We start from the raw sequence: 135,989 nt of genomic DNA, 5'->3' as shown, positions 1-135,989 counted from the left end.
GTTATAGTTTGTGAAACTAATTATATGTAAATGAATGATCAAGGAAAATAGCATTATCGTGTCTCTGCTAAGTAAATAATTAATAATACCTACCTACTCTAGTGAACTTGCGGTTTGCTTTGTTCAGAACTTACTGGCGCATTATTATGAGTCAATTGATGTAAATAAAAATGTTAAATGTTGAGAACAGTTATTGAAAATAAGTTTTTAATAACATTTCTAAAACGTTAAAAAACGTAACCCTAACCTATGGAACTACCAGTTCCATTAAAATTACAACACGCATATTTTAAAAGCATTTATTTTCGCTCCCATTACTGTTTCGACACTCCTTTGATACGGCTACAAAGAAATAGACCATTCCAATTTGCGGTATCGGCCCTAAGGTATAAACCTACTAATGAATGAAACCAAAGTACGCACAACGCTTTCATTCATAAAATTATTCCACTTTCGACACACCAAAGACACGTTGCAATTTGTACTCTATGCTTTTGCATTTAAATTCTGTGAATCTATGCGCGGGAAGATATGACATTTCAGTTTTGGCGGGAACCTCAATGGCTACTGTCTGAAAATACATTACATTATTTACTCTGAAGAATATATTGTCGCATATTCTATCTATTATTTAAAACCTACTGATAGAGCAAACTCTACCTCATGAGATTTCTTTTTAAAAGGTTTTTCTCGAATTTATAATAGTTACTTTGATTCAATTGACAATGATACGAATATCATGTAGGTATAAGGTAAATATCCCAACGTTGCTTCATTATATTTAAATGTTGTTAACTTGTTATTATAGTATAGAACTAGAATGAAATACGTACTCTTTCTATTTCTGTTCTTATGTGATATAAAAATGATTAGGATGACGAGTACCAATTTAGCCAATTTACAGGCAGCCGACTTAAATTAATTATTAATTGCACCCAATGGACTCCAATTTATTAAACGAATGACGTTTTCGGCTCTAACTTTGACGTATACCCGGCGCGGCCTAAGATGATCCCTATGACACTGACAGTTATTCTCAAGAGACAAACTTGTAATGGCGTCACCATTAAATTAGAAACTTAATGGAGGCGTCTAAAAATGGCATTTATTAATTTTTACGTAGCTTTATCCTATTACAATGATATTCCGTTGGAATTATAACAATCCTTATCATTTACGAGAAATTATATCAATCTGACTTTACGTTTACGTCCTTCAAAACTTACATCGTTGGCATTTATCGACTAGTGCGGAAAGTATCGATAAACAAATTTCGATAATGGAAACGAGTTCACATTTTTTCCATGCTTAAGCTATAGTTCATTCACTATTGAATGGAACAGAAGCTCGCAGCATACTTAATTAATAATTACCGTTCGCGTTAATTTACTTACCTATGATAATATAAGTTTTTTAGAAAAATTAAATGGGGGATTCCATTTTCATGATAAAATAATATACACTGTGTTAAACGGGTTAAAAATTACGAGAAAATGATAAGGTGTATTTTTATGTTTTGGAAAACTTTCGTTTTACTTACCGTTTCGTTTACATAATAGACGTTAAAAATTCATTTTATAATATTTGTAAAAACATGTTTACCGAGGTGGCTGAATGCAAACCACGCCTTTGCCTATAAAATAGTAAAGTATCGACACGATCCATCATACGAGCAATCACTAAGACGAACTGTCATAGGGATCATCTTAGGCCGCGCCGGGTATAGATATGATATTGAGGAAACTTTATAAAAATAATTCAAATGAAACATTAAAACTGATACAACATAGAGTTCCACATTTCGCCAAATTCATTTTATATATGTGATAATTAATTCATGTTCTATATACGCAAACCTTTCGGCTATCAGTCTTTCTTTATCGTAATAATAAGTACATACTATAAATTAGTATAAATTCAGTTTTACAAACATAAAAAATAACGGTAGAGTTATCTTCATTGTTTTGTATGTATTTTGTATAAATATATGGAATCTTTTGGAAGTAGGCAACTTTTCTTTTGGGGAAAAAGGTGGTGAAATGCGGCATGTAAATTTGTAAAGGGCTAACGGCTTTCGCAAAATAAGGTGAATTGCGAGCGAACTTTCTGGAAAGTTTAGAGGTCAAACTCAAACTAAAACATTTATTTATTCAATAAGAATGGGTCAAAGACCACTTTAGGTACACGTCAGTAAAACCTATAATACGGCCCCTCATACAAAATATTAAAATCATTAATATCGATGTGGATTGATAAAAAACCAGCTGTCAACCCGCATGTTTAATGATGACATTAATTGACCCTAAAAATATAATATCTATAAAATATGATAATTTTCCCCCATAATTGCTTCAATAAAATATCTATACTAGTATACATAATATGTATAATATGTACTGTCTTCATAAGTACCATTAGATAAATTATAGTAAAAAAATTATAAAAAAAATCAAGGCATACTCACAGAACATAAAATATAATCTCCTTCGAGACAGTGCCTTTTTATAAAAAAAAAAAAAAAATAACCATTTGTAGTTTATTTTATCTGTGCCTTATAAACAGCGTTTATTGTATAATCTGTGCCATTATAATATTGACGTAAGCCGTAACAAACCGGTACATTGCAATAACCCACGGTACGGAAGTAATACCTAAGTAATTTAACGTGGCTATTTTTATCTCTTTGATTTGCCCACCGGATCTCGGAGACCGTTGTCTCTGGCATATTGACGTATGATTTCTTGTAGCCATAAACAATTTTGAAACTATAATATTTTATTAATAACTTATAAAAAGCGTATAAAAATATGGTATCACAATGTTCGTTTCCATACTCTCGGCTAGGACTTTACATGTTTTAATGAAATTTTATATTTTGGTATATTCGGCTAGTTTGAAAATAGGTCGTATACTATTTTTTCAAATAGATATACTCAGGTGGATTATGTGTGTAAATAATACCTGTATACTGAGCCTGCATATTATGATTATAGAGCATTACCGTCACGTCATGGAGTAAGGCAACGATTTTGGTATTTTGAATCTTGCCAAAGAAGTTTTACTTCTGACACGTGTGCTCGGTACACAACCCTTTTTTAGTTGTAGTAGATTTTGAGCTATTTTCGATTCCGTTGATTAACATAATATTATTTGCTTCTGCTTTATTATTTGCAATAAAACGATCGTTTTACTGCTCCAGTAATTTATATTTCCATAATAAAAAGTTAACACGTATTTCATTTAGCAATTGAATATAACTCAAGCAAACAATACAAAGAAACTAGTACAGCTACATATCTGAGATTTGCAATCGTGGTCATTGTATATATTATTCAAATATCCTAGTTACAAAACATACATTTGTTTGTTATAAATCATTCGTCTTATGAAGTGGAACATGACGATAGGCGAGGCGTGGCGTTTGACTATGTATGTGGGGTAGGGTTGCCACGTAACCTATTTTTTTTTTATTAATACCAGCTCCTGACTTCGCTCATGGTGCTTTGGTTTCCAAATTCATCGATATCAACAGCAGAGAGAGTCATTATACATACTCACGGAAAATTCACGATTATAATGCTCTAGGTAAGAAGTAGGATATCACTAACTACATAGTATAAAACAAAGTCGCTTTCTCTGTCCCTATGTCCCTTTGTATGCTTAAATCTTTAAAAATACGCAACAGATTTTGATGCGGTTTTTTTAATAGATAAGAGTGATTCAAGAGGAAGGTTTTAGTATAATTTATTAGGTTATAGACAGCGGGCGAAGCCGCGGGCGGTAAGCTAGTAAAAAAATAAAATGTAGAGTTGTCGGAACTCCATGCAGTAGATTATTTAATACAACTAAAATCTAAGATTGTTTTGCAATTTTGTTCACATGATTTTAGTTAGGAATTGATATGATTGGTCTGGTCAAAGGAACGTCGCTTTACCTGATAGGCTGCGCAGGGGCGTAGCTACCGCCGTATCTGCCGTATCAAATAAACGGGGCCCCCGCGCCAAGGGGGCCCCCAACGTGCGCTTTTGTGAGAAATCTTTACCCTTCCTAAGGGCCCCCAAACAAATTTTTATACGGGGCCCCGCCAAGGCACGCTACGCTTCTGAGGCTGCGATAATAACTTATACGATACGAACGTTCGCCAGTCCCTATAATCTCTCATCATCACTATCACTAATTCACTAGGTACATAGTATAAAACAAAGTCGCTTTCCCTGTCCCTCTGTCCCTATGTCCCTTTGTATGCTTAAATCTTTAAAACTACGCAACAGATAGAACTAGATTTTGATGCAGTTTTTTTAAATAGATAGAGTGATTCAAGAGGAAGGTTTTAGTAGGTATATAATTTATTAGGTTTTAGACAAAGCGGGCGAAGCCACGGGCGGTAAGCTAGTTAAATAGTAAAAGAGTATGTTGTTGTAGTTGCTGGCCTTAGAAACGAATAGGCGCTTTTGTTAAAACTCCCCGCGTTCTTACAGAAAAAGAGTGGAAACATCAAATTCCAAACAAAGCATTGACTTCTGCTCAATAAATATATTTTAAAAATTAAATGTGACAACCCTATCATAACAATATAGTTCATATGCTAATCATTGGTTATTGGAACGTCAGGCGAATACTGATTGATCTCCAAGTTGTATGGAAGAGATAAAAAAACTTAACACGACACCCACTTGACCGCGACTTTGTCTGCTAATGTTAATTGAAGATATTGTATCCGATAGTTAGTGCAACTGTATCTAAAACACATTTTATCAAAGTCGATTTAGTGGTTTAGATGAATCAGGCTCCCGTATTTTGAACAAAATTTAACGCATGATGTATCTGTGTTTTAAAATTGATCAAGTTTATTTTAGATTAACTGATAAGAAACAATACAACAAATATTTTCCTTTTTATTTATATTTTCATTTTATAATAATACTAGCTCACCGCCCGCGGCTTCGCCCGCTTTGTCTAAAAACTAATAAATTATATACTAAAACCTTCCTCTTGAATCACTCTATCTATTAAAAAAAACCGCATCAAAATCCGTTACGTAGTTTTAAAGATTTAAGCATACAAAGGGACATAGGGACAGAGAAAGCGACTTTGTTTTATACTATGACCACAGAATACATAATAGTAGCTAAACGCTACTTTGACGTAGTGAAGTACAATTCATATTATAATATAACAAAAATTACATAATCGTAATTATCAAGATATTCTATAACAATAGGCTTTGTTTTTATTCTCAGAACGTCATTAACAAATAACTTTAAGTCAATGAAAATCGTTATCCCATTACAAAGATAAGGCTTTTTCGTATTCTTAGGATTATTTTTTGCGAATGTTGGAAATGGGATTTTGTCAAAAGATTTCAAAGGTTTTAAATGGGATTAAATGAAAACAAAAACAATGAGCATTATTTTAAGTACTAAAGTAGAGTAAATAGCTAATTATGGTAAAAGGAGATAATAATTTATAGTGATTTATACTTAGGATTAGGATATGGATAACTCGAGAAAAAAAAACTGAACTTGAAAATACTGGTATAATAAACTAAATACTTTTTTATAGCGTAGTTAGTACTTATTGGTCTTAGGCAAAAATCTATTACACGCCGTATGAAATTTAGATATATTTACGAAATCTAATGCATTCAATTAAAATGCTTTGATATCAGTCAATTACAAATAATTTATGCGTAGAATTGCCCGTATGCATATCAATTGACACCAATATAACTGTTGAATGGAATGGGGGATCAATTTATTCAAATTAAATAGTAAAAATTATGCAAATTATAGGTTTTATATATTAGTAAAATCACGGATTTTCTTATTTAAAATACTGAAAAGTTCCAGTTTTCAGTATTTGAATTTACAGACAAACAGTACGAAAGATATGGAAACTGGAAAAGGTGTTAAATATTTATTCGTAAAGAAAAAAATAAAGGCAGGGGTCCTCAGTAATAATTTTTCCCTCACAATAAATAAAAATAATAATATTAGTACTTCTTTCGAGTATAATATTTTAACTTTCTAGTAATCATACCAGCGCCATCTGTCCGCGTTAACCAGTACTACTTAATGAATGGTATGAACTCATTAGTCTTGTCGAGTCTATCACGACATCCGCTAGATGGCAGTAATTAAGAAAAGACAGCTTTTATCAAATTAATGATGAATACTACGATGATACTACCTACATAATATTATATCTCAGATAAAAAAAACGAATGAAATTTGTGCCTGGATAGAATTTTACGTCTAAATATAAATAACAATTTATGAAAGTTATGAGTAATTTATACGCTAGATGGCGCTAAGTATTTGTCTCATAGTGGTACAGTTAACTTTATAAACAGAAAAGTGAAATGTAAATCGAAATGAAGAAATAAGAAAATAAGAAAAAAATTTAGAATAAACTTTGGCGGGATTGGAAATTTGGAAGAGAGCACGGAAACAATTCGCATAAGAATCATGACATAAGTACCTACCTTAAAATTTTAAACGTAGGTAAGTACTTCTATTGTTAATAGTAATTTATTATGTAAGTTAAATATAATAGCTACATGTGTAACTACTATCATTGAAGAATGTAAATCATTCTCAATAATCCTAAAGTACTCGACATATTTTAATAAGGTACTTATGTAGTTATGTACAAATCTATTTTTTCTAGATTTTATTACAAGTTTCATAATATTATGCTAAGGAATTATTGTGTAAAGTTCATTGCAGGCACAAAATAACCTTGAAGCTTACCGTTTTATAGAAAAATAAATATTCATGAAGCGTGTAAATGGTAACCAAATGGTAACATTATGAATACATTAAAATTTTCAATAGACACTAAATACCTGCCAGAAATGTGGTTTTTAAGACTTGATTATTTTACAAATATATTCATTTACTTCCATATAATACACGGAATATCGGATATAGAGTAAAGTCGTACTTACAAAAATCATTGAGATATACATATACATAATACATATGGAGACGACACCGCCTACATCACTTATGTTCCGCTCAATATACGCCATATGGCGTAACTGCACGCTCATTTTTTATTTGTTTTAAAGTGAAACGCATCAAATATGCCTTTGTGTGTGTTACGATATTGCACAAATAATACAAATAATATGGAAAAGTGCAAAGGAATAACTTTCATCGGTAAGTACCTCACTAGATAATAATTTTTAAAACTAGAGCAAAAAAATGACGCACAGATTTTGTTCGTGGTGTCTCCTCCATACGTATAACGTAGTACTATTATGTATTATCTCAATGACAAAAATCTAAATTTCTTGGTATTAATGTTCATGCTTACTTTACATTGAAATTGTAAAAATGAAATTTAATTATTTATTACACTTTATTGTATAAATATATCCTTTTAAAGTTATAACTTAGAGGCCAGCCTTATCACTTAAGAGTGATCTCTCCCAGGCAACCCATTGAGATAATTTATTTGTATTAACATAACTATATTAAAATTAGTTAGGTTATAATAATTTTTATGCACATATTGCAACAATCCATTCTCAATATTATTGAATTACAAGCATTCCGCCCGCGGCTTCGCCCGCGTTATCAAAGAAAAACCCGCATAGTTCCCGTTCCCGTAGGTTTTCCGGGATAGAACCTATCCTATGTGTTAATCCAAGTTACCTTCTATAAGCGTGCTAAATTTCATTGTAATCGGTTCAGTAGTTTTTTCGTAAAAGAGTAACGTAAGTAACGTAGAGAGTTGCATACATCCATCCTCACAAACCTTTGCATTTATAATATTATAGTAGGGGAGCCCAAGAGGGGATTTTGGGATTTACTCGAGCGCGTCAGATTACTATAAGGGACGGTACCTTAGCTATTCATTAGTACCTCTAGTCAATATGAGCAGTTATGGTTGGTGGGTGCGCTCAGGGGCCCCGCTGGAAAATTTGAATAATCCATAATTCCCTAAGGTTGAGCTCGAATCGTCAGATTAGCGAAATGGGGACTTCTTATATTGTAATTAACCCCCCCATATATTAATCTGACGCGCTCGAATAATATTACTTTAATTTTTTACCCTTTCTTATGATAGCGATTAAATCGCCACTTAAATCGTCAGATTAACGTATACTATTTTTCAGTGACGTCCTGGAGCATGCAAAATATCAATATCTAACGCGCTTGAGTATTTCCAAGCCAATTTTTTTCTTTTTTAAATTAAAAAAAAAATCAAAAAACCCTTCCCCACCGCTAAAAGTGAAAACATTATAGGACCTTTTTTTCTCGCTATGGTCTAATCTACCAATTCTAATAGGTTCCCGTGACGCTCGAGTAAATCCACATTTAGCATCCTGGGCTCCCCTACTATTAGTAGGATTTATCTAAATAAAACACTATATTAAAATATGTAACCTCAATAAATATAATACATAATTCTCAGTAATTTTATGAATACTTAGTACCTACAAGATATTAGGTATTTTAGTTTGCTCTGCACTGAGCAGCGCTTTGCTACGTGTTGTTGACATTGTTATGCAGTCTTTGACCCATGCTGGTTATGGTTTAGTGTTTATAAACATAAAAGAGAACCACGTATTACATTCAACTTTGAACATTGGCAGAAACCGCCTGTAATGAGAAGACCATAGACAAAATAAGATGAAGAATTCAAAACATTAGTGGTGATATAATACTGCTTTTTCGGGATTTCATTTTATTGTTTAGAATTTGCCCTATTAAGTTTTAGTTAATTACTTTTTCATGTTTATTATTATAAAATAGAAAAAGGATTTCTTTGGCATATTATGATAATATATACGTAGAGTTACTTACATATTTTGTAAAATTAAATTGTAATACTGAAATGATTTAAAAGAGCAACTATGGAGTTTCTTGCCGATTCTTCTCCATAGATACTGCTTTCCGAATCGGTGGTAAATGATAAAAATATGTATTGACGTTTCAAAAGTGCTTCTCGAAGAAGTCCAATTGAATAAATAAATGTTTGAGTTTGAGTTTGAGTGTAACATAATTTTAAATATCTTTAAATCGTATAGGTAGGTATAACATCCATACTAATATTATAAATGCGAAAGTAACTCTGTCTGTCTGTCTGTCTGTTACTCAATCACGCCTAAACTACTGAACCAATTTGTATGAAATTTGGTATGGAGATATTTTGATACCCGAGAAAGGACATAGGCTACCTTTTATTGCGAAATATGTACCACGGGCGAAGCCGGGGCGGACCACTAGTATTTTTATATACAAAAACTATACTATACATTCCTAGTTGAGAATAAATGTGCAATTTTAGCATTTTTTTTTTATTTACAAATAGTACTTAGGTATGTAGTTACATTCCTAGTCGAACTGTGGATGGTGCAATTACCTCCGTGTTGGTCTCGCGCCAAGCTGTCTGGCCTACTTTATATTTATGTACCAGTATATCTTTGTAAATTATGTACTATTGTATTGTTAAAATTTTCACGTATTTCGTAACTGCAACTGAGAATAAATGCTTGATGATTCATTAAATATATAATTAAGTTTATAAGTTACCTACTAGCTGCGCTCCGCAGTTTCACCTACGTGGCTCCGCTCCTGTTGGTCTTAGCGTGATAATATATAGCCTATAACCTTCCTCGATAAATGAGCTATCTAACACCGAAAGAATTTTTTAAAATCGGACCAGTACCTAGTTCCTGAGATTAGCGCGTTCAAACAAACAAACAAACTCTTCAGCTTTATAATATTAGTATAAATTAAGCTTATAAGTTATAATAAATAATAACTTATCAAGCATATAAAATCGATAAAAATGTTTAAATATCGCTACACTACCTGTGCCCCGCGGTTTTACCCGTAGTGCTCCCTAATCTTTAAAACTACGCAACGGATTTTGATGCGGTTTTTTTAATAGAGTGATTTTCGAGGAACGTTTTAGTATATTATTAATTGTACAATTTTAGACAAAGCGGTTGAAGCCGCGTACGGCGAAAGCTAGTAATCTATAAAAACTTAGACATAACCTAAGTCTAGATCTAAGTGTAGAATATTATTCAAAAAAAAAAAACAAAAACCACACACTGTAACAAAACTTTTTGAACTACAAAATAAAGAAATTGCATGTTTAACATAAATTAACATCAATAAACATCACAACTAACATTTCTAAAACTGAACATCATTCAAATTAATTGTAATTTGGTTTATAACTTCTTTGTGGAACTGCATTAAAAAAAATGGTTCACGAGATGCAAGATTGATCTTTCTTTAGTTCTTTTTTTCATATTTATAAAAATGAATTTCACGGCATCGCGCGTAAACAGATGGACCGATATCGATATTTTATTTTTGTTGTTTTATTTTTTGCCCTGTTCGTTATTTTATGAAAGCAAATGGTACCCCCATTTATAATTTGTCTGTATTTGAAGATTCCAAAGCGCATCAAAACCCTAGTTGAATAAATAAATGTTTCATTTTGAGTTAGGTACATAAAATTGCGCCAAAATAGTTTCAAGAAAACTGTAGGAAAACTAGTATCTTATATTATTTCTTTGTGTAACTAATTGGAATAACAAAAACTATTTACTTGTACACGTTACCTATAGACAAATATAAAGTCAAAGCAGTACTAAAGGTGAGCAAGGCACCTGCACCTGCGCACCGGTCGCACCGTTACTCGACCGACGATGTATCGAATACTTTCTAGTGCATTTTTTCGCATTTTTTGTTATTTTTAGCAATAATGGTCAAGCACGAACTAGCCTGGTGCAACGGGTTAATCACTTACGTAAAAAATAAGTAAAATAAAACTGTATAATAATTTTTACAATACTATTTATGTGTTAGATAAGTAAATGTGTATGTTAAACAGTCTGTCTGTTAGTCAGTCAGATAAGGGCTGATTTTGACTTAATTTTGGAAAGTAACACAAGCATTAATATAATAAAGAAATGTTGGTATACATCACCCTTCTCACATACATTAAAAAATAACATTAATTAATTAATTTATACAATATTTTAGAGAATATATAAGAAATTGATGTGCGAAATTGGAAAGGATTGCAGAGTGAAAGTAGATATCAATTTATCTTATATCTGATTAATTAGCAAGTGACATGAATATTTCGATATCTAAGATGTTCTTAGCTTTAAAATTAACATAAAAAACTACATTAATAAATAATCGTATCATCACTACATAGTATAAAACAAAGTCGCTTTCTCTGTCCCTTTGTATGCTTAAATCTTTAAAACTACGCAACGGATTTTGACGCGTTTTTTTAAATAGATAGAGTGATTCAATAGGAAGGTTTTAGAATAATATTTTTTAGGTTTGAGACAAAGCGAGCGAAGCCGTGGGCGATGAGCTAGTTTTTAATATTTTAAGTGTTATAAGTTGTCTATTTAAACACAGAGGCGTCATCTTGATAAATAATTAAAAAAAACTTATCATTTTATTTCCATTGATCAAGCTCTTATTATAGTTAATCATAATCACTAATGGTAAAGTAAAGTTGATAACTTATAATAAACTAGGTTTCCGCCCGCGGCTTCGCCCGCGCAGTCAAAAAACCCGCATAGTTCCCGTTCCCGTGGGATTTCCGGGATTGCGTCATTTTCCCGGGATAAAAAGTAGCCTATGTCCTTTCTCGGGTATCAAAATATCTCCATACCAAATTTCATGAAAATTGGTTCAGTAGTTTAGGCGTGATTGAGTAACAGACAGACAGACAGAGTTACTTTCGCATTTATAATATTAGTATGGATTGATTTCTTAGGTAACTAAGTACTGCACACAAATTATACTACTATTTTTTACAACAAATATGTAAATAAATTCATCAAAAATAATTCATCTGTTTTGTACAGCATTAAAAAAGATTCAAACAGATAAAAATTAAAATGTAGGTTACCGATCAGTTTTGCTTGAATAACATTTACGCAACAATAGATAGCCAGAGAAGTTATTTTTTGTATCAAAACTAGGTGAATATTCTTCGTGACCACTCTTTGTAAATTCACAACGATTATACCGTTTCCTCTTTATATTATTATAGTTATGTTAAAAGGAAATATAGCTTTCTTTGTAGGAAATAAGTTAAAAAAACTTGTGGAAACTGTTCCTTATTTCTGTGTGACAAAGCGTATTTTTTCTTTTTTTTTATTTGTTGTGGACATGACCAAAACATAATATTTTCTCAGCCCTCAGGCTTTCTTGGCAGTGCAAAAATTAGTTCTATATTTTATATACTAGTTACTCGCTTCGGTTTCCCTCTGGTAGACATTTTTAGTAAGTAAGTTTTTATTATATTTTTAACGATTAAAACAAAACAAAAGCTAAAAATCTAAATTTTCATGCTATATAATTCAAATTAAGAGTTAAAAGTGGTGTAACTAACTCGACTTTCTTTTAGATCCATAGAAAATAAATCATCCGAAAAATATCAATCGTGAAAAAACGTAAAAAATTCGTGGTTTAGTGGTTGCGCCGTTACATAGACTGTTGTTTTGTCAATTTTTGCTTTTATTTCTATTGTAATTTGTATGTAACTGTTCACAATAAATTTTAATCGTTCAGGTTGAATATTTATAGACTGTAGACTTTATGCACGATATATGATTGTATATTTGTATGTAACCACAGAACAGTAAATATGTAACCGACTCCTTAAAAGTATATTTTGATCCACTTTAATCAGACAGATTTAATTTACTTAACAAGAACCGGGGATTTGAATAATTTAATTATTCATCTTATTAGTAATTAAAGCTTGTTTTAAAACTTCACTCTATACGTATACGATAATATCGACAATATCTGTCTAGTAGTCTGTACTATTTATGATAAAAGCTTAAGCTGTGCCCCACGGTTATACCCGGAGTTCTCCGCTCTGGTCGTAGCGCAGCGTGATGATGTTGGTTATAGCATATCGATAGCCTTCCTCGATAAATAAGCTATCTACCACCGAATAAATAAATAAATTAAATAAAAATAAAATAAATCTTTATTTGCTCATTTGGAAAGAAATTTTCTAATCGGACCAGAAGTTCCTGAGATTAGCGCGTTCAAAGAAACAAACAATTTCTTCAGCTTTATAATATTAGTATGGATAATATACATTGATAAAATCCAAAACAATTCTCAATGTTTGTTACATAAGTTCACTAAGAGCTAGACGAGTGTCGTTGATAGCAGCTGCTCGACCTTCCAAAGGTCAAGGGCATTATGTAACGATGCAGCATCCCTCATGTGTTACCATGTTTTTGTATTTAGTGCGATATACTGAAACAGTTTATTTTTAAGTGGTTTTTGTTTTTCGTATTTTGTGGGATAAGTTTTTTTTGGCTTACCTCTATGAGTGTTAAATTGAATAGATCATAATGGATAACTATTTGAGAATACGACTGAATGAATGACGAGGAATAAACAAATTAAGTCACATAAACAATGCAGTTTATTTTGTAAAATTTTCAACATTGGCTCAATAGTTTCATAATTTGGTTTTAATTCTAATGCCATACTTTACTTTTTCTGTCATTGTATTTGCTTGTCAATCTACACTAATGTAATCTATATATATATAAAAGAAAGTCGTGTTAGTTACTCCACTTATAACTCAAGAACGGCTGAACCGATATAGTTGAAAATTGGCAGGGAGGTAGTTTAGAGCCAGGAGAAGGATATAGGATACTAAATACGTACCACGGGCGAAGCCGGGGCGGACCACTAGTAATGTTATAAAGAGGAAAACTTTGTTTGTTTGTTTGATTGTAATGAATAGGCTCATAAACTACTGGACCGATTTTAAAAATTCTTTCACCGTTCGAAAGCTACATTATCCACGAGTAACATAGGCTAGGTTTTATCCCGGAAATCCCACGGGAACGGAAACTATGCGGGTTTTTCTTTAAAAACGCGGGCGAAGCCGCAGGCGGAAAGCTAGTGCTATATAAAGAAACAAACATAATTAACGTAGAATTTTAGTATATTTTGACACGTCTTTCTAATCGGATTATGTAAAAAAATGTACATATAAGTTATTTGTTTTGTTTGCAATATGCAACCGTGCCACAAATGTGACCCGAAAGCTAACAATGCTTTTGTCAGCCGCTTTAAGAATAACCGTTATGATGCTTATGACACGGAAATAATATATTGCAAGATATTTTAACATTTTATTCAAAATATTGATAAGATTTTGGTATATATATTTACAAAGAATTGCAAATTATTAGTTGGTTTATTTAAATAATCACTGTCTTTTTTATAATGAGTTTTAAATAAATAAGCTATTTGTATCTATAAATAGTGCAGAATGATTAAAAAAATAGCTTTTGATAAAAGTATGTCCTATTATTTCAGAGTCTACTTGTATTCTAAAAGTACAGTCAATAATGTGAAAGTGTCGTTTTTCGTAAAAATGTGTCTTGTTTTTAATATCACATGCTCATCCTACTTCCAACGCGAGATTCTAAATGTTCCATGTTTCGAGTTTTAAAAGCTTTTTTGTTATTCATTAGCATTGAAAATGTTACAAAATTTCTCTATTTAATTAACCGCCTTGCCCAGAAAATATTCTATTAACACTACTTTGTTACAAGTCCGGGGTTCAAAAATAAATTGGTTTTTCAATATATCTGCGCATGTTGACAACATCACCACTGCTCGAACGGTAAAGGAAAACATCGTGAGGAAAGCGACACATGTCTTAGAATCAAAAGTTCGACGACATGTGACATCTGCCAATCCGCACTTGGCCAGCGTGGTGGATTATGGCCTGTGCCCTCATTGGAGGCCCGTGTCCCGGGCCCCGGCAGTGGGAACGTATATGGGCTGATGATGATGATGAAGTACTTATGTATTTTTGGGATATAACTATGTAAATCTATACTAATTTTATAAAGCTGAAGAGTTTTCTTGTTTGTTTAAACGCGCTAATCTCAGCAACTACTGGTCCAATTTGAAAAATTCTTTCAGTGTTAGATAGCCCATTCATCAAGGAAGGCTATAGGCTATATATCATCACGCTAAGACCAAAAGGAGCGAAGCAATGCGGGTGAAACCGCGCGACACAGCTAGTACTAAATAATTTGTTAAAAAAATACGATTTAACTGTATCAAAACTGCTATAAACATACGAAAACACCCGTAGGCGGTATCGCCTACAATGTTTTGATAAAACTTCAATGTCACGATCACATTCACAATCAGTAAATACCATGTATTTATTCGCGACAAGGCTTTTGCGTCGATTTAATTTTTATATGCTGATCAAACAGTAGTGAGTAGAAATTTATTGATATGCTAATAAGTAGGTTTAGTACATATTAAGTGATACTTATTTCTTGTATTAGTACTGAACATTATATATAGAATATTAATTTCTGGTATTGTGAGCTATAAATTTAAGACTTATTGACTGTTTTCTGTTTATTTAGTAATTAGCTGTGCAATTTTACCCGCGTTCCTCCGCTTCTAATGGTTCAGCGTGATTATAATTATATGTTATAGCCTGTAACCTTCCTCGATTTAGGGAGTATCTAACAGTGAAAAAATATTTCAAATCGGACCCGTGGTTCTTGAGATTAGCGCGATCATGCAAACAAACAAACAGATCAGCTTGACAGCTTTATAATATTAGTATAGACAGCTTCAGTTCTCAGATAAAAAAGAAGCTAAATCTCTAAGCTAAATCTAAATCAAGTCAGCCGTTTTTAACAAACATTCTATTCGTCTCTATAAAACTTTGTAACAATTATCTTTCTGCGGGTGGTTTTTATTAAAAAAGGAACAAAAAGTAAAAACATGATTATAATCTGTCAGCTGTTGTGATAGATTTTGTACATTCATTTTTCCTTCCTTTGAAAATAAAGTACGCAAACAATAGAGGAAAATATTCTAAAACATCTGACATTCACCCATTTGTCATTGTGTTGCCATACCAAAATAAACAGAATCGATAAACAGGTTTAAATGAGAGCTCATTATATATTCCGGTCTGGCAACATTCAGCTAGGTCAAGTGTTCTTTCCAAGTGTCGTATATAAATAGAAACTTTGAATATTGTTGCACATTGAGTTTAATTCTTTATATTGTGTTTTATAAAAAACAATCTAATTATTCATATTTTTATGTTTATAGCTTTTAATGTAGAATTTCTTAAAAAATTTTAAGATGCGATACACAAAAAATGCATCGTGAGAGTAGTAATACAGCAGGATATTCAGGCCTTAGAAAGAAGAAGAGATCGTGGTATCCTTAGTGGTATCTTATTAACTTCTAAAAGGAGCATAGCAGCAAAAACATAAATAAACATTTTGCTGGCAACACTGCGTACTATTATATATATTCTGTGGTATTACTGAGAGAGGAGCAACAATTTTCAGCAACATAGTTCACCAACAACAAATATTTATCATGAATACGAAGCATATAAGTGAGATTCCATGATATATGATATAGATGAATATGATACCTACTGTATTTTACGAATACGAGTATCTATTTATAACTTGAAGTACATCGGTAAAAGCTAAATGTAATTGCATACATATATCAGTAAGTATAATAGTTTTTATAAATTTACGTGTCTGTTTATCTAATAAACATCTATGTACACAGATAAAGATCTGTTAAAGTTTTATGGTCGATAGATTTCATATGTAGTCACCTACAGATGATATACAACTACTATATTAGTTGTCACATACGCATAAACACTGCAGTGTAAACCTATTCCACATCTCAGTACATATTTCCGTAACACGTTTGCGACACAATAATCTTGCATTATGAAACAAGAAATAGTAAAATAATGAAATAGCGCGTTATGAAACTCCAAACGTGTGTCTTGTAAGAGTTTACGTGTTTTAACGAATTATTGTAACAACACATGAAATTACCAAAAAGAGATTGAACTAGTCTGATGGAAGTAAGTATTATATAGGTATATCCTGATAAAATATTGGGAGACAGATTTATGTTAGGTCCTAACAGCCGCTCGTAACTTCGCCCGCGTGTTTAAAATAAAATTAATTGTTACAACTTTACAAGCTTCCATCGCCTAATTTTATCCTCTTGGGGGTAGAATTTATAATTTCTTTCTTAGCGGATACCTACATCATAGAGGCTATCTGCATGCCAAATTTCAGCTCGATCGGTCAAGTAGTTTGGGCTGTGCCTTGAGAGATCAGTCAGTCATTCAAACATCTTTGCGTTTTTTATATTAAGACTAGCTGCGCTTCGCGGGTTGACCCGCGTAGCTCCACTCCTGTTGGTCGCGTAATGATATATAGCTTTCCTCGATAAATGGGCGTCCGATTTGAAAAATTATTTCAGTGTTAGCTATCTAACACTGAAATAATTTTTCAGGGACCAGGGGCCTTAGACAAACGTACGTAACGCCACAGTAACGCCATGGAATAGAAACTGCTAACGCTAATTATTGACATAAGCTCATGACATTTTGGTAATGGTTCGATCACACTACCAACGACGCAGACGACCACGACCAAAGTTCCAATCTTGCCGAAATTTGTTCAAAATCAATATTAAAACCTCCCGTCATTCTGGTACTCAGGAATAAAAAAATTCGAGGTCAATTAATAAAAAGAAATAGGGTTTTTTGCGATTTTCGCCGAGACGGTAAGTTTATCATACAATCACCTGAACCAAAATTGTATATAATCTAATTATCTATAAAAAAGGTTAAATACATTTTTTTCTAGGAGCCACCGTTTCTATGAAAAACCTGTTTGTTTATCCATTGATCTCAAAATTTTTTTTCCAAACACCAATACGACAGGAAATTCTTAAATTTCATTTTTAATTGTGTTTTGCACAATTTTATTTAATTGCGACTGGATGAAAATTTTGTTCGTGGTCGTCGTTGTCGTTGGTAGGGTGACCGAATCCTTATGCAAAACATCATACGCTTATGTCAATTTCTATCGATAGCGTATTCTATTCCTTGGCGTTTTGCCGTTTGGCTAAGGCCCCAGGGGCCTTAGACAAACGTACGTGCCATGGAATAGAAACTGCTAACGCTAATTATTGACATAAGCTCATGACATTTTGGTAATGGTTCGATCACACTACCAACGACGCAGACGACCACGACCAAAGTTCCAATCTTGCCGAAATTTGTTCAAAATCAATATTAAAATCTCCCGTCATTCTGGTACTCAGGAATAAAAAAATTCGAGGTCAATTAATAAAAAGAAATAGGGTTTTTTGCGATTTTCGCCGAGACGGTAAGTTTATCATACAATCACCTGAACCAAAATTGTATATAATCTAATTATCTATAAAAAAGGTTGAATACATTTTTTTCTAGGAGCCACCGTTTCTATGAAAAACCTGTTTGTTTATCCATTGATCTCAAAATTTTTTTTCCAAACACCAATACGACAGGAAATTCTTAAATTTCATTTTTAATTGTGTTTTGCACAATTTTATTTAATTGCGACTGGATGAAAATTTTGTTCGTGGTCGTCGTTGTCGTTGGTAGGGTGACCGAATCCTTATGCAAAACATCATACGCTTATGTCAATTTCTATCGATAGCGTATTCTATTCCTTGGCGTTTTGCCGTTTGGCTAAGGCCCCAGTAGTTCCCGAAATTAGCGCGATCAAACAAACGAACAAACAAACTCTTCAGCTTTATAATATTAGTATGGATTTTCTATGCGGATACAAAACAACCAAATGCGTCCAGTAGTTTTTGCCTACAAGAGGAACAACGTTTTTATACGTAGCTTATCATATAAGCATTATTCAATAAAAAAAATCCCGTCTGGTTTTGCCACACAGCCTTTTTAAATATATACAGTGATAGAAAACATAACCTTATGTTTTTATAATGCTCACTTTTTGTTACTTTTTTGTGTAAGTATAATAAAGTGTATTGTTGTACCTATATTATTATTTCAGAGCCGCACATTATTGAAGCATATAATTTAGGCCTAATTCTCCTGTCTTAGGTGCATATATTATAAATTACTAGCTGTGCCGCGCAGTTTCACCCGCATTGCTCCTGCTCCTGTTGGTCTTAGGGTGATGATATAACCTATATGTATAACCTTCCTCGATAAATGGGCTATCTAATACCGAATTTTTCAAATCGGTCCAGTAGCTCCTGAGATTAGCGCGTTCAAACAAACAAACTCTTCAGCTTTATAATATTAGTATAGATAATTAATAAGTTAAGTATAAAGTGTACTGTTGTATACTTTATAATATTGAAGCATTATTCAGGACTAATTCTCCTGTCTTACATTAATAAATCATAATTAAGAACACTGAATATAAATTAAGATATTTTTAGTCTTAGATTACAAAATAAAGTACAGATGGAGCATGACAACCGCCCGTCGCCCTTGTCAAAGAAAATACGAAATCAAAAACAAATACGTCGCTGCACCAGTGCTATAGCCACAGGCTATAGCGCATATAGTGTCATGCAATACGTCAAAAAGGGTTTGCAATTTTAGTAAAAAAATGCCGTCTTGTGATAATAAAACGCTGTAAAATTTGTTCCCGAAAACAAAAAAAAAGATAAAACATCGTTTCACAGGTTTTCTGTAGATTATTTGGCTGATTTATTTCTTTAAGGGCCGATTTTTCAATGCCCAGATAAACAGTCTAATAACTACCCCTCGAATAGATTTATTCAATTGCTTATCTAACTCATAACGGCTCGCCTATTTTTCAATCGTGATTTATTTGATGAATAACTATCTGACCAAATATTTCCATATTGGCAGCTCTGCTCTTGGAGTGGCGAAACAAACATATTAAATTAGTCAGGTTAGAGCGGGATAGAGTCAACTTGCAATATGTCAACAACCGTCATTATGACTCACGTCAGGAGTGCATTTTAAGTTTATCTTGTGTTCTATGATTGTTGATTATTGTTTTGATTCGAGTAAAGAGTTTTGATTAAATTTGTGTTAAAATGTATATATTTTACGATGGAAACGACATAAAGGCAGCGTCCGGCAAATTTTCAATGGCATGATCATCAGTAGGTACTATCAAAAACATCAATTTCAATATGATTTTAATTGATAATTATTTTATAGAAAGAGGCTTTATTGTAAAAATTCTACGCTCTATGTTATTACATACGAAAATATCCCAAATTTGACGCGTCAGTTGTCAACTCAAACGTCTAATCGTCGAATAGCACGCTATCTGGCCGTTGGAGCAGCAGATAGATTTATTCCTCAAATAACGTAGTTATTCGATAGATAAGTCCTATTCGTCTATTGAAAAATTGAATATTTTGTTAACTGAAGAATAAAGTCTTTCTAGCTGTTTATCTGGGCATTGAAAAATCGGCCCTAATACGAATAATAATTTTACAGATATGAAGGAATACAAAACTTCAACGTATGTTGCCAGTATTTTGAAAATGAATTTGCCATTTTTATTGGTAAAACGGTAAAATGGTTAAAGGATCTTCAGGGTAATGCTGTTGGATTTTTCGATCGTGAATGTGATTATTTGTATAGTGCACTAAAGGTTCATGATAATTATTAGATTATTTTAATAAGCATAATACATTATTTTGTTACTTTTATAAAGCTTAAAAACGTCATAGTCGTTTTCGCTAGCGATTTAATTTATGTGAACTCCATGATGGATATGATGAAAATAAAGTGTCCCGTATTCTCGACTAAAAACTACCACTATTCGTATTCATATATTATGAAAAATAAAAAATAATATAATTATTATAGTTAATATTGAAACTTTTTTTATGTAATTTATTTAATAAAAAATTGAATACAATTTTTTTGTCCATATATAACTTTAGTAGGCAGGTACTTTATGTAATAAAAGAATTTAAATAAAAATTAAAACTTGACTTCTCATTTATGTATATAGCCTACGTCACTACCGCCACTAACATAATAATTCAGATCATTGCAATGAAACCTCACAACTCAAAATCGGTCCAACGGTTTATATTGCAGGGCGTGTCAAAGAAATATTATACATACATCCATAAACTCGAAAAACATAACCCTCTTTTTTGCGTAGTCAGGGAAAAATTTGGGAAATTTTTCAATATCTGGCAACATTACACGCACACAGAAGCACCGTGTACGTTCAGTGCAGCGGCGAAATGACAGCACACATAGCTTTATTGAAAATGACGATAAATTATTCGGTTTAGTTCGGCAACGCTCCATCTGTCTTTTATTTTGTAATCTAAGTTTTTAGTCTTGAAAATTAATTCTGAATCGGAATGAATGAAATCTCTAACAAAAGAGCATTAAATGATCTCTCGTGACGTTATAGACGGATGACACGCTCACTATTCATACAATTTTCCGCGTTTGTTTCTTGCTTAATCTATAAATAACTAGCTGAACTGTTACACGCTTTACTTACTGTAGCAAATACTGGTAATAAGTATAAATAAATAAAAAATATATTTTAATTAAATTTTAGGTCCCCAGGATTTCTGTCGAAATTTTGAACATAAGCCATATAATGTGATACTGACATTTTTGAGTTTTAGAAATAGACTACACAAACTTACTTTACTAGTTTATAGTACAAAATATGCAGCATTATATTATTATCTATGGTACCTACAAAATAAGTTTGTGACTAGTTCAAGTTCCTGTATATATCTAGACATCTAGACCACCTAGACAGACAGCCGATGTTTGAAATGTCTGTGAATATTTAGCATATTTCTTTGGTGGAAATAGATGCATTCGTCTCGAAGATATTCAGGTCACTCTGGAATAAGTGTCAAGATCACAGCCAATATTGCAGTTAAGAATTCCAAAAATATTCTTCGTATATTTAGGTATACTAGTTTTATGTAGTTCCTGAGATAAGCGCGTTCAAACAAACAAACAAACTCTTCAGCTTTATAATATTAGTATAGATTAGTATAAATAATGTAGATATAAAGTAGAACTCTATCATTAGGAATTCATCAAAAAATTTAAAAGAGTCATTTAATCGTTTCTTTTTAATAATTATGATGATGATAATGCATAATTTCGTATTTTCCTCCTTCCATAGCATTAAGATTGCTGCGTATCCACATTTTTGTACAAGTTTTCTGTTTTACAACATTTTTATTAACCTCATTCGACGCGAGATGGCTTTTTATAACCTTAATCTTGCCACATATAAAGAACAGTCTAAAGATACAATTTCTTTCATGTAAATCATTCCTCGAGGTCGTTCCTCTCACTTGGGCGGCTTAAATTGAAATAATATACATAATATTGAGTTTACATGCTTTTATTTAAAAACCAGTCAAGTGCGAACCGCACACGAAGGCACCTCCAATGTGAAGGGAATTGTTTTATCTATACTAATATTAAAAAGCTGAAGTGTTTGTTTGTTTGTTTGAACGCGCTAATCTCGGGAACTATTGGTCCGATTAGAAAAATGATTTCGGTGTTAGATAGCCCATTTATCGAGGAAGGCTATATTAGGTATAACATGACGCTACGGCCAACACGAGTGGAGCTACGGGGGTGAAACCGCGCGGAGCAGCTAGTATTTTTTAATAATGAAAGAGAAGAAGGTTCTTTTACGTGTAGGTAGGTATATTTTTTAAAGTCAATGCTAGAGTAATATATAAACTATCACATAAATTAATATTTTCTACGTCTTTTAAAGTGTGTGTTCCTTATTATTTTTGGTAAGAAAATTATTTGTTCAATATATTTGGTATGGAATTTCCAGAATTAGCAACACGTACCTACCTGCTTACAAAATATAAATTTACTCAAGTCTAGGTAAAAGATAATATAAATAATTAAAAAAAATAATCCTCGGAAAACCACGTTGGAACCTAATTAAATTATGCCATCGCTGTTAATCTTTCTTTCTTATCCAATTACTAGCAATTGTTACGAAATCTTTGTCAAATGACGAGCTAGTAACTGCAAAAATAATTAAATGAATTTATGATTTTATTTTATGTAAATTTAAACGAGCATGCTCTACGAAACAGCCAAACAGGCTCTAAACATGGCTGAATTACAGATTTAAGTTATATACATAAAGTTGATAAAAAATCTATTTTTTACGATGAAATGTAGGGTAATTATAGAAACAAAAAAAATAATAATTACGCTATGAACTACAGAGAACTAAAATAAAATGAAATGTTCCAACTGCAACGTCCGCGTCGTCAATTTAATGATTGCTGTTGATGAAATTCGAAAAATTTAAATTTTTTTATCAAACTCAAATCAAATCAAATCGTTCTACAGATAAAAATAAAAACTAGTCCTTATCTAATTACGATTAAAAATTAAAATGTAGTTGGATAAACTTAGAAATAATTCCAAAAATATCAAGTGTGTTTATTTAAGTTGTCTAGTTCCCATAACACCTAAATAACTGATGACTGAAATATCTTGAAATTAAATACACACATCTGTTAATAAATCTTAACTAATGTTTATTTATAAAACCATAGTCCGTCTCTGTCGCTCACATGTGGCTAGAAAGAGATGGTGTTTTATTTAGATATCATATCGGCGTAATTTGGGAGGCCAAGTAGGTAGGTTAAGCCGATGGAAAAAAGAAATTTAAGTGAGTTTTTTTGTTATTTTTTAATTTATATTCAAAAAATCGGGCGAGATATACTTTCTCAAATTAATTTTCTTTTGTTTGTGAATATTTATGCTCATCATCTTTACAAACGTACGATTTCCTTACGTCTTTTTTTCATAATATGTATAAAGTTAATTTAATAAAACGCTACAGAACATTAATCATATTTAATTCGAATGCACAAAATCGCGTGAAAACAATAATCCCAATAAACTGATACAGGAAACAAGCGGCGCCGCATGACATAACTAGTCCGATTGGAAAGCGGTAATTAAAACATTTATTAATGCAAAAATGTGATGTGACAGGCCGGATTCTTTCACGTCCGTGTACGCGTCTATACATGTTAAATACGAGAGATAAGATGTGAATTTCTAGGTTATTTTTAACCTAGATAATACAGGAGTCTGGAAGTTTTCAGGAACGATATTTTTTTTACTGTCGATAGGGAAGCGCTTGACTACAATCTCGCCTGATGGAAAGCTAAGATGTGGTCTAAAAAGCGATTGTAGAGGTTGTACTTGTAGTTTTCCGGAATTTTATGGAGTACTAGCTTTTCGCCCGCGGCTTCCCCTGCGTTTTCTAAGAAAAACCCGCATAGTTCCCGTTCCCGTGGGATTTACGGGATGAAAACCTATCCTATGTTTTAATCCAAATTACTCTCTATATGTGTGCTTAATTTCATTGTAATTGGTTCAGTAGTATTTGCGTGAAAGAGTAACAAACACACACATATACATCCTCACAAACTTTCGCATTTATAATATTAGTAGGAAGTAAGATGGGATGGGATTTAACCCTGTTTATGGTAAACTAGCTACGACCCACAGCATCTCGTGGTAACCGGATAAAAGGTTACTTTATGTGCTAATAATTAATATAGACTATAAATTAATCTATTGTACATCCTCTTACAGATCCTATCAGTTTTCGTGAAAAAGTAACAAATGACGTAGGAATATATTATTATCTACATATTATTGAATAGTATTAAATAACGTTAGTATTTGTAATAAATGAGTTATTGGTGGTGATGTATTTTTTTTATTTACTCTAACTGTTCTTTGTGTCGTGTTTATATGTACGTGTTGTGCTGTCCCTGATAAATAAATGTTTCTTTCTTTCTAACAGGACGGTAAAAACTGCTCACTGGTACAATACAGGAGTTTTGCAAAGAGAGACAAACGAAACATATGAATTTAGATTTGGACCTTGGCTGAAATTATGTTTCAGGAACTTTAGATACAGAATATAAAAAAGCACGAATTGGAAAATTGTAGAGCTGGACCAAAAAACGATAAGTACATATAATATAGATAGGTAGTAAATGTATAAAATGCAATTTTCCTTGAATTGTATTCCCTATAAAATGTTAAGCACAGAAGATGCTTGTTATCGTTTCTTTCTGAATGAATGAAGCGGCTGATGCTATCGATACCAACATTATATTTTTTGAATTGAAACTTTAGCGCGTTGAGAGTAAAATTTCAAGGTCGCGTCATGGAAATAACGTCACGTCATGGAGTAAGGCGACTTTGAAAAAAGCGATTTTGGAATCTTTGAATTTTACCAAAGAAGGTTCACTTCTGACACGTGTGCTCAGCACACACGCTCTTTTTCACGCTGTTGTTACACTATGCTAATTCTCTTCTGCAATCATGATAATATCAGATTGCCTCTTGTAATCTATGGTGCGTAAATACCATAGAGTTGCATGTTTAGTTGATTTTTTATCTGTAGTGACTTTTTGCATTACATAACTGCGCACAACGGTTTAACTAACAAGCCTGCTTCACATAAATTTAAATTTATATTTTATTGCTCTCTGACGCGGAAACGTAGTTGTTCCTGGGTTGCTAGCATAGAAAATGAGGAATGTTACTATACTGTTTAATTTAATAATTGCAATTTACAATGATATGAAAATAGTAATGGTACTTACATAAGACTAGTAAGATATGAAGATGTTCATTCATAATTGAACTATTCGTAATTTTAGATTAAAAAAAATATTATTTTTCTCAAAAAAATATGTTTTACTGTGTTATAATTTACACGCAAAAGAAATGTAGGTACACACCTAAATAGCATTGAATAAAAATAATAGTGTAAGCTTACACAGGTTGTTAATGTTGAAATACTATTACAATCGCATGATTTTATTCCATTACTCACAAAAACATAATACACGCAGTCTATGTTTTATACAGAAACATAAAGTTTTGATTTTTAGTCCTATAAATTACTAGCTGCCTCGCGCGGTTTCACACCCGTGGCTCCACTCCTGTTGGCCGTACCGTGATGATATATTGCCTATATATAACCTTCCTCAAGAAATGGGCTATTTAACACCGAAAGAATTTTTCAAATCAGACCAGTAGTTCCCGAGATTAGGGCGTTCAAACAAACAAACGCTTCAGCTTTATAATATTAGTATAGATATATGTACAAAATTAGCGACTTATTACAAATACTGATGCCAGGATAACCAACCAGATAAATTGTAATTGAACGTTCGAGCTTTAACGAAAGAAGAGTGATAAATATAGAGCTACACTCCTGTGATAAAATAATATTATCTTGGAACAGAAATGTCTTATCCGTCATTAAATGACCTTTGACCTACACATGAAAAGTCTCAACTGTCAAATCTGTAAGTACTGAAAAAAAACAGACATCGGATCTATTGTAGAGTCTTCTTACTTCTCTCGCTATAGGTCTACACTATGGTCTACAGTCTACATAATGTAATAAAGTATATTATAGTACAATAAACCACTCCTCCAACATCCAATATCTATTTATAGCCGACTGAGTGCTGACTCGGCAAAATTCGTGCCGCAGCATGATTTTTCTGCGTTTTTGTTCTCATCATTTTTCATCAAGGTTAAATTATTGTTTACATCCTTTACATTTAACCAAAATTAGGGCAAATATGACACGAGATTTTAAAACATCTTAGTATAGAATATTATTTTTCTAGATACTTTTTTAATATTCTAAAGTTGAAGAGTTTGTTTGTTTGAACGCGCTAATCTCAGGATAGCCCATTTATTTATTATTATTTTTTTTTATTATCGAGAAAGCCTTTATGCTATACCTATGTCATCACGCTAAGATCAACATGAGCGGAGCTATGCGGGTGAAACCGCAGGGCGCAGCTAGTGCTATAATATAAATGCCTATCTACACAAGGAATAAAGTTGCGTATTATAACTCGTACTTTCCTTTCATTGAAATCAGCAATACATAAACATAAATATAAATATTATGAGAAATATCGCATTTGCGGTTTGTTCTTGCGGTTTCAGTTACCCACAAGAAAACCTTACAAATATCTTTTCACTGAAGAAATATGAGCTGAAGCCTACACTATAGGATTATGTAACTTGTGTATAAGTATTTTATTTTCTTTGCTACAAGTATAATTGTTATAAAAACACGTTCAAATGCAGAAGATATTGTATTGTCACCAATCTATACTATAAATATTATAAAGCTGAAGAGTTTGTTTGTTTGTTTGTTTGAACGCGCTAATCTCGGGAACTACTGGTCCGATTTGAAAAATTATTTCGGTGTTAGATAGCTCATTTATCGAGGAAGGCTATAAGGTATATTATAATATCATCACGCTACGACCAACAGGAGTGGAGCCACGGGGGTGAAACCGCGCGGAGCAGCTAGGCCTTGATAAGTATACAAGGTTTGAATTAAATCTGTCCATATAAAGTGGGTCAAAATCGAAACTAGAGGAGTCGATTACATACAAACATACGTAGGTAAAGCTAATAAAAACATTTTAATAATATTTGTACGACGTGATTAGAAATTAATAGTTTTAGTCAAGACTTATATATAACAATGTTGTATCTGTGCACTAAACAAGGAAATAAAGAACGTTGTCTAACATAAACAAAAGACGGGATAATCTCCGGCAAGGGCGACCAACAATTGGTATCTTCCTGTCACTTCATGTGCGCTTCCTGCACGCACCCCACTCTTTGAACCATAACCTTTATGCCACTCACAATACGGCCCATTTTAAAAGCCATAAATCTCTACGGGCGTAATTCGGTTGACAGCGGTTTAAAATTAGAATAGCTTTCGTTGTGCACAGATTATACATAAAGGTGAATGTATTTATTTGAATACAGAGTACGTACATTACACTTTCTACAGACTAAATGATAGCACTTTTGACGTTTGCATAATTTCAAGGTTATGTGAAGGTTAATTGAGTAACTGACTTTAAATTTAAAGCATATTTCGGTTTTGTAACGTTTAATAATATTTATTTAGGATTACAAATAATTTTGTTTCGTATGAAAGAATAAAATTTCGTTACATGTATTTCGTATATAACTAGGAAGCGTGCCAGAATTGGGTAGTAAATTTCTTAACGAAGGCCAAATAAGGCCAATAAAGGAATACCTATACAATACTGTTTCTTGACAAAAATGTTAAGTATAACAAGTAGGTATTACTATAAAATATTTTAGATAGAAACAGTCGTAGAGAAATTTAAGTAAGTATATGAAATTATCTTTTTTTATCTACCTAACTAACAAAATATCATTAATCTTGAAAAATATCAAAATATTATTTAAGATTATTAAATAATACTTTACATATGCAATCTAAATGATAAATCTTATCCAGATTGCTTTTTTTTAAATTTTAAAGAAAGAAAGATCATTTATTTGACTCCACAATAATAACAAACACAATAAACACAGAATACAATAATTAAAATTAAAACAACACAACTTTTAGAAGGCTCTTTTGTTAAGTTTATACCAATTATTTTATATTTAACTGCATAGTTTACCAAATTTACTTTCCTTTCTCTTTTATTAAGAAAAAACTGCTACGTAATGCAATACATTTGCACAACAAAAATAACTCATGACATTGACCAGGATTCGAGCAAATCTTCAAAATTTTACGATATTTTTACTGCGGCTTTTACATTGATGAACGAATCAATCTTTTTTTACTACTCTAATGCGTAGACGTTTTATCCGCTATGAAAACAATTACGTCTTAATTTTAACAAAAAATTATGTATGTACATAGTTAACACCTATATAAAAAGACGAAAAAGAAAAAAAAAACGGAGATCCTATCCGGTAAGTACCGTTGCTAAACTTTCAATTATGTACTCTTCACTTTTTCAGTCATCAAGCTATCCTGCTGTACTCGTAATTTTTTTGGTTTACCACATTAAAGTTATAAAACACATCCTTAAATATATTCATATTTACATAACTTGTTTACTACACAAGTCAAGAGCATAACTAATTAATAATTATTAACAGTCACAGGGGCAGAGCAGCCGGGTGAAGGGAAAGATTATAAATCGTTAATACAGTTATAAGTACAAGAAACCTTATTACTTCTAGCCAATGCAATCGTAGAAAGGTACAAAGTCCACTCCCTGGCAATAACTATGTCTAGGTAATAAATAAAAACATTGCAGTATAATACCAAAGTATAAAGAATAAGTATAAAGTTTCGGGATATAGTATGTAAACTGGAAATGCATCTGCTCTATGGCAATCATGTAGAAGTACTTCAAAATAATCTTACTAGTTCAAAATAGTTAATGAAATACAATATAAACTAAAAAAATTAATGATAGGTACAGAGTAAAAATATTGCATCTACAGACCCCACCACAGCATTCTGTATTCATAAAAGTAAAAGTTAAATCGAATCAATAGCGTTTTATAAACGTTCTTTTACCATTTGTATTGGCGAAATCTATCCACGGTCGGCCATTGTGTGCGATTGTCTATTCAGTTCAATTATTTCTTATTGGATGTAACAATGCGCGTATCCTAAAATCATCGTAATGCCTGCAAGCTATTTATCTCCAACGTCGTTGCAGTAAAGACAGCTCTTTGTGAGTTAACCAGACCATAGACTCGAAGAATAAGGAAAAGTTACCTAAGGATATATTTCGGATAGTAAATCATACGTTTTTATATTTTTGTCTGCAACTTCAACTAGTTATTCTCTTTGGAATATTAAGAGAACTATGGAATTGATATTTCATAGAGTCTATTGCTAAAGTAAATCGTACAATTTTCCATTTAAATGAACATTACCTCCAGAAAACTTGTAAGTCCTGGAGTACAACTACCATAGAGTCCTTAAAACCATTTGAAAAGTATGTTTGTTATATAAGGAATAATTTATTCCATAACACTTTCCATAATAACAGACCTCTGTTCTATAAGCTCTACCAAAGAAAAGGAGGTCTTACTCCACTGGCTGGTACGAATTTTATTTCGCGAAGGTCAGCAATGAAGATGAAGTTATATGTATTTTGTAAAACTCGACGGTATTTCTCGTACAATTTTGTGTAATTAATCCACTGCATTAATGACTTCTTGCAACTTACAGAACGATTATACAACAATAGGTACCCAATAGTAGTAAAGAATGTAGAGCATTTAATTCTTTGCTCTACATTTTATCTGTAATTGAAAAAAAAATGTGTGCGTGTACTTACTAAGTACACGCACACATTTTTTTTTATTCACTAAGTACTACTTAGTGTACACACGTAAGAAGTGAAACTTCTTTATGACCTTATTTTTCAAAAAAAAATTACTATATTATGCAACTTTACAGAAATACGTCAATCACGCGTGGTAGGGATAAAAACAAGATGACGCGTACGGAAAAATGTCACGCGTAACGAAAAAATGTTACACTAAATTGTTTTCCAACCCCGATAAAGAAGTTTGCCTTCAAAAACCTTATCTATTTCTCAATTTAACTAAATATAGGTAAATTATAGAAGATCTTTATAAGTAACATATACAAACAGGCCATCATACAAACCGATACTATAATACAGTTATCTATAATAATAATTTATTCGTTCGCATGCAAAGGTACCCGCTACACAGCATCGGTGGACCGAAACTTTCCGGTTCACCTCCCGATCTGATATTCGATACACTTTATATAACGTACGTTTTATATACGTATATATTATATAGATTGTACTCAACACAAAGGATCTGAGCACGTATGATCAGTTTCGGTAGCCATTTTTAATAAACCGCAAAAAACCTAGTTAACAAAAGAAACCTGTATGATTTTAAGGATGTTTTTTACGATACAAAAACTAGTGAATAAATCTTCCAATTAAGATCGTTTTAGTAACATAGATAGATATAACAAGGGAAAATGGAGAAATAATTTAATTTGCACATTGGTAGAACTTATTGAGTGCTATTCAATGCCTCTTCAAGAAGACCCTACTTTTAATTTAATTTATCGTTGATCAAAGGAGATGTTGACCTTTCAAGAATACTAGACAGATTGTATGTAGATTTGAGCAAAATAAGTACAGATAGATCTTAATAAATAAGTAAGGAGAAAGTCGTTGAATTACTTTAAAAGTGGGAGCATCTCATATAGGTTTAAAATCCCAATTATTGATAAATCCTATACATACATTTTCTCAATGGCTAAAGGCTGTACGAGTACCTTCTTATAATATTAAGTCGAATGCCACGAAGTATTAGCAGACATTACCATATTCCAAGCAACAATCAGTATTTCAATTTTCCCTACCAATGCTATCTGAATTTTGATCATAATAATATTGAATGGTATTGACAAAGGTAAAGAGATAACTGATTGAATTCCCTGTAGATTATACAATCTCTATTCGTGCTACAGAGTACAGACATACAAATGGCAATCCATTTTCATATAACTGTAGAATATAGAATTTACGTTTCTCAATGTTAGTTACCACTCTCCTCCAAAACGGCTGGAGCGATTCTCATGAAATTTTGCGTGAATATCGGGTAAGTCTGAGATTTTTTTATTTTTATTTAAGATAATGGGACAATATCGAATTAGAGAATTTCACAATATCTAGTTTTCATTCCTCTTAGAGATAACAGAACAGAACGTTTGCCGGGATACCTAGTACTCTATAGATATTATTCACAAACACAGGTTCACCAGTCTCACACACGCACATCGAAGGGCCTGTAATTTTATCCGATAGAAATCAAGTGAAACCGATAACTACCTGCTTTCCACGACCGTGTCTTAGTTATTATTAGTTAGTATTAAATGAACTTCCAGTTTCCTGTAAGGTGAGAAGATTGATGAATGACTTGCATTAGTTAAATTGGATTATCTGTTAAATGCCACATATTGTAGATAACATTAAAACAGATCACAGATAATAATATAACGGGCTACTAAGCTGAAACCATAGTTATTGTCTTGCTTATCGTAAATACTTGTAAATTTCTATTTAAAATGGATTTAGAAACAAAAGCACCATCTTGGAACGAAGAATCTACTTTTATGGCGGGCATACAATACCCATTCTACTAATTATCGGAATTAGGATTAAAAGGATCCCGCCATTCTCCTAAGGTCTATGCAAAACTAGTAACTTTACCCCGCATAGCCCCTTGTACAACATCACCAGCAATAAAATATGTTCCAACTGCTGGGAGAGCCTTCTATCAAGGTACAGGCCAAGGCTCTTGTACATCGCTATATCAAAGTATTATATATTTAAGTTCCTTTTTTTATCAACTAAATTGTACCTATCTTTTTTTTTTCATATGTCCATAATCTTGTATTATGGACATATTTTCATTTCAAAGTGAACAGCTTCATAATACAATCCTAGACTGAGAACAGAGAACAGAGAGAACAATTTTCACGAGCGAAGTCAAACGCTGAACTAGTGCACGGTTCACACAGAGTATATTCACTTGCATTCAACGATTAGTTAATTAAAAAGCGCAGATCCCACGATCCTACGTAATCTTGGATAAATGTATCGAATTTCTAGTTGGTATGTCGATGTACTAGCTGTGCATAGCAATTTTATTATGAGCAAAGCCGTTATTCATTACAATTTCTTATCACACGCACACGAACGTGGATTTAATGAACCATAGACTATAGAGACTATAGACTAATGACCATAGAGTAGATATCATTCAAAAGTGAACAATTAGAGATTTATATTTCAGAAAATGTAAGTATCAAGTTTGTATTCATCCATGTTTTTAACCGACTTCAAAAAAAAGGAGGAGGTTATCAATTCGGCCGGTATGTTTTTTTTTTATGTATGTACACCGATTACTCCGAGGTTTCTGAACCGATTTACGTGATTCTTTTGTTCGATGCGGGATGGTGTCGAATTGGTCCCGTAAAAATTTTATTCGGATAGGCCCAGTAGTTTTTATTTTATGAGCATTTTTGTCTGTAGGTATTTGTGAATTTTGCAAGTGCAAGTTTGAAGTCGGTTGTTTTTAACGCAGTTATTACTTGTTGTTATTCTCAGTAACTAGAAGTTTTGGTAATTCTTAAATTGATAGTTGCTTTTTGCTTTGAGATTACAGGCGACATTTAGTACAGCAAAAAGAAAGAAAGTAGAGATTTCTTTTCGTGGATCGGCGTGTAAAACCGTATGGCATAGCTAGTTCAATGTGAGCGAACAATCGACAATATTATGGTATATAAAAAATCATACGATCATTTATATTAATAAATCATGATCATTAATTATGAATAAAATATTTTTAATCAATGTAGAGCTATATAAGATAAAGTGTTAAATTTAATTATACAGTATAAATATAGGAGTATCTTATAAGTTTTTGGCGAAAGCTTTAGTCTCAGTAGGTATCTATAAAATATATAATGAGTGTTTTTGTATAAACTATAAAAGGATGTGTGAATTTGTTATACTTTCACGCCGAAATGGAATGCGATTAAATTTAGTAGGAAAATCGTATCGTGATTAAGTGCAATGTTCCCGTAGATTGTTTACAAATTTTTCGCTTTCGATAATTCGGGCAACTTCCTCTAACTGATAGTTATTCTTCCATTTTATATATTACTAGCTGTGCCCCGCGGTTTTACCCGCAGTGCTCCGCTCCGGTTGGTCTTAGCGTGATGATATAGCCTTCCTAGATAAATGGGCTATCTAACACCGAAATAATTTTTCAAATCGGACCAGTAAATTCCTGAGATTAGCGCGTTCAAACAAACAAACACTTCAGCTTTATAATATAAAGTATAGATACTTAAAGTTAAAACTAAAAGTACATAGTTTTAAACAATTTACATATCAGAAGGATATTTAAATATTCACCAATACGGAAGAGAAATCACGATTGTAACAAAAATTCAGGTTAAAGTCATCTTTTTACAATACAAAATGTAAAAAGCATTTTATTGTTCGAATTACCAGTCACAAATAATAATGAGTTTGTGAATTCGCTTTGTAATTGAAAGGCAATTTTGTAGAATTAAGGAAATGTACCATATCTATTGTGTACCGGTGTAACATACTTAGATTTTATTTTTACCTGTATCTATACATATAATAAATCTGTAGAAGGGTCAATTCTGTAAATTGAAAATATTGAAAAAATAAATAGCAGGGGGTGTTACTGGATCGATACAAAGCCCAAATATGTGATTAAAAAAATTTTTGTCTGTCTGTCTGTATGTTCAGGCATCACGTGAAAACTAACGGTTCGATTTCGATGAAACTTGGTATAATTATACCTTATTATCCTGGGCATAAAATAGGATACTTTTTATCCCGGAAAAATACGTAGAAAAAAAAATCTTAATTTTTCTTAATTTTTCCGCGCGGACGGAGTCGCGGGCGGAAGCTAGTCTGTAATAGTTATGTAGGTAGTAGGTATTGCAGATCCTTTCTTGAAAATAACTTTCGAATAGGTGTACCTACTAGGTATTCATTTAATGATTAAATAATTCACTATAAAAATATTAATATGCCGTCTTTCATAGCTTATTTACTTTATACTAGCTTACCGCCCGCGGCTTCGCCCGCTTTCTCTAAAACGATTTGAGATTTAAACTATCCTATCTCTCAAGTTGGATCGAACTGCACATGGTGTGCGAATTTTATTATAATCAGTTAAGTGGTTTAGGAGTCCATTGAGGACAAACATTGTGACGCGAGATTTATATATGTATATTAAGATTTATTTGGACAATCGCGACTCTATCGCTCTACCAAACTGCATTTAAGAGCTCAACTTATCGCTTTATTTTTATACATCAGTATAATATTATTGAGCGGAAATAACGACCGTGTTCAAAGGATTTCACAACTTATAATCACATAATAATAGCATTAAATAAAACTAATGGTTTCAACAAAACATTCATACCCACCTACCTAATTAGAATGCGATTTACAACTTCCTAGTTCCTATGAAAATACACGCAAATTCTAAACATTTATTTAACAAACACAGAATAAAGCAAAAACCGAATCGATACTCCAATCAAATTCCCATTAATATTAATTATTGCAACATAACTAAACAATAAAAATACAATGCGGGCGAACTAAGAAGGTTGTATACGTCCTTCTTGCGCCTTTCACATTACAGGCTGTAAAAGACCTTTGTCTCGGATGAAAAAAAAAGTTTCATTCGAGTCGTGTCAACCTCAAAATCTCTAGTTGCATTTCACCAATGTTAAATTAGTGGTAAACATACCGGAGTGAACCGTTCCTCTTCAGCATTAAGAAGGTCACCAACGGAGGATGCCTTGGCCTGGCTCGCGAGGTGCTTCCTACTGTTCAACACATAGGACAATTCATCCAGGTATCTGAGCGTTAGATTCGCCATTGTAACACAATCACTATAAACAATCAACGTGTTAAAATTCACGTTTACACTTCACTGTAGCGACGTAACGACGCTGCCATAGTTGTGGCTCGACTGACACGGAGCGAACTCACGAGGCCAAAGATTAGTCGACGCAGAGCCCGGAGGTATAGCCGGTTGAGTATTTACCAAAAATGTCTAATTGTAATTAGGAAGCTAGGAACGAGGTCGTATGAGATGTTCTGTGCCACTAATTTGACTACTTATTCGTGTATTAACAATTGAACTGAAAATCCTTTTAACGGTATGTAGAGTAAGGGCTGTGACATGTTGTATTTGATTGTAGTTATTTATAAAACCTAAACATATGGCTTAAACTTTAAGTGGGAAGTCCCTAAGTGATGGGTAACAGCCCTACCAAAACGTTAAATGTAAATAAACAAATATAAAATTGATAAACCTATCTATTAGTAGAGTAAAAGGTAGATTAAGTAATTGTCAAATCAATATTTATTAAAGAATTGGTAGACATTTACTTTTTATGAACAAAACATTATAATATTATGTCTAATATAATAACCGCTATTATAAATTACTATAATAAAAAAAACGTTTTCAATTATTTCACAAATTCTATGGAGCTATCGATATAAAAATCTAAACGCTTATCATTCATTGAGTAGAGACTAGAGACATATCGATTAAAATGAATGAATACAAATATTTTGTCATAGCTCTTAATTAAATTATTAATTATATTTTTAGATTAATTAGATTGTTATTTACGCAATGTAATTAAAGCGAAAAAATCACGTACGTAGCATAAAAAAACGTGTTTTATATAATAGTAAAGCTGTGTCTAGCAATATGTATTTAATAACATAATCAAATAACTATGTACAACTATTAACAAATATGTGACCTAATTACCCAACATCATGTAATATTCCCGTGCAGCTAAAATTCTTCAATTATTTGGAAATAGTAAATTGGCTTAACTACATTATTTTCCTATTATTTTTTTATATTTCTTCATAATAATTTAAACTCTTTATCTTTGCTTTGTGTTTGCACAAAGTTTGATGTAAGTACATAAAATTTAACAATTTTACGAAAGTTAAGTTTCAAAATCTGCCTTAACAATAATCAGGCTGTGATTGTCCTGTTTGTTATAAAATAAAAGTTTATAACTTTTTAAAATACCTAATAAAAATGAAGGGCAAAAAAACACGCTGTATAACAACACATGACATAATAACACAAAATGCAAGCTACCTCAGCCATACGCGGCGTCCAAACTAGGACAATATTGTATCTTATCACGAGGAATTAAGAGATAATCTTTGACAGTTACATCTACAGCGTGTTCCATTTCTATTCCGTTGAATCGTAAGATTTCCTCCGGTTATGCAAACGGTGAATGAGATCAAACCGCAATATTGTGTGAACACGGCTTAATTTGTTTATTGTTTATCTTTGGAGCGACCTCAATGTGTGTCTATGTTTCAAATTTAACAGTGCATGTTGTCTCATGTCAATCGATAACGTTTTTAGTGGTTTTTACCCAATTTTTTTTTTCATCTTAGTGTTCGATCTTTGAAAGGAAAGATATTATGCTGTGTATGTCTGGATGTTGAATATTTCCGTTTTTTTAACAGTTTGATAGGCTAGAGCACGTTCTAATATAATCTCCGAGTAACATAAGTTTTTGTGTAGAGAAAAACTCTATGTCACCGATTGATAAGAAAAATCTACAAAAAAATTAGATGAGTCTTAAATTCAAAGTGGTTAAAGTTTTATGGATCTGTCAATCAAGCTGAGACGGCTCTCGGGATAAATATTTTGATATTTAATAAATAATTTACTGGTTTTCCTCTCTACATAGAGATGGTAAATATATTGTATGAACAAATAACCTAACTACATAAAGACCTAGATTTTAATATGTAGTTTTAAAAGCAGTTTTTATCGTCTCACAAAATGAAGAGCTCATTTTTCGTGAGAGCTCTAAAAATATGTAATCTCTATGTTTCGTTCAATAATAATTTGAATGTCTTTGAATAACTTATGAATTCTAAAGCGAAATTGATCTTCATTGGAATCTAGTCCAATGTATACCCAGTCACGATTTCAAGATCGACCCAGAATACTTAAATATAAATTACTAGCTTTCCGCCCGCGGCTTCGCCCGCGTTTTCAAAGAAAAACCCGTTCCCGTAGGATTTCCGGGATAAAACCTATCCTATGTCCTTTCTCGGGTATCAAAATATCTCCATACCAAATTTCGTGCACATTGGTTCAGTAGTTTAGGCGTGATTGAGTACAGACAGACAGACAGAGTTACTTTCGCATTTATAATCTTCTAATATATAAAAATCAATGCCACTTTTCGTTGTAATTCCATAACTCGAGAACGGCTGAACCGATTTCGATAATTCTTTTTTTATTATATTCCTTGAAGTACGAGAATGGTTCTTATGTAGAGAAAACGTAAACATGTACCACGGGCGAAGCCGGGGCGGACCGCTAGTATTAGTATGGATAATCAAATACTGTATGACCAAATGTGACTGTAGTGAACAATCTACTATAGAATATCTATAATAGAACCCCCGTTATTTTTAGAAATGTTATTAACACGCCTTATTTAAAATGTGTTCAATATCACAGATAATAATATAAAACCGGCAAGTGCGAGTCGGACTCGCGCACGAAGGGTTCCGCACTATGGCTTACCTTAATATTTTAATTTTTAGTATTAGCGGCAACAGAAATACATCATTTATGAAAATTTCAGCTATCTAGCTATCATGGTTTATGAGATACAGCCTGGAGACAGCGAGACAACGTAGTCTCAGTAATAGTCCCGTTTTACCCTTTCGTTAGGGAACCCTAATATTACTATACAAGTAGCTATATCATACATACGTGAGATTATAATATTGGTGTTAACCTAGTACATATTATGTTATCTGTGGTGCTAACAAAATTATCCACTTATTTCAAACATTACGACGACTTAACTCGTAAACTGTAATTTATAGAACATGAGTACTATTTCACAATCCTAAACAGATTTTATGGCATTTGGATGTTTAGGAGCATTAGTAAACTAGAGGTTATATTATTTTCGTTAATATAAAATATTACATATAAAGAAGTAAAGAAGTATCTTCACAAATAAATAGATATTTAAAATTTTCAGACTACGACCCGCATAGTTAAATGACTAGTCACTAGGTAGTAGGTAGATAAGAAGTATGTAATATCTTTTCTTTTTTCAGGCATTACTTTTCCGTCATACATTATTTTACTTATATAAGTAATGAAGTAAGTTGGTGTAGAGAATGAGAAATATTTTCAAGATCTTCACAAATACACAAATAGCTTTGAATGCAATTTTTAATCGGTCTCAACTCTTGTCTGTGATATTTCGTAGATATTCTGTATACCGTCGTCATTATACTTAGTATTTATTTATTTTTTAAATACCTATTTTAAACTAGGTTTCCGCCCGCGGCTTCGCCGGCGCAGTCAAAGAAAAACCCGCATAGTTCCCGTTCCCGTGGGATATCCGGGATTGCGTCATTTTCCCGGGATAAAAAGTAGCCTATGTCCTTTCTCGGTTATAAAAATATCTCCATACCAAACATGAAAATTGGTTCAGTAGTTTAGGCGTGATTGATTATAGACAGACAGAGTTACTTTCGCATTTATAATATTAGTATGGATTACTGAAGTTATTATAGTGTATCAGCAAACATAGAGGTTAATCTCAAAATTATACTTATGTAACGTGCTTTCGCCTGTCTTCGCCAAGCTAGCCCAATCATACGCGAAGTTGACAAGGGTAGTATCAGTCCAAGCAATGGCACCAACAAGCGGTTATAAATCAATTTCCAGCACACACGCATACACCGGACACCCTCACAATATAATTAAGGGAATTAGTAGTTATGTCTCTTAAAATCATACGAGATGATTAAAAGAGTACTAGTATTTAATCAACACTCTTTATTAGCTGCACCTCTATATACCTATTATGTTTTTGTACTTAACCGATTCCTTACGACTCGATTTTGACCCACTTTTAACGGACAGATTTAATTCAAACTTTGTAGGTACACTTATCAAGGATAGGTATAATAATTTCATGTGTTTAAGTATTTTTTTTAATTATATTAATTACTAGCTGTGCTCCGCGATTTTACCCGCAGTGCTCCGCTCCTGTTGGTCTTAGCGAGATGATAGCCTACTTATAAGCCTTCCTCGATAAATGGGCTATCTAACACCGAAAGAATTTTTCTAATCGGAACAGTAGTTCCCGAGATTAGCGCGTTCAAACAAACAAACAAACAAACTCTTCAGCTTTATAATATTAGTATAGATTTCTCGATAACCTTATACCTACCCAAAATATGTGTACCATCAGCATAATAAATCTCTCGGAACAGTAGGTATATGATACAAACTCTCACTCAGTCTTATTTTCACTATAGTTTTATGTTATTAGCGCACGTTCGTTTAACATCACGCTATCGGCTATCCGAGGATGATTTAAGTGAAAAATTGCATATGGCGGCGTGAACACTTTCAATACGATTTGTTTACGTAACACTTATAATTTTATTTTATTTTTTATTTATTTATATACTCTTTATTGCACACACAAAGATTGACAAAATCAGGATATTATACTAAGCAATTGGCGGCTTTATTGCTTAACAGCAATTTCTTCCAAGCAACCAAAAAATAAAAGCAGAAAGTTAATACAATTACAAAATTGGGAAGATATAGTGTACACAGAAACAAAAAAAAAGAAGACAACATAATATCAGCGTAATAGATTAAAAGTAAAAAAGATACCAATAATTACAAAAAAAAACACACATAAATTGAGGCAAAGATAATAAAAACAAAACACACACACACACACACAATTATAAAGGTGAGTGCATTTAAAAGAAAAATAAAAGCAGATAAAAACAAAAACAAAACAAAGAAAAAAATAATAATAATAACAGTGAAGATTAGCAGCTTTGCAAATAATGATCCTTTACCAATTTTTTAAAAGACTCCAGCGTTTGTGCTTTCCGAATACTAGTGGGTAAAGCATTCCAAAGTTGCACAGCTTTTACACTGAAAGAGGCGTTGTAAAATTTGGAACAGTGAATTGGAATAGTTAGCATTAGGTTCTCATTAGATCGCAGGTTCAAACTCCTAGCAGATAAAAATTCAAAGTTATTTTTTAAGTAGCAAGGGATACGGGGATCAAATAGTATCGAGTACAGGAGTGAAAGGACATGTGCATTACGGCGCGGGCGGTGGCGGATGGGTAACCATTTTAACTGCGACCGAAACGCTGTCACATATAATATACGAGAAACGAGCTTTATATGCAAGAAACAAACGGGTACATAAGTATTTAATATTTCTTTGATAGGCAGATGCCTATTATCGATATAAAACTGAGTTGAAATTTGAAAATCACAAAAAATCGCAATTTGATTCATCGTAATGGGATTTCGCGAGGGAAATAAGATTCAGTCACCCAAAAATTCGATTTGTAATCGATTGAGATGACTGTACGAAAAATATCTACCTATATCAGTATTCTCACCCTACAAAGCTTTATTTAAAACGTGTAACCTTTAAAATATGACTTTAACCCGTGCTGATAAGGCGAAAAATTCGGCTCTACCTTTTTTACGCAGTCCTAATCCTAGTCATAAAACTCAGATAACTCGAAGCTTAGCATGTAACTAAACAATACTAGAATTATTGAATATTCTCATTCACATGAGAATTTAGCTTGTTTACTTATTATTTGACAAAGGACTTTCTATAACTTGGTTTAATTTCCGCAAAATGTACAAGCTGTCTAATCTCAAATGCAATTAAGAAATTACATCACTTCGTTAACGAAAATAATTGGTACCTTCAGTGTCAGTTATGCTACTGGTTTCCATGGTAACGGTTTGTTTAATTATTGCGCTCAAAATCTAGTTTCTTTTTCTTACGCCTATGTATATTTAGATATTATTTGTCTTTGTACACTTCTTACTTGAGAAATAAACCTAGTTTATAAATGCATGAATGTTGTTTCTAATTTTTCTCTGTGTTGTGCCAAAGTTTTCTAGACGTTCATGAATAATAAATTAGTTAATGTTCTAGACTCGATTTTCGTCTTTGAAGACGGTTGCCTATTAAGTATTTAAACTATCTTGAAAAAGATACGCTACGTCTTCACGATCTACTACACTCTGGTATAAACTTAACTTGGCTCTCCTATCCCTGACTGTCTTTTCTCGTAGTCAGACAGAACCAATGATTCATGTTATAAGTTTTTCAAGTCCAAAACTATCAAATTACATCAGACACCTTACCAAGTGATCAATACTGAATCCGCTCACGTGTATGACGCAATAATAATTTGATAAATCGTTTAATTACGGTTGCGCGGGCGCAGTGAAAGCGACGGAAGTGAGCATGGAGCCGGCATACAAAATGGCGCATTAAACTATTGTCAGGATTGAAATTAAAAGTTATTAGGGTTATGTAATTGTTGGATATCCTGCTCTTCTTTTTGGTGTTGGTTTGAACTATACTAATACAAATTACTATAAAGATGACGTTTTGCTCATTTGTTTGCTTGAACGCGCTAATCTCGAGAACAACGGGGATATTAACATAATATAAAGAGCTATTAATCATGAGATCAAGACCAATAGGAGCAGACAAGTGCGGGTAAAACTGCCGGGCACAACTAGTTATTTTAATTTTGTTCAATGTAGAGTGTGAATAGATAGGTCAAAGCCCAGGCTAAAGTCTAAATAAGAGAGGAATTATCCATGTTGCATTTAATAATCAATATTATAAAGCTGAAGAGTTTGTTTGTTTGTTTGTTTGTTTGTTTGAACGCGCTAATCTCGGGAACTAGGTACTGCTCCGATTTGAAAAATTCTTTCGGTGTTATGTAGCCCATTTATCGAGGAAGGCTATAGGCTATATATAATCACGCTAAGACTAACAGGAGCGGAGCGGGTGAAACCGCGGGGAACAGCTAGTATTATATACGAATAATGGGCGATTTATAACAGGAAAATTTCATGTAGAATCCTGTAGAGTCTCTACAGGATTCTCTAGAGTTCTCTACAGTAGAGAAACTCCATTTAAAATTCATGTAGAGGTAATTGGTTACAGCTAAGTGATTGGCTTCCATGGCCAAAATGTTATCAATTCTGAGAAAATACTAACATTATAAATAGGTACATCATCATCATCATCATCAGCCCATATTATACGTTCCCACTGCTGGGACACGGGCCTCCTATGAGGGTACAGGCCATAATCCACCACGCTGGCCAAGTGCCAAGTGCGTGTTGGCGGATGACACATGTCGTCGAACTTTTTAATTCTTCGACATGTCGGTTTCCTCACGATGTTTTCCTTCACCGTTCGAGCGTTCGTAATAAGTTCGTAAATAGGTACGTATAATAACAATACAAAATTACATGCTGTAAGTACAATACGATAGCAAACACGCTTAATCTTACTGATCTTGATTTGCCACTAGTATTGTTTTGCCCAATTTAAATGTCTTGCAACATGTCGGAGATTTAAATTGAATTAGAAAGCAATTAACTTGATAGAATTTTACATAGAAAATTGTAATTAACGTTATTAAATACGGTATTTTTAACATAGTTATATAATATTTAGTAATCAAAAGTAAATGGACGTGATCATTCCAAATTGTATGTAAGCTTCTGATCATGCCAATAGCCTGATGAAAAGATGATATTCCTTCATCTTTTTCTTGATTTCCAAAAACTATCAATGAAATAATTAATAATAAAAAACCAAAATTCGCGAAAACGTCATAGAATAACGTCTCAAGACTCAAGTCATTGTATTTTTTACAATATTGATTATGTAAATAGGCATAAATACTTACTTTCAATGGCGCAGAAAATTATGTAGGTCATAAACACTATCTATGTCTAGGTTACAAAGACTAACACAATAAAATTACTTGTAGTAATATGTATTAAACTACTAGAATTTAAATTGGCTTAACAAAAACCTTTAAGTACTATATAACTTTTCCTTCTGTTACACGTCTTTAGTTTTCTTATAAATAAATATTTCTTCTTAATAAATTTCTTCTTAATAAATAAATATTTTGTCGTTCAAGTGACCCAAAGGTATAAACAAGCTTATATGAAAACTAAAAACTCATAAACAGATATTATATCCTCTATTTTAAAGACCTACACGGTGTCCTACATATGATAGGTATATATTTATGATAGGTATAAATAATATAAACATTCAGAATTAAAAAAACACAACTTCGCAGATTTAAACTAGTAGAATTAGGATGGACACTATTTCGAGAAAGAAAATTGACTCTACTTTCTCAAATCAATTAATCAATAGGTACGACACAGACTTGAAACTACTTATAATATAATATAACTTAAAAAATCTAACTAACATTATTGTCTTTACGACTATTATTTATTTATTTTGTCCACGATGAAACATCAACAATCCCACTCTGAGTGGGATGTCTCCAAATTAAGTTAGTTCGACAAAAACAACTCATTAGCAACGAATGAATGGTATTATGATTTTGTGACGTCATTAATGGTTCATAACTGTAAATGTATGGATTCTTTAGTACGCAGTTCATCCACTTAGAAGTACAATGTATAATTATTTATGCTTTCTTTGTATTGTTACCTCCTGATGGAACTGCATTTTCAAACTCAAACATTTATTTATTCAAATAGACAGCACTTTTGAATCGTCACAACATATTTGTTTTACTCTTTTTTTCAATTTTATTACAAAAAACTCTCGTATTTAACAATTATATCTTGTCAAAATGTATCCTACTATAATATTATTATAATTATGCGAAAGTTTGTGAGGATGTGTGTGTGTGTTTGTTACTCTTTCACGCAAATACTACTGAACCGATTACAATGAAATTTAGCACACATATAGAGGGTAACTTGGATTAACACATAGGATAGGTTAAAGGTTTATCTCGGAAATCCCACTGGAACGGGAACTATGCGGGTTTTCCTTTGAAAACGCGGGCGAAGCCGCGGGCGGAAATCTAGTATTGTATAATGTTACCTCGATAAAAATATGATGAAAAACTTGCCTAATAAGCCTGAATATTAATTCAGATTTTGTGACAACTTTCTTGTTTTTGAATTGAAATTTACAAAATAATATACAGGTACTCTACTCGATCTTACTAATCTAAAGTCTTAAAAGTAGGTAATTTAACAGTATGTTACAGTCATAGATGTTACGTAAAATATGATTTATTGCACATGAGAGAATGCAATACAGTTTATAGTCAGTCTATAATAAAACGATCATGTCGTTAATTATGTTGTAATTTAGTCTCTTAATAATCGTTTCGCGTACCTATTTGAATTTGAATATACATTGAAAAATGTTGAAATACGGTTTTTGCATAATTTACAAGTGCTCTAAATATAACAATTACATACATATATTAATTCTCTTACGACGGTATTAGCCTCAGTATCACTAGGTACGTACTACATAGTATAAAACAAAGTCGTTTTCTCTGTCCCTATGACCCTTTGTATGCTTAAATCTTTAAAACTACGCAATGGATTTTGAAGCGGTTTTTTTAATAGATTGAGTGATTCAAGAGGAAGGTTTTAGTATATAATTTATTAGGTTTTAGGCAAAGCGGGCGAAGCCACGGGCGGTAAGCTAGTGAGAAATAAACGCAAGGCGGTGCCAACGGGTATTAGGACTATATATTTATATTATCAACCTATTAATCGTAGCAAATCTTATAGAAAATGAACATGAACATTATTTTTAATACATTTTTTTTAATTTTGCATCTAGAACTTTCGAATAGAGCCTACCTATCTACCTTCCTACTTATATACAAACGGGCATATAATATTATGTCATTCTAAGGCAGTCTTTATTGGATAATAATGTCTAGAATACTCCGCTAATCACATTACAATACTTCACTGCAAATGGTTCTAAGTAATTTTACGTTATGTAAGTTTTACACAGAACATTTTTACAATAATTATCGTTGCATAATATGAGCAATTTGAAACTACCCTTTCTTCCCTACTTTGACATTTTTCCTAAGGTGACTAATTTAAAATTTAATACACATAATATTTATATTTGTTGGGCAGTTGAATTTAAAAAAAATGTTTCTTTTTGTCCTTGATCATTGTAACTGTCATTTATTTTCGTTTTCTATTTTTATTGTCACAAGTATCCATTTGTATAATCTTGTCTCGCCATCGAATACAACAATGAGAAGTATTTCAGATAAGTATGTCAAAATTTTAAATGTAATGACGATTCGAAAGTGCTACTAAAAGTAGTCTAATTGATTATATAAATGTTTGAGTTTGAGTTTGAGTTTGAAAACTCGATTAAATTTTGCACGCACGCACGAATATTTAAAAAAAAGACATTTAAAATAGGCCCTAAAATACAAACAAATAAAATTCCCAGAACAGCTCTTGTTTTGTAATATACTGCATGTGCAAGTGTGCAATAAAGATCTTTTAATTCATTTTATTCATTAACTAGCTTCCGCCCGCGACTCAGTCCGCGCGGATGTCGGTCTTCGCGTGGATGGTTTATTTCTCCATTTTGAGTACCTCTGACAATAACATCTTATAAATATCTATTGGACCCAATTCCCAAATACGGCTAGGCCTGTAATAATACGCAACGTGTGTTCGCGGTTCTACGGAACAACGTCTATGGATAAAACTGAAAAATTAAGATTATTTTTTTTCTACGTATTTTTCCAGGATAAAAAGTATCCTATTTTACGCCCAGGATAATAAGGTATAATTATACCAAGTTTCATCGAAATCGAACCGCTAGTTTTCACGTGATGCCTTCACATACAGACAGACAGACAGACAGACAGACAGACAAAAATTTTTTTAATCACATATTTGGGTTTGGTATCGATCCAGTAACACCCCCTGCTATTTATTTTTTCAATATTTTCAATGTACAGAATTGACCCTTCTAATATGTATAGATTCCTTTCGCTTCTCTACATATTTTTCGTACCTAGGTATTGCGTTGCTACAATAGTACCTCAAAAGTTCTTTACGATTTTTCTGGTATTACCTTATATTACATGAACCAACGAAAAGTCAGAAATAACCAACCACCAGCTCTATCAAAGCTACTCTTCGATTATTCAATAATCCATTGGTATCATCTAAAAAATGTGGGTCAAAAATAATACCATACTAGTGACTATAAATAAATAAACAGAGTTACAAAGGTGCGGATGTACATGCCACTGATCATGTTACCTATTCCTCTCTCAAGGGCTCAGTTTACAGTGTACGTTCCCAGCTCTAGGGCGTAAAAACCACTGCGCAAAAAAATGGTAGCGGTTAGGTTGGCAGGACTGTTTACCTGATAAAGTTGGTATCAATATGAAAAGTTGGTATCAACTATCAATATTAGTATGGTAATATGGGTTGTTTAATGTTTTTATATTACTTGGCTAGGACGGAATCGGATTTCATAAGTAATGCTTGATAAAAACTTATTCTTTGAATATCGTTCTTAGCAAGGACCATTTCAAAAACGTGTTCTAATTTCTAAATATCCGTCATTTGTATATTATTGTGTAGGATATTGGACTGGAAAATCACCCCTAAGATAAAGAATTTGTTTGGTTATACGCAATTATATTTTGTTAAAAATATTTATTCAGGGAAGGCTGCATGTACTCTACTTATGTATTTTAAGTAGCAAAATATGAATCGATCAAAGTCAACTATGAGTTCAGTTGCATTTCTTAGTAATTAATATCATAAATATGAAGGTAATTGACTATTTCTATAATATAGGTACCTGTTTGTAAATTGCAATTTTAACTATTTAATACAAATAGAAACTACTCGTAATTACCTGTTATTTTTGTATAAAAATAAATCAGATGCATAAATTCTATAATTATTACATTTAACCCAAAAATATAATGTTTATACGAACTTTCTAAACACAAATCGCACATAATAACAAGATTATGCCTCATCTGCACTAACGGTACTTGGTTGAAAAAAAGTAAATGTTGTCAAAGATTATTTGGCAGAACAGCACGTATAATAGATATTTTGTATCATTATAAAGAGCTTGACATGAAGTCCATCTCTATTTAGAGCTCATGGATGAATTTTTAACTTAACTACATTTATAGTTAATTTAAGAGCAATGGAAATTTTATACACGAACACTACCTTTCTGTTTAAGAAAATTATTGTATTTTTAATTAAATTAGTTCTAGCGCCTTTTGAAAAAAAATAAAAAAATATATATAATTTTTTGTACTTAGTCTAAGTTTTCATTTTCAATCATTTCCTAATTTAATTCAATATCTGTGTAAAAAATTAAAAATACAATAATTTTCTTAAACAGAATGGTAGTGTTCGTGTATTAAATTTCCATTGCTCTTAAATTAACTATAAATGTAGTTAAGTTAAAAATTCATCCAAGAGCTCTAAATAGAGATGGACTTCATGTCAAGCTCTTTATTACGCTTTAAATAATTTTTTAACCGTAAGACCGTAGTATAGATCATTTTTGATTTATTAAGGGTTTTTTGTGGACGCTAGAAATGCGCAATTTTACATTTTGTATAGTGGTAAAAATATTATTATTAATAATAATTAATTTGTCATCACATGTCTGCTAACTAATCTTTGACGTATAGACTTTTTAGTATCGCCCATTAGCAAAAACTATGACAAATCGTACTTCGACCCAATCCACGACCCACGTCGATTGAATATCAAGTTATGTACATTTTATTCGTTTCTAGAATTGTTTTTATTGATTGGGTACATAAATAGTTGCAATGTAAGATTTCAATATTTAGTACAGTTCCTAGTCTTGTAAGAAAGTTCTGACTCTGCCCGGGATAAATGCAAAATATGAAATCTTGTTGCTATGTCACTCAGGAATAATTTATCTTTCTAATGGTAAAATATTTTTGTATATTATAATTAAAACCAAAGGCTGTTGCTTCCTTTCAATTGGTAAAAGCTGTAGCGGAGAAAATAAAAAAGTACGTGATGGAAATCATAGAGTACAAATCTTTCGAATATTTAATATGCTTACAATATAAACGTAACTTATAATTTGAGCTTTTTTACTTAAATAATAAACAACAATTATTTACAGTCAATACCATGAAATTAATATACACATTATATATAGTTTTACATACACTGAACACGTAAAAAATACTTAAACAACAATATTATGAGCATTTTGTCTATGAAAACGTAATCTTAAACGATAGCTCACGTGCTGGTGGCAAAGTTGGGCGGGTTGCTCGTTATGGGTGTACACATAGAGTTTTAAGAAATCATCTATTTGAAAAAAATTGTGTCTGGAATTTTATAAGTATTTTTTTCGTACTCAGCGTATGCAAAAAATTTGAGCTTAGTATACCACTAGTGGGACACCCTGTATAGCTTACATTCAATACCATAAAATTACCAAAAATATCCCAAAATATTACTACTTACATTACTGAATTCAACCATCATTGTAGAAACCATAGGAATAAATGATATGGCCTTAAACTTGTACAACTAGCGTAATTACAGCTTAGATGCCGTATAAATACATAATACTTATAAATTTAGATATTCACAATTATATAAACGACCAATTTATTGCTTTTTTGTAAAATTATCATGAACATATAATTCAAATTTTTATTTTAAAAAGGTGTCTGTGACTTTTTAGTTGTATTAATTTACCTTATTTCTCGTAACTAATTAAAAATTGCCAATTCTTCATTGGATATAGATTAATATAAATAATATTCAATACATAATTTCTCACACTTATCAAAATGAATTCGGAAGATTGCCTACTCTAACAAATTGTGCATAAAACATAGCAACATAGCGAGTGCTACACTATGCTTTCCAGTCTCCTTTTAGGTAATAAATAAACAAATAAAATTTATATATGCAACAAAAAATTTTATAAACCTACTAGATGTCCAAGAAATATATGACATAATACAAGAATCTGGATTAAAATCCCCAAGTTAAAACGTTGGCACACGTGCGCGCCGGATGCACGTGCACTATTTCGTCTTTTGTTTGAGACTGTTCACGATTAATACTGTTTTAATAGTTCCTAAGTGTTAAATATATTGTACATGTGATGTACACTTTTAGTATCAGGCAGAGTCGCTTACCGCTGTCTCTATGTATGCTTATTTCTTTAAAATTACGGGTTTTCATGCGGGTTTTTACTAGATAGAGTAGCTGAAGAAGGTTTAGTTTATAACATGCATAATAATATGTGTATAATACAGTATTCATGTATATTTTAAAGTATGTATATATGTAGGTTGTTTGTATAGATTTAAAGAGGTTTTTGATCTTTCTTATAATGATGTAGCGTCTGTAGCGACCAAGGTAATAAATACAATGACTACTAAACATAATTATGTGATACTAATTCCAAAATGCATAAAACAGTTGGTAAACGTGGCATAAAATATATGCGCGTTCCCAAGAATTAAAAACCAAAAATATGTCTGTCTAAGTACATATTATTATCTCAAGTAAGTGAAGTAAAAACCAAAGATTTGCCTATCTATCAATACCAATAAATATAACCCAAACTTTCATGTCATATTAAGTAACAAGTGTATGTATGTTTGTCATAACCTCATAACGCACTGGTGAAAGTGCGGCGCAACAGTCGTGAGAACAACTAGCCGACTATAAAATCGAAATCGCGATTGTTTTATCAACTAGACGGTTCAAGTTATAGGCGATTTGCGTTGTGAATACTTTTTGGGTACGCGCAGACAGAGAGCGTTCTGCGTTCCGCGTTCTGCGTTCTGCGTTCCGCGTTCTCTGTAATGTGAAGGATCTATAGCGCCGGCGCACACAGAACGCAGTTAGACCGCGGCGGTCAATCCTAACGCTTCCGTTCTCGCGTTCTCTGTACAGAATTACAAAGAACTCGCGTTCTCGCTATGGCTGGTCCGTCTTCTCCAACTGGTATCTTGTTTTTCTATTTCAGATTTTACATAGTCATGTAACTCATTGAAGCTATTAATTGACATTCGAAAATAAATATAAAATCTCTCTTCATCTTGAAGCAGCTCAGGGATAAGAATACTAAATTCTCCCATATCATCTCGTTTCGTGTTGATAGGGTGTACCCAACATTTTCTACTTTTTTTGACTCCTCTAGACTCCACAAAAGCAAGGCTTCATCTTCGGAAGATGAACTTTCTAGAGATATGTTTCACGTGCGGAGAGTCGCGAAATAGAACGCAAATGTCTTGAACGTGCTCCTGTGTGCGCTAGAACGCAGAACGCAGAACTGACGAACGCAGAACGCAGAACGCGGAACGCAGAACGCTCTCTGTCTGCGCGTAGCCTTAGATAGATTCTGTTAAGATTGCAAGGCCTAGTTGTAGATAGAAGATAGACCAAATGGGTATTATTAATAAGGTTTAATTTTATGTAGGTACTGCTGATAATTACATAAATATAAAGCTGACATGGCACATGATTGTAGAATAAATGAATGCATTGCAAGCAAGGTTGCATAAATTCGTTTCAAAAATATATTTGCCTCACTATCAGTACAGTGGTAAATCCAAGAAATGTTATTGAAAATGCTGAATTTTCTATAATATAAAGAATAGTACAAGAACGAAAATATTGAATTTAACAAAAAGGATCTTCTAAATACCGGCTAAAATAAGGACGAGGTTCAACTGTCAGCATAGACAAAACATAAAAAGTTTAATCCACACAATACAAAACCACAGAATACTTAATAATACCTAGCTAATGCTAAAAAGTTCAATTCAATTATCTCATCTCGCTGCCGTATTTGATTGAGGACATGCAACAATAATCTCAACAGTCAACTCCAACAATGGACCTTCGACATGGCTGCACGATGAAATAAAATACAGATGAAAAATCACTTGTTTGCTTTTAAAAATAAACTTGTTTAAGCTTTCGGTTGGGATATAGAATTATTTTTATAACATAATAACCGAAAGCTATTTTTGCACTTACAAAAAGGACCTGTATTCCTTCATAGAGTTTTTTCAAATTTTGGTAAAAGTAAAATTTTATATTTACGAACTATGTATATCATACTATTAAAATAATGAATAATATTACCTTTTTTCAGTGAACTACCGATGAAAAGCAGCAGATAATTAATTATTTTACAATGGACATGTTATGTAATAGGCTTCTATCCAAGAATTATACTAAAAAAAGTAAAACTCACAATAATCGTAACGAATCAGAAGGTTAAAAATCTCAATAATTGCCCGGTTAATTCGCATTAGATAAAACCTTGACATGAAATCGATAAATAATTAAAAAGTATAATGAGCAAAGTCAATAAACGCATAACGGGGTGATGAATATATGTATATCTGTATAGTAGTTAATACTGTTATTGTATGGTAATAGCTGAACAAATAAGGATTTGTTGATAGGTCTACAGCGCGATATGGGGCATGCTAATGTATGTATAGAAAAAATGATTTCTATTCTTTATACATATTCAATTTTTTTAAGTTCTCCTGACCGATTTTCCTGCACGGTATTGTTGTATTTGGTAGAGGTAAATTTGAGTATAAGTAGTAATCAATCGTTAACTGTAATCTTATAGTTTTTTATAATCATATTTTCAGAAAAATACATTCATGTATTAGATATATATTTTCGGGCATTATCTACTTTTTTTAAGTTGCTTGAAAAGAAATTTATATCTATAGAGTGAGAGTATTGCGTCATATTATAATTTTATGTTAATAAGAGTATTCTGAAAACAACGAAGTTTCCCATCAAATGGTATACTTGTTGATGATAGGGTATTTAAAAAATATTGATTATATTCATAAGGTACCCGCTCTCCGCTCCGCTACACTCGCTTCTATGAGCGTAGTCTTAATAATTAGCGGTTTAAGTAGTACAGTGTGAGTCGCGGTTCGGATTCATTAATCACGATATTATTAATTACTAGCTTCCGCCCGCGACTCCGTCCGCGCGGATGTCGGTCTTCGCGTGGATGGTTATTTCTCCATTTTGAGTACCTCTGTCAATAACATCATATAAATATCTATTGGACCCAATTCCCAAATACGGCTAGGCCTATAATAATACGCAACGTGTGTTCGCGGTTCTACGGAACAACGTCTATGGATAAAACTGAAAAATTAAGATTAATTTTTTTCTACGTATTTTTCCAGGATAAAAAGTATCCTATTTTACGCCCAGGATAATAAGGTATAATTATACCAAGTTTCATCGAAATCGAACCGCTAGTTTTCACGTGATGCCTTCACATACAGACAGACAGACAGACAGACAGACAGACAGACAGACAGACAAAAATTTTTTTAATCACATATTTGGGTTTGGTATCGATCCAGTAACACCCCCTGCTATTTATTTTTTCAATATTTTCAATGTACAGAATTGACCCTTCTACAGATTTATTATATGTATGTATAGATAGATTATCTCATTAAAATCGTACATTTGCTAGTAGAGAACGAACGCAGTATAGTAGGATTACAAATGACTTATTGCAGTTTTCCGTTGAAAATATGGTACCTACTAGATTTCCCATCGCCCAAACGCCCGCGTTTGCGAAGGAAAACCCGCATAGTTCCCGTTCCTGTGGGATTTCCGGGATAAAAACTATCCTATGTGTTAATCCAAGTTACCCTCTATATGTGTGCTAAATTTCATTGTAATCGGTTCAGTAGTTTTTACGTGAAAGAGTAACAAACATCCCTACATCCATACTTACAAACTTTCGTCTTTATAATATTATATATATTAGATTAAGATAAATGTGCTCTTAGATAGATGAAATAATTAATAGAATAAATAGTGTTTTAAATAAAAATATATTTTATTTTATGAATGAGGAGAGAATGATATGCGAAATATTTGATGAAATTAGGTTTTTCTCTATTGTAAGGGTGGTTTATATACTTACTTATTTGTATTTAAGTAATTTGCCAATAGTTTATAATATTCATGATTTTAGAAAACATGCATAACTAGGTACTTATTTAAAGACAGACTAATATTTTTACTATCTACTTTCTCGTGTAAAAATATTATAAAACATATTTTTGTATGTTTCTAAAAACACAATTAAAATCTCGCTTCACAGACAGCTAGTCTTAGAGCGTGCAAATTGTGATGAATCGTGTTTTTATTGCCACATCGATTAAATCGAGGAAGTGAGATTGAGATATAAGCGGTGGAAGCTGTGTGTTCACTATATTCTTTGTTATATTATTATCTCCTACTAGCTGCGCTCCGCGGTTTCACCCGCGTGGCTCCGCTCCTGTTGGTCTTAGCGTGATGATATTATATTATATAGCCTATATCCTTCCTCGATGAATGGGCTATCTAACACTGAAATAATTTTTCAAATAGGACCAGTAATTCCTGAGATTTACGCATTCAAACAAACAAACTCTTCAGCTTTATAATATTAAGTATAGATGTATAAACGATGCTAGGTGCTTGCCCCGGCTTTGCACGTGTTGGCCCAAACTAATAGTACAAGCCTGTCACTCGGTAAAAATGCAGCAGTTCATAAAGTAAAAGAGATTTTAAAATCGATACGACAGTTTTCGAGTTTATTCATTACATACAAAAATGCAAATAGGTATTTCCTCTTTATAATATTTTATACTCTGTAGAGTAAAGACTTCCCAGCTCTACCTAAGTTGTCGGCATAAAACAAACATAGCCGATTATTAGTAACGTCACCAATATCACTAAGAAATAATGTATCTTTCAAGGTACCTCCTGGTGAAAGTATTTTTAAAATCGGTTAAGAAGTTTTGACAGGAAACATAATAAACAGCTGAATATGGTTTGTATGAAAATGTGACACACCTAAATTATTAAATAATTCTATAAAATCTAGATTAGGTACCATTTCTTTTGCTATTCTTTTAACGGAATAAATGGTGACCCCACGTTATGATGCAAGTAAAAATTAAAGCTAACTAGGGTCCTCAGTTTGAGCTAAAAACCTCAAATGCTACTCTCCTAGTGTCAGGCGTCAGCTCTTGCAAGTGTAACACTATAACACAAACAAAGCCAGGTAATTAGCGTGTTGCTAATTGCTGGAAATGAGTGGCGTGAGGGCAACATGTAAGTAGGTATACACTCGTAGTTTAGCAAGTATTAAATATGCGGCAATTATTTAAAAATGCTACATTTCCTATACTCCTCCTACCTCACACAATAATGCACAATTATTTGTTGTATTTCCCTACTCAAACAATTAATACAAAGCTAATTACATATTCACTAGGCTTCTTTCAAAAGCCATTTCCAGGGAAGTCTGGAATTCCTTTAGGGAAGAACGAACAGGGAAATCGCATCAAATGAAATTTAAGTTTATATGTTCTTTTCCAAGATAGCACTTATGGTTCGTATTTGATTAAATACGATGTCATTCGACTATAAACGGCGCGGCGATCTAATTAAACTTAGTATACATAAAAAAATAATAACATTGTTTTAAATCCTCTGGAAAAACATTCTGATTAATGTTACAATAATAAACGTAAACTTAGAGATTCACAAACTACTGCTACCTTTTGAATTTATTTATTTATTTATTCTTTACTAGATTTCCGCCCGCGGCTTCGCCCGCGTTTGCAAAAGAAAACCCGCATAGTTCCCGTTCCCGTGGGATTTCCGGGATAAAAACTATCCTATGTGTTAATCCAAGTTACCCTCTATATGTGTGCTAAATTTCATTGTAATCGGTTCAGTAGTTTTTACGTGAAAGAGTAACAAATATCCATACATCCATACATCCATACATCCATACAAACTTTCGCCTTTATAATATATATTAGATTGTACACAATATACCAACATAAATAAGCTAAACTATAATTAAATACCTACAATGAAAACACACGGCAAATACGTACTAAAAGGCGGCCTTATTGCTCAAAAGCAATCTCTTCCAGGCAACCCTTAGATTTTGATTATGTAGAGAACGTTATAGAAGTTATATTAAACCGCAAAATAAAAGTAAAAGCTGCACAACATACTTGTAACTCTACAGGATGTAAACAGCTACATAACATCAAGTATGCAGCAAGGGATCAAATGTTAATATGTTTTTAATACGCCCTGCGTTCAGAGAAAGGTGTTCCGTTCTGATTGGCAGTCGAGTTTCGCTTCTGTGTTCCCGCTTTGGGAAAAAGGAGTTGAAAGGGATTTCACATTGATTATAATAGGCAATGATAGCATTACGATTAGTGCTGCGTTTGGTGGATAAAATAATCGTTACTTGTAGAGCTGTTGTTACGTAGTAAACAATTAGTTTGACCAAATAATTAAAATATGATATTGGTTATGAATTTCCAAAACTAACACAGTTCAAATGAAACATTCAATATTTTATTTCACCTAATTAAGGTAGAAATTTATGAATTTATAAAGGTATTTTATCGTCTGTGCTTATATATTATTGAGAATTATCCATGGAATTATTAAAAAAAACGAATTTACCTAATAATTATCCGTAATAAATTATAGGCGCATGTTTAGAACTAGCTTCAAATACCGTCGTTTTCCGTTCCAATCTCCAAACAATGTGTTTATTGCAATGCCAGTGAATGTTAGATAAATGCAAAGGTTTCTAGAATTGGGTTAAGCTCAAATGCCGTGTTAGCCAATACCGTGGTGTCCGAGCGAAATGCCGAATTGACCTTTGAACTGTTTTGAAATTGGACCACTGCTTTTTAAATCGTCTTGATTTAGGCAGTTTAGTTTCATGTGCTACTGTTTGGTGCAACGAAATTAGGTATATAATTTTAATTGTTGTTAAGTTTTAAAATCGTGTATGGATTGAAGAATGCAAACAAAACAATACATATAGGCAAATATTAAATATTGCAATTTTCAGAAGAAAAAAAACCTCTACTTATATTGAAAACTTGATCTTGATTTAAAATTATATTGAAGATTGAAATGTATCTTGTTTATTTTATTTTTTTCCAAAATATCCTACCAAAAAAGGACAATGGCCTCATTTTCCGGTGAATATAAATTAGAATCTACCTTTAAATACGTACTAAACCTACTGTAATAAGTATGAAACGTATTTCCAAAATTGCCAAAACATTTAATCGCTCTACACTCTATAGTCTATGCTCTACACATTTTTAATTAATAAACTGTCAATAAAAAAAAATTACGATCTTAAAGGTGTAATGAAAAATAACGAAGACGAAACTATTATTTCAAACGTGCTCATTGTTGCCTGCGGCCTTATCGCGTCTGATAACATGATATCATGAGGTGGAGAATGCACGGCCAAGTGAAGGTTGATAACAATGATTTTTTGTCTGTGGAAACGTGTTTTTAGAGGGAAAGGAGATGTGTATTCGTAAATATAATAAACTATGCGTGATATCTTTGGGAACATATTTTCTAGTAATCTTTAGACCATAAACCATAACCCAACCTATGTCCTATACCTACACAATATATAAAATCGATAACCTAATTACTAATATGAATTCCACAAAATCGGCACTCTTTTTAGAAAATATGCTATGTTCAAGAAGCTTATATCTAATACACTGGAGATTTCGGTATGAACATTGACGTGTAACGAGAAAATATTGCCCAGTTCATGTTTTTTATCACTTTCGCACCTAACTTGGTATTGCCACTGTTAATACGAAGTTTTCCCAAGGCTACTATGTATGCTGTAATATTCTGTACAAAAGGTTAGTTTTTGTACATGAGTTTGTTGATAAATTGCCAACAACGTCATTCAGAAGCATTGTTGGATGAGACAATTATTATTTATGCTAAATAAACTAAGTATCTGAACCAATTATTAAAAAGCGATACTCCCTGATTATGGGTAGTCACCATAATAAAATTGTAGCAACTCTCACTTTGTCAATATGGCATGTGTGTCAAAAAAATTGCGTCGCTTCGAATATTTAAGTTAATATTGTTGCTTATTTAATGAATATTTTCCGAATATAAAGAATGCATTGTATTGTGCAAAATTGCAGAAGTGTTTGGACACCAAATTCTGGCATAGAATTTCACAGGCAAGTGTATATTTACGTTATTTACAATATTCCTCAATACTCCTGCATTTACCTGTTTAGAATCATTTCAATGGCAAAAATTGTCTAATTTAGCATCATTTTAGTAAGCAGTCATGTTAAATTTGTTATTTCCCTAATACTTTATCATTTTTCAACAAGTTTTCAATAAACAGATTTAACAAGTAAGGTAACCATGATGACGAGTTTTTATGGATAGCGAAGAGAATATATTGTACTTAATAACAATATTATGATGAAAATTTAGAACACCATTTTAAAGATTGTTACTAGTAATGAAACAACACATGACATCGGTATTGCACTCACATGTAGTTATAAGATTGTTCGTTTTTACATTGAAATTTATACTTTTTTAACTTACCTCATATTTTTTTGTTTTACGTATTTCAGCTTTCCAAAAAGTAAAATAAAAAGAAATATATGTGCTCATCAAGGTTACTGAGGATTACGACCCAGAAAAAAATACCTTTTGAAAAATAAACTTTGTAAAGTTAGCTGAAATTTGTGCAAGGCTGCTATAAACAGTTTTTCTTTGATGATTCTGGCTTGAAATTGACCCGTCGAAGCAACGCGTTTAAAAAGAAGATCTGAGTAGCTAACAATTTGGTAAACAGCATCTAATGCAAAACACAACTTTCCTCTATTTACAAAGGATGTTAATGCTATATAATATCGGTTCATATCCAAGCTTTGTAGCCAAAAGTTATTTATAACTATCATTCTATACCAATTAAAATTGTATGTACCTACCTATAAAGTATGACCATAATATTATAATATAAATACTGTTAAAAATATATGTCGTTATTATTTATAGACCATGATTTTTAGTTTTTTCTATTTTGAAAAATCCTGAATTTACAAACCAGCGTGGTCACTCGACAGAAAGAGACAAATAACATGACTGACGTCATTGAATGTCATAGTTTCTTGTTTCAAGTTAATGGTCATAGTGCAATCTCCAGTGTATTAGAGGATATAAGCTTCTTGGCTATGTTCGATGTTATAGAAGTCTTACGTAGGCGGTCCCAAAATTACCCGACCTGACTTACGTACTGGCAGTTTTATTCGATTAAATACTCTTTTTAAAAAGTCTGATCAATGCAGATTTTAAATTTGGAATTCGAACACGCTAGGTCATTTGTCATTTGTTTTGTAGTCCTTGAAAGTGAACGCTGTCAGAGAATTTTCAATATGGAAAAAATTGGTCTACGATACGTCATTCAATACTTTCATTTGAAAGGCCTCAACCCAACTAACATAAAAAAAGAGCTAGATTCTACATTGGGGGAGTCTTCTCCTTGGTTTACAACGGTAAAATATTGGGTGGCCGAGTTCAAACGTGGCCGAACGAACTGCCAAGATGAACCTCGCAGTGGGCGATCAAATGAGGTGACTTCGCCAGAAATAGTAAAAAAATCCACAAAATTGTATTGGATGATCGTCGAATAAAAGTGCGCGAGCTAGCAGATATGGTAGGCATTTCAAAAAGTGCAGTACATCGTATCTTAACTGAAAACTTGGACATGAGGAAGCTGTGCGCAAGGTGGGTGCCGCGATTACTCACACTAGAGCAAAAACAGCGTCGTGAGGATGTTTCAGTCGAGTGTTTGGCAAAATTTCGAAGCAATAGTGCAGAGTTTTTGCGTCGATTTATTACCATGGATGAAACGTGGGTTCATTATTTCACACCGGAGATGAAAGAACAGTCAAAGCAATGGACTGCAAGGGGAGAATCGGCCCCAAAGAAGGCAAAAACGGTTCCATCGGCAGGAAGAGTCATGGCATCGGTTTTCTGGGACGCTCGTGGGATAATCTTCATAGATTATCTACCAAGAAGAAAAAACAGCGAGTATTACGCAAACTTGTTGCAGCGTCTAAGTGAAGAAATAAAGATAAAACGGCCTCATCTATCAAAGAAAAAAGTTTTGTTTCATCGGGACAAAGCGCCAGTCCACACCTCCAGCATTGCGATGGCTAAAATCAAAGAATTAAAGTTTGAATTGCTACCTCATGCACCTTATTCATCAGATTTGGCCCCATCTGATTATTTTATGTCCACAAACTTAAAAAAATGGCTCGGTGGGAAAAAATTTGCAAGCAATGAAGATGTTGAGTCTACGGTTAATGCCTATTTTGAAGAGCTCGACGATTCCTACTACAGACGCGACATTGAAGATATAGAGCACCGCTGGGAAAAGTGTAAAGGACTATAAGGAAGCTATGTAGAGAAATAAATATAATTTTTTTCCATATTTTTTGTTTTTTCTTGGTTAGGTCGGCTACTTTTGGGACTGCCCTCGTAATTATATATTAATTACTTATAGATAGGTAGGTATACTTATCATCCTGCAGGCTGTATCCAAATATATCGTAAATTGTTAAATAAACATGTCATGATGTTCGTTGACTCCGATGTGAAAAAACCATTGTTGTATTTAAAGGACTTTCACCTAGATTCTGTATATAGGTATTGAACAAAGGTATCAACATCGTTAAAATGTAATTAAGTAATAAAGACGTAAGCATTAAATTGAATGTTAATAGTTCAAGTTGATTCATCATTATCAATACCTACTTCATACCTACCTCCGTGAAAATTTTCGCTTAAACTTACCTAAGTACATACTTACCAATTAGTTTTTTTATTGACTTTTCAAATTTTACTTATAAAATTGAAAAAACCTTAAACAACATAGGCGTCTAACCCTCTTTCTATTACAATTTACATCCGGGTAAAAGCGAGAATATGATTTAAATTTTCATTTTATTCCAAACTACCTGTTCCTCGCGGTTTCACCCGCATTGCTCCGCTCCTGTTGGTCAGCGTGATGATATATAGCATATAGCCTTCCTCAATAAATGGGCTATCTAACACGGAAATAATTTTTCAAATCGGACCAGTAGTTCCCGAGATTAGCGCGTTCAAACAAACAAACAAACACTTCAGCTTTATAATATTAGTATAGATACACAAGATAAATCAATCTAAGAAAATGTAATATGTCAAATGTATCAGATAAATACATGTTCGTATTATTTTCTCTGCGTGTTTTATATCAGTCATAATAAATAATAATATGCTTATCGAAGTGAAGGGTAAAGAAGATAAAGAAGAAAGTATGTTTTAGAAACAAAGGCCTATACAATTTTAGGACCTTGAATTAAATGCCTGGGTGATTATGGAGAAAAAGCTGATCAAGAATTGATATTTAAAATCTTTTTTGGTCCTTTAAATATAATAGTTCAGGATACATCGCCCATTTTTGCAAGTGACTACTATCAAGCTAATTTTCCGTTTGTAGCTTTATTTTGATGAGACGCCCAATAATTTCGTGTACGAAAGTCTCGATTGTGGTAGCTAACAGAGATAACAAGGATAAAAATTTTTGATTTGATGGTTCTCAAATATTTATTACTAACAGAATTTTTTTTTGTTCAATCTCAAGATAATTACCTAAATTATTCGAAAAAATATTTGTCCTACAAAATCTATGGTTGGTTCAAAGAGTCCCCCTTTCCAAAGTGTATCGATAACGAGGTCATCATAAATGATTACTAACAAGCTGATTTTTTTGTTTTCACTTAGTTAATGTTTATATAATTCAACAGACATATTGTCCTACAAATTGCGTAATAAATATTTGAGAACCATCAAATCAAAATTTTTTATCCTTGTTATCTCTGTTAGCTACCACAATCGAGAGTTTCGTACACGAAATTATTCGGTGTCTCATCAAAATAAAGCTACAAAGGGAAAATCAGCTTGATAGTAGTCACTTGCAAAAATGGGCGATGTATCCTGAACTATAAGATCATCACAAACACATGCAGTCATGCTGTCTTAAATAAATATTTTGATCTTGCGAACAAAGCTTTAAAGATGAACATCATGCGATGAGATTAGAAGCCGCGTCTCTCACTATAATGTTTTAAAAATAAACACTCATGCAATAAAGAGATAAAATTTAAGAATTGATCAAATAATTAAGTATACCAGACGACGATAACATATAATAACATTTGCACATGATTAAATAGTAAATATAAAATAGCAGGAACGTAATACTATAAGACAGTATCAGATAACAATAATTCAATATAATATTATCATTGATAGTGTAGTTATAAACTGGGAACGTAAGTAGTTAATAATTATGTAGATGGAATGCTCATTTATCAAGGCACTTACATATTTTGTAGAGCTGATCCTCCGAACACGTTGCATTGGCTTCTTCTGAGCTCTTCTATACTTATTTGCCTCACTAACTGCAGTAACTACTGGTTCTGCTGGTGGATTATTCTCCTCCAAAACAAACCAATCAGTCACTGAACCACGTCTCACCGTTCTAACATTCTCACTTGCCCGCCTCACTTCTATCATCTTAGACAACTCAGTCTTAAAATCATCATCCACTTTACTCATTTTCGTCACTTGCACTACTTTCGGTGATGGCAACGTACTAAACGAAGAACTCTTACGTTTCTCCTCCACTGATAACTTTGTGTACGTTTGAGTGTACGGTTCACAATCACTTTGATAATTTTCACTAAACATATCTATAGCTTTGTGGAATTCGTCCAGTAAGTCTTGGACGGAATCCGTCTTCATGATGTTCACTACCAGACCACTCGATGATGTCGCTGTCGATATGCTCGAGTTGTGATCAGAATCTTGCAATTCTCGAATACTCTTCAGATGTACTGTATCGACTTTGTCATAATACACATTGGCTAATTGTTCTAAGCTTTCATTGGACGACCACGAATCCATCATTGTATCGCTACTGCCGAATGCATAAGATTGATTTTTAGACAGGGATGTCTTCCTAGAATAAGGCAATTCCGGGTCTGTAGCCGCTCTTGGTAGAAACTCAAAACTCTTACTGCGAGTATACACAGGTCGCGTAGACTTTTCTCTTTTATCAACTAATTCCCTGTTCCTAAAGAACCAAAAACGTTTATTCGATTTTAACTCATGATCTGACTTATCTTCTTTCTGTTCTGACACACTAGATAAAGTTGATGTTACAGCCTTATCTCGTTCTTCTTCAACGATGCTTTTCCATTTAGGCTTTTCATGCGTTTTGTCTTTGCCAAAGAAGCTTATCCTTGAAAATTTCTCCCGAAAGCTGTAAGTTTTCTTCAAGGGTGATACGGGTTTGTCTTCGTCTAGATTTAATGATTTTACCGAGCTAGGTGAATCGAGCATTGGCACTGGCAAACAAGCTGTAAGAAGTCCATGCGTTTTTGGGACAGCTAGGTCTGTGGATTGGCCTCGCACGGGGCCAGGTGGTTGCGGTTTAAATCTCTCAGGTAGGTCGCCGAGCAAACCGCGTTCTATTAACTGCAGATTTTCAGCATTTAACTTCCTCAACACGTCAGGCCTTTTATACACCTTTTTGTTGGACTCCATTGTGTACACGTCATCACCGACTTGCGGTAGAATTCAAACTGGCATATCGTAGGTGTGATATATTTCACTGATAAAGAATGATAACGCGTTGATAACATCCTCTTGTATTGGTATCATTTTGACAGAATGAATAGTTATCAGTAGGCAGCCCTTTATTTATGTAATGTTCACTACATTATTTATATTCCACCTGTTAAAATAATGGATTGGTAATCACATTATTAAAAAAAACAATTAAACCCCTAAAGCAAAGTATAATCGAATATTGAACATTGTTTCGTGGATTTTCTATGAAAACAATATTCTTGAACATCAGATAAGTTTATTATTGCGCGTTGATTGGTCCGAATTACAACATTTTTTGTTATCATTTTCAAAAAACGTTTGACCTGAAAACCCCTCATTTAATGTTCAGTACAGAAAGCACATTATGTAGCAGTGTCTATTAAAAGTTTTATAATAAACTCGAAGAACCTATTACACAACATATTTTAATCGATACAGTCTTAGCAACCATTCTCAGACAGCGCAAGAAAGCTGAACTATAGTCATGCTTTAGAATACTTAGAGATAGTTTAGACTTTAGATTTCTATTTATTTTAAACTTGTAAGATAGCTCTGTACGAGACAAGTGCAGTTATTACATGTACCTTTCCCACGTTAATATATAATTATGGAAGTGCCATAATGGTGTTTTGTTATAAAATTATTACAGAGTCACCACGTCGCTCGCACTGTGTGTCTCCAAGGAAGGCTTCACCGCGACGAATTTCTTACAGTAAGTGGTTTGTATTCTGAAGAACTATTTTTATTTATTTAGAATGCACTTTTAGCACGTAAACTTAGACAATTTTACGATTTCTTCTCAGTGTAGAGTAATAAGATTTCACAACGTAATAAAGATTAATTTCTTCGTTTTGTAATGATTGCAATTTTACATTATAGCTTATTCTATTGAACGACCACTTAGTTTATAAATTTGATATGATGCAGACAAACTAATGAATTGCTGAATTTTGAAGGTAGAGTTTATTGTAGAGCGTGTAATAATTATATGAGGAAAAATTAAATAAAACTCATGTATTTGAAATATGAATATTTTATTTCCAATAGATAACATATATTATGTAGAAGGATTATTACCAATATCATTAAAAATGAAGTAAAACATGCACGTTATGCTGTTAAACATACTTGCATTTATTTAACGACAGGCGTTAAAATTTTACATAAATTTAATCTAGCTCAGCTTCACTTAAGTGTAATGAAACTAAATTTTAAAATCATATTAACACAGAAACGTATTTCGCAGTTAACAGTACGACATCAGATCTCATTGGAACATTGGATTATGACGCTACAAATGCGTCCAACAGCGATGTCCTCGATTCGATTCCTGAACGAGACATCAAACTGCTGCAAGCGCTGGCCCGTAAGAGAGAAGAGAATCAGGAAAGGGAGAAGCTGGCGGAGTACTTCCAGAAGATGTGGCTGAAGGAAAAGGAAGAGAGGGAACTTGTGAGTAGTAAAAACACTCTACAGGTAGTTATATGTCTCCCGATAAATGTGGCAAAGGTTAATTTCATGATCATCGTTAACCAGACTATTAAATTCTTACTAATTACTATTACAATTTATAACATGTAAATAAATTCTTCTGGCATAGATGTTCATGTAGCAAATATACAAATTTTACCAAAGGAACAGATACCTAGGCCACTCGACGTTCAGGAGTCACATTCTATCAATTTATTTGCATATATTCAAATCACTATTTTGCTTGTTAAAACAGAAAATTCTGCAAAATAAAGAATGTAAAATTCTTATCTGCTCACTTCAGTTATTAAATACTTTATTTTATCAATTAGGTGGAAGCAGAAACATCAGAACAATACAAACGGTATCTACACGAGAAGAGAGCGCAAGAGCGGAGCATGAACGAGTACAGAACGTTCCAGAAGATGGCGGAACAGCAGGCGAGGCGGGGACAGTTGTTGGACTGCATCAGGTATAAGGAGCAGAGGAGCGCAGACTTGAGGGCTTGGAAGGAAGATAAGAAGGTATGTAAAAAGGATAAACCTCTAGAAAATTGCGTAGAGGAGGTATTTAATTATATTATTATCTTTACATATTATTCACCATAATTATTCTACAGCCTTTTGGGCGGTATGAATTTCACATGTCGATCTAATTGAACCTATTTAATTAATAGATTTTTTTTAACAATTGACTAAAATAAAGATTATTGACTACCTATATTGTGTTCTTGAAAAATAATATAGGTAGGTATCTTTATCACAGCTGTTGAATATGTTACATATTACTTATGTACTTTACAAAAATGCTTAGGAAATAAAAGGCTTTTTTGTCACATTAATATTTATTATTTCATAACTAACTAGATAATAATAACATAAACAATTTCATTTTCAGATATCAAAACTAATAGACAAAGCAATGGAAGAAGAAGCGCGCATACAGCTAGCAATGGAGCGGCGTTGCCGGCTCGATGCCGCGGATACGTTGCGGCGCCGCATCGAGCTGCTGCACGCGCAGAGGAAGGAGGACGATGCGCGGCAACGTCGCTGTGCCATCTTAAGAGATGCTTCTAAGGTATCATGATCTTATAAGATAAATAAATAAAAATCTTTCCATAACATAAAAAAGTAAAAAAGGGGTTGATATTGTGCTGCTTAACAGTTCAACTGACCCAAAAAAACATAACATTAACAGATTTCTTTCTTCTATTATGCACAAGCCTATACCTAAATCCAATGGTATTAACAACATTTCAATCGCGTTAGCGATATTTCTGTGATTTATACATCTATCCAAAATTTAAAACACCCGCTTTTTTTTAATTTTGCGTACGTATGTTTCATATAAATTTTATTTTACAGCGTGTAGCCATAACAAACGCTCTCAGCAGCTGGGAGACATCGCTCCAACGGCACGAACTTGCAGCGCAAGACGCGGCGAAGCGCGCAATGTTCGCGACGCAGCACGCGATAAAACGCGCAAGAAGCGGGAGAGTGACGCGTGCTATGGATAGAAGGCGCGCGAGAGCGAGACGGATAGCTGCTGTCACTGAGCTCATGCGAGATGTTGTTAGGAATAATTATTAGTTTGGAAGGGGACTAGGATATAAAAAAAATCTAATGTAACTCTGGCTGGTAAAATACGATAATTAAAAAAAAAACAATGTCAATAAAATGAACACTGGCTGGTAGAAAAAAAATATTCGAGCTGAATAGAACTAGAATGTTCGATGTTCACGACGCAACATGCGATCAAACGCGTGCGGAGCGGGCGAGCGACGCGCGCTATCGACAGGCGGCGCGCGAGAGCGAGACAGATAGCTACTGTCACTGAGCCTATACCCAATGTTGTTGGAAAAATTAAAAAAAAAAAATTTACCACATAGTGTAGCTTCATTCCGAGGAACATAAAGATAAAAAAAATACTAGACACATTACATTGTTACTCAATGACTAGAAATAATATTTTCCATTGCCATTGAAATTGAGGACGGTTTATCACAGATAATATTATAATACTATACGTACTATTAAGGCCTACAGAGTACTTTTCAAATATTTTAAAGGAGGCATGAGTAGCTTTCAGGTAAAACAACTCATAACAAATAATTTGGAGACTTTATATAGCACATCAAATCAATAAATTACATTGTAATACTTGTGTTGTAACTTGTAAATGTAACAAGACTAACTCTAACTTTAGTATTTAAAGTCAAAGGAAAAACTTTTCATAACATTAAATAATTCTAATAGCTACCTCATGTAGAAGTGAAGAAATAAAATAACTATTAAGTATCACAATATGTGTTTATTGATTGAATATACAATTTGACTAGATTTTGTTTGTTTCATTTCAAAACTTTTCCCTACCGTCCCTACCTTGTTTATTTGGAAATCTTAATTTAAATTTTAGTTTATCCACACATTGCCTTGAGTGATCCGTTAAGAAAATATCACAAATTCGACTTTAAAATCGACTCTATTGTTGCATACTGACATGTCCAACAGTTTGAATATGGATAAACTGTCCCGGCAAACGTTGTTCTGCCTTACTGTTCGTCATTTAGGTGTATGAAAAATAGATGTTAGCCGATTCTCAGACCTACCCGATATGCACACAAAATTCCGTAAGAATCGGTCCAGCCGTTTTGGAGGAGTATGGTAACTAAAATTGTGACAGGGGAATTTTATATATAAAAAGTATAAAGATTTCACAAAGCACATATCTACTCTCTGTAAAAAAAATACAGTGCATCTGACACTTAGCTTCTATTCCTTATTTCTATATGATACTATTAAACATAAAGAAATGAACAATACAGCCTACATCCTTAGTTGACTCATCTTTTCTTACTTGGTATTTGTACTTTTGTTCAGCTCTCAAATTAGTTCCTTCCATGGTTCTAGAAGCTTCTATAAGTCCCCTGTCTCTTGAATATTTCTTGTAGCCGCTGCCAAAGTAGCTTTAGCTCGTTTATATTGCTTTAAAACCGCATCAGCCCCCTGTAATAGCGCCGATCCAGATGCTACAGGGACAGGGGAATGATGACCAGGGGACTGAGATTGTGTTATTGTACTCCAGTGGACTGATATTGTACCGGTTGGCACGTTTCTAAAGTTACAAGTCTGGAATAGATATATTTTTAATAGATATTAAATTGTGATTTTATAGAGAAAGAATATTATTCACAATAAGGAAGTGCCATAATTTAGTTTTATGCGAAAACTAATGAACAGATTTTGAGCAAATATATTTTAGTACTGTTTACTTAATAATTTCATTCGAGGAAAATAGATGTACCTAATAAAAAATAGATGTACCTAGGAAAATAGATACCCTTGTCCCATTGAAGAAGATTGAAACTTTCGAACCTATAACCTCTCCGATCTACGCAAGCAACCTAACCACTACACCATAGTAACAATTAACTTACATATAACTGAGGTTTCTCCAAAACTTCCAAGTCCTCAATCAAATGGCATCCACCGACAAAGAATCTTCGGCTCTCTGCCTCTATTTTATTCAATTCCTCTGGTCTAGAGCAGGACAGCTGTTCCTTATATCTACCGGGGTGTAAGGTTAGAGCGAGATGGCTATACCCCTCAGTCCTGTGTCTTCGCCACCAGTCTTGGGATATGACTTCGAAGAATATTTTTATTGGGGGTGGATCTGAAATTAGAAAAAAAAATAAAATAACGGTTTAAAATAAGAATTAATTAACGAGATTTGCTACTCAATTGATTTTTATATAACTCAGGCCCCGGAATTACAGACACAATAGAAATACACAATACAAATTACAGACACAATAGAGTCCCAAGCGGCTCGATCGGGCCGCTTGGGACTCAATGGGTACACATAATCGAGAATAGTAACCCAAAAACTTTAAGAATATTGTTCTTGGCATTATTGTATGCAATGCGCACGATAACCAGACCTTTAATACCAAACTTGGAAGTTTTTTCTTCTATTCTGTTTTATTTCTCAATTTTCTCAAATTACATTACATCCATACTTAATACCTATTATAAATGAGAAAAGTAACTCTATCTGTCTGTCTGTTACTCAATCACGCCTAAACTACTGAACCAATTTTCATGAAATTTGGTATGGAGATATTTTGATACCCGAGAATGGACATAGGATACTTTTTATCCCGGGAAAATGACGCAATCCCAGAAATCCCACGGGAACGGGAACTATGCGGGTTTTTGACTGCGCGGGCGAAGCCGGGGCGTACCGCTAGTATTTTATATAGACGAATATTACTTACCAATTCCCGTAGGAATATCCAATTCAAGATCAACAGTGTGTCCAAATAGCCAAACTTCACCATTATCTCTTACAAGCGATTGTGACACGTGTGTCCGGCCAATAAGGTCGTTTTTACATTGAATGTTATCTGGAATCTATGGAAATTTCAAATTATTATTAATTACATTTTTCTTATAAATTAAATTAAATATTATGTTTTCATTTGTTTAAATGTTTCGTTTTTGTATAAAATGATGATGCAGTGCCTTTAGTGAAACTAAATTCACAATAAAATATGATTTCAGTCAATGAATAAAAGTTTGTAGATATAATAATTATTAGATCTGTTTTCAATAATAGGGATAGTTGGTCACCTAATAGACAATAGACATTTTTAAAAATTATAAATACACCAATCTTGCATATAATAAAAACAACCAGTGAAATGCCCCATATCCAAACTTGGGAGAGATTTGAATTTTTTTTACTTATTTGAACATTGATGTTGCTATCATGCTGCATTATAAGCAGTGTCATAATAAAAACAATCTGACCTTAATGTGATACTCTATATAAATATTATCCATCTCAAATTCTATTGCTGATACTATTTCCAATGTTATAAACACCTTCTTGCCTCCCAGAGGCGGCATTACAAAAGGCATGAAGTACTTTTGCTTTTTCTGCCATTTCTTGTATAGCTTATTCAGCTGAAAGGACAAAAAATGGCTATATAAAGAAGTAAGAAATTGAGAAGCAACTTTTTTTTTTAATTTTTGTATCTCTGTTTAATTGTAACAGACTAAACTGAGGTCAAATAGCTGCGTGTCGGTCTTAGAAGTTAGAATATTAAAAAAAAAACTATTAGGTATTAGAATAGTAAATTTTAACTAAAACCCATAAGCTTTGGCTTTGATAGTATCCTTGCATTATTCCTTACATCCCTTTTAGAAGCCTTTTTACTGTATCAGTTAGCAAAACATTTTAAAGCAAAGTGCAGAAGATCACTGCATTTCTCTACAATCATAAACATATCATATATAATATTTACATTTATAAATAAAAAAGGAAATACAAAATTCATTACCAAATCAACCAATTCTTCACTACATTCCTCCACACCAAATTCAATTCCCACATAATATTCCAAATGCAGATTGCCCGTCGCACCCTCTATATTGTAAGGGTTCGACAAATTGTCAACATCAGGCGACACCATCAGGTAATTGTGTTCTTGGTGATGATATAAGGATAGTAATAAACATTCATCACTGTGTATTATATTGCCATCACTGAAAAAAGAAAGAAGAATGATTTATAACTGAAAATATGTAATAGGGCAATGTTTAAAAAATCTACATGCATGACAGAGAGTACTGTTAACGCCTTTTGCAAGAGCTAGTCGCCTTAGGATAAAGTAAGTAAGTAATGTTTAAAAATAAGCATGATGCATGGCCTTATATAAAGTAAATAAATAATGTTGTTTAGTGCAGTATTTAAAATTATTACTAGTCCGTCATCTGTGCCAACTTCACTCATTGTACAAATACACTATGTATACACTCTATGACCTAAGTATGTCTCCAATAGGTTCAATACTCCACATTTATAGCAATAGGTCCTGTAGATTCTAAGATTAGTTTGTTCAAACAAACACACAAATTATTAAGATCTTTGTAATCAAGTATGTTTACTGAAATAGAAGATTGTTCCTTTATAAATCAATATAATAAATTCACTTACTCGTCATATTTAGAGTTATCATACATAATATGCATTGCTGTCCATTCAGCACCTGCTATCACATTTTCTTGACTAGAAAATAAATCTCTTGTGGAATTTGTTTCATTTCCAATAGTGCTGTTTACCTTTTCATTTAAGTTTAACCGCTCCAAACATGAATTCAAATAAGTAAAACCAGTGTCATAACTTTTTTTTTCAACAATGGGCAATGGCATAAAGCAATCTTCATTGAGATATGTGAAAAGCTTTTGCGCTAGAGCATTATTTTGTTTTAATTTGTTATGGAGGTTTAAGTCCCACTCTGAAATACAGTTATGGATATCTGAGTACTTTTTAATGTCATACTGGCTAAATACTTTTTCTTGCCATCTAAAAACATATTCTTTCGTCGCGCTCCCATCAGCTTTAGCTAAATTCTGTGATTGAGATGTATTTGAGTAATCTTCAAATTTCGGTAGTAAAATTATGCTTTCATGTGGCTTTATTGTAATCCTGTAATATATGATGATGAGCAAATTTAATTTCTAATACCTATTATAAGCCTATTATATTAATTTTTGTAAGTTCTTTCTCAGATCAATAAAATGAAAGATATTTACTTAAATTGTATATTTTCTAGGGGTTCTTTCAACCAGTACACACCAGAACTTGCGTTTGATTTTAGGAAATCGGTCATTTTTAGATTATACTTCCCAGCATTTTCTTTTAAAACTTTTATTATCTTTGCTTACAAACAACTCTATTTGATTGTCGCCATAGTTACAAACAATCCCACAGATTATTAAGAAAATGTTCGTTTGTGTCATTGTCACGGGTAACCAGATAATTAAACAAAATGTACATTTAATTTTTAATAAAAAGTTTTGATCTTTATTTGAATAAAGCGCATTTTTTTAATTACTAGAACTATATTCCTTTTATTTTATTTTAACACTACACGAAAATGGTTGAACATGAACATTGAATAAATCTACCTTTCGGAAGTATTTGCAGTAATTTATTTCTTCGTGGTGAGAAGTTCGTGTAATATGCGTGCAATTATGATTAAATCTGTGGATTAATAATTAAAAACCCATATAGTTTTTTTATTTTTTTTTTCTCATTTTTTATGTATTCTATATTATCTGTCAATGTTTTATAGAATATAGCTGTATAGTCTGTCGCTACCCGAGGTCGCGTCTGTCATCTGTCTGTATATATTTTTACTGCTCTGTCGGAGTGATTGGATAACGGTAATGTGTCGGTGTAGGTGTGAACTGTGAAGTCGTAAATAAATTGTTTGCGGCGTTATCAGAAATATAAACACGGATACAAAATATAATCAGGATATTATCCAGAAATACCTTATCTTATCGTTTGCTTGCAATAAATCGATCATGTACGTTTAATAGTGATCCGAAATACTGTTATGTGCTGAGACATAAAATTAAAATAACTAGTTCTTCGCAAGATTTTGGGTAAAAATGCAGTCGGTTCAACGGGAAACCAACGTATCTATTCCACTAACACCAACAAGATCAGATCTGTACTGGAGGAGAATATTTAACAAGGTATGATCAATTATTTGGAAAATATTACAAGTTATCGGCTTCTAAAAGTATGTCGAATGTATTGACTTTGTTCTCACGAAGTGAAAGTTTTCCCTTGTCGGCGTTAAGTTTAAAGAAATGTAAGGTATAAACTTTTACACTCTTGTGTACGTTTACCCAAATAAATCAGAAATTAATCAGGTAAAAAGAATATTTTAGTTGTAATATTTTCAACTCTTTAATTAACTAATAAAAAATAAAACAATCCATACTTTATTTTCATTTCTCTAGGTCTAGGCGAATGATTCATATAATAAGTGTACAGTTATTAAAATTAGTATGTTTTAATAAAAACTTGTAACAAGGAGAAACAGAACTTAATAATAATAGTTTAAAAAAACTAAAAAAACACGCTTTTTATAGAAAACCGAACTAAAAAATAGAAAATTTTATCAAATTAGTGTATTGTCATCGGTCCTCAATAAATCTACAAAGTTTGAACGAAATCTGGCCGTTTAAAGTGGGTCAAAATCGCGCCCAAAGAAGTCGGTTACAAACATACAGACATACAGGTGAAGCTAATATAAAGCGTGTAATAAATGACCCAGTCTATCTAAATTAATTATTATTATTCCTACTTTATATTTTGTTATCAAAAGATATGTCCTAGCTGCTATCTGAGGTTGCACTTAATATGTAAAATGTATTAAATTTACCCATCATCAGATGAGAATAGATTTATTTTAATACTACTTGGATCCCATGGCTTCACTTCCATGTTACCCTACCGGGAAATTTCTCTGATAAATCTGTTCGTGAAAATTATTAATATTCCAAATAGTAAGCTATATTAAAATGTGATATAAAAACCTAAATATTATTTTGATATTTAAATATATTGTAATACTAGCTTTCCGCCCGCAGCTTCGCCCGCGTTTTCAGAGAAAACCCCGCATAGTTCCCTTTCCCGTGGGATTTCCGGGATAAAACCTATCCTATCTCTCAAGTTGGATCGAACTGCACATGGTGTGCGAATTTTATTGTAATCGGTTAAGTGGTTTAGGAGTCCATTGAGGACAAACATTGTGACACGAGATTTATATATATTAAGATTTGCATCTATTGTAACATTAAAGTTTCTTAAACCATATAATTATCCTAGGTCAAGCCTATTAGAACTTTGAAGTAAAATAAACATCTGAAACAGAAGTACAACATTGATGTATTTAATAATTCTATTTCAGTAACGCATGTACAGTGGGTTTTGGCCAATTGCCAATATCTTAGTACTATAGTTAATGGTTAAACCACTATATCAAACAGTTAAATATATGATCCTCTTTGAAAAGTTTTTAAGAGAGTTATCAACAGAGAAGCATTATTATTTAAATTATTATATTGTTAAATATAAGTGGTGATAACTTATTATTTGTAGTTTATTAATTCACTAGTAACATCTTTTACTGGATCTGTACTGACTTTTGCAATTATTTTTAGGAGTTTCAATTCCTCTGCCATAATAACATAAAAAAATAATCAAGTTATTAATTATTAACTGCAGTTATTTATATTTTCAATTTTATTTATAACTGACCTATGAAATACAAATTGTAATAAAAAATTACACTCAGTCACAGATATTATGTACAGAAAGATTTATTAATAGCAGCATAACATATAAGACAATCAAACAATAAATAATTTATTTTAACTCTTAAAACTTATTGAAAACCAAATGTATCTTCTACAAAGTAACCTTCTAACTAAATAGGCAGATTAAAACAATGTCACCTATGTACCTAGTCCTATAAAATGAATTATGACTGACATTCTAAGGATACTCTGCCTTAAAGACATTGGGATGTGTGATGATTGATAATGTTAAGATCCAGTTATTTTTTTTTTTGCGAATGCTTATCACGGGATGTAAATTGAAAATCGTAATTGTAAATTGTAGTACCATTTTATAACCGAAAAGCTTAAGGTTGAATACATACATTATTATTTACATTTTATTAGATTTGTCTCCGCATAGATAAGCATGTATTAGCAAATATTAAAAAAAACTTGTGCTATAAATTTAAATAATAAACGACAAAAAAATACGCAACAGATAATTTAGATAGAAATAAATAATTTCGCCTATTATTATTATTTTTTTTTTGTACTGGGTTGCATCTTAATAAATTATTAATCGGATAAAATGCGACAGCAAGCATATCTTGATTTGATAAGTAATTTTAGTGGCGGCAAAACGGAACTACACATTTCAACTCGCTCTATAAGGATCGGGATTTCCTGTTTATTCTTTACACTAAATAATACCATTACAAAACCACTGCATTCTTCCAATTTTTTTCACTTGAAAGATGTACAGAATCAATTGAGAATATTTATGACTTTGAAACGTTATAACAAAATGCACTCTATCGTTTTGACAGTATTAAATACGAATCTTTCAATACCTGAAAGTAAAAATGCTACTATTAAAAATTAAAAAAATCTTTTAGATTTTTTTTTTACAAAAATTACGACATTGATCTTTTTTTCATTTTTTAGTTCCTATAATTAATTAATAACCCAGAATATAATACAACATGATAACTACACACATACTAAAATAATATATTACATGAAGCTATGAAGAATGTATTGGTGTGAGTCACAGTGAATTCTAAATTTTTTCCGTAAGTGTAAGCCATGATTCATTAACTTCTCTTTATTATGTGTTGTTTAAAAATATTGTCTTCATATAAACATACTTTGATTTTTTCTTTAATTTTACATTGTATGTATTTATTTCGGTCTACATTCTATGAATTTCTATTTTTCTCCTTTACATTTTTGTTAGTCTATTTTTTTATATTGATTAATTGATAGTTATTATAATTACTGAAAAAACGACATGTTGTTCTTGGTTCATGTTTATATTATTAGAAGATATGGCACGCATCCATACCTATCAAATAGGTAATTGCAATTTACCCTCAAAGACAAGTTACAATCAGAATAACTAGGAGATAAAAGGAATAAAGGCTTAAAGGAATAAATTAAACAATTCATTAATATAAAAATTGGCAATAATTTTAGAGGAAAAATGTTAGCTACCTCTATTATGACTGACTGATTTTACACCGGTATTTCCTGACATCATGTACGATTAGCATTTTAAAATAATATGGTTTTTCTCAACGACTTTGAATAGATATATTAATATAATATCTGCCTCACGAATTCTACATCTATGTATTATTTGTTCCTTGAATACCTTCAAGTTCCTTGAAGACTTACCTTTAAAAAATATTATTTATTTATGTAGGTACCATACTGTCCGTCCCTATGTAGCTAGGTACCTACAATACTGATATATAAAAATGCGCAACGTAGGTATTTTGATATGGTACTTTTCAATAGCCACAGTTTTCAAGAAGGTTTTTCTCTCGGTCAGTGATTTAAAAAATATGAGCAAATTCGTTCTTCATTCACATAAACAAACGTATAATTACTACTAAAAGGTATAAAGTATTAACCCAATTAAATTTAAAGCGATTTGAGATTTTATTTTTATAGTTTGTTATGCTAAGCGGATGATCAAAGGCCAAAGCTATTCTGATGATACATAAGTTCTCTAACAAAGATAAGTGGTCAAACTTCCCAATCTTGCCAAGACTAAGTACCAGAATTTGATGATAATTTATACGGTACCTACGGTCAGAAAAAACAACAAAAAATCACTAAAAATAATTTAAATTTAAGTACTATCGTTTATCGATTTTTTTAACAGTTATCAGGCGATAGTTTGCTATGAAAAAGATGTACAAATCACAATAACATGGTGTCATATTATGTTCACATTAAAATAGGCAATACGTAGATACACAAAAGGCATTGAACGCCCAATAGACACATATAGAGCATTCTAATTCCTCCCAATGAAAACAAACCGTATTGTTATCGGCGCTAACACACAAATAAACAATGAACGAATCAGTCAATATTTGTGGAGCAGCGGTATGCGGTTAGCCATTGACCGAGTTAGCCAATGACGGATTAGCAATGAATGAAGTCAGAATTCCCTGTAACACACGTGTAGCCAAAATGAGTCTTGGAATATATACATAATGGTGCATTTACATATTCTTGTTCGCCTCTTAATTCGACGAAATATTCGTGAACGAATATCAAAACGGACCATTGTTCACATGTGATCGCCTTCTCTTTAATTCATTCTGAAAACCCAGTCCTAACCGGAATACGAGAATCGCAGGACACTAGCGAGTCACATGTCATGTGTAAACAGCACACATTGTGTGTTCGTTATTCGCTTAGCTAATCGACACGCTACACACACGAATGTGTAAATGCACCATAATATTGAAATAGGTTAAAATAGAATTGATAATTTTAACGCCGATATTATTTTTTCGCATGCTATTCCCCTTTTTACACGGGAAGGCAAATAAACGGATACATCACCTTTTGATAAATGATAAGCTACACATGCCGCCTATCGAACGTTGAAAATTTTGATCTCAATCTTCTATAGTGTAGTTTATACTCTTTAGGTTATATTGAGAAAGAAAATTTTCGTTACATGGTTCCCACAACATTAACAATCTTAAACAATACAAGAAAAATATGTCGTGCCAAAATACCAATCTTCATTATGCGTTTCTTCAGAAAGAAACGTAGCTTTTTAACGCAAAACGACAATGCTTATCTTATAAGGCTTAAAACTCCTGCTTGTAACTAAATATTGGCCTACGGATGAAAAGTACTAAACAATTACATCCCCTAGATATTAAATATAAGTTACAGATTATGTAATATTGACATGATTTTAAAAGAGCAACTATGGAGTTCCTTGCCGGTTCTTCTCCATAGATACTGCTTTCCGAATCGGTGGTAAATGTTAAAAATATTTATGTAAGTAATGATGATTCGAAATTCGAGTTTTTTTTTTCTATGAAAGTGCTACTTAAAGTAGTCTAATTGAATAAATAAATGTTTGAGTTTGAGTTTGTATTCTACTTTAATTCTTGTACATTTATATAAATCTAACTCAAGAATAATAATCAGTTCTGGACTGTATATAGCTACTGTTTATAACATCAGTTCTTTACAAGCTACCTGCTTTCCCATCAAAACTTTCAGAACTAGCCACTTAAAATACGTTCTTTACAGTATGACAAAGACAACGACGGGCGGATATCCTACGTAGAACTGAAGCACATAATCGAATCGAGGGAATACGACCACGACCTACCAGACAATGTTGTAGAGAAAATCATGTCTGTAGCTGACCGGGATAACTCGGGATATCTGGAGTTCTCAGAGTTCGTGGAGATGATGCACCATCCAGCGCTGAAGGCGGTGTTCGGACATTTTGTGGCGAGATACGTGCATTCTCTTGTGCCGCATAGAGACCCCGTTGATACTACCGGTATGTATTAAGTAACTTAGTGTTGCCAGATGTAGATGAATTATTAGTGTGTGATCTGTATTGAATACTAACCAATATTATTAATTGCAATAACGATGACAAGTAGATTAAAGAAGAAATTTAAATAATATGGACAATCATTTTGGAAAAAAATTTAGTTGCATAGAGAGGGTAATTCAGCATGACGTATGGTCTTGTATTTGAATTGTCTCTGACGATACAATACGATTGCAATGATGATTCAGAATTTAGTAATCACCCAGGAGTCTTTTTTTGGCTATGACGTAGAAATTCTAGATATTTTAAAAAGATGTCGTAGTCCTAAATTGTGTCGCATATTAAAAATAGAAACTGAAAAACGCAATGGCAATTTGAATCTTTAATATCTTCGAAGTCATTTTATCCACGTTTTTTTCTCTCTTTAATATATTCTCATAATTTTATAAGGCATTTGCAAATAATTAATTTGATAAAGAGTTTTGTAATAAATAATGAATTAATATAAGTCACGTACGTTATTTAACGTCGATTAACGTCGTAAAAATGTACTGATTTTCTCTTCCTGTATATACCTATGCACTTTGATTTTTTTTGTATAATTTTAATTAACATTTAATTGAACATGTAGGTATGCAAAATGCATGATAATTTAGCTAGAATGTGACTTGCGCTTCAATAGTATACTAAAAGATTGTAAAAATCTCCATTAGATAATATTGTAAATTTTTCTCTTTCATTTTAACATAGCATGTTTACAATATTTATAGTCTGTTTCACTACTTCTGAATATACTTTATTATTTTACCCGTCAATTAATATAATAAACAATGTATGAAAATTTAGGTCATTATAACATGATATTCAAACAGTAACTAATTATAATTTATAGCCTATTTAAGACTATCAGTGACTTTATCAGAAGTCGTGAAACTAGCTCCCTTTATTAGCACGCTAGATATACTAAACTTTTTTGTGTAAATACAGCATTTTGACAGCTATTTTTTTTAATCTAGGACGGTGGTCAGGCTTCCGGCCAGTGTCAGCGTCCGATGGCGGTACTTTTTTATTTTTTATTCTACGTCATTGGTTGTGTGTTTTCGGCCTGTGTCCATACATTCGAAATTCAAAATTCACGCTTTGTTATATCTCAGTGTTGTCATTGGTCGTATCATAAACATAGAGAATAGAGAAGAGCAACTACTTTTTTCGACTCCTTGAGAGCGGGAAATAGAAAAATCGAACTCTCTTTTTCAAGAGTTAAAAGATTGTGGCTCTATTCTCTATGTGTGTGAATATTTTTGTCGTGGGCTATATGTATAAACTATGTTCTTTAAGGTCGATTGCTATATGTTTCATTAGGGATGTCGAGAGTGAAAAAAAATATCGATATATCGATACATCGATATTTAAAAAAAATATCAATATCGGCATTGATATATCGCGGAAAAATTATCGATATATCGATATATCGGCAAAATTAAAAAAAAAAGTGGTTTTAAAATAACAGTGTATTTAGCGCAATAATATCAATTGTAATCTTATCTTAATATACATATATAAATCTCGTGTCACAATGTGTGTCCTCAATGGACTCGTCGTCGGTTCGTAAATGTGCCGCTAAATTTGATGTGTTTCCACTCGTTTTATAGTTTTTATCACACAGATTGCAGGTAACGTTACCTTTAGAGGTCTTTTTAAAAAAGTTCCACACAGCACTGCCGCTGGAACTGCTGGAAGATGACATGATTTACGTCGTGAAAAATAAATTCTGATTTGGAAAACAGTAAACAATTCACGAGATAACAGATTTAGGTTATTTTCAGGTTTACAGGTTATTTTGATGAATTTGAATTTGATTACTACCGACGCCGGACGCGAACCTTGAAACCAGAAACAAAAGAACAACTGAAGTAGTGAAGTGTCAAGTGAAGTGCCAACTGTCAACTGTCAAGTGTGGTGTCAACACAAGTCATAGACTATACAGTTATTTTTTCATTTGTTTTACGGCTTTGAATTCTAGCGACTTTAGCCAAAATCCATAAATAAAATAAAAATATCGTTTTTGATACAATTTTCGATATTGGATATTTTATATCGATATATCGATTTATCGGTTAACAATATATCGGCAAAAAATATCGATATTTCGAATTAAAAATATCGATATATCGATGTATCGATATTTTTTCAACAAGCCTATGTTTCATTCATTCATGTGGGATTATTACCTAATCTTCAATAGGAGTTGTGCGCAAATTGATAACTATGAGAAAGAAAAATTATATACGAAATATAGGTACTGATTCGTTAATTGGTACAAGAACGTACTGTCATTTAAATCGACATATTTCTATCGATTTCCTCGTGAACGTGATTCGTATAGAACTTATAATTAAGTAAGTAAAGTACCCGTCACGAGAAGCTATATGCCCGGTTCCTATATTTGAAAAACGATCCGTTTTAGTTACGAATAGTAGTATAATTAACCAAGCGTAAGCGAAAATCGTTCCTATAAAAAACGTCTCGTCAAGCAACTTACCGACGGCTTCCTACTGACGGATGGGAGGGTTACTATTAACGAACGGTAAGCATATTGTATGGAGAAGACAGTTTATCGCGTTCCTATAAATATTTTTAATGTCATTATGCTGTCAAAGTTACTGTTCGTATAGCATTTTGTTTACCCGTCGATTTCGGGCGGTTAAATTCTTACTATTTCATTGTTTCCGCTTCAATATCGAAATGTGGAGTTCAGATAGTGATAGAGAAGTGTTTAATATTATATCGAATTTCGGAAGAAGATAGTGGGCGTGAAAGAGTATATATTATAGAGAAGGAGTGGATTTTTTTGCGACCCTGGATTCTCACGAATTTCAATTGAGATTTCGACTTGATAAAGAATCTGTTGAACAATTACTTCTTGAAATTTATCCAGACGTACGAATAAAAGGAGCCAGGTTAGTTTAATGGAGGCATTAATATTATACCAAACACGTCTAACCTTATTACATACCTAATTTATGTTGTCATTTCAGGAATCATGGGGTATCTCCATAACATCAATTACTGTTGACGCTGAGGTTCTATGCTTTAGGCACAATATCGATATCAGTGGCAGACCTATTTCCCTTGGTCACGGCATCACGCGTGAACGGGTGGACCGATTTCGATAATTATTTTTTTATAATGTTCCTTGAAGTACGAGGATGGTTATTATGGAAAGAAAACATAAACATGTACCAAGGGCGAAGCCGGGGTGGACCACTAGTATATATATGTGTCTATGTTTGCAATGTAGAAATCAATTTTTTAAACATTGTATTGTAAATAATAAAAAATAAATAAAAGTACATAATAAAATGGAATAAAAGTTTTATTTCTTTATAACTATGTTTAATTTTACATAGTAATATGTAACTACATAATATATGCCAAAGAACTGTCCTGTGATTCTTACGCGACAACCCTCCATCGATTATCATCTTCTATATTATATTCCTTAACGCTGTAATAGGCTCTCTGAACTAAATACATTTTTTACATAAGATTTACATTTAGCACTAACAAATTCTTTTTCTACCGTGTGTCTAGATATATTGCTTAATAATATACAAAAATTAATTAGTTATTGTGTGTTCAGTATTTCAAGGGCGAAGCCGGGGCGGACCACTAGTATATTTATATGTATGTCTATGTTTGCAATGTAGAAATCAATTTTTTAAACATTGTATTGTAAATAATAAAAAATAAATAAAAGTACATAATAAAATGGAATAAAAGTTTTATTTCTTTATTACAGTTTAATTTTACATAGTAATATGTAACTACATAATATATGCCAAAGAACTGTCCTGTGATTCTTACACGACAACCCTCCATCGATTATCATCTTCTATATTATATTCCTTAACGCTGTAATAGGCTCTCTGAACTAAATACATTTTTTACATAAGATTTACATTTAGCACTAACAAATTCTTTTTCTACCGTGTGTCTAGATATATTGCTTAATAATATACAAAAATTAATTAGTTATTGTGTGTTCAGTATTTCAAGGGCGAAGCCGGGGCGGACCACTAGTATATTTATATGTATGTCTATGTTTGCAATGTAGAAATCAATTTTTTAAACATTGTATTGTAAATAATAAAAAATAAATAAAAGTACATAATAAAATGGAATAAAAGTTTTATTTCTTTATTACAGTTTAATTTTACATAGTAATATGTAACTACATAATATATGCCAAAGAACTGTCCTGTGATTCTTACACGACAACCCTCCATCGATTATCATCTTCTATATTATATTCCTTAACGCTGTAATAGGCTCTCTGAACTAAATACATTTTTTACATAAGATTTACATTTTGCACTACCTAACAAATTCTTTTTCTACCGTATGTCTAGATATATTGCTTAATAATATACAAAAATTAATTAGTTATTGTGTGTTCAGTATTTCAATTATTTCTTCATAATATTTGTCCATCATCCTTATTATGTTTGAATTTTTTGGCTGAAAATAAAAAGTTTTCCTGGTAGGTATTTGACCAATTTTTGCATTAAATGTGTTGGTCAACGAAGTCCAACATTCATCCTTTAATTTATTCGTAGAAGCATTAGTCTCCTTACTGGTTATAATAATTGAGCAATCTCGTCTTTACTCATAGCCTTCTTCGATTTCTGTAACAGAAATATATGTTTGACTTTAAAAGTGTCCGAAGCAAAAAGTAAGCGGCAGACGATTTTAAAGAAGAAATATAAAGGCGTACTTACCGGCGTAATATCCATTTTTAATAAAATAATATATAAACAGTGGTCGTTGTATTGTTATTCTTTAATTATAAAACTTGACAATGAATCATCAATCAACAATGAATGACAATAATTTGACAACTGACAAGCAATGCACGCGTGCGCGAGAAAAACGTTCCGTTTTTGCTTTCTGTGTAACGCATTAGGTTGTTTAGAAGGAAAATTATCACGCAGATGTCTACAAATATATAGTTCTTTAGTATTAGTTCTTTATTAATAAGAAACTTTATTCTTAAAGTTTATAATTCGGCTGTATATTTAACTTATTTTGTCCTGAATTTTGTGTTATTTTAATTTCAATTTGGCTTATAACGAAACGCACATCTGTGAGTGAAGAGGGCTCGGTATTTTTATGACCAACGGATGTCCGTCGATAGCACGTCAAGAAATAAAATTGTGGAACGGTAATAACGACTCGTAGTTAGTTCTAGAAAAACGGATAGTAGCTTTGATACTATGACGATCCGTTGAATATAGGAACCGGGCATATGTAAACAAACATCTTTTACTAAGTAAACATTTTATACTGCGAGATAATAATAAATTGACCATATTCAATCGACATGAAATATAGACGGGTTATATGAAAGTAACAACCTATTTAATTTAGTCGGATCATATTTTAACGACGCAAAGCGCTATCGTTTGTGTTTCTTGGTACCGGAACGCGTCCGTCGCAGGGATTGTGAACTATCGGGACGCCATTTTGAAATAAACGCATCATTCGAGTTTCGAATGCGTACGAGTTTGTTTCATTGCTTAAATATTCTTAAAATTTGAATTGATTGATTGAATAATTATTCTTAAATAATATTTATGTTAATTAATATTTGTTACTTAATAATTTATTAAATCTTAAACAAATTCATTTTTTTTGTTGGTCCAAATGTTGTGAACTCCTGAACACTTGTTTACAAAATTTATAGCTTCTCATGACGGTTACTTTAGGTAATTATAAGTTATTGTACAGTATAGATTTGGACATAAGGTTTCGAATAATTTATCGTATACGAAACATTAGCTTTATAACCTACAGTTTAACCGCTAGGTACTTTAACATAGTTAAGTTGATATCTTCTTTAATATATATGAATCTCGTGTCACAATGTCCTCAATGGACTCCTAAACCACTTAACCGATTATAACTAATAAAATTCGCACACCATGTGCAGTTCGATCCTACTTGAGAGATAGGATAGGTTTTATCCCGGAAATCCCACGGGAAAGGGAACTATGCGGGGTTTTCTCTGAAAACGCGGGCGAAGCCGCGGGCGGAAAGCTAGTACATTATAATTTATAAAAATGTTATATTATGTGTGTATCTAATATTCATATCATCATAAGTTCAAATTATATGAATGTCTATGCTGTTTCAAGGAAATTAATACTTATCCATACTCAAATCATTACTACAAAATAAGACCCAAGTAAAAATAACCTTTAGGTAAAGTTTGTATATAATCTCGTGTATATTATGAAAAACATTGAAATACAAATTTGCGTCATTACCCAACTTAGTTAAATTTATCAAACAGTACGTGACATGGGAGTAAACTTTTTAACCTCGAATGCACCTAGCAAATGACGCACAGTTTGGATAACACACACTTAGGATAGGGATGTTGATGTGCAAGTAAATAGCTTTATAACTGGCAACTCTGCAAACAGACCCTATTCGTCTTACCACAAAAAACTTTAGACAGGGTTTATCTTTTAACGCGGGTTCTCTTAAATCTGGTTTTATCGTATTTCACATAGACAACTATTAAAGTAATCCCTGGTTTAAAGTTAGACTGTGTTTAAATTGTTTTGTGGTAATACCATATAGATCTAACCACAGATAATATAATACTATACTAGATCTAAGTTGTAACGTAGTAGCTCATGAAGTCATTTTGAAATTTCGCCCAGAAGTTCCAACACGTTCAAACAAACTAACTTTTCCTTTTAAATTTTTTTTTAAAATAATGATTTGCGAATATTCAGTTCTAAAACTGCCGCGATAACTAAGAATGCAGTAATCGCAAAATGGCGTTTTTGAGATAAACGCGGGAAAGACATTTTTACATATTTGAGGAAGATGTTTATATTTTATAGCCCTTGAAATCTATCAATAAAATTGGAAAAAATACAAGCTTTACAAAGATAATTATCTTATATTTCATTAATTAGTATATCCATTAATAATGCGTATTATTGCGTTTAGGTTTAGCATCAGGCCATGTGAAAATCACAGGACACTAAATCTAAATACAGTACTTGCGCTCATTACTGCATTATGTTCTAGCGCATGTTGATTACTGCGTTATTTTTTAGTATTTGATACAGGTTTTTAATGTCCGGGGCTAAGTAGATGTACACATAATATCTTCTCACTTTTACACAGATTTTTAAAAAAAATGCTCTACGGTTGAAACCTACTGCGGGGATATTAAAATTAAACAATTTGTAGAAGAAAATTAAGTTTTATTAAGACAACATTTATTTTAACATCAGTTAAACTGACATGTACATGACTTAAAAAACAAACAGCGCGCAGGAGCAGCACACGTGCCGCACGTCTCACTTCACCGAACGACGACGATTTGCTTCAACAAAACGCAGCACTGTATCGTACGGTTACGATCTCGCGAACTTTTACCTGTGCTTTTACTACACACAAATGCAGTAATGTGGAGAACTGCGTTTTGACGTAGCAATTGGTCTACAGACACTAGAATAAAATGCTACAGTAATGGCTATTACTGCACTTTGTTTTAGGGTATCTTAACAAGAACTGCATTATTTTTTAGCACATGTTTAATACGGCGCTTTTTCTTATCATTGATATAGTTTTCATGTAAGTACTGCAAAAATCGTTAGCTAAAAAACATACTTCCGGGTACTTTTTTTATGAAATTATTTTTTTTTCATGTTAATAAACCCCTTGGGATCCCATTTCTTGGAAAAAGTAAAAATCCCAAAAATGTCGATTACTGCATTCTTTGTTATCAGGGCAGAAAAGGTGTGCAAACTGCAAAATATCAGAATATTTGCATTGCATGATACTGCTAATAGTGCAAATAAAATTAAATTTGCTATCAATTCCCTGAAATAGGGTAAGCGAACCGCGAACGCCAGTAAGAGATCGGTCCCTTGCCACCAATTGCTGCTTGTATTTCATCATTCATAAACAGCTTCCAATTTTGGGGTAAATCTCATTGTTTAGAACGTCATTCTAAATACGAATGAATAAAAGGAACATTTCTTCAAGTTCTTTCCTGTTTATCTGTGTTTTTCATGAACTGTTTCTTTGAAGTCCTGCAGTGCATCTATTATTTTTGAAGCACAATCTCCTCACGATTCGTTACGTCTTGCATAGACCTTAGTCCTTACGACTTTCTACTTTCATAACCCGCATGGAGTTTTTCATAATATGAAATTGTTTACATTTATAATAATGAATCGATTGCAAAAAAACTAGTATTACACGTTATGACCGTTTACGGGCGAAGCGTTAACTAGTGCGGTCAGTGAACTATTGATTGGGTTAATAATTTAAACAGCATTTACCACGGCGTATTGTATCCTGCTTAGTAAAATAGTCCTTGAAATAAGACACAATGTCTCTATGAAATCTTCTATAAGCAGTCTTCATCTTCATTCATGTTGATAAGTTCTGGTTTTTCTGCAAGCCATAGTTCTCTTTCAAATTCTTGATTTGTGAATTAAAGTACACTTTAGTAAAAGCTCATTCATCTTAAAGGGATCAGTATCATGGAGGTAGCAAAGTATACGATAAAACTTAGTTAGAGCCTAGAGGTATTGCTATAAACCAATAACAAAACGACAATCACCTAAAATTGGGAAGGCCCAAAAGATTTACGTCAACTTAAGGATGCCTTGGAAATTTTTAAAATAATACATTCTTAGCAAGTGTAGGATGCGTTTGTTTAATCAATTACTAATAATGCTGAGGCTTTATTATAATTACAAAGTAAATAAATAGCGCCCAGTGACCTTGCTGGACACTTGATAAGCGCGTGTGAGTCATTTTGGTACCTGTGTACACTGTACTGATAAGAGGTCTTTTCACTCACTAACTAGGTTAATTATTACTTTCCTATATGAATATAGGTTTTTTGACAAATTGTACATTAGTTCTGCTTTAGAAACAGATAAAAAGATAACATATTAGTAACAGAGTGTTTAGACTTTAGATTCGTTAATACCTAGTTTAAAATGTTCCTTTACTACCACTTATTGCTTTAATCCAACTTGGGCTACAACCAATCACCTTCCTAGATGCAAATGAACATTTTTAAGCATTTGACCGACCTTATAATACCATCTTTTGCTACATAAGCAGTAAGCAAAATTTGAATATTTAGCGGAGGTGTGAGCTAAGCTTTCCCAAAACAAAAATGCGTCACACAACATCTTGTGTCACAAATCTTGCCCACATTCGTGATTCGACCCACGAGTATACTATAATATAGTACATAGTAGTATGTACATATTATACACCAGCTGTGCACCGCTCCTGTTGCTCCTCGATAAATGGGCTATTTAACACCTAAAGAATTTTTCAAATAGGACCTGAAATTAGCGCGTCAAACAAACAATCAAACTCTTCAACTTTATAATATTATTATAGTATAGAAGATATAACAGCATCGATTGTACCAGGAATACGGAGAGGTTATTCTCCATACGGTCGTGTTCGGAGAACGATGCAAGTGTTCAGACTAGAAACCAGCACAGAAACTAACGCACAGGCCACTCAAACTATTGTAAGACGTGGGTACCTACTACCTATATACGTACGTAGACGTAGTCAATAAAACTTAAACAATAATATTAATTCACATTTTTATTTTATTCATAGAAAGCGTATTTAGCCATCTATGCCCTAAAAGATAATTCCGAATATCACAAATGAGGCATTCTCCATAAAACTTGAGTTCTTGTCAATACAGTTGTTACATAAATTATTCCAGTTTATATTTCTATTTATATTTATTATACATGTGCATTGATAGTTTCAATCTATCCGGGATATCTAACTTCCTATTATTTATTAGCACTATCTGTACCCGCAACTTCGTTTTTCCGAGCATTTCCAACATAAATAAATAAATAAATTAATTAATATATGCTCCGTTCCTGGTTCCTTGGTCAACCATTAAGGTTGTATCAAATTTACAACATTTGTCGTACAAAATAAAAAATAAAAATCAATTTCTTTAGAAAATTAACCATAGACTATTTCTACTTTCGTCTGAAATTGAAAATATATAATCGGTATTACCTCAAGATTGTAATTAATTACTCAATTAGTTCTTCCACGTTAATCACGATTAAAATCTTTAAAATGTAGTGTTGCAAGTTTTTCAGGGTTGTCCATTTGTAGGTTTTTAAATCGAATTAAGTACCTACATTTTTTTCTTAAGAGTAGGTACCTATACTGCGAAATGTACCTACCTTGTTTTATTGAAAACTATTCGAAATTTTAACTAGAGGTAATATTTCAAGAAACTATTCTGTTCGCATTATTTTTATGAGTAGCTACATTTTATTTTATTTATAAGTCAAATAACAGAAAATTAAGTTGCCTGTATTTAATTGAATATTGTATTCCTTTTCTTTGTTATGACGTCCGCGTCGCGTCGTGGTCGTTCAATTTATTTTCGCAAATCACAACCCTGATGTACAAGGAATGTTAACATGTGAGACTGTAACTCGTTTGTTGATTAATGCATACATTAATCGTATTTAATCTTTCTTATTCGTTACCTAAGTACGTGATTATTAGTTTATTATTATTTATGAAAAAAATATTTGTATTCAAGGGATGCTTATCAAAATGTAGCGTTTTTCTTTTCATTATTTCTAATACCTAGAGCTTATTTAAACTTTGACCTAGAATCAATTTACTCTACATAAGGAAACTCGTTTTTCGTTTAAAATCAGTTGTATTGTCATTTGGCTTCGATATAAATGAATTTGTCTATGATATTGAAAGTTCTGTTTCAAAAGAATATTATTTAGTTGCATTTTTGACGTGACAACGTCTTATAATTCGATAGAGCCGGCTGCACGCACGAAAAAACATGACTCATGCGGCGTTACCTCGCTCTGAGGCGTTCCATGTGCAAGCGAGAGCGCGGAACGAGCGACAAAGAAATCGTTGTCACGTTCAACTATCGTCAGTAAACCGACTTTACAGACAACCAATTTTTTTTTTGTATTTATCGTTTCATCTAGATTCTAGGTTTACAGAGTCATTCTTGAAATTATAATAAGTATACCTTAAAAATGTTATCGAATATGGGTAATCGAAATCGTTAAATGTTTGTACACTCACAAGTACTACAAGTATGATATTGGATTGATAAGGGTTATATCAGTGATAGTATATAATATATTTCAGTGATGTCACGCGATAAGAAGATTGAGTTGCTATAGGACGGCTGCGCCCGCGCCGATTTAATAGGGCTGTCACTTGTAGTTTGTAATTCTTTTTAGAAAACTTGATGTAATACGTGGGTGTAATAATATACACACTAAAGTACAGACTTTAGTGTTCTATAGGAACGTTTGATTCGTTTATATTTACATTTATTATTAAAATATATTTCTTTAATTTGAATAATTTATGATAAATTTTTGCAAAGAGAAATAAATTTTAGGTATTTATTTATTTTTTACTAGCTTCCGCCCGCGACTCCGTCCGCGCGGAAAAATTAAGAAAAATTAAGATTTTTTTTTCTACGTATTTTTCCGGGATAAAAAGTATCCTATTTTATGCCCAGGATAATAAGGTATAATTATACCAAGTTTCATCGAAATCGAACCGTTAGTTTTCACGTGATGCCTGAACATACAGACAGACAGACAGACAGACAGACAAAAATTTTTTTAATCACATATTAGGGCTTGGTATCCATCCAGTAACACCCCCTGCAATTTATTTTTTCAATATTTTCAATGTACAGAATTGACCCTTCTACAGATTTATTATATGTATCTGATTAATAAATTAATATAAACTTATTGCATTTCTAAAAATGGTCATCCCTAGTAGCAGTGGGTAGTTTAAATTTTGTCACCTTTTACATCTAGAGAGCGTATCAAATTCGTTTTACCCATGGTTATTACAAGGTCTTTAAATTTTAACGATAGATAATATCTAGTAATATTTATTATTTAAACACAATTAGTCACCTATTGATCTTGCATATACCTTACCTTGTACGGTTTATATAAATATCTTAGTACTTAAATAAAAAAAGAGAAAAAAAATGTTGTGTGGTTTTATGAAACCACGGTGAAAGTGAGACTTTTTTCACACTATAGACATTAAACTAAAAATTATCGTATTTGTACGATAATTATCGTACGTATCGTGCGTCACGCGACATGCGCTACACAGACCAAAAAGTTTGAGACGATGTAATAAAAGTTTCACTTTAAAAATACAGAGAAATGAGGGCACTTAATAAAAATGGGTTTATATACTGTATCATACTGTGTATCCCACATATGTGAAAATGCTCCTTAGTGCACAAAAAATCATAATTAAAACTTAAAATTAATTTTAACATTATCGATAAGAAAATACGAGAAATATATTTAATTCACTGCACTCAATGAGTAGACATGGTTTTCAATTTGCGGTAGAATTTGCGTCACATTGAAAGTGGATACAGTAAAGCTAAAAATAGACCCATTTATTGTAGAGAATACACACTTTGCCCATTGTGAAGTAAATATGTCTTCTGAATTATAGGTCTATTTTTAATTCAAAATCTTCCAAAGGTAATATCGTCCCAATTCGTGAATCATGTTCCACTCACGCGTTTGGTCCCTGATCGTAAATGCTTTGACACTGAAATCTAAACAGGTCAAACACCTGACCTTTGAAAGCAAATAGAGGCAGTGATGTCACAGCGGTCAATTTTGGCTCATTATCCTGTTTAGATCTGAAAGTTATGGATGGCTATATTCCATAGTGTGACTCTTGTCAAAGAAATGGGTATAAGTTAACTTGATATGGATAAGCGTAATCGTATAGTCAGTCGAATAAGGCGGTCCTAAAACTAGCAAAAATGTGATAATATACGTCAAAACGCAAATAAAATACTTTAGGATAAAACATCCTGTAACTTCCCAGAAATTTCTATATTACGAAATGAAGCTAAAATTGTCCACTAGCATGAGAATGCATGACATATTTGTTCTACTGTAAATTAACATAATATGCTTATAATGAATCGTTTACTATTACTTCAATTATTGAAAAGTATCTCAAGAAATATATCCAAGTAATAAATGTATCTCATAACTCATTGCATTAACTTTTCCATGGCGCCAGTGGCCCTTGCAACGCACTGTCCATTCGCTAACTTAGTATCGGATACTATTGACTGGAGATGCACGTGCCGTTTGTTGATAAACAACGCCAGAGAACTCGAATAGTCGATAGATCCTCTAGATACTCTTAAGTATAGATTAAGAGGACTTTTATTTGTACGGTCGTAGCAGGGGATGTGTCTAAGAAATTTGTCGTTTAGGATATGGTAGTGGTGGTAATAAAAAATGTGGTTGAGAACATGTAAGAACAGTGGCAAGCACGCTTGCAAGTGGTCCTTCAGAACGGTTCTGCGTTACGTTAAAAAAATCATTGATTATTTTGGTATGATAATTTTTTTTCATCTTTGTTAAATCTTAACATTTTTGGCGGTTTTTCAAACGCTCGACCTCATTATCTCAAAAAGTCATGACATAAACTCATATCATTAACTGCATGTGTGGAATTGTGATGTTCACGGTCAAAGGTTAACAGGTGAAGGGATAGATCTTTCTCGTGATGCATACATAATAACATTCGCTAATAAGCTGTCATTTACTTGTCCAAGGACATCTACTATTGTAGTGTCCCAATTATCCGATTGAGGAAGGTATTACAGAGATTACGTAGCAATAGTATGTGATGCCTTCCATATTTATGTTAACATAGTATAAGTTTTACTAACATAATTTTTTTCTCTCCTCCCCTTTCCTACTGTTTTGTTTGTTTGTGTCCTGTTACCCCTGCCCTTAAATAAATTTCTGTACAATAAATTCTAATCCGGATTAAAAATAATTTTATGGTCTTTTCTATTTATGTCCATTGAAATATTGAAATTACTATTCTACTACAATTATCCTGTTAAACGACAATTTGCCCTTTTCAACACGCGTCCGCCTAATTGGAATAATGCGTCCTGTTATTCCGTATTGGTCACACTCATGGCGCGTGCTCTATTTATGATCTGCTGTTGCTAACTTTTTAACAATTAAAAAAAAAACATTTCAAATATGCCTTTAAACCGTTACTAATTATTTCCTACAACAACGAATTTATGTCGGGTGTAACAACTGATTACCCGCATTCGTTTACCAATTTTAAAACTTATCAATACCCCTTTACGTCTTAACTATTCTAAACCTTGATTCCACCCGCTTGTCCTTAATCCTGTCCCGATTGTGTTGCGTTAACCAGTCCGAACTCGTAGCAAGGCAGTATTCACATACACAGACGGCACCTACGAAGAGGAATACAGTTGCTGGCCCCCAGCTGTGTCCATGATCATCATATCTCTTGTGGAGATCGTCCTGTTTTGCTATGACGCTGCGCAGGGCAAGACGGCGGCGACTGGGCCGATCGCGAAACTGTTTCTCTACAACCCGAGGAAGAGGCATGAAGCGTGGAGATTCTTGACGTATATGCTGGTGCATGTTAAGTGAGTATCAAATGTCAATAAAAATTATAAGGTTCACACATTACATACAGAATTTTTTTTTCTAATAACGTTCCCATATTATGTTAATAATTCTTTAACAACAATAAGCAATTCCGTCAATGCTAGTTATGGCCAGTTATTGGCAACATTAAAATAATATCTATAAACTTACATTTCAAACATTTTTCCAAAATTCCGATCGGTCAAACCTACACACGGCTTCTAAAAATAAATCCACATTCCACATAATCCTAGGCCTTCAAAACCAATCAAATAGCAACACAGTCACTAAGCAGTACAGTATTATCGGTGCTATTTCTTTCTACCCTCATATAATATATGCCTTTTCTATTCCAGCGTAGTACATCTTCTAGTCAACCTATTGGTGCAGCTATTTCTCGGAGTACCACTAGAGATGGTGCATAAATGGTGGCGCGTGGTTCTCGTATACCTCGCGGGGGTGGCGGCGGGTTCGCTAGCAACTAGCTTGGCTGACCCTAAAGTGTTCCTTGCTGGTGCTTCTGGAGGAGTTTATGCCTTGATTACGGCGCATATAGCTACTATTATTATGGTTAGTTTCATTTTCGGCACGGCGAATTTACAGGAATGGCCTACAGGATTCGTATTTGGGAGTTTAGGGTTTTCTTGATACATATCGATATAGCTGAAGGTCCGTCATTGAAAGGAAATGTTAAATTTCCGGGCATATTCCATACGAAGTGTATTTTGCGTTGTTGCTAACCTTGATGGTAAAACAATAAGTGCTGAAACTATTTGACGACCATCGTTCTGGATGAATAAATACTTTGTATTGCATTAAAAATAACAAGCTCGAAATAAAATTAGTTAGTGTACATACAATGGGCTCTTAAAATGTAGTAGAACTAGAATAAATATAGATAAAATATATAGAAACTAGAATAAATGGTATTATTATGAACACATTTTTTGGCAATGCTTTTTCTGTACTTGTTCAAATTCAATTAATAACATGTTTTTTGGTTCATACAACAAATAGTTTGCTTCTCCGTCTTGGCAACATTGGCTATTCTAAAAACATAGCATACATTTAAATATTATAAAGTAAACGTGTTATATTCTCCTGTGCACTGCAACATATTAACGGATAAACATGATTTTATCTAAAAAAAACTTAGACTACTCGAGCACCACAAAATTCCTTACTTAATATTGGTTACCTTTGCAAATATGGATATCTTCCTGTCTTCCTAAACAATAATTTTAGAATGTGCACATCATCAGCAATTGCATCTACAACTATTCTCGAACATTCCAGAACTGGTCAGAAATGGAGTTCGCTATAATCCAGCTACTCGTGTTCGTGTTACTAGCAGCTGTGGACGTCGGTACAGCTGTATACGATAGGTATTGGAAACACACGCAGCAGAATATTGGATATGTGGCCCATCTGGGTGGGGCTATTGCTGGTGAGAATTTTCTAGAATATTTGTTGTGGAATACTGTCGTGGATTTTGTATGTTGCTTCTTAGTATTGAGTAGGAAACATTGACTTGTTGATTGGTAAATAATGTAAATTTTTTTTATCAGATATTTCTGTCTGGTTATAATATAAATTGTTAACTTGATGAAAATTCAACTAACTCGTAATGATAAAGTTATACAGCATTTTTTAGAACATAAGTATTATAGTAGAAGAAACACATTTCATACAATTCCAGTTGTTTTTAAGAATATAAAGAACCGAAAGTTTAGAAGTAATTCGATTGCTCTGGCGGGACACGGGTGGCGGTAAGGTTGGGCGTCGCCCCGGTAAGGCGAAATACACGGGTTCGAATCCCGACCCATGATCGATTTTATTCTATTCTTAAAAAAATCTCAATTATAAAGTATTCGAATGCTTTATCAAAACTAAATATCATATTTAATTTCAGGTTTACTCGTCGGTATCGGTGTACTCCGTAATCTCGAGAAGCGAAAATGGGAGAAGCGGTTATGGTGGGCGGCGGTCGTTCTTTATTTCTCACTCATGATAGCCGGAGTCCTCGCTAACATCTTCTGGGAATCACATTTCCTATAAAATGATCTCGTTCACTTGGTTCTAAGGAAATATTCGTTTTGACAGCGTCAGTGTTGGCAGTTACCGGGAGTTTTTGCATGTTGGCAGCGTGCTTTTTATATAGCGTGTTTGTACTATGATAGCGAATTTTTGAGATTTTTTTATCACATTCCATCTGATTCTGGGTTTTCGAAAAATGTACATACGATAGAAAAGGATAGTTATAGGTATAGCATGCCGTCTCACTTGCACTTGACAGCCCAACGATTGCTATCTCGCTCCTATTTATTATGTAATCGAATGGCAGCTTGCGCGGGTTATTATAGTTTTGTTATATAATATAAGCGAAGGTTTTCCACAATTTTTTTCATATGAGCTACATAGCATAGAAATAAAAAGGTATAGGAACGAAAAATGTAGATTCAGTTTCCTACCAATAGTGAAAATTATTATGGTTTTTCATAACTGTCAAAATGACATTTGTAGCAATCCGCCATTTTGTTTTTTTTTTATAAATTAAGAAAGAATGGGGAGTTGCCATTTGTAAAAAGAAGAAGAAGAAAAAATGGTATTCAACATTTGAACAATGTCCTTATAGGTCTACCAGAATCTGATGGCATATTTATATTTAAGAAATAAAAGATTTTCATGTGGCAACTTATTTGACAACTATCAAATTGGTTGTCAAATTATTTGTCTTTTTTGCAGTTGATAAATAATTTTTAGGATTTTGTCTAAAAAATCTTCGCAAATGTCGAAAAAGCCGCTGTGATCACAAGCAAGAGGTGTTGTTTATAATGTGTATAGAAAAATATTTGATGAAGAAGGGTCAAACACATCACAATTTTCAATTTAGAAGATTTTATTGGTAAATTGGACTTACCCGCTTTGATACTTTTAATTAAAAAATATTATATGTAGGTAACTATAATATTGTTTGTTGATTGGAATATAATTTTATGAAAACTTATTACAGGAGTTTCCAATACGGCTATTCGTCAAGTCCAAGATGTTCAAGTCAATTTTATAATGTGTGTATCTGTTAATACTTACGAAAATAAACATAGTTTTATTTTACTTTTATTTTATTTTTAAAAAAATTATAAGCAGTCTAGTTTTCTATCGATATAACATCGATATTTTCACATGGCATAATGATAATGAACATACAAATATAGGTATGTGTAAATAATAATATGTATTACCTGTGTAAAAGTAATATGTATATTATACATGTAAGTATGTACCTACATAATATTAAGTGGATATCTCATTATTAAGTACAGTATTGTCCACTTATGTAATGTGACTAATGATATAAACTAAAAAATAAGCAGTATCAAGATCGTTCAGTCCATTTTCCCTAGGGTTGCACACTCAAAATTTTGATTTCCCTAATTGCCATCAGATTCTGGTTTACCTATACAAATAATCGTTCTAAAACGCCTTGGCAGCTAGAAAAGTTTTTTTCAGCATAAATATTTTAAATTTGATACATCTTTGTAATTATTGACATTGTTTAATTATTATAAACGTCTATTGATAAAAGACTGCAAAACAATGAGCTCTTTACAGTATTGTGATTTTAATATACTATCGCACAACTATCTTATAAACTTTAAATTATTATGAACAATTTCTTGTATACTATTAATTATCTATACATAATAAAAGTATACATTAATGTCAATGTCCCTAAGTGCCTATTTTTTGTAATATATTTATTTATTTTTTGTATGTCTGCATGTAAGAGTGTTTTGCTCAAGTGTATTATAGCTTTTTAATATAAGTATTGTTAGTGTAATTATCTTTTAATGTGACTTCAAATTTGATTTTTGCCAATTATCAGATTTATTGTATGTGGTTTTGTTTCTTGTTTTTGTAATAATTAACAATATAAGATGAAAAGCCAAAAAATATGAACAAAAAATACGCGCTTTTTATCGCAGAAGCCAATCATTGCTAAATATTTTTTTAAAGTAAATAAAAACACATCTAATAGGTTTAAAGATTGAACACTAATTTGAAGTCACATAAATAAAATAAAATATACAGTATTTATAATATTATAAAACGTTATGGGGCCTAAGTGTCGGAATATGTAATGGACGCACAATTTTTTGTATTAAATGTCTTTGCGACGATATTCTAGGTGCTTTGGTAAGTGCGTGAGCGTTACAATAATACCGGGTTCGATCATCACTCATGTAAAAAATATAAGTAAATATGTGCAAGGGCAGTGAATTGAAAATGCATAATATTATGCTCCTTCTTCGATAAGGACAAATTATTTCCAGAATTCGTTTTTCTAACAGTATTAGTATATTTCACCCGTCCGTTCTTTTATAAGTTTTTCTATGATAATGCCAGTCCTGTGATAAAACAGCCAACAGGACAGATAAAAATCTAAATCTAAATTTGTCTTTACCAACAATTGACGCTTGAATACTAAAAACAGTATAAGATTTCACAATCAACTTATAATGGTATTCAAGCGGAAAATTCTTGTATACTATTACAAAATTAAAGAAACATGCACAAAATAGTTTCACTGGATGTATTTCAAACATTTTCCGGGCTAATAATAAACGATTGGGTAAATGTTGCATGTGCCTTGGATTTAAACATATTTTTGTATGAATATTTATATAAATTCTCGTGTTTTAATGATAAATCGGTAAAAATTAACATGTTACATACCAACCACGCCAATAAATAGGAAATACCTAGTTTTTTATTGACTATATAGACTTTAGTTATTTTTTTAAGACTGGCAACTCACATGTGCACATGAAAAATAAATTACATTTTCAAAAATAGAATATCACGCACACATATTTTCATGGAACGCCATATTTATTTTATAATAAGATACTCATTAAGAATTGAACCGTAATGTCTAAGATATAAACTTCAAATCGCATTATCAGTGCCCATGTGAGAGATGAGTCTATGAATCCCACGATTTACCAAATACGAAAGTACCTTACATAAGATTTTAATTCACGTTTAAGTTTTAAAGTGTCTCGTTAACTAACGATTGGATTTTCATGAAATTTAGAAAACTTGAACCAATATTATTATTTTAATAGCTATACTTAAATAAAATATTTTTAAATTCCAACGTTTAGCGCTTTTATTCGCCGATTAGCTTGTTGTTAACTTGACACTAAATTTTTTTAAATTACAATTATTAATAGTTAATATTATTCCCGCAGTGGTAGATATAAAGTATATTACATAGGTACAATAATTTTGCAAATGATTGGCTTGTTACAATTTGTACCACGTTCAATTTCTGTAAAATCGTCGCTAGAAAAATAATATATTATGTCTTTACCACTGTTATGTCTTATATTGCCTATGGTCTGTGTTCAATTAACCTGTTTTATATTGTATAAAGTGTAGACAAGTCTTTCAGGCTTACAGTAATGTTTCCGTGTTTAATTTTGTTGAAATTGTTATGTAAAATATTTATGTGTTGCTAGGTTAAGTTCCTTTGTATGTGAAATACTAAATATGCACAATTATGTTGTGATGTCATAAGTTGAGTCCAAGAAGCTTATATCTAATACACTGGAGATTGCACTATGAACGTTGACTTGTCACGGGAAGGTATGACCTTGAATGACGCCTGGTTGTTCCTTCATCCCTGTCACACCAACTTGCCAAGTTAGGTGTGAAAGGGACAAAAAACAACCAGGCGTCATTCAAGGTCATACCTTCCCGTGACAAGTCAACGTTCATAGTGCAATCTCCAGTGTATTAAATATAAGCTTCTTGGTTGAGTCGAAATAAATGCCATTTAATTTTTAGAATGTGTTTTCTTTCCTTATCATACCAAATTCTATTGTATTGAAATATTCTCTTAGTATTTTATAGTGTTTGATTTTACGCGAGTATTATTACATTTAGGGCTCCTGTACACGATGCCGCCGCCGCGCCGACACCGCGTCGCCACCGCGCCTCTACGCTGTGTATACGTTCGCGACCGCACCGCCCCCGCGCCGACGCCGCACCGCCACCGCGCCGCCATTCGCCACTGTTTGACTTTGCCTATTCCATTACCGGCCGCCAACGTAAAAATTTAAAAGCTTGGTTTGAGATCTGTCATATAATGAACGAGAACTTTGGGGATCTACCCGATACAGAGAAAAAAAAATACGGTAACTAAGTGTAATTTTCATAAAATTTTATTAACGCGTGTTCCACAGAACAGATTAAAGGAAGTTAGAACGGCAAGTTCACAGCTAGCAATGTATTACTAACAACTGTATAGTGGTATGGTAAAATCAAGCGGCGCGGACGCGGTGGCGGTGCGGCGTCGGCGCGGGGGCGGTGCGGTCGCGAACGTATACACAGCGTAGAGAAGCGGTGGCGGTGCGGTGTGGGCGCGGTGGCGGCATCGTGTACAGGAGCCCTTAGAAATTTAAGATTGAAGAAATGGATTTTAAACGCGATGCGAAATGGGCGAAACGTCGGGAAAATAATATGTATAATGAATTCATTGCGTTTAAAATCTTTTATCTCTAAATGTAATATTACTCTTTACAATTAAAAATATGCTACACGTCTTGGTCCCGCATAGTTTGAAACGCGATGACCATTTCCCGTATCTCCACCTTTTTAGTACTATGCTTTTTAGTGTGTTTTTAACCTATTCTAACAATTATTAACAAACGTACACAGTACATGCACTAAAATCTAACTTACTTTTTTACGCTTGATTTCATCAGGAGTAATTTAAAAAAAAGTAATACAATATTCACTGTTGTTACAAAATTAAAACTGATCATTTGTTTTTATTTCGACGACTACCGTCTTATATTTGATACTACCGACATTCATGTCATAAAGTGCGTGGGAAAAAGTAAATGAATGCAAGAAATTATCGAAATATACAAAAAATAATCTATTTGAGCGTCGATTAAGAATGACATGCATAAAAAATCTTATCAGATATTGAAAATCACACTTTATTTTCTTCGTATGTAAACTGTTATTGCTAAAAATATTATATGCTTCTATTTCTACGTTTGTTTAATGCTCTAAGATTTCTACAGAACCGATAAACAACGCAACCAAAAATAAATAAAAACCTGTGATAAAAACAAACACACAATTTTAATGATTTTTTACAATGGCAATCTCATACCTTTAATCAAAATGTCATCTACCTATTAGTCAACCTGACGTCACGTCATGAGTCATATTCAATGTCACGTCAGCCACAGAGCAAGACGTCAGCTGCGAGTCGATCGCGACGGGCGTGAATAAACTTTCATTGCTTTATTACGGAACACAATAATTCTGTTGTGCATTCGTGTACAATGTGCGCCTGGATAAGAGAGTCAAGTGTTTATATCTTGTAACTTGTGTAATTTTCGTTTGCAATCAAACATTCCGTTGTATAAACACAAAATGGGTGCGAAACACAAGTTCATGTTTTTATTATTTACTTTTCTCATAAGTGAATGTGTGCCTAGATCTATAGAGGATGAGGATGAGCCGTTCTTAACGAATCCTAAATACACGAAATACGAAGAAATGGTAAAGCTGTTTGATAAGTTAGAAACCGCATATCCGGAATTAGTAAAAGTTTACTCGATTGGAAAGTCTGTTGAAGGACGCCGACTTCTAGTTATACAGATTAGTGAGAGTATACACAAGATTCATCCAGAGCGGCCCTCGTTCAAGTATGTCGCGAATATGCATGGAGACGAGTCCGTGGGTCGAGAGCTGGTTATTTACTTGGCTCAGTACTTGTTGCTCAATTATGGCAAAGATGATAGAATAACGAAACTTGTTAACAGTACGGATATTCATTTGATGCCGACACTGAATCCTGATGGATTTGAAGCCAGCAAAGTAAGTTAATAGCTTATAAATGTTATACAACTAGTAGGATCCAATCATTAAAGCTACAATTAATTAATTAATTTACAGGAAAAATTAAGTCGACCAGTCATGTAACTGTACAGAATATATTATTTAAAAAATTCAGTTCCCACTTGCTAAAACTAACTTGAAAAATGTATTATTAAATAATTATTTTGCTACATTGCCACTACATAGTATAAAACAAAGTCGCTTTCGCTGTCCCTATGTCCGTTTGTATGCTTAAATCTTTAAAACTACGCAACGGATTTTGATGCTGTTTTTTTTAATAGATATAGTGATTCAACAGGAAGGTTTTAGTATATAATTTATTAGGTTTTAGACAAAGCGGGTGAAGCCGCGGGTGGTAAGCTAGTATATTATATAACAAACAAAATCTCACTCCATTATTGTAACTATCATGCTTACTCCACTTTTAATATGTAAAGTTAGACCATATATTAATTTTTTGTCAAAAAATAAATCAAAATCAATGTATTAATAGTATTTAGAAGAGAAGAGATCAGAAAAATTTATTACATATAATCTCTTTTAATCTATGTCAAAAAGTAGGTTATCAGTACCTTCAGAAATGAAATACCTTTCTAATACAGATACTTACTCCCTAGATAAAAATACAGATAAAAGGTATATCAATATAAGATTTTTTTGCATTTTTCACTGTTATTTTTTTTTTATTGTTTTCATGTCATACCTTAGATATATTTTTTAAATAATCTTTTTAATTTCAGAAAAGAAAGTTTTTTTAGATACATAACTATACTATTTATAATTGAACTCAAGAATGGTTGTTTATGATTTTCAGGTGACTTTTATTGAAAACCTGTTTTTAATTATATGCTAGGAAAATTACATAGTGTTGGCTAGATTATAATGTATCAAAATGTAGGTATGAACTAACTATATATTTGTATAATATGTAAACACTGCAAATATCAACAAGACCTCTTGTTGATTGCCTGCAATTTCTTATCAAGGACCTTTGACTACTGGCCTTTAATAAATATAGTGTTGTTATTTATGTTTATTATGATAAAAGTAATAATAATTCTATACTAGTAAAATATGAGCAAAGTAATATACAGTAAAATCCTTTTATTATGAAATGAATGAAAAAAATGAAAAAACATTTATGTATACACACATTATAAATAGTTACACAATAAAAAGACACGACGGTCGACTAAACTAGGTACTAGACCTGTGCTATAGTCGATCGACGCTTTCCACTCCTTAAGACATAATGCCAGCATTATAGCGTGTGTAAAAGTTTGTGTGTGTGTGTGTGTTTGTGTGTTAGTGTGTGTGTTTGTGTGTGTGGTTGTGTTTATTATGACTCCGGTTATATTGACCAACCGCTTATTATGACATAATACACAGCAAAGTTTGGTTTTCATATAAAATTCTTAATAGAAGTCGCATAAAATGACTTTGTTTATAGTGACATATTGTTTATTGTGACCAATTTTTAATGAATTGTCCGGTTATACTGACCGAAATGAATTCTAAAATGTTCAACACTAATTTCTGTTTGGGAAAATTGTGATATCCGACAACACTTTTTTTTTGTTTGTTTTGGGTCTCAATATGTAGGCATCTCTTTTTTGTTTCTCTGTATTAAATTTATTTTATATATTTATTATTATAAACGGATACCACTGTAATCATAAAAAAACCAATTTGAGTACATTTAAATTAATAAAATGAGGACAAATACAAAATAGTCTCTCTTACATGAGAACAGGAAGTTTGTTAATTTATTCAAATGTATAAGAAAGTTTTCAAATTCTACAAATAAATATGTTATCTGTGTCAATATGAGTTTCTATGTTGTTTGTTTTTTGCAGTTGATGAAATAAAATAAAAAGATCACCCTTTTTATTTAGACCTTCTACATTACCTATGCTTTATTAAAAAAATAAGATCATATTTCATTTCAAATTTATAAAAAAATAACTTCCAAACACACAAAACAAATCTTAAAACATATTGCAGATTATTATAGTTCAAACAAACTTAAACATTACATATTTGTAACTGTGTTAACTTGCAAATATTTACTACAAAAATTGTTTTCGTAATGACTCATACATTTGTTTATAGCTCCAAATCTCAGTCATATGATATTTAAGATATATGACGTAAGAAATTAATTATTTGTATGTAATAACAAAAATGTGTCAACAAGATCAGGGATTATCAAAGATTGTAGGTAATTCCCCAAGTAATTTTATTTGTTTATATATTAGATAATGTAGCATAATTTTTGTTCATTTGTTTCCTTCAAATTGTGACAACTTGTCTATGTTACGTACTTTTGCTTTAGTGAAATAATAAAAAAAATATATTTATAAATATGTAATCACTAGTTTCTCGCTCGCTTGATATCCCCGGGTCAAAAATTTTTTGTTATTTTACATAAATGTATAGATTTATTTTCCTTATCCATGCGGAAAATTGGTTCAGCCGTTTTCACTGATGTAACTAACATGACTCTTTTTTATTATTTGCACATTAACACTTGATTTCATTTCACTCATGGATATTCTGTATACATTCAACCAATTTGTTAACCGCGAAGGAAGTGGTCTGACTAAATATAGAATGCTAGTAAGAAATTAAATAAAACTAATTAGGTATAGGGTACTCTAGTGTGGTATATTTCTTTATTTTTGATAACAATTCTATTACCTACATGCTACATTATAATTACTGTAAAGTTAAATGAACTCGCAAAATAACGAAAAACAATGGGTCTTATCACATATAACTAGCCATGAAAATTGTATAGTTTACTAGTACAAGTTCATTGTGTTATTTCTATATGTTAAAAATGTATACGTACATATGACGTAAATGTTTTATTATAATGTCTGCTTGAACCAGATTTTAAACAAATATTTCAGAGTTTGTCAAACTTTTGCATAAGCATCGGAAACAATCATGGAATGGCTACTAACTATAATAATTTTAATTGTTATTATTTTTGATGTTCTATTTTCGAAGTCATCGCAATACCGTCACGTCGTGGAGTAAGGCGACGATCTTAGAAACGTACCAAAGAAGTTTCACTTCTGACACGTGTGCTCGGCACACACGCTCTTTTTTTATAAGTTGAAAGTATTGTTCTATTTTACTTAAATCAAATATCCCCACTTTCAGGAAGGTTCCTGCGAATCTCCCAATGATTACAAAGGCAGGAACAACGCGAACGGCATTGACCTGAACCGCGACTTCCCAGACCAGTACGATAAGAACAAATCGAATGATGAGGAGTACCTGTTCTGGGGCAGGCAGCCGGAGACTGCGGCCATGATGCGGTGGCTCATGGAGAAACAGTTCACGCTGTCGGCTAATTTACATGGTGGAGCTGTGGTGGCCAGCTATCCTTATGATTCTAGGTATGGTAATAAGATGTGTGTTTTTCTTATGAATGGAATGAATTATTCTATTAATATTGAAAATTGTTACATTAGTCAGGAAAACGCCAAGCAAGGGGCTATTGAGGATTTTTTTTATATAAAGTAGTTGTAGGGGGTTTCAAGTGGTTTATCACTGTTTTTTAAACACAACCATTATTATAAAAATTTAAACAGAGAAACAAGATATGATTCATTTAGATTATTATTTATTTAGCAACAGGCTTGTAGGATTAAATCATGTATTTTTATACATTACTTTCATACCTTTCACTCGCTACAATAAACACAAAAAACAGTTCTAATAACTTTAGAATGACTGCAACTAATCGGCTTTCAATTTTTGCCTCAATTCATTTTCTATTTTCACACTCATTTATCTTCTTATATACCTATAAACCCTTAATATATATATAAATGAATCGCAAAATGTTTTGGTAAGCGCATAACTCGAGAACGGCTGAACCGATTTCGATAATTCTTTTTTTATTATATTCCTTGAAGTACGAGGATGGTTCTTATGTAGAGAAATCGTAAACATGTACCACGGGCGAAGCCGGGGCGGACCGCTAGTATAACAATAACTTTTTTTTTTCAGTTTGGACCAAGACTGTTGCGTCGAGAATCGTGCGCCCGATGACGTAATTTTCAAACACTTGGCGAGCGTATACGCATCTAAACACGAAGATATGAAAGGGGGAAGTGCGTGCAAGCCGGAACATTTTAATAACGGTCTGACTAATGGGGCTTATTGGTACTCGGTTAAAGGTAAGTTTTTAGAAAAAAAAGTGAAAAAAATGTTTTTTGGATAAAAAAATATAGTGAACTATCATATGGACATGGCTATCCACGTGAACTTGATTAAATATAATGTTTGGAAATTAAAAGATGTGAGTTATGAAAACACATTATTTGTTGCTTATTTTCATAATAATGTATGTACTTATTTAAAACTGTCTTAAACTCATAGCTAATAATAACGAAGTCAATAATAATTATAAAATTATATCTATGCCTCTCATAGTAAATCAAGTATATCAAGTAACAATATAAATAATGATTCTGTGTCAAAAAGCACAATTTTATTTCAACTATAATATGTAAATTTCCAGGCGGCATGCAAGACTTCAACTACCTCCATTCGAACTGTTTCGAAGTGACCTTCGAGCTTAGCTGCTGCAAATATCCCTTTGCCAAGGAACTGCCAAGGTTTTGGAGGGTTAATAGAGAACCTCTGCTAGCATTCATGGAGCAAACCCAGATGGGGGTTAGGGGCTTCGTGCTGGATGAAGGAGGAAACCCTGTTAAGGTAAAGTGTGCTTTATTACTATGGAGTTAAGATCGAAAATTAGTTCGAAGTGTGAGTAGATATGATACTATTGATGATTTGTATATCTTCCTCAATGTTAAAGTACACTTATGTGTTTGCAAGAGAACTCATCATTATTGATATTGAGGAATTTTATGATAAGCAACTAAGAGCTCTATAGTTATAAATTTATAAAGAAGAGAAAAAATTCGATCACGAAGCGGGACTCGAACCCGCATCCTTTCGCGCCATTCCGGGGCGGATGCCTAACCAACTCAGCCACTCGTGACCCGCCAGAGCAATCGAATTCATTATATTCTTTCAGTTTTATGTGTCTATAGTTGTTAAATTATTATTCAACGAGTAAAATGTAGAAATTATAAACCATATAAAGTAAGTTATCATGTTAAAATTTATTTTCAGAATGCACAAATAAAAGTGGACGGGATCAGTCATACTGTAAGAACTACCAAATATGGAGCGTACTGGCGACTGTTAATGCCGGGAGAATATAATATCACAACTATTGCTGCTGGGTAAGTATATACTGTTAATTACCGTTATATATTCAAGTATTGTTTCTAATTTTACGCACTTTGAATAAATCAATTAATATCTGCCTATATTTTTTTATTTTATTTTTATCTCAAATTATTTGAGGAAAAAAATCTTTCAAATTGCTGAATCAATTTTGTTGAATGTTTTGTTCTTGTTTCTATCTTTATTTTGCTCAAACTGAACCATTTTTTTTCAATGAATTGTTTGAAACCACATTACTGCCAATTGAATTGAAAATACATATTATTCTAACTCGTTTATTTAATGTACCCTATTTATATTCCAGGTACTCGACCCCCCCACCAATAACGATAAAAGTGACCGACACACCGACACTCCTGAACCTGACGGTACACCGACACCCACGCACGCTGACCGACGGTAAGTCGCTCCGTTACCATGACAACGCGGCGGTCACGCTCACGCACTGCTGGCTGCTGCTGCACCTGCTGTTCGTGCTGATTGTACAAGCGTAGTGGGTGTATAGACATTTTGGGAGGGGTGATTTTTGAGGGTAGATGGAAATTTTGGTAAAACAAGTGAAATATAGGTTCTTTAATACTCATAGAAGTATTGTGGGAGGCGGTGGTTGAAAAGATATTTTGGGAGGGTTAATTTTGATGTGGGATGTTTGAGGGTAGTTGCATATTTGGTGAAAAAAAAAATGGTTGTTTGTAAAGTAGGTTTACGATCGATATGTTAACGTGACAACGTCTTATGATGAGATGAGACGGGAGATCGGTCCGTCTCTCTCTCGTTATACCTGCGATCGCGCTCGTGAGGTTTTGGTGTGACACAAGTTTCTGAACATGTCACCCGACTAAAACGATTTTAAAGACGTTATCACGTCAATAAGCGATTAATACTGATCGTTGGTGAAAAATCATGATTGGTTGTTTTTCCTAGTGGTTGAAATGTATTGTCGAGTTACCGATATCCCTGCCCGACGGTAAGTCGCTCCGTTACCATGACAACGCGGCGGTCACACTCACGCACTGCTGGCTGCTGCTGTGCTGATTGTACAGGCTTAGTGGGTACGGTTGTATAGACATTTAGGGAGGATTCATTTTGATGTGTGTTTTTTGAGGGTAGTTGGAAACAGGTCAGTTTAAATTTAAATAGTGTGGGCTAATTATGATGTGTGATTTTTTGAAGATTAAACAATCGTGTTGAATGCTGGTTTGATGTTTGGATTAATTGGGGGTAGTTAGAAATTTGCGACAAAATGTTGATAACAAGAGGGTAGTTAAACCTTTCAAAGGAAACATGTGGATTGGTGTTTTTTATGTAGGTGTAATGTAAGTGTGAGGTTGTTGGCTACAAATTTTCCTTTGCATAATTCCTAATACTATCATAGCTGTTCGATCAATATAATAAGTAGGAGTGATAGACGAATATTGACTTTATGTCTGGTGTGTTTGGGTTGAGTGTCGACTGTCGTTTGATATCGAAGTGTATTTTAAAGTGTAAAAGGGGCTCGGATGTTACTAACACAAATAAATTATAATAGCTATAAGCTTCTTTAAAAGACTTACTAACGTACACCGACGCATTCGCGTGCGGTAGCGAATCTCTGCGAAACTACTGCGTAGCGAAATATCTGCAGAACGTTAGTAAACAGCAATGTTTTCGCAACTTTTTCGCAATGCGTCTGTGTAATGGCCATTTCGCAGTTCCTTGCGAAACAATACTGACAAGGACGCAACTATTTCATCTATCTATGTGCTAGAGTGAGTCATATCATATGCGAAAACCTGCCATACTACTGACAGATTTTTCGTTGTTTCGCTGCCGCTCGCGAATGCGTCGGTGTACTAACGGCGTTACTATTTAAAGGAATTGGGGTATAATATTATGTTGTCAACCATTGCTTACTAACTACATTATTTCACAATTTTTTTGAGGGTAAAAATAATTGGCTCAAATTTTCTAATTATTGTGAAAACAATAATATGTTAATACTTAATTTTATGAAAAATATTGGAATATATATTGCTCAATATATATAAGTATAAATTGAATGTTTTAATAAAAAAAATGTGAATTTAAGGGAATATTTTGTTATATTATTTATTATTTAAAATATTGTGACTCTTATTTAATTATTATTAGTGAAAACAATTAACTTGTACTTCCTATATTTGCTTATAAAAGTAGCAAAATTTTATGAAAAAGCAAGTATTTTTAATGAAATAATTTGTTTATAGCAAAATTTTCTTCATTTAAGAATAAATAATAGAATTTCAGCGAAGAAAATAGACAAATAACGCATAAAAGGTTAATAATATTATTATGTGGATATACTACATAAGGTATAATTTGCTTTGGTGTGGGTAGACATACAAATATATAAATTACTAGCTTTTCACCCGCGGCATCGGCCGCGCAGTCAAAGAAAAACCCGCATAGTTCCCGTTCCTGTGGGATTTCCGGGATAAAACCTATCCTATGTCCTTTCTCGGGTATAAAAATATCTCTATACCAAATTTCATGCAAATGGGTTCAGTAGTTACGGCGTGATTAAGTAACAGACAGACAGACAGAGTTACTTTCGCATTTATAATATTAGTATGGATTATTGGTAAACTATAGAAATAATTAGATTATAGTATTCGGCCACAATTCGGCATAGAATTCTTATCCATATTATCTTATTATAATATAGGATAAAGAAAATATATGTCTGTAGATTTGTTACGGTAATTAAAATTAATAATAAAAGTGAATCAAATTTTATATTATGTTATTTAATTATTGATATTATTGTGGTTGTGTATTTTTTGTATAAAAATTGGCTCTTTATTTTAAGCGATACATGAATTTGGTGATGGTCACATTAAAATTGCATTTAATTCATTAAAATAAATAATTATATGAACTAATCCCAAGTATTTTTGTTTATTTACAATTTTTATTAAATATAAATACTTGGGAATAATTGAACATAAGATTGCATATAATTTGAATTTTGAATTTGAATTTGAATTTGAATTTGCTATGTGTAAAATGTTCACCCCAATTATTCCTTCTGGTTTTCTTTTGTGGTGTTGGTTTTTATCTGTCCTGTAGATGTAATGTATTTTTTTGTTGTTCGTACAAAAATCCTTTTTTTTTCTGTAAGCCTCTTGTAACCTCTGTTGATTTGCCTTTTCTGTTTATTTGTGTCCTTTTTTTACCCTACTTTATGTAAATAGGAATAAACGCAGTTTCATAAACGATAGACATTTTAGAAAAAATTTGTAACCATCGTAAACACATAAAATCTAGTCAATGTATAAATATAAAACAAGAAAGAACAGGTTATAATAAAAACGAACAAAATTAGCGCTGTCCCTCTCTTGTTCTTATTAATAAACAATGACAGACAAGGACAGGTGTTTGGAATAACTCACATGCACTATTTATTCCTAAGTATTGTATATATAAACTTCTAAAACTGTAAAAAACTGCCATTGTATTAATAATGTAAATATTTTATCAATATACACAATTACGTAATACGTGTAGTTTTCTTTCACTTCCTTGTTAACTAACATAAAAATTTCTTATCAAATTCTTAACTAAAACAACTTGAAGTTAACTTTCCTAAAACTTCTCTCACACTGATATCTATCCTTGTAAGTACACCGCATTTGATAAAAAAATAAAATTAAAATAACGTTCGAAAAGCATTCGAAAAAATAAATGGCAAATCCTCAGAGGTTAAAAGAAAGGCGCGTCACACAATCGACGGTCTCTCTTCGCCAGACTTCGTTCATCACAACTACGAGAAGATGGTGCAATTCCTGAAGGATCTCAATGAAAAGTACCCGGATATAACCAGGCTGACAAGTATAGGGAAGTCTGTGGAAGGGCGAGATTTATATGTCCTGGAGGTGACGGAAAATCCTGGAAAACATATACCCGGTGCGTTATTATTTAAACTTGTATTTTGTGGAAGATTTGTATGTAAAGAATAGACTCAAGAACTACTCTATCGATTTTAATACTTCTTTTGCTACATCTGTTCGAGCAACATAGGCTATTTTTTGATATCTAAGGTCAACACGGCGAAGCTTGGGCTCTAATAGAATTAAGATACTTGTTAAAACTGCTACAATAACTTATTAGGGTGTATTCAGAAAGAAAGCTTGAAACTTATAAGCGCTTATCGGCGCTTGTCAATGCTGGTTCGTTCTACACAAAGGAAGCAGGTTGAAGCAGACCAAGACAAATTTTATATGGCAGCGACCAGCGCTTGTTGAAGCTTGTCGGAACTTGTCGGCGCCGATCAGCGCTTATAGGCGCATGTTCATATATTTTCCTGCGCAGGTTACCAGCGCTGACAAGCGCCGATAAGCGCTTATAAGCGCTTATAAGTTTCAAGCTTTCTTTCTGAATACGCCCTAATGATCTAAAATATAAGTGTTGAGATACATATTCAATCTGTGGCTATTTTTGCATGCTACCGAAAACAAAGATACAAGGTAAGCTTTAGAAATAATTTTAATGCACTGAATAAATAAACGTAGTGGATAGATTCGTATTATTATAGAAGTAGTATTTATCTGATACCTATTGTCGGGTAATTTTGAAATTTTAATAAAACTAGTGCCCGCGGCTGCATTCGCTTGGTCAAAGAAAACTAAGATTTATGATAGGTGTCGCATTTTTAAAATAGCACCATCTAACGGAATTAATAAATTTCGGAGTGATTCAAAGGCTCGTCATAAAACATCATGTAAAAATTAGCCTATGTCACTCTCTAGCCTCCTAGCTATCTCCAAACTCAAACAACATCATAACATTGCTCTGTTGCGACTTGAAAAGCAAACTTTTAAACGTACTTTCTCATTTATAATATTAGTAAAAGAAACATTCATGACATATTTATCTACATACAGCTTTTCATAGCCGCATCTTAAACTAACCTTATTCACAACATTCCAGGCAAACCCGAATTCAAATACGTAGCAAATATGCATGGTAACGAAGTAGTAGGTCGTGAAATGCTACTCCTATTGGCCAAGTACCTCTGCCAGCAATATGTGAACAAAGATGACAGGGTTCAGAAGATTTTAAACTCTACCAGGATTCATATAATGCCATCCATGAACCCTGATGGATACGAACATTCGAGGATTAGTAAGTTTTCTTATTGTATAAACTATAAATTATCCTGATACTTATCAAAGTTTTTGGATACCCCATGTATAGAAGATATTAAAGCAATTTAGAATGCTTACATTGAAGTAAAACATCAAACTGTAGGTCCTCTTTTTATAAACTAAAACTGAAATAAATTGTCGAGCTATAAAAAAAAGAAGTCCCATGTCCCTTAGTGGGGTAAGGGGCAGATGCAATATACATCTATTTCACTGATCGATTTTCTTTAGGGACAAGTAGGTGATCAGCCTTCTGTGTCCTGCCAGACCGAGACATTTTTTTCTTTGTCTCCACCGGGAATCGAACCCCTCGCTGCTACGCTCACGCGTCAACCACTGTGCCAAGGAGGCGGTCAAAGCTATAATGTACCGTTTAACCAAAAATATTTTTAATTTATATTATACAAGTTTATATTGAAACAAATAAATTATACTTATAGAAGACTACGGTAGCACACACGGACGGAACAACGGTCACGATGTTGATTTGAACAGAAACTTCCCCGATCAGTTTGGAATGACTCAAGTAAGTACACTAAAATTCAATGAGTAACTATGTTTATTGTACCAGCTTGGATCTATGTTGACTAATGTAATAAAAGATGTTATAGATCTGAATTTTTTAAATGTGCGTATGATTCTCATAGGAAAAAATTTCTAAAGTACGTTGTATTACAGATTTAGCTTGTCAAAAGCTATCAAATATCATTAATAAACATTAAATTGTAATACAGTGCAATAAACGATTTTACTAATAATTCTATTATAACGACGTATTTCAAGTAATACAGTTAATCATAATCATTATTTTTCGCATATTTACGTGAAGTTGAATGCACATCAAAATTGTTACTATACTAATATTATAAACCTGAAGAAATTGTTTGAACGCGCTAATCTCAGAAACTCCGGTCAGAAAAGGTCCGATTATATAAATTCTTTCGGTGTTAGATAGCCTATTTATCGAGGAAGGTTATAGGCTGTATATCATCACGCTAAGACCAACAGGAGCTAAGCAAAACAGGTAGTCACTAATAATTACCATATTTCAGGAGAACAAGATACAAGAGCCAGAAACGTTAGCGGTAATGAACTGGTCCCTAACCATACCGTTTGTACTGTCAGCCAATCTGCATGGCGGTTCTTTAGTTGCCAATTACCCGTATGATGGGAATGCGCTGAACCAGGATGGGATCAAGAATCTCACCCCGGATAATGATGTCTTCGTTCATTTGGCGCATGTTTATTCTGATGTGAGTTACTTTGAATTTATATATTGTTAACAAAACGAACTATAATATTAAATTCATGTTTTTTTTGCACAAATGTTTGAAGATTTTTGTTTTATGTAACTATTTCAATTATTTACTAATGTCAAAAACTATAGTTTTTTGGTCCATGCTAATGTATGATATGTCACTGAAAAAAGTCTAAATATAGTGAGTACTGAGTATGTATTAAATAGTTTTTAACATGTTTATATGTTTTAATGATGATGATGATGTTGATATTTTAATAGACTCATCACAAAATGCATCTCGGCCAACCGTGCTCTAGAGCGAGCCTCGAAAGATTCCCCGAAGGAATTGTAAATGGTGCTGAATGGTAAGAATAGTACATTTAATATTGCAAAATAGGTAAATAGTAAATTAGTATGTTGCTTGTTAACAATTTCCAAAGAGAATAAACGAGGATACCTTAAAGTAAACAGGTTAAGTTTCAATTTCTCAAATAAAGTTGCAAATTAACGGTCTTACTAATAAAAAGGTAAACAATGGATAAATTTCTACCATATTCTACCACAGCTGTGTCCTGCTCTTGCTCACATGAAACGTCAATCATAAAAACAAGACAGGTTATTGCAATAACTTATCCGTTGTAAAGCGAATGGGTAACATTTTATAAGTAAGACCGTTAATATATTCTCTGCACTTTTCTAGAAATAAAGTATTCGCCAATTTTTCAAAATATACTTAATAATGATAAAGCCTTTTATTCAGATCAAACTTAAGTCTACATCCTACTAATATTATAAATGCGAAAGTTTGTATGGGTGTATGGATGTTTGTTACTCTTTCACGTAAAAACTACTGAACCGATTACAATGAAATTTAGCACTCATATAGAGGGTAACTTAAATATTATAGGACATTATTACACAAATCGACCTAGTCCCACAGTAAGCTCAATTAAGGCTTGTGTTGTGGGTACTAGGCGACGATAAATATAATATTTAATAAATACATATATAGATAATAACACCCAGACCCAAGAACAAATAATTGAGTTCATCACACAAATATTTGCCCTGACCGGGGATCGAACCCGGGACCGTCGGCTCAGTAGGCAGTTACTTTACCACTGCGCCAACCGCGTCGTCAAATCGTGAACTTGGATTAACACATAGGATAGTTTTTATCCCGGAAATCCCACGCGAACGGGAACTATGCGGGTTTTCCTTTGCAAAAGCGGGCGAAGCCGCGGGCGGAAATCTAGTATTCAAATATTGTTAGTTAATAATAATTTATTTATAGAAAAACACACTTAACAGTTAAACCTATTCATATTCCCCAGGTATGTTCTATCAGGTGGTATGCAAGATTGGAACTATCTCCACACAAATGACATGGAAATAACTTTAGAACTCGGCTGTTACAAGTTCCCGCCTGCAAGCGATTTACCGTCTTACTGGGAAGATAATAAGGACGCACTTTTGGCGTTCATTGAACAGGTATGGTTGGATAAATGAGGGTAAATTTAGAAATTAAATAGTTCAATAAAGTAAAATGGTAGGATATTTTGATGACTTAACGACGTTTTTAATAAGTTTTGAAGACTCTTTATTCCACATACATAATGTTTGCCTAAACAGCCTCTTTGCCAGTTAATTATTTTACTGAATTTACGTATCCCTGTAAATTTTATTTAATTAAATCGTGTTTTAAACCCGTTAAAAATACTTTCAGGTGCACCACGGAGTCCACGGCTTCGTCCACAGTCACATTGGTCACAGACTGGCCAACGTGACCATCAGCGTGGCCGGCATAAACCACAACGTGAAGACTGCCAAAGATGGCGACTATTGGCGGTTGCTGGTGCCCGGCATGTATAACATCACCGCGAGTAAAGACGGGTGAGTGGGCTAGTTGGTTAGTGAGTGAGTTAGTTGGTTAGTGAGTGAGTTAGTTAGTTGCTTAGTGAGTGAGTGAGTTAGTTAGTGACTTTATGCGTGGCCGGTATAAACAACAACGTGAAGACTGCCAAAGATGACGGGCTGTTACTGTGAATAAATGGACATGAAATGTCTATTTCTTTGATCACACATTAAATTGAGTATTAGCTATGGAACAAGCACATTCTTTGCTGATATAATAATGAAGACAAATTATCGAATATAATAATTAACACAAAATATATGCATGATTAATATTCAATATCAGTAACTTCCAATTATAAATTTATAAAGAATAGAAAAAATTCGATCACGAGGCGGGACTCGAACCCGCATCCTTCGCGAGGATCCTGAGTTGGTGAGGCATCCGCCCCGGAATGGCGCGAAGGATGCGGGTTCGAGTCCCGCCTCGTGATCGAATTTTTTCTATTCTTTATAAATTTATATTTATAAAGCATTTGAATGCCATAAAACCAAAAATATAAATTCAACTTCCAATTAAATTAAATCCTTATTTTTCTAGAGATTACAAATTAATCATTTTCATATATTCCACAGATACGAAAACATAACAGAACAAGTGACAGTCCCGGCGAACGGTTCTGTCAGTCTCAACTTCACACTAATGCCAGACGACCCGCAGCATTGGTCATCCGCGTACGACTTCCGGTGAGTGCAGAACGGGTGTGTGACTTGAAAATATCAATCTACATTTGAAAAACACAAATTAAAGATTGATTTGTTGTTAAATTATTCTTAATTTAAATGTGAAATTGAATATTCATAAATTGAATTTGGAGAACATTTCGTTAAATTAATAAAAGCTAGAAGAGGTTTGCTCGATTATAGAATTTTGAGTATGATTAAAAAAAGTTGGTTATTGACGTTTAGTTCGTTTTAAATAAAAACTTTATTAAAATCAGTATTTAAATGTTAACATTAATGTGTAGAGTTTCATAAAATAAATACTTTTATTTTCTCTAATATTATTATTATGTAATATAAATATTTTCAAGTCACAAAGATTAATTGGCATTTCACTTACGGACCTGGTTATATTCTTAAGTCTTCTATATTCAATCTATATCAAGCTAATGTCTATGTTATACCCGTCTTAAAAACTATATACATTTTAAGAATGATATTTAGGAATTACATATGCCATTTGACCAAAATATAACATGTTAAACGCGTAAAATATATTACAAGTAGTAGATAGGTTGTTTAATGATGTTATTTTCATCCTTACTTTCTATGTCATAAGGTTCAATTTTACTTGTGTTAATTCTTGTATATTTCTATTTTGCATGCATAGAGCCTAATGAATTCGGCTAGTGTTTAGATCATACATGGACCATTTATTTAGAACTTTAGTCATCTATGTAGACTGCTCAAGTAATTTGATCTCTTACGATTTTATTAATTACCCCCTAGTGTCTTATTAACAAAATATTTTCGATACTTTTGCAAAATATTGTGATTTAAATTAAGAAGTCCTTGTCTTTTTTGTTGTTCACATTAAAACAAAGTTGTTAATACTAATAATAATTAACATGAGCGCTTTTAAATAAACCAGTTTTTAAACATAATAACTGTTATAAATTAACAATATTATCTGGCATATGTATTCCTATTTAGGCTGGTTTCAGAGCTGTCAGTGCGTACCGTCGGTCCTGACGATACGCATCAACAATTGTATGACTATGACACTAATGCGCATGACAATACGCGTGCGTATGGTCGGTCTAGCTATGAACGGTTTTATGAATTTCCGTACATATGACAAGCGCGACTGACGTACGCACTGATGGTCGGTCAAGCTCTGCAACCAGCCTTAAATCTTCAATTTCTATCCGCTTTTTGGTGTTGGTTAAACAACTCATATATTAATGGTGAAGGGTTTAATTTCTACATACTATGCTTTATATTATTATTTTTTGTAACAAAATATAAACAGATAGAAAACGAAGGTTGTTATCATGGTTATAGACAAATGAAAATGGCGCGAAATATACCATAGACAGTTTTTAATATAATTATGCTTTAATTGTATTCGTGTATTACTATATTGTCTGTGTTGAAGCTAAATTTCTTACTTAATTTATATTTTTTATTGTATTTTTAATTAAATTTAAAATTAAAAACGTATTCCGTCCCTTTTCGACTGAATCGATCTCATAATTGGCATGCTATTTGTGTTAATATTTTGTAATTAATATTGGTTGTGATCTCTGTTATTTCTATATTATATTTTATCTGTTATTTTCTTATAATAAATGTTTATTGCAATCATTTGTGTTGTGATTATCTTTCGCTAACTGTTTGCATGTACTAACTATTAACCCTGCTATCGTTCTTTCTTTATCGAGTATGAAGATTCGTTTTCCTTTCAAGGAAAATTATATATTGACATAAGTTTAAACTGACAAAAGTGTATATAGTGTAGTATCCATAGAAGCGACCAAATTTTGAAATAACTTTCGCTATTAGTTCAGGATACATCGCCCATTTTTGCAAGTGACTACTATCAAGCTAATTTTCCGTTTGTAGCTTTATTTTGATGAGACGCCCAATAATTTCGTGTACGAAAGTCTCGATTGTGGTAGCTAACAGAGATAATAAGGATAAAAATTTTTGATTTGATGGTTCTCAAATATTTATCACTAACTGAATTTTTTTTTGTTCAATCTCAAGATAATTACCTAAATTATTCGAAAAAATATTTGTCCTACAAAATCTATGGTTGGTTCAAAGAGTCCCCCTTTCCAAAGTGTATCGATAACGAGGTCATCATAAATGATTACTAACAAGCAGATTTTTTTGTTTTCACTTAGTTAATGTTTATATAATTCAACAGACATATTGTCCTACAAATTGCGTAATAAATATTTGAGAACCCTCAAATAAAAAAAAATTATCCTTGTTATCTCTGTTAGCTACCACAATCGAGAGTTTCGTACACGAAATTATTCGGTGTCTCATCAAAATAAAGCTACAAACGGAAAATCAGCTTAATAGTAGTCACTTGCAAAAATGGGCGATGTATCCTGAACTATATACAAATACCAAAATCATATGCCCAAAGGTAAAACGAATTATTATGCTAAATAGGCCCAAAAATAAGGGTTATAAGATAATGAGCTGATTCTTCTATAATGGACATATTCATTACACATTTTCATTAATTTTTTTTTTAATATTTTTCATATGGCTTAATCGTAATATACAAATGTGGAAAAAGGATTATATCTATTGGTATTATTGAGTAGTAACATTCATCTTAAAGTTTTCATTATCTAAAAATTTCAAAGTAAAATATCTCTAACATAACAAAACTTATACATATATCACTCGTACAACTCTGGTGAAAGTGAATTTCAATTTCGTTATACCATTTTCTCAAATCTAACAATCATACAAACAAGCATAACATATTCCAAATGAAAATATCACCAAAATCAAATGACCATAATACCTTTCACCACAAGTTACCATAGACAAACCTTTCAATTCATAGAGTATTAGAGAACATAGTGAACACGCAGTACCACACGCCGCTAGAGATGTACGCGGCACTCGCTGAGTTGGAGAATAGATTCCCGGATATAGCGGAATTTCGAGCTGGTGATAGTCTAAAAACGGCTACGTTACATGAGTTGAAGATTACTGATGATGTAAGACTTTCCTTCCTTTTTTCCTTTTTTATGTGATCCTTTTTTATGTGATCTATATTCTATATTATTATAGTATTGTAATACACTTGGTCCTTCTAGAGATTTAATATACACTATACCTTAATAAGAAGTTATCCAAACAACTTCTGTTCACAAAGGTAGATTAAATTTACTTAGTTGTACAAATTTAGTCGAAATACAGTTAAGACAGTTACTATTTATGGTATCAATATTAGATATTATTTAACCATTGATCCATTTAAAATATGTGACTCACAATTTTCAGGCTGGAGCACCAGAAGAAGCGAAATTCCACATCGGAATAATTAGTAACCTCTATGGTTCTCAGCCGCTAGGTCAAGAAATGCTCCTAAACTTCGCCCGACATCTCTCCACTGCATATCAAATTGGGGAGCCAATTCACAGGCGGTTACTCAAAAACGCTGTATTCCACTTTATACCAAACTTAGATCCCCTTTACGAAAAAGTCCTGAAATCCTTCGACGGAACAGAAAAGTGTGACGTGGAAGTATTGGAAGAAGAATTTGGTGACAGTGTCTACAATTACCTTACTAAGAAGGATCCCAATCCACTATCGAATTACACAAGAGAGAAGGCGTTCATCAGTCTCCTGCAAAGCGAGAAGTTCGATTTAGTTCTAGAACTTTCCTCTGGGACGGAGGATGTCGCTTTTCCAGAATATTCCAAGAATATAAACGAGAAATTCGCTCAGAAGTATAGAGATAATAGGGCATTTGTGGACAGATATGAATGTAAAACTAGAAATAATGTAGTTCATGGGAATTTGATAGATTTGTTGTTCGAAAGATTCAATACTCCAGTGATTTCTGTTGGGCTCAGTTGTTGTAAGATGCCGTCGAATAAGGACATCGCTTGGGTGTGGAGAGATAATTTGAGGGGCATTATGAAGTTCATCGAATCTGCTAACACAGGTAACTATTAGGTATACATTGAATTTTCCTCGCATTTCAGTACTCACAATTATTTCTTAAATTAAATAAATTGTATAAATTATTATTATTCTCATTTGGGAGGTTAGTGACCATAAGGTGAAAACCGCTGTTCTGAACAATGATTCAGTGCTCTTCCCAAACCATTGACGAAGAATTCGGAGCCATGATATCCGTCTGTCTGAGAATAAGAGGTCATTATACGGCCCCAGGTCTCCTTCTACCTTCCACATTGCCTTGCATGATTAGTAGTTGAAGTTCATATTTTTTTGGTGTTACGCATCACTTGACCGAGAAATTCGAGTTTCCTCTTCTTGACCCTTATCAATACCTTCTCTTCTTGATTAAGTGCTTCTAATGTCTTTTATTGAAGTTCTTCACAAATTGTTTCTCCAAGGTATAACGGGGTACATAAAGAACGAAGAAGGCGGTGCAATGAGGGAAGCAAGTCTCGCTATAGCGGGCACATCTCGGCAGTACCGCGTGTCGGCCAACATGGCGCTGTACCGCGCGCTGCTACCGGCCGGGGACTATCGGGTTATCGTGAGATGCCATGGGTATCATGATCAGGTGATTATTGTACACAGTGGATTTCATTTTTAATGATATCTAAGGGAAATATCAAACACGTCATACAAAGCATTTTGTAGTTTTTGTAAGTGTGTATTTATTTCAATACAGAGAAAAATAATAAAGATAACTACACGTTAAGACCAATAACAAAAAAAGGCGTGATTGCCATACATCGTCGGATATCACATAATTCTCCGAAACACTCAAAAGTGCTAGAAATCAATTCGTTCACTATAACCGAACAATTTATTAAAAATTGGTCACAATAAAATATGACATGTCACTATAAACGAAGTCATTTTATCCGCTGCGCATATATCATATAGCGCTGCTAACGCCCGAATGTGAAGACGCTCTAAGTTACAAATTTACACGTTGTACTGTGTACACGCTCCAAAATGATAATACGAAAGTCAGGTAATTGTCTGACTTGCGTGTGAGCGAGCGAGATGTTTTATGCGTGAAAGAGTGGAGCTTTTAAATGGCCGTGGTCGTTTTAAAATACATGTCTATATTTTTGATACGTTATTAGGTGAATATGCTATATATGCTAGGATATGAAATTATATTATGTCCTTAATTAATGTCATAAAGGCGTATTTGCCTTTTTTCACTAAACGGAGCGATTTTTTAAGTACATATTTATTTTGTGATTGGATATAGTTAGGGAGCTAGAGACTTCTTTTGCTTCGTAGCGTTTAAATTTAAATTTACAATTACGGTTTCAAATTCTTCTAGATGTTACAATGGCGAGTAGTGGAAGGAGTAGTTAAACAAAAGGACATTATAATGAAGCGAATAAACACTGATCCGATACCGGGACAGCTGGAGCCGATACAGTTGCAGAATGATCCCGACCAGGTGTATGTTACTGGTAAGTTTTAAGTGATTTATTGTGCATTCCAGGTTAAGAAAGAAATTTCTAACTTGAGAAAGTGAGGGTACTATGGAGGGAATGCTTATTGAATTTGGTGACCGTTAATCCATTTTGGGAACCAAAAATAATATTTGTGCGAGGTTCGCGATTTTTCTGATGTTATTTTATTTATTTTGGATCAGAATATTATATACTTTAGGGCCCTTTCAATAAAGTCAATTTTTTTTTTGGAGTTGTTTGTTTTTTTGGTGCCTCAGCTTAGAGTCTTAAAAATACTTTTGGTGACCGTCTAAATTATACCCTATTGAATATAGATCCTGGTATTAAATTATTTCGGTAAATATTAATAAATAGCCCATAAAAATACTCGATGTGTTGTTGAAGTTTCGCATATTCAATTGTTATCTGTGAGGCATGGAAAAAATCGAACTCAAACTCGAAATTTTTTATATTGTCAAATATTATGAATGAAAAATTTTGAGTGCTTGAATTTAGTCATTTTACGACCGCTTATTTGGTCAATTATAATTTTGTTACATTTTCAGTGTTGCATTATTCGCATATTTTAACTTTGTCAGTTTTTGTTCATCATTTTTACCTTCCTTCATTAAAGGTTGTCCACCTAAATACTCCAACCATTTATTTATCGTTTCCAGGTCTAGCTCTAGACCACAACAGTCTGCCCCTACCCACAGACCTGACGGTATACCCGTTAGACTCCAAACGACCTCTAACCTCCAACACTACGGATGCAAATGGTCGATTCGTGGTCACATTACCCGTGACATATATGGGACATGAGGTCAGGATTGTGGCAGATAGCGAGGGGTATATACCGACTAGTCGCCATATTAAGGTAAGATACTTGAAATATTGTTTGAAGTGAAACTTCTTTAGGCGCGTTGAGAGTAAAATTTCATGTTATGTGTAAGGCAGTGATTTTGGTATCTTTGAATCTTGCCAAAGTCGTTTCACTTCTGACAAGTGTACTCGGCACACATGGTCTTTTTTTTTCTTTATTGGTCAGTCAGTATATTTCGTAATATTAGCTTTTTACTTTTTTTTAAAGTATCTTTTATATTATCTTCTCATGATTTTTTAATGACTTGTAAATTTAAGAACAGATTGAACACATTTTAAACTTATATAAACATGTCAATTTTAAATTTACTTTTGTTAAATTTATCAGTTCAAAAAAACCTTTACTCTCGTATATTACAGCATAATTTTAGATCGGTATACAAAATTAATTTACCCTAAATCAATGATATTTTATGTATAGATACGTTATATACTCACAATATATAAAAAAAAAATGCTTCATATGCAGTGTCAGGCACACACAAATACAAGTTTCATTTTACTTAATTTATTACATTGACAGACTGTATAAGAGAGATGGCTATAATAAAATGATATAAACAAAAAAGACAAAGATAGTTTGTCACTTCCGCGCAGGTGTAAGCAAAAGTCATAAGAATTCACCAATTAAATATAAATAAACAAATAGTTGCCATGGCAATTGGCATAGACTAACGACACAGAAGGTTCAATGTTATAGATGTTTCGTTTCCTGCACACGTAAACAAATGTGACAATTTCATTTACTATTTAATTATTATTATGAAGTTGTATTAAAATGAAAAAAACTTTTTTGGAGATATAACTGTATTAAGCATTTATTACTAGCTGTGGTGTTTGTTTTCGGTCATCATCATTTCACCCGATAAACACCCACTGCTGAGCATAGTCCTCCTTATAGAACTCCATACGGACCGATCTTACGCTATTCGTTTCAAGGCAGTTCCCGGAACCCGTACAAGGTCATCACTCCAACTTGTAGGATATAATAATAGTGGTGCCTAGATGAAAAAAAGTATGAAATAAAAGAAAGGATGAAGTATAAGCCTTTTTTATCTAAAACACAAATAAAATTTATGTTCAATAGCTATTTACAGAAAAGCAAATAGCATTTTTCGTCAGTAGCGATAATCTTTTCTTTAATTTAAACGTATATTCAACATCATTTTTGCAAACAAACATTTTTGCCATCACGATTTCATTGTATATAATAAATAGATATATTTGTTAATTACATGCACTGTGTGGATTTAAATATAAAAATAATCAAGTATTTACCCAAATCGAAATTAATAAAATAACCGTTCTATTTTCAATAATCGTGTCTACATGATAATCTTTGAACACAGTGTGCGCTAGCTTTGTCACACTAGTGATTGAAGCAATGTTTTATCCCTTTCATTATTTCAATACAAGTGTCAAGCAAGTGTCATTCATTAATAATTGCAAATTGTTATTTTTGCTCTAAAATTATAATATTTTAATAAATTTACCTGTGATATGATATCCCTCTATCTTTCTTTATTTTACTATCGTAATTTGTGCACTTTCTGAACACACAAGAAGGCATTATTGATAATTTTAACGTTTATATCAGCATGTGCGTTCACTGTCACAAGTCACAATCTGACTGATTCCACTGGTCCCAATTAGGACCAATTCACGGTTTACGTTTTGGTGCGTTGGTAACGTATCTACCTCTTGTTTCTATATATAATATCATTGCCCTAAATTAATTAATCCTATTGGATTCTATGTTGTTCTACAAATATTTCCCAAGATACACATATAATATTATGTATAAGCATTGTTTATCTTCATATGAATATTTCGCTCTCTCTCTAACTAATACAGATAAGCAGCAGCGAGAACGTGACGCCAAACGTTCTGTTCAAACTGGAGCCCGATGATAAAGTACTGGGAATGCCGCGACTTGTGTTTGTTATGGTTGCAGGTGTGAAAAATTATTATTTAAAAATGTATTTTTGATAATCTGAGTATTTCTTATTAACTAAAATGTCAGTTTTAACACATGCCAAATTTTGACAAAATTATTTTTTGGAACAATGCATTTTTTCTAATATTTAGTTCAATATAGGCATCAAAAAAACTATCATACTAAAAGCGTAAAACGAAGTAGCGTTGCTGTTCAATTTTCAACCTTATCTCCAAATAAATAAAGCGCAATGGCGTTGTTATTCAATTATAATCAATCTTACCTCTAAATAAATTCCAATAATCTTGTAATTCAATTATCAACCTTAACTTAATATAAATAAATGCCTTTATATGTAAGAGGCGTTGTTACGATCAAATCGTACTGATTTATGTGATGCGTTACTGTATATTTTCATGTTTTGTTTTTCTATACAATAAATGGTAAATAAATACTCGATTTTCAACTTTACCTCTATACAAATAAGGTTTCAATTCGCAGGTATCCTGGGCGTGTTCGTAGTGACGATAGGCGCTTGGTGCTTCAGTTGTCGCGAAAGAAAGGACTCAAGACGGGAATATCTGTTCACACAACTACCGGCTGATGATAAGAGACCGCTGTGTGATGATGGAGCTTATGGTTGGTGATGAATTTTATTTATTTTCGAAACAAAAACTATGAAACATTATTTTTTCTGATATATAATCCATTTATCGAGATAGGATCTTGTTGTCTACACTAATATTATAAAGAGGAAAACTTTGTTTGTTTGTTTGATTGTAATGAATAGGCTCATAAACTACTGGACCGATTTTTAATAAAATTTGGCACAGGCAATCTTTAGACCCTAAGAAAGAACATAAGCTACCTTTTATGGTAAAATATGTACCACGGGCGAAGCCGGGCCGGACCCGGTATTCAATAAAGTTTTAATTAGAAACTCTTTGCTCAGATGTTCGTATTTATTTTTTTAATTGATGAATTAAATTAAATTAAATTGATGAACTTAAATGTGTGCGTGCGTCTGTTCGTGAGAATGTGCATATACGTGTGTGTGTGTGTGTGTGTGTGTGTGTGTGTGTGTGTGTGAATATCCTCTTTTACTACATTTACACATAGTGTACCTTTATCTCAATACAATAATGGGCTTAAATGTGAGTAATAATTATTATACAATTTATCAACAGATATTATTCGGAAGCCGTATTATGATGAAGAGGATCTTCCACCGTCAGAAACGGACTCGGAAGATGAAGTTGTGCTATTGGAGAAAGAGTAAATGGTTCTAGAATATTCTATAAAAAGTACTAATGATCACAAGTTTCGTAATATTTTTTCAATGGTGTTATAAGTAAAAAGGTTTAGATAGGTTACCAAAACAACATTCGCTTTAACAAAGGCACATTCGATTCGACGTCAAAGTGAGAAGGCATGATTCAACTATGGTGGGCGAAAAAGAGACAGCTGAAGTCAATTCTGGCTTATTAGATACTAGTTTCCCGCCCGCGGCTTCGCCCGCTTTGTCTAAAACCTAATAAATTATATACTAAAACCTTCCTCTCGAATCACTCTATCTATTAAAAAAACCGCATCAAAATCCATTGCGTAGTTTTAAAGATTTAAGCATACAAAGGGACATAGGGACTTTTAGCCTATTTACACTTTTCTGTTTATAACATCATTGCATTTTGTGGTAGAATCGTGTTTTACTTCATAATTTTGACTCCTAACTGCTGCATTCAGAAATGTTTAATAATAATCAAGGTATTTCTTAGTATAGATATTACGAACAAATCAATGTCACAATTTAGTTATTTTACGTAAGTAAACATAAGTAATATTTTTTTGTGATCGGACTTATTCACATATTGGTGTGATGTTTACCCTCGAAATATTTAAAATATATTAATATATTGACCTTTCTGAGTGCGGCATAAGAATCTGCATTTTAACATTAAACCTGTCTCTTTCATTCTAATATTATTTGACATGAGAGTGAATGCAATAAAACATGGGAAAAGACATTCAGACTTGACCGATCGAATTTATAAGGCTGATGAGGGTATTTATAAAAAATCTACTCCGTTCTATATATTACGTATATATTTTATGGAATGGGATGATTTTAAAAATAATATTATATATGAATTGAATGAACTGGGTAACACAAATGTTAAAATTAAAATTATTTAATAATATTCTGGCTACTATATACTCGTAACTATACTATAGTTTTTTCTCGCTTATACTTACGTTTTCGCACAAATACGAATTAATAATATACTCAGTTCATTTCTAATTCCTCACAATAATAATAATTGCCTAAATAATATAGCATATAATTTTAATAAATATATTAAGTGATTATAAGTATTAAAAAAAATATTTCTATAAGGGCTGATTTTTCAATCGTTGGTTAAAATTTATTCATCGAATAACGTATTAAACTACCATTTCAAAAATGTATTCTAATTGTCCGTATATGACAGTTTACAGGTGACATTTTAAAATGTTCGTGTAATACTTTATTGGACGAATAAATTTTAACCAAGGATTGAAAAATCGGCCCTAAATCTATTTTTACAAAAAATCTGTTTTTACTAAATTATTTATTAATAATAAATTAGATTAAAAAATATATTAAATTCTTGCTAAACTTTTCTTGGGGAAGATTTATTTTGAGGTTGATTAATATCATGTATTAACATGAAATATTTTTGAATAAACGTTTTGACAAAATTATCAGTATTTGGATTCCGATATCACGATGAATTTATACGTAAATAATCATTCCTTCTTTTTCATCATTCTATATTTTACATGCTTATTCTTATTTACATAACTTAAGAAACTAGTTCCTAGTAAATAGTTCTACATTGTCTATTAATATATTGTATATTATGCATTTACAAATGGTTTTAATGGAACACATTCCAGTGTTAGACAATATACAACCAAGTAAAGCCCTCTTCATACTACAGCGGTATCCGCTATCGCCGTGCGTGGGTAGCGGTATCCCGATGGGCACGCGATTAAATCGCTAACTTAGTATATTATAGAGACTCTAATCGCGTACCGATCCGAGTACGGTAGCGAACAGCCGACCGGTAGTTTGAACAGGCCTTAATTATGAGAAATTATTTCAAGAAATTTGCCTACTTTTTAACATAATAAATAAGTAACTAAACTTTTTAATTATATAACTATGTGACTACAAAATTTGTAATGTTGTATGTAACATTTAAATGTTTTTATATTCATATACACATGGTAACATTTTGTGTACTATTTTAATATGTTTTTTGTATTAATAATCATATTTATTGTATTTCTAATAATATTTTAAATTTATTCATTGTATTTCAAAATCGAATCTCAATTCAAATACATTACATTAAGATATAAAATAATTGGAGGTGCTATTGTTTTTTAAATTATATTTATTATAATATCGCTTATAGGTCTACCAGAATCTGATGGCATATTTATATTTAAGAAATATAAGATTTTCATGTGGCAACTTATTTGACAACTATCAAATTGGTTGTCAAATTATTTGTCTTTTTTGCAGTTGATAAAAATTTTTTGGATTTTGTCTAAAAAATCTTCGAAAATGTCGAAAAAGCCGCTGTGATCACAAGCAAGAAGTGTTGTTTATAATGTGTATAGAAAAATATTTGATTAAGAAGGGTCAAACACATCACAATTTTCAATTTAGAAGATTTTATTGGTAAATTGGACTAACCCGCTTTGATACTTTTAATTAAAAAATATTATATGTAGGTAACTATAATATTGTTTGTTGATTGGAATATAATTTTATGAAAACTTATTACAGGAGTTTCCAATACGGCTATTCGTCAAGTCCAAGCTGACCAAGTCAATTTTATAATGTGTGTATCTGTTAATACTTACGAAAATAAACATAGTTTTATTTTACTTTTATTTTATTTTATAAAAAATTATAAGCAGTCTAGTTTTCTATCGATATAATATCGATATTTTCACATGGCATAATGATAATGAACATACAAATATAGGTATGTGTAAATAATAATATGTATTACCTGTGTAAAAGTAATATGTATATCAGTGGCGGTACGTTCATACAAGCCGAAAAGCCCGGCTTGCCTAAGGAATTCGCTACGAGACAGGAAAATACCCAAATTCACTTTTGAATATTCGCGCGCAACGAGCAATTCAAAATTTGCTCCGAAATTCAATGAAAACTCACCAACAAACAATGTCGAGTTCGAGTCAAACTTTTTAATTTCATCCTTCTTGCTATCTCAATAAAGTCGTACTTTGTATAAACAGTGCGGTGTCCTTCTTGAGTGGCATATAGTTCTCTCGCTTGCACTCGTGGGCTTTTACCGGGCTTTGCGCTTATCTCTTCTAACGTATGAAATTTCGTTGAAGTAGCTACATACCTATCTATAGAATTCTATAGCAATTTATATGGCCAACAAAGCCGGGCTTTAACAGTGTGAAGATAGTTACGATTGCGCGTCGCGCGAACGAACGTCGTGAATATTATTGTTAGTATGGTTTAGCGCGTGATTATACTGGTGTAATTTAGGTTAAGTTTTTCGAATTTTGTGATAAAATAAGTGTCGCGACACAGATTGTATTGTAAATTGTGATGGTTTGCTTTGTGCTCAGCGGGGAAAGGTAAAACTTTACTGTAAAACAACGATTAATTTCTTCATCAAAACCAACTCCCGATTTGTGCAGTAAGTAACATAAACCAAATTTTAATTGTAATGTTTACGAATTAATCGATTTCATGAATGAGAATTGGTTAGAAGAAGCCTTCTGATGAAACTTGCACATATTTTGGTATTTACGATTCTTGCTAGTTGTTCTTCCACGGAGCGTGCTTTCTCAGCGTTAAATCGAATTCATAGGTAGGTAGGTATAATACGTATTTAAGAAATACACAAGGCCAAGAACGCCTTTCTGAATTAACAATGACTGTCATTGAGAAAGAGCTGTTAATTGAATTAAAACAATCACCTAAGTAGGTAGATACCTACTTCTATTCTGATGTTATAAAATATTTCCTTCAGAAAGATCGGCGTTTTGAATTAGAATATACCTAAATGATCTGTACAATTTTATAATATAATGTCATACAGTTTTATATAATTTATAGATATAGATTTTAATATGATTGTAATGGTAAACGTTTGACTCAACTGTTTGCGGGCGCGCGTGAAGATTTAGAAGATTTGATTCGGTATGTTCACATTTTTTATAAGTTTTATAACGAACATAGGTACCTACTTAGTAACACAGTGTACCTATACCTAATTCAAGAAAAGGGTACCCAGCAAACACTTCGAAAAATTTGGGCTTGCCCAGTCCTTACACCCTAGGCACGCCACTGATGTATATTATACATGTAAGTATGTACCTACATAATATTAAGTGGATATCTCATTATTAAGTACAGTATTGTCCACTTATGTAATGTGACTAATGATATTGAGAACAAACTAAAAAATAAGCAGTATCAAGATCGTTCAGTCCATTTTCCCTAGGGTTGCACACTCAAAATTTTGATTTCCCTAATGGCCATCAGATTCTGGTTTACCTATACATGACGTGATAGTTCAGTTTTAAGGTAAAATAAAGTATTAATGTAACAAAATGGTCTTTTATTTACGCCTTTCCCATTACAGTTGTATTATCAATCACGTTGTTAAAAATCTCAATGAAGATTAGTAAACTTATTCAGCAGAAAATACAAAATATAATATATTATAGAGGGTGTCCCACCGTCACGTCGGCAGCTCAACGGGATTTGTAGTCTTGCATACTGCTTACGTTACTGCGCCTTAATACTTATAGCGTGTAATTTAACGAATTGCTTAGCCATTATATCGAATCCACCTGAAGATAAAAAAATACTAAACTTGGTCGAGCCGTTTAGGAGTTAAAATAAAAATACTTAAAAATTTCATAACGTTCCATTACATAAACAAGATTACCATAAAAATGTTTATTTACTCTCATTGAGATAATATTACTACGTATGGAGGAGACACCACGAACAAAATCTGTGCGCCAAGCGCGGTGGCGCGAGCCGTATTTTTTTGCTCTAAGTTTTAAAAATTATTATCTAGTTAGGTACTTACCGATGGAAAGTTATTCCTTTGCACTTTACCGTAATTTTTCTTATTTTTGCAATAATTATCACAAGGCATATTTGATGCGTTTCACTTTAAAACAAATAAAAAATTAGCGTGCAGTTAAGCCATATGGCTTATGATGAGCGGAACATAAGTGATGTAGGCGGTGTATGTCGTCTCCATATGTATATCTCAATGTTCAATTTTATGAAATAACAAGCGAGAGTATTCAGTGCAGTTCAGAGGCCAGAGCAGCAGTTCGTTGCAATCCTAGATTGTGCTAAAATACCGTTTAAAATTTCTTCTTAGCATTGTTGGAGTTTGGACAATATTCCTAAAAAAAGACGTGTGGCACTCGGGGACTGCTGCTATAAAGCTATTGCATAGCATGTCACATCCAGAAATTTCGTTACGGAATTTCTGGATTCGGTCCCCGCGCTCATGGCCCGCGATAGAAGCTATGCAATAGCTTAATATAAATATTAAGTATGTATCTAAGATGTATCTATATTAACGTTATCACAATATTTGTTTATCTGTAACAATCACTTGACTTGTCATCAGGCGACTTGTCAAAATTGTCTATGTTTTTGCTGATAAGTTTATTGTGAAGACAATTACAATTTTCTAAAATGTTTTAACAATATAATATCTCGTTTAAAATGATAATTAACGATCTGACTTGAAGACTGTGTTCGCGAAGTTGTATTTCATTGTACTGCAAACAAATTTAGAGGCTATTATAATGGAGCGACCCGTAAACTATAGTGATTTGAGCCGGAGAGCCGGAGAAATTTTTCGGCGCTTAAATAGACTCACAGATGGTCCATTGACTCGGAAAAAGCTAGTTATATTAGTTCTTGTTTTAGTGTTTTTAGTTTTGTACCTTGGACCGACAATATTGAACTCTTTATTTAGCGGCGAAGGCTCCTTAGCGAGCAGCCAGTCTGTATGTCATCGAAACTTTATAAATCCCTTTCAAGATGCCTTAAACGAATATGACGCTTATTTAAGACTAGAATCGGCAGCTACTCTATCGTCTCTTAGCCACAACTATGTGCCTTATGTTGGGAATGGACTTATAGGTATGGCATTGGAGCATGATTCATATTTAAACATAAAACATGGACGTACTTTATCTCTACCGGTATACTATCATCCTCTATATATTATCGATGATTACGATATGAAAGAATCAACATTGGTTGATTATAAAAAAGGCATTGTGCACAGATTTCAGTGCAGTAATTCAGGTATAAAGGTTTCCTATCAATACTATGCACATAGGACAATACCATCTCTGTTTGTCCAAGAGATATTAATTAGCAACCCATTGAATGTTGCTAAAACACTGCACATGACAGTACCAAGGTTATCTGATTGGCCTACTTCTGTGAAACAAACTATAAAATTACACCAGGGAGTTGACAGCAAAGAATATGAAGTAGTTACTGGAATGATCTCTCTACCTGACAGTGACAATGTTATGGCAGTATCTGTAGTGTGTAGGAAACTTAGTAATAAGGTGCAAGTTGAGGCCAGGGATGGTCTAGATATAATGATATTAACAACAGTACAGTACAGTCGACCAATCAAAAAAGCAGACTATGCAAAGCAAAAAGATTTGGTTGAAAAAAAGGCTATTGCAGAAATGGAGAAAGTTATTGCTCTCACGAATGATCATGCAGCTGTTCGCGCATTAAGAGATAACCACGCTAGAGTCTGGCAAGGCCTGTGGGACACAGGGTTTTATATATCAGATTCTAAAGCTGAGGGTGTGATAAATGGCGATAGAATAAATGCAACCATATACGCGATTATGTCGCAAGTACAAAGTTACGAACACGAATCACACATAAAACCTGCAACGAAATCAGAAATACTCCGCACCCTTACATATTCAGAAGGCTGCTACGGAGGCTATTCGACATTAGACGCATTCAATTTGTGGAAACCGTTGAATTCTTTACAGAATTTGAACAATGTGGCTAGTATTTGGATGTTGACGTTGGAGAAACAGGGTTGTCACAACCTGCTCAGAGCAGGAGCTAGTGGCGTGAACCAAGCGATGATTCTTAGCTTCGGAAGTTTACGATTCAGTAACCAACACCTCGAGTACAACATTCATCCATCAAAACTACATAGAGACTTTCTATTTAGACGTGTTAACTATGGAAACCTGACGCACGTGAACATAAGTGTTATTTTGCAAGAAGATAACAAAGCCGCCATTTTCGTAGCATTGGATCGTTCAGATAAAACTTATTACGCATGTGACGCGGGTTGTTTAGACTCTGCCGTTCAACTCGGACCTTATAGAAAATACTTTCCAGTGAAACTGACAGAACCGTTGACATCTATTCTGTATATCACAGCAGATAAACAGCATATGGAGGATCTAAAACACGCGATACATGTACATGAGGTGGTTGAAGCTCCGCCTCATGAATCCCATGTCATAGCACTACATAAGCATGGCCACAGCTTAGGAGGACTAAACCCACTGTTCTGGGTGTCAATAATACTCCTTATAGTGATGTTCCATTTATTCCTTTGCAGGATAATCATGAACGAATTCTGCGATAGCAGTACAAATGTTAGCTATAAGAGGCTATATAATAAAGCATGAACATTGTGTTGTAATGGACTGAATTTCTGGGTGTATTTATGTCAGATAGTTTTCTAATATGAGCATTCCTCATTTATTATTTATAAATTTATATTAGCAAGTCATTGAAATGTGGAACCCTATTTTTGATATAAAAACACCCCATGTATTTACTTCAGTATTTTATGTTATGTCATATGTACTGTTTATTGATGTATATTTTTATCAATCTTGTGTGATTTGCACATGCTAATTTCTATATGGTGAATATAGATAATATTTATTAATTGGATTGTTATAATTTTAATTAAAATAAATTTGTGTTTGTGATCAGACAGCACACATGAAGGAAATAAATAGAGTAAGAAACATTATTCACTTATCATCACAAAATAAATTATTTATTCCTTAAAATACATATTAAATAAGCTGAGGTGGAAGCGGCATACACGTAAAAACACATTCTGTTTGAAGTCAGCTAATTAGCTTGGTTTCGTTTAGTCAGTCACCTTGCTAACTCTTTTCGGCTAATGGTTTAAATGTATGTATATTCTTTGTCGAACGCGGAACGCCTTTATCTGCTATCTAGTACGCATCCGCTACTACGTCAGTTTATATATGTATTCTAAGATTTATTCATGATAATTAACCATTTTTGTTTTAATTTATATTGCGATTTTAAAGTACCTACATCAAAATGTGATTTAGAAAATGCGAGCTTCATATATGTATATTAAAATATAACGAAAGCTTTCTGAAGAATGAGCAACTCCGCTGCCAAATATATGCAGGAGTCAATGTTATGAATGTATCGCAAAAAATCTGCTTTTATCAAGGAAATGTATTCACAAACTTGATATGCTTGTGACAAATGGATGTTTATAAATACATATTATATATCTTAACTTTTGTCACTCAGAAGCATCTTCATAGTTTGTGTTCAATGAAAAACCAATGAAAAATCTCTATTATTCTCTTATATTATGGAAAATCTCCCCTCCCCCTTACAAAGTCATAGAAACTGACCCGTAACGCTGATATTTGACTGTAAGAAATAACAAGCCAAATAGATGGGTAAATTAATGAATAATAATGTAATCGCAATTCCAAAATGTAAATATCGACATAACAATTCAAGATTTAACAATATAAATTAGGAATAGATACTTAATGTTGTATATATAACAAGTACACAAATATTTATATAATAATATTGTTATTAAAAATGTAATTTTTTAATAAAAAATTGAATGTTTTTCGTCGTTTTATTTGGTACTTACTTATAATAATCTTATCTATATAATGGACTTAAACTTAATTTAAAAAGGATTTTATCATATTATGTAGATGGCCAAATAATAATTAGTCTCAACATTAATTATTAAATACTTGGACCCTTTTGAGAACCTATACTCCAAGATACCAGAGCCGTAAGACACGAACTTATTTTCCAATGCATATAAATTTCGGTTCCGAATGTTCACAGTAGCCTCTAGTGTTCTTTTTAATATCTGTACATACGTTTGTGGAGCTCTACCGGTGACACCCGCGCCACCTGAGCCAAAACTTTTAACAATAACTAGCTTTCCGCCTGCGGTGGCCTGCGGCTTCGCCCGCGTTTTCAAAGAAAAACCCGCATAGTTCCCGTTCCCGTGGGATTTCCGGGATAAAACCTAGCCTATGTTACTCGTGGATAATGTAGCTTTCGAATGGTGAAAGAATTTTTAAAATCGGTCCAGTAGTTTATGAGCCTATTCGTTACAATCAAACAAACAAACAAAGTTTTCCTCTTTATAATATTAGTGTAGATATACAAAAGTTACTCAACCATGAGTATGAGCACGAGAGCTATACATGCCTTTTAGATCGAGTGAGACATCCATGGTAACTCGGTTCCCCTTCTTAAACTCGCAATCCATTACAGTCTAGTATACCTATTAGATTATTTTTCCCTATACATATGCAATATAATAAATTATTTTTAAAATGATTAATCAAATAGATATACAACATATTGAAAGCAGATTTTTCATATATGTTGTTTTCATATGTGTATGTATTATGATATTTTACTCTGAAGCGCATGCGCATGTGCTCTAGCGCTCATACTCATGGTTAGGTAATTTTTGTGTTTAGGGGATGTTTAGTCATTGGAATTTGTCTGACTGATTTATGAGCATATAAAAAATCAGACATTTAAAAATAAATTAAGTTCATTTATTTAAAGCTTCTGATAAGTTTTAGCTCAGGTGGCGCGGGTGTCACCGGTAGAGCTCCACAAACATTCAGATATTAAAAAGTGCACTAGAGACTACTATGAACCGAATGTTATATGCTTTTGAAAATAAGTTGTCTTACGGCTCTTGGACCATACTCTACCTACTACTATTACTACAACAAGATTACAACCTAACCAAAATCTCATAAATTCAGAACATAAGTTCAAATCAAGATGCTCTGTGGATTTATACAAAAATGAAGAACTCGGTAAATAAAACAACTGCATAATAAAAATTTATAAATATATTTATTTACAAAATTCAGCTTCTAAATATATGTCTCAAGGCACGTCATTGAACATTTATTTTTATTACATCACAATTCGTCAGGTATTACATTTCTCAAGAGATGTATAAATTGATAAAAAAATTGGAAAGCCTTTTGATATGCAACATTATAAAACACTGTCACTGTCTGTCCGTTCTATAAATAGATAGAACGGTTCTTGAGGAAGGTATATAATTTATTTGAAGAAGTGAAGCCGCGAAAGCTATTTATAAATAATTGCTCTCTAGTTTACAAACAATAGCAAGAGGATATGAATATTTGACATATTTATATCCTACTAGCTTTCCACCCGCGGCTTCGCCCGCGCAGTCAATGAAAAGCCCGCATAGTTCCCGTTCCCGTGGGCTTTCCGGGATAAAACCTATCCTATGTCCTTTCTCGGGTATCAAAATATCTCTATACCAAATTTCATGCAAATTGGTTCAGTAGTTAAGGCGTGATTGAGTAACAGACAGACAGACAGAGTTACTTTCGCATTTATAATATTAGTATGGATTGCTATTCAAATTGTCAATAAATCCAGAATCCTTTTACTGAAGCATTAAACTATAGTAAGTAGACGGCAGTGTGCATTGCATATCAAAAGGCTATCACACAAACATATATACAGTCATTGACGTATTATAAACAACCAGACTCACAATTGACCAATAAAAGGTCGGCTGAATATATCCAATCGATGTTTTATAATACATTCATTTAATATAACACCATGTTTAATATAGTAATGTTCGAAGAATAACGTAATGCTCATTATCTCTGCCTCTCACGCGTAAGCAGAGTTTTTCTGCGGACAACTTTTAAATGTATTTGTAGGTCTAATTGTTTATTGTACATTCATAGTATTTAATACAATTTCCATTTGAATAAGGCACAAAAGGTATACAAACGAACTAGAGCTAAAATAACTTACACAAAGTATTTGTCCAAGGTAAGCCAAAACATGATTACATACAAAAAATTGTTATTAAAAGACATTTATAATTCATTAGTGAAATTTTATAGATAGTTTTTGGAATAAGCTCTGTTCAAAAGTTTCTTGTAAAAATATATATAAAAACAATTGAGAAAATTGTATAACCCTGAAAGGGTTTGTTCAAATGATATATTTTCAATTATATTTTATTTATTAACAAAAGTTGATGCTTAGAGATGAAATAGATACAATTAAACGTACTTTGTACTCTATTTAAACAATTCAATTTGGAAGAAAGACTGTCAAAAGTACATATAATGCCAAATATGCGTGAAACGTCAATTTGATAAATATTACAACCCTACGAATTACAATCAAATATTGTTTCGCATGTTTGTAGTTCATTATTTTTCTTAAACAGAAAGTAATAATTTAATTTTTTCCGATTTCTATAGAGCACGTAGTACAAAACGAAATTAAACCTTTTCTATAAATACAGGCATAGGCACTGTAATATCAGTCATTTATTTTATCTAAAATACCTGCAAAAATTATGTAAATATATTATAGGAACAGTATTTTATATGTACTTCTATATGTTGAAGAATTAATACTATCTATTCAAAATTAGGAAAACTATTCTAATATTTATTTCATAATTACTTTCATATAAAAATATAAACGAAACGTATAAAAATAACCAATATGGTATCACATTAATACATATGGCAATCTTAACGATTGTATAATTGTTTAAAACTATCTAAAAAAAGAATTATGCGCCTCTCTTTAAATATATAGTTTAAAGAGAGTAAAATATATATTCAATCTAATATTTTTGAGAATTTATTGTCTGTGATAAAACAGTATAATAACAGAAGTTAGATTCACAAATATTATGTCTGAACGAGCAAAATTAGCCAAGAAACTTTTTTTGAAGTGTTGTGTGTGAACTTTTCAAGTGAAACTTCTTCAGGCGCTTTGAGACTAAAATTTCAATGACAATACCGTCACGTCATGGAGTAAGGCGACGATTTTGGTATCTTTGAATCTAGCCAAAGAAGTTTCACTTCTGACACGTGTTCTCAGCACACACGATCTTTTTTTCAGTTTAGTTTTAGGACATTTATGACAAGCTGCAAAGATTATATGAAGTATTAAAAAAAAGTTTGAATGTAGGATGTAGATCTATAAGATAAGAATATTTGTAGATATTGATTATAATTCAATAATCTGATAGAGAAATAACAACTAGATACATAATCTTGATAAAAAATATCCTCAAACGAAAAATGTGCTTTGTAAATCCGACTTTATCTCATAGGCATAAGGTTGAATTTA

At 32.6% G+C, this 135,989-nt stretch overlaps 5 protein-coding genes across 9 annotated transcripts; 4 read left to right on the top strand and 1 right to left on the bottom strand.

Annotated features, from left to right (window-relative positions):
- The first annotated feature begins 63,544 nt into the window (after positions 1-63,544).
- Positions 63,545-66,305, top strand: LOC123700011 (stress response protein nst1-like). Its single transcript, XM_045647096.1, has 5 exons — positions 63,545-63,678; positions 64,213-64,418; positions 64,769-64,960; positions 65,334-65,513; positions 65,801-66,305. The coding sequence occupies exons 1-5, from the start codon at positions 63,588-63,590 to the stop codon at positions 66,023-66,025; spliced, it is 894 nt and encodes a 297-aa protein (XP_045503052.1). The 5' UTR covers positions 63,545-63,587; the 3' UTR covers positions 66,026-66,305.
- A 783-nt stretch (positions 66,306-67,088) lies between these two features.
- On the bottom strand, positions 67,089-71,183 carry LOC123700437 (Meckel syndrome type 1 protein). The gene is made up of 7 exons (XM_045647647.1): positions 71,036-71,183; positions 70,437-70,928; positions 69,781-69,985; positions 69,233-69,403; positions 68,713-68,848; positions 67,873-68,108; positions 67,089-67,564 (listed from the first exon to the last, which is right to left on the bottom strand). Exons 1-7 carry the CDS (start codon positions 71,110-71,112, stop codon positions 67,352-67,354), a joined length of 1,530 nt encoding a protein of 509 aa, XP_045503603.1. The 5' UTR covers positions 71,113-71,183; the 3' UTR covers positions 67,089-67,351.
- Positions 71,184-71,656: 473 nt separating this feature from the next.
- On the top strand, positions 71,657-94,619 carry LOC123700085 (rhomboid-related protein 2-like). 4 transcript variants are annotated; one of them, XM_045647205.1, is made up of 7 exons: positions 71,657-71,986; positions 77,150-77,408; positions 78,422-78,463; positions 91,788-91,992; positions 92,350-92,563; positions 93,290-93,440; positions 93,906-94,619. In XM_045647205.1, the coding sequence occupies exons 1-7, from the start codon at positions 71,900-71,902 to the stop codon at positions 94,049-94,051; spliced, it is 1,104 nt and encodes a 367-aa protein (XP_045503161.1). In that variant the 5' UTR covers positions 71,657-71,899; the 3' UTR covers positions 94,052-94,619. The 4 variants fall into 4 exon arrangements, with proteins under 4 accessions (XP_045503161.1, XP_045503160.1, XP_045503163.1 ...); XM_045647204.1 differs by having other exon boundaries at positions 91,752-91,992; XM_045647207.1 differs by lacking the exon at positions 78,422-78,463.
- Positions 94,620-99,277: 4,658 nt separating this feature from the next.
- Positions 99,278-123,731, top strand: LOC123700061 (carboxypeptidase D). Of its 2 annotated transcripts, none has more exons than XM_045647174.1 (22): positions 99,278-99,898; positions 103,091-103,329; positions 103,946-104,115; positions 104,460-104,656; positions 105,080-105,192; positions 105,501-105,595; positions 108,962-109,120; positions 110,144-110,338; positions 110,799-110,884; positions 111,411-111,611; positions 111,878-111,963; positions 112,933-113,089; positions 113,325-113,491; positions 114,089-114,199; positions 117,048-117,204; positions 117,491-118,157; positions 118,573-118,745; positions 119,487-119,622; positions 120,282-120,481; positions 122,341-122,440; positions 122,924-123,061; positions 123,610-123,731. In XM_045647174.1, exons 1-22 carry the CDS (start codon positions 99,452-99,454, stop codon positions 123,699-123,701), a joined length of 4,086 nt encoding a protein of 1,361 aa, XP_045503130.1. In that variant the 5' UTR covers positions 99,278-99,451; the 3' UTR covers positions 123,702-123,731. The 2 variants fall into 2 exon arrangements, with proteins under 2 accessions (XP_045503130.1, XP_045503129.1); XM_045647173.1 differs by having other exon boundaries at positions 108,914-109,120.
- A 5,365-nt stretch (positions 123,732-129,096) lies between these two features.
- On the top strand, positions 129,097-132,419 carry LOC123700581 (uncharacterized protein KIAA2013 homolog). Its single transcript, XM_045647839.1, has one exon. It carries the CDS (start codon positions 129,302-129,304, stop codon positions 131,183-131,185), a length of 1,884 nt encoding a protein of 627 aa, XP_045503795.1. The 5' UTR covers positions 129,097-129,301; the 3' UTR covers positions 131,186-132,419.
- The last annotated feature ends 3,570 nt before the right edge of the window (positions 132,420-135,989 follow it).

This window comes from Colias croceus, chromosome 19 (assembly GCF_905220415.1).
Source record: "Colias croceus chromosome 19, ilColCroc2.1".
Taxonomy (NCBI): Eukaryota; Metazoa; Arthropoda; class Insecta; order Lepidoptera; family Pieridae; genus Colias; species Colias croceus.
Note: the sequence above shows the minus strand (reverse complement) of the source record. Positions and strands in the feature narration are given on the sequence as shown.

Excerpts from the sequence above, each read along its gene's own strand:
- LOC123700011 (XM_045647096.1), top strand. The coding sequence starts at position 63,588 with ATGGTGTTTTGTTATAAAATTATTACAGAGTCACCACGTCGCTCGCAC. Across the intron at positions 63,679-64,212 it reads ACCGCGACGAATTTCTTACA|TTAACAGTACGACATCAGAT; the intron begins GTAAGTGGTTTG and ends CGTATTTCGCAG. Across the intron at positions 65,514-65,800 it reads TCTTAAGAGATGCTTCTAAG|CGTGTAGCCATAACAAACGC; the intron begins GTATCATGATCT and ends TTTATTTTACAG.
- LOC123700437 (XM_045647647.1), bottom strand. The coding sequence starts at position 71,112 with ATGACCGATTTCCTAAAATCAAACGCAAGTTCTGGTGTGTACTGGTTG. Across the intron at positions 69,404-69,780 it reads GTGAAGAATTGGTTGATTTG|CTGAATAAGCTATACAAGAA; the intron begins GTAATGAATTTT and ends TTGTCCTTTCAG. Across the intron at positions 68,849-69,232 it reads TTAAGGTCAGATTGTTTTTA|ATTCCAGATAACATTCAATG; the intron begins TTATGACACTGC and ends AAATTTCCATAG.
- LOC123700085 (XM_045647204.1), top strand. The coding sequence starts at position 71,900 with ATGCAGTCGGTTCAACGGGAAACCAACGTATCTATTCCACTAACACCA. Across the intron at positions 77,409-78,421 it reads AGACCCCGTTGATACTACCG|GACGGTGGTCAGGCTTCCGG; the intron begins GTATGTATTAAG and ends TTTTTAATCTAG. Across the intron at positions 78,464-91,751 it reads AGTGTCAGCGTCCGATGGCG|TCCGAACTCGTAGCAAGGCA; the intron begins GTACTTTTTTAT and ends TGCGTTAACCAG.
- LOC123700061 (XM_045647173.1), top strand. The coding sequence starts at position 99,452 with ATGGGTGCGAAACACAAGTTCATGTTTTTATTATTTACTTTTCTCATA. Across the intron at positions 122,441-122,923 it reads TGTGTTTGTTATGGTTGCAG|GTATCCTGGGCGTGTTCGTA; the intron begins GTGTGAAAAATT and ends TTCAATTCGCAG. Across the intron at positions 123,062-123,609 it reads GTGTGATGATGGAGCTTATG|ATATTATTCGGAAGCCGTAT; the intron begins GTTGGTGATGAA and ends ATTTATCAACAG.
- LOC123700581 (XM_045647839.1), top strand. The coding sequence starts at position 129,302 with ATGGAGCGACCCGTAAACTATAGTGATTTGAGCCGGAGAGCCGGAGAA.